Source organism: Anolis carolinensis, chromosome 5 (genome assembly GCF_035594765.1).
Source record: "Anolis carolinensis isolate JA03-04 chromosome 5, rAnoCar3.1.pri, whole genome shotgun sequence".
NCBI classification, from domain to species: domain Eukaryota; kingdom Metazoa; phylum Chordata; class Lepidosauria; order Squamata; family Dactyloidae; genus Anolis; species Anolis carolinensis.
Genome location: NC_085845.1, coordinates 173,723,804 through 173,867,982, shown reverse-complemented (window position 1 = coordinate 173,867,982; position 144,179 = coordinate 173,723,804). Strand labels below are relative to the sequence as shown.

General features: G+C 41.9%; 3 protein-coding genes across 5 annotated transcripts; all 3 read left to right on the top strand.

Moving 5' to 3' along the window:
- Positions 1 to 12,122: 12,122 nt before the first annotated feature.
- cdc42ep1 (CDC42 effector protein 1) lies at positions 12,123 to 38,047 on the top strand. The gene is made up of 3 exons (XM_008110686.3): positions 12,123 to 12,468; positions 23,274 to 24,327; positions 33,927 to 38,047. Exons 2-3 carry the CDS (start codon positions 23,910 to 23,912, stop codon positions 34,769 to 34,771), a joined length of 1,263 nt encoding a protein of 420 aa, XP_008108893.1. The 5' UTR covers positions 12,123 to 12,468; positions 23,274 to 23,909; the 3' UTR covers positions 34,772 to 38,047.
- A 23,856-nt stretch (positions 38,048 to 61,903) lies between these two features.
- On the top strand, positions 61,904 to 83,160 carry gga1 (golgi associated, gamma adaptin ear containing, ARF binding protein 1). 3 transcript variants are annotated; one of them, XM_062982970.1, is made up of 17 exons: positions 61,904 to 62,402; positions 64,560 to 64,644; positions 65,854 to 65,929; positions 66,940 to 67,023; positions 68,318 to 68,441; positions 70,491 to 70,591; positions 72,260 to 72,340; positions 72,740 to 72,877; positions 73,632 to 73,713; positions 74,358 to 74,465; positions 74,764 to 74,922; positions 76,814 to 76,878; positions 77,839 to 78,017; positions 78,130 to 78,434; positions 79,914 to 80,083; positions 80,598 to 80,708; positions 81,623 to 83,160. In XM_062982970.1, the coding sequence occupies exons 1-17, from the start codon at positions 62,360 to 62,362 to the stop codon at positions 81,731 to 81,733; spliced, it is 2,022 nt and encodes a 673-aa protein (XP_062839040.1). In that variant the 5' UTR covers positions 61,904 to 62,359; the 3' UTR covers positions 81,734 to 83,160. The 3 variants fall into 3 exon arrangements, with proteins under 3 accessions (XP_062839040.1, XP_008108900.2, XP_062839041.1); XM_008110693.3 differs by having other exon boundaries at positions 61,911 to 62,402; positions 66,940 to 67,038; XM_062982971.1 differs by lacking the exon at positions 61,904 to 62,402 and adding an exon at positions 62,463 to 62,614 and having other exon boundaries at positions 66,940 to 67,038.
- Positions 83,161 to 93,346: 10,186 nt separating this feature from the next.
- On the top strand, positions 93,347 to 142,897 carry sh3bp1 (SH3 domain binding protein 1). The gene is made up of 20 exons (XM_062982747.1): positions 93,347 to 93,734; positions 104,876 to 104,918; positions 107,224 to 107,328; positions 108,016 to 108,092; positions 108,761 to 108,872; positions 110,494 to 110,570; positions 112,134 to 112,269; positions 112,609 to 112,677; positions 113,717 to 113,804; positions 114,738 to 114,880; positions 114,972 to 115,083; positions 116,701 to 116,782; positions 116,956 to 117,036; positions 123,985 to 124,101; positions 125,909 to 126,006; positions 127,579 to 127,708; positions 130,026 to 130,135; positions 131,149 to 131,552; positions 138,147 to 139,128; positions 141,171 to 142,897. The coding sequence occupies exons 1-20, from the start codon at positions 93,670 to 93,672 to the stop codon at positions 141,494 to 141,496; spliced, it is 3,357 nt and encodes a 1,118-aa protein (XP_062838817.1). The 5' UTR covers positions 93,347 to 93,669; the 3' UTR covers positions 141,497 to 142,897.
- Positions 142,898 to 144,179: the final 1,282 nt, after the last annotated feature.

Here is a 144,179-nt window from a genome sequence, read left to right as displayed (position 1 = left end):
ATAGTTGTGATAGGGAAATGTGCAATGGCTTCAGACAGAGCACTATTTGAATTAAATGTTGCATTTCATGGTATATTCTTCAAGCTGCACAAAAAGGCCTAACCAATGCCAGCTCCCTTCTGCAGTAAGCATGCAAGCCAGAAACCATACATCTGCACAGGCCTTTCGCCTTCTTTCCACTGGGCTTGATGCCCAGGAATCAGGGAACTTTTTGCCTAGAGGCACAGCTCAAAGTGGTGACGGCAACAGATAATTAAAGTGAAAGGCAGCACTCTTTTCAACCCTTGCCTAACTCCCAAGTCCCAGACTTTGATCATTCCTCTGTCAGGGGCAACAACAACTAAAAGGATAAAATGATTTCTAAGAAAGGTCTTGGACCAGTGATATGACGTGAAAGTCAGTTGGGAAAAGAGAGGAGATCCAATGCAGCCAATGACATTTTGGTCCCCGAGGTAAATAACCATTTGGCATTCATTCTGTATCCGAGAGTCATTTTTAACTCAGCTGGACTTCCTGAAAAGCACTTGTTTTGGACTCTCTCTTCCACCAGTCTAGGGTTACCAGGTCAGAACTTCTTAGCCCTAGAATCCTAGGGTCAATATTTAAGACCAGGAGATAGGAAATTTATAAACAATAACAACAACAACAACAACAACAACAACAACAACAACAACAACAACAACAACAACAAAAGAAAACCCTTTGCAATGTCACAGGAAACAGGTTTTGATGCTGCTGCAAAGACCTGGCGAGATCATCAAGTCATTTCAGACTTACGGTAATTTAAAGGCGAATCTATCATGGGGTTTTCTTCATTTCCAAACACTTGTAATACAGAAAGGAAACAATGTATAACAAAACCCAGCAGACACACAGGAGGACGTTCTCCCTGCATCCGTCATGTCTCATCAGGGAAGTGTTTCTGAAGTATCTAGCAAAGAGGGTGGTGTGTGGGGGAGAGACAGAGATTGTCTTCTGAGATCATATGAATTGCTATACAACTGGAGAAGTGGGGACACATGGTCTGTCATGTTGAATCGCTGCAGCGACAAGGAGAAAGGAGCATTTCTAAAGTAATTAGAAATACACACACACACACACTATTCAATGCAGTGCTCCTGTCCTGAGATTCCTCCCAGTTGCTTTGAGAACTGTAGAAGAGAATCTACTCTCTGAGATCTTGGAACCTTCATACCATACCTGAAAGAAGCAGGTTCTTCCAAAGGTATGGGGCAGACCTCTTAGCTCACAGTTCAGTCCTCCAACATGTTGCCACCTCCCAGCATCTTCTGCCTGAGATGACCACCTCACCCTACCTATGAAGCAAGCTAAGCCCTGGCATTTCGAACTAGGAGATTCTTATGTTTTACTCCCTCTTTCTCATGGAGGGGGCTTTCTACACTGTAGAATTAATCCAGTCTGACAATACTTGAACTGCCATAGCTCAGTGCTATGGAAACCTGGGAGTTGTTACTTTACAAGGTCTTGTCTGTTTCGCCTGGGTGTGGCCCCATGTAAGCAGCCCCAAGTCCCTCCGGGGAGATGGGGTGAGGTATAAAAATAAAGTAGTAGCAGTAGTAGTAGTAGTAGTAGTAGTTGTTGTTGTTGTTGTTGTTATCATCATTCAGCCTTATCTGCCAAATAGTGCTGGTGCCTCACCAATCTACAACTCCAAGGATTCAATAACAATTGAGCCATGGCAAGTAATATGATGTCAACTGCATTGATTCCAGCGTTGATGCAACCTGAGTTAGGTACATCCCAACATAGGATCTCTTCACACAGGAGGAATGTGTGTGGGGCCTGCTGTGCATCATGTGATGGCGCACAGCGGGCCCCATCCTTACTGCAAAACAAAGCAGCAAAACGGGGCTAAAATGCCCTGTGTGATGAGGTCCTAGAAGTGCTTCTAAGGCTGGATCTACACTGCCATATAATCCCAGATTATCTGCTTTGAACTGGATCATATGAGTCTACACTACCATATAATCCAGTTCAAAGCAGATAATCTGGGATCAGAAACTGGGACAATATGTAACTTCACAGCTACTGCAAGAAAAATAGAAACATCTGGCTGTCTCTTGCCACCAAACAGCAGTTCCCAGTTAATGAAGTAACATGAGGAAAGAGTAAAATCCTTCTTTACTGAGCAGAAATAGGACACCCAAAGGTAAGGGATTATGGGGATTCCAGTCCAACATCCAAAGGGACCACATATTGCCTACTTATTCCAGCAGCCTAGTTTAAAAGGGAGTTAGCCTTTGTTGCTATTGTTAAATAGTTCCAAGTCAGAAATCCTTGGAGATCTATCAGGAGTTCCTGACCTACCTTCTCCATTGTTTCACTTTTTATCTTTATTATCACCCACCTCAGCCAACCATTCTTTCTTCTTCTGGCTTCTGTTTTTTATTCTATCTCAACCTCCTCACTTTCTTCATCTCAAAAACAGATTAAAAAGCACCCTTAAATATCATCACTTTTAAGTTTCAAAATGTTAAAATGGCTTACAATAATATAAGGGGAGAAAATACACAATAATAAAAATAACAAAGTTATACTTATCCAATGCAATATACAGAAATAGAGGGGGGAAGTGATTATTTGCAAACATAGTGAAAGAAAAATGTCTGTGTTGCCTTCTGAAAAGTAGACAGCAAAAAGAGCTGACATATTTGGAGGTATTTACATTTATATTTATTTTAATCCATTAATTTTTCAGCTCCATAACTGTTCCATATGGCTTCACTAAGACCCCTGAGGCAGTTTATAATAACCTCTTCTATTACAAACATAAAACCATCCATAAGCATCTAACTATTTTTGTTAAATGTTAAATGTTTTTAAAATTACTTGCGAAAGCAACAGAACTGAGGTAAGAAATCATACAGTTTTCCTAAGGAATCATGTGGTGTCAGTCAAAAGCGAACCCATTGAATGACTGCAGTACATAAGGAGATGAGAGTATGAAATGATTATCATTATTATTAGTAGTACATAAATATTAACCATTCTGCAATTGATTCAATGACTTTGTCTTAGTTGGAACATACAACTGGATTTTGCCCTTTCTGTTTCAGTGTACCTTTCCACTTGTTGTCTAGCTTTAACTACCAACTTTTCTGCCAGTACTGTCAATGGTGACTGAGGAGTGCTGGAAATTGCAGTTCAACCACATCAGGCAGGATGCATGATTCCCACCCCTGCTCTAAGGGGAAAAACTTGTCCAAAAGGATACAGGTGTGTTATTTTCTTAAGCAGTAGTTTTAAAAATACATGTCAGCTCACATATAAATATAATATGACATGCACACACATATGTGAACAGGAAACTTGTGGTCTTCCAGATCATAGAATCATAGAACTGGATGAAAACATAATGGCCATCTAACCCAATTTCCTGCAATTTAGGAATAATACAACTGAGGCCCCTTCCACACAGCTGTATAAAGTCCACATTGAACTGGATTATATGGTAGTGTGGACTCAGATAATCCAGTTCAAAGCAGATATTGTGGATTATCTAACTTGATATTCTGGGTTATATGGCTGTGGAAGGGCCCTGAAGCACACCCAATAGATGTCCACCCAACCTCTGTTTAGAAGCCACCAAAAGAAAATCTGTCACATCCAAAGCAGTATAGTCCACTGCTAAGCTACTCTTACTGTCAAAAAGGTCTTCCTAATATTCTGGTGGAATCTTTTTTCTTATAATTTGAGCCCATTACTTAATATCCCAATCACTGGAGCAGCAGAAAACAAACTGCTGTCATCATATATCTGACATCCCCTACATGGCTGTCATCTCATTTCTCAATATTCTCTTCTCCAAGATAATCAAACCCAGTCCCCTAAATCATTCCTTACAGGACTTTTACTACTGAGTGAATAAAATAGGAGTCTTAAAAAATCCCTGGTTTTACTGAAAAGAAAGTTAAATTAACAGCCTCCTTCTGAATGCACCAACATGACTCCTTATTAAGGAGAATAATCTTGGCCCTTCTTCACTTCCCAGTACCAAGGTTGATTGCACAGTGACCTAATCCATGGTGGTCTTTTGTTTCAGTAGACGACTAAACTATCCCTTATTAACTAAGATAAAGATAAAGATGGAATCATGCACTGGGTGGTCCAACTGAGGAATCATAAGGAAGACCTCCAGTCACTTGCCTGGAAAAAAAATAGAAAATGTTTGCTGCCCGAGAGTTCAGAGATGCTGAGTGTTAGGCAAGAAAAGAGGGCAGTGAAAAGGCTTGCAACCCCTGGGTGGGGAGAGAATCTAATGACTCCTCCCACACCAGACCCCAATCTGGAAGAGATTTGTTCTGCATTCCCGAGCTGGGTTGATTGCAGCAACTTAGGAATCAGCAATCCCAACCTCCACCCAACTATGAAAGGGCTGTGGAAGAAAAAAAGATAGGGATGATGTCCCCCCACTATAATCCTCCCAGGAAAGGTCTGAAATACTCATTTGGCTATCTGTTGAACACTGCCAGATCAAGCAAAAGGCAGATTGAAATGATGCTGTATGACAGGGGATGGGTTACCCGTCAACCCCCTAGATAGGCGGATAATCAGACGAATAAGAGAGTTGGTTCTGTTTTCCTCAAGCCCAAGGGAATGAGCAGCTGCTTTGAATGAGGAGTAGCTGAAACATCACGCCCTGGTGCACCCAGAGCTGTGGGTTTTGGCAGAAAGCCCCACCTTCTCAATAAAAGGCCCAAAGAATGTAGCACTCCTGTGTGTTAATAATAAATTGGTCTGGCAAGTCGAGCTTCAGAAAGCCCCGCTGTGGGGTAAGTAATTGTTAACCCTGTTTCCTAGGCCTCCAAGCCCTGCAGTGTTCGAGCAAGAGTTAAAAACAATGTGCCTTACTGAGCATGGAAACTCATATTTACATGCTGTTGTTGTTAATGTTTTTTTCTGACATAGCCAATGATGTGGCTGGCATTATAGAAACAGAGAATTTAAAACGAAGGCTCACAATCTAAACTGGAGTGCCAGTGCTGTTGAGCAGGCAGCGGCTTGGATTACATTCTGAAAGTTTTGAAATGTAGACGAAGGTCCAAATCATCCCCCAAAACTATTATGCCCATTGGGTGGCTTTATGGGTGTCACTGCTTGTGATTCAACCATAATCACTGGTAAGGAGTAGCACATATTCCAGATGAGAATGCACCTCACATCAAAAGATATGGTCTAAACGGTTCAAGAAGACTTGAATGAGCATCACAAAACTCATCCATCCCCAAGAGGAACATGGCTGGAAATCTGATCATGTGAACAAGTCTTTCTTGCCAGTCTAGGTCAGGTATTACAGTCAGCCCTCCATATCCACAAATTCTGTATCCACAGATCACACCATCCATAACTTTGAAATATTCCCTCCAAAAAGAAATCCTTGCTTTTGCAGTTTTATATAAGAGGCACCATTTTACAGCACACTTTTTATAATGGGAATTGAGCATCCACTGATTTTGATATCCACAGACGATCCTGGAATAAATCCCCCTTGTATTTTAATGTGTAGGAGGACATATTTTGTGCAGTAGGAAAAAAATTAAGTGGGCAGTAGGAAATAGTTTTTTGTGTAGGCTTTAACTGGGAACAAGTCTATTTCTGGAAGTATGTAGATGAGCAAAAGATAAAGAAATCAACAACTCACTCTTCATGACTTTATATTTAGAGCATTCTACTGGGATGGAACTATAACATAGCTGTCTTGTACATGACCTTGCCATGGTGCCAAATAAACATGTGAAAACATCTCCTCACAACCAATTATCTTGTACAATAGAGAGAGAGAAACAAAATAAACCTTGATTGCCATGATTATTGATCAGCTCAGTCCACCTCTGGAGTTGATGTGAAGATTATCATTGGATGATCTCATATATCACTGCATAAATGTTAGCTGATGCTATATGTCATGGTTTAAGCCGGCAGGATGGCGAGTCCCCTTCCATTTTAGGGTAAGGTACCCCCATCTCCTTGCTTAGACTATAGACTACAAATACCATATTCACACGACTCCAACTTTCTTAATTGAAGAGCATGTTACAAAAATTGTAAATAAAATATTAGCTAAACATAAAAAAGAATAGAACACTTTGGTAGTAATGTCTGGGCATAATAGCCAAAGCTTTAGGGCTACTTCATTAGCAAATCTAATGTAATCTGCTATTGCCACCCTGCTCTCAGGCATCTATTTTCTGTGATGTGTGCAACCCACACCATAACTTAGACCAGGGGATGGGCAGTAGTACAATACATCATTATGAACAAAATATATTGGGAGTAGCTTGGAATATATTCAAAGCAATTAGCTTTGCAAAATAACTGCTCCTAGCAGTGAAACATGCTAAAATATCTTGATCTGTATGTCCTAAAATAGTCAATTTGATCTTGAAAACTACCGTAACTGGCTAATACTTGATCGTGGATCAATACAAGGTGCTGTCGGATATATTTCAGAGAAAGGAACCTCAGAGTATTTCTTACCTAAGAAAACCCTATGAAATTCATGGAGTTTCCATAAGTTGAAAGGAGACTTTAAGGAAGATATACACAATGCACTAAATATGCCTTCTACACATATAAATGAGCATATGCAAATGTCTGGTGAATTTCTGATGATACATTGCCTCATTTTTAGCAATATTTAACTGCCTCTCGTGTTGACAAGAATGACCATTTATTCTAGGTAGACATAGAAAATACACAGAATAAAACTCAGCTGTCTGCTTTAAATTTTCATTTTGGCTCTTCTGTCTTCAGGGCTACAGAGACTACCTTTATGAATGGCTGTACACTACTTATTTACTGTTTCACCATACCAAGCAAAATAGACATGTAGAAAAGTATTTATAATACATCATTTTGTAAAAGATAGCTGAGCTCCAGGTGGTCTCAGGATAACTGGAGCTATATGAGAACATAGCCTTTCGCAAGTAGGACATGTAAGTACTGTATGATGTGTAGAAATTCAACAGGCAAGGCTTTCCTTCCCCCCCCCCCCTTCCCTCACCATCCCAAACACAATCAGATGTTGACTTGATTTTTTCCCATTCTCTGATAGAGCACTGAGAAAGAGAACAAATGAACAAATAATTGAACAACTAAGCATCTGGTGGCAAAAAGAAAAGAAATTGGAGAAGGATATTATCTGTTCTGTTTCTCATAATATCAGGGTGCTTGCTTCCACATTTGGCATTAACTCCACAACTACCACTTATCACTCACTGTTTACTTGCACTTACATGACGTGGGCAAAAGGTAGATTGGGATCTCTGGTAAATGTTCTTTGCAGTAGTTGGCAAGGATTTCTGACTCTGTTATTTAACAACAAAAGACACCCCCTCCTTCTAAATTAAGCTGTTGGAGTGGAAGTAAGTTCAAGTGTGTAGAGGACCAGGAATTTATTTATTTATTTATTTATTTATGTATTCATTGAAAATGACAAGATTGCGAATTTGGCCCATAGAGTGAAACTAAATTCCTAGGTTGGCTATACAGAGAAGCTATCTTATCCATTTTGCCCAGTGTCATCAACTCTGCCAAGAGCTCTCCATGGCTTCAAGGCAGGATTCTTGAGAGAGATCCCTGGTATTCCCTGATGGCTTCCCTTCCAAATAATAAGCAGGCTCAACCCCCATTCATTTCCAAAATTAGAATTGAATGTGTTCAGGATGGTATGGTGGTCACATTACATATCTAGAGGCTGCCATGTTCCTTTATTTTAGGACATCACTGTGCTCCAGTGTTACTATTCTGTGATTCTCGGTGGTGAACTTCAGGCATGACTGAAAACAAAGCAGGCCCAAACTCTGTTCACCTTGATATACATGGTGTTGTCTTTAAGAATAGGACAACATATCAGTTTGGCTTTCTCTTGCACTTTCATTTTTAAATTCACAAGTTCTTTGTGCTTGGGGTATGAAAGGCATGTATAAATGTTTATAAATTCTTGACAAATAAACTGAAAACAAACTCCAACATTTGGGGAAATCAAACATAACAGCTTACATCTACTCCTGGAATGAAGATGATTACATTATACCTCTCTGCTGTATCAAGGTGGCAACCCTAACTTAGTACTAACATGGTTGAATGCACAAGGATTCAAGTCCAAATTTGCAAGCATTCAAAACCTGGAGTTTTGATGGCCAATTTGGATTTCTTCCACATTTGTGTGGTTTTTTGTTGTTGTTTTTTAAGAAGTTTCTTGTTCTTTCTATCCTGAATATGACGAATTTTTCAAAAGTTGTCACTATACTACTTACCAAAAATGACCCGAAAGGACACTCTCAGTAGTTAACATTCTGTGTTCCTTCCCGCTGTGTTCCCATGCACCGCTGTCCTCAGTTCCTATTAAATAGGCCCTACTTCTCTTGTTGAAATAGTCCTTGGAATTTGGCATTGGGACAGATGATGTGCACAGCCCTTTGCATCCCATCATATCCCATGATCTCCTGTTGCTGCAGACTGGAAAAAGAGGTCAAGCTTCAAGCAGTCTATGTATATTAATGCCAAATGCAGAAGTATGACTTCTGCAATGCCGTGTCTCCTTCCTTTCCATGGTTGTCCATGGGATCAGGAAGATGTGTTATCATTAGGGGAGTGCCATAGGCCAAACTCACACTATCTAGATGGTAACTTCTAACCTTAAGGCTGTTTCTTTAATTAACCAAGGATTTAATTTGTCGTGATAAAGCCAAATCTCCCATTTCCCATCAAAACCTTCATGTGTGTTTGCACTAGCACTTTATCTCAAGGCTTAACAAACTTTTCAGGCACACAGAACATTCCCGTACCATGGTAAAAGCTGCATATGTTCCAGATAAATAATAGGACAGAACTATGTTTTCTGAGATAGCAGATTGCAGTCCAGTATATTACAGGTATATGAGATGAATATGGGGCAGCTTTGGGACATAATATTGCTTACTGGAACTGAATTATTTTACTGGAATGGATTCCACCCCAAATCCATCTACTGAAAACGGTGGTCCCTGAACAACTCTGACCTACAAAGTACCAGCTATCAGTCCCTGGAGATCCTCCAGGGAAGAAATAATTTTAGCCAATGATCACAAATAGGGTGATTGTTCTTCCTAGCATGCTGTAAAATCAAAATTGCGAATTTCCAACATCTAATATTTAAAAAATACGGACCAGTACAGAACTCCATAATAGTGTCAAAGTAGATCAGATCATGGGGATCTGAAATTGAACTGAAACAGAAAGAAACTGGGAAGAAAGATAACTGATAACATGCTCTTGTTATGGCCCAAATATGCTACTGCAATGTAATCTATGTGGGGCTGCCTTTGAAGACTGTTCAGAAGCCTCAAGTGGTCCAATGGGTGGCAGCCAGGTTGCTCACTGGAGCGGCGTACAGGGAGCATACAACTCCTCTGTTATGTCAGCTCCGCTGGCTGCCAGTCTGCTACCCAGCACAATTCAGAGTGCTGGCTTTAGCCTATAAAGCCCTAAATGGTTTTGGCCCAGCTTGCCTGTCCGAACGTATATCCCCCATGAACCATTGTGGAGATTAAGATCTTCTGGGGAGGCCCTATTCTCAGTCCCACAGGCACCGTTTGGTGGGGACAAGAGACATTGACTTCTCAGTGGTGACCCCCCAGCTGTGGAACTCCCTCCCCAGATATTTGATCAGCTTCTTCCCTTCTAGCCTTCAGAAAAAAAGTTAAAACATGGCTATGGGACCAAGCTTGTAGAGAATAACTGCAGTACAATAAATAAATATAGAGTCCGTGGAATGACAATTGGAATGGCCCTGGATTACGACTTTGGATTATGTCATTTTAATAATTGATGTAACTGTTTTATATGTTTTAATTCTGTTTTTAATGTAGATGTTTTACCAGTTGTATGTTTTCAAGGAATTGAATTGTTGCCAGTATGTTAGGCCACTCTGAGTCTCCCTTAGGAATTGAGAAGGGCAGGGTACAAACATCTTCTTCTATACCCATAATAAAAGTGAAAAAAAATTATATGGGTATGTGGCACGGGGGTCCGCTCATACAGTCCACCACCCACCCCCACAAACAGCTATAGTTCTCACTGAGCAGGAGACACCCATGGCCCTCTCTCCACTGACATGCAGGCTATAGTGAGTGCCATGAACATGTAGACCAAACCCTGCCTGGGTCCTCCACAAACACCATTCTGCCCCCCACTCAAGCGAAGGCTTTCATGCAGGGACCATTTCACCCTAATGTTCTGGGTTTTTTTCTCCAGAATGGACATCCCAGGGTTCCTTAATTTGCATGACTCTGCCCACTGCCTCTACCCTAACCCTTTCCTACCCTTTCCTATGGCACACAGTTAACAGAGAAATTGATCAGCAACTGAGCAAGAAGTTTGGGGAGAATTCACCATGATTTACAGGAGCTGTACTTGATCTACATCCAGAGAGCACTCTTAACCCAACCAATGATAGATTTGGACAAAACATGCCACAGATAATGGGACTTCCAATACCTTCACTGATACTGTGACCCCCATCGACAATGGACTGGTACCAAACTGGCACAGAGAAGCCTCATGACCAACTGAACCACTGCAGGGGTTTAGGGGAATGGACCTTAATTTTGGGAATTATAGTTCACCTACATCCAGAGAAACAGTGACCCCAGCAACAATGGATTGGGACCACACTTGGCACAGTCCACACTAGGGGAATGGACCTTTATTTTGGGAGTTGTAGTTCGCCTACATCGGGCTGTGGCGCAGGCTGGTAAACAGTCAGCTGCAACAAATCACTCTGGCCAAGAGGTCATGAGTTCGAGACCAGCTCGGAGCCTGCATTTGTCTTCTGTCTTTGTTCTATGTTAAGGCATTGAATGTTTGCCTTATATGTGTAATGTGATCCGCCCTGAGTCCCCTTCGGGGTGAGAAGGGCGGAATATAAATACTGTAAATAAATAAATAAAATAAAACATCCAGAGAAACAGTGACCCCCTGCAACAATGGATCAGGACCATACTTGGCACAGAGAAGCCCCATGACCAACTTAACGTACTGGGGGGGGGGGGGTGGTTAGGGGAATGGACCTTGATTTTGGGAGTTGTAGTTCAAGCTCCCGGTGGAACCCCAGTGGCGAAGTGTGTTAAAGCACTGAGCTGCTGAACTTGCAGACCGAAAGGTCCCATGTTCAAATCCCGGGAGTGGAGTGAGCGCCCGCTGATGCTCCAGCTTCTGCCAACCTAGCAGTTCGAAAGCATGCCAATGTGAGTAGATCAATAGGTACCGCTCTGGCGGGAAGGTAATGGTGCTCCATGCAGCCATGCCGGCCACATGACTTTGGAGGTGTCTACGGACAACGCTGGCTTTTCGGCTTAGAAATGGAGATGAGCACCAACCCCGAGTCAGACATGACTGGACTTAACGTCAGGGGAAACCTTTACCTTTACCTGCATCCAAAGCACTAAATCCAGCTGACATCATATCTGGAACAAACATGGCACACAGACCCAACATAGCCAACTGTGCATACAGGCCTAGTTTGGGGGTGATTGACCTCAGATCTGAACCCTTATCCAGAGAGCCCAGCTGACAACGCATCTGGACAAACTTGGCACACAGACCCAACATGGCCAACTGTGCATACAGGTCTGGTTTGGGCGTGATTGACCTCAGATCTGAACCCTTATCCAGAGAGCCCTGAACCCAGCTGACAACGCATCTGGACCAAACTTGGCACACAGACCCAACATGGCCAGCTGCGAATACTGGCAGTGTTTGGGGGTGATTGCCCTGGGCATCTGGGAGTTGTGGTTCACACTTATCCAGAGAGCACTGAACCCAGCCAACGATGCATCTGGACCAAACTTAAGTGATATTACCTAACAAACTCCAAAAAAAACAAGGCCTTCTTCTAATAACCCGGGCACTGCCGGGTCCTCAAGAAAGTGGTGAATAAACAAAGAAGTCCTGTCCTTTTTCAACTTTCTCTTCTCCAAGCTGAACATCCCCAATTCCCTCATCCACTCCACAAAGGCTTCCAGACCTTTGGCCACATGGAAAGGGGGAAATGCCAGGCTTGGCGAGAGGCAGAGAAGGTCGGAAGGAGGCGGGGAGGGGGATCTGGCTAGTCTTGGAGGCGACCCGGAGTTGCCGACTTTCCCTCTCTCTGCAGGGCTTCCGAAACTGACTCCGTCTCCTGCGGGCTTCGTGCCCTGCCGTTTGGGGATTGGTCGGTGGGGTTTGGAAACGCCGCCTCCTCCTCCCCACAGCCCTGCTTTATGCCCGCGGCAGGCAGAGGGAAAAGGGGAGCGAGTTTCGGCTCAGTCGGCTGCCCCGTTGCGGAGACTCAGGGCACAAGCGGGGCAAAGAGCCCTGAAAGTCCCCTTTCTTCTCTTAAAGTCGCTGCTCCTCGGAGGGAAAACCCACATGCAAACTTCCAAGACAAGCCAAGCAAGGCGGGGGATTGCCATTCCCACGAAAAAGGTAAAAAGTCCCAAACTTTTCATTTTCGAAAGCGGGTCAAAGTCCCACTGGAGGAAATCCGATTAGAATGGACGCACCGGGGTTGACTTGACAAGGTTGCATTGATTCTGTCTCTCTGGATTTTGTAAACCGGATTGAAGGAGGTCCTGGGAAAGATTGAGGCTTGAGGCTGTAACTACACCAGGCATGGGCTAACTTGGGCCCTCCAGATGTTTTGGACTTCAACTCCCATCATTCCTAACAGCCTCAGGCCCCTTCCTTTTCCCCCTCAGCCGCTTAAGCGGCTGAGGGGGAAAAGGAAAGGGCCTGAGGCTGTTAGGAATGATGGGAGTTGAAGTCCAAAACATCTGAAGAGCCGAAGTTATCCCATGCCTGGACTATACTGTCGAATGAAAGTTTGACACTATTTTAGCTGCCATAGTGGAAGAAGGCATGGAAATAAAAAGCAAGGCGAAGTGGTAAAAAGAAGTGGCATTTCTGGATTAGGAAGAGCGTGTGTGAGCGTTTCTTGAGAAAAAAAGAAAGGATTTATGAGAAAACTCCTAAATGGAGCTATAGAAAGTTTGAAGGCTGGAAGGGGTGAGTGAAGAGGTGGCAGAGAAGGAAGAAGAAGGCACAAGAAGTGAAGGCAGAGCATAAAGTTGGTTGGGATCTACTAGGATTTCAAGAGACAGGACAGCTTAGGGTTTCCCCCCTTAATTAATAGGAGAGAATTCCTTGTAGGAAAGGACATCTTCCAGAAGCATTCTCTCCTGACGTTTCGCCCACATCTATGGCAGGCATCCTCAGAGGTTGTGAGGTAGGAAAAAACATCTTGTTATATGGAAGGGAAAATATTCCGACATTCAAAATTCGGATGGAGGGAAAGACGCCCAATCTGCTGCATGCATTTTGTGTATGACTCACTTTTCCTGAGGCGGACCTTCCCAGGCGGACCTTCCCAGAGAAGAGAGATGGGGAGAGGAATCCAAAGAGGTCCCATTTAATGGCCGGAATCACTGGGTTGCTGTGAGTTTTCCGGGCTGTATGGCCATGTTCCAGAAGCGTTCTCTCCTGACATTTCGCCCACATCTATGGCAGGCATCCTCAGAGGTTGTGAGGTATGGAGAAAACTAAGCAAGGAAGGTTTATATATCTGTGGAAAGTCTAGGGTGAGAGAAGAACTCTTGTCAGTTGGAGGCCAGTGTGAATGTTGTAATTAATCACCTTAATTAGCATTGAATAGCTTCATCTCCTGGCTTCTTCCTGCCTGGCGGCATCCTTTGTTCAGAGTCGTTAGCTGTCCCTGATTGATTCATGTCTGGAACTCCTCTGTTTTCAGAATGTTGCTTCTTATTTACTTCTTCTGATTTTTTAAAGAGGTTGTGAGGTATATTGGAAACTAAGCAAGGGAGGTTTATATATCTGTGGAAGGTCCAGAGTGGGAGAAAGAACTCTTGTCTGTTGAATGTTGCAATTAATCACCTTGATTAGCATAGCAAAGCCTTGCAGCTTCAAGGCCTGGCTGCTTCCTGCCTGGGGGAATCCTTTGTTGGAATGTGTTAGCTGGCCCTGATTGTTTCATGTTGGGAATTCCCCTGTTTTCAGAGTGCTGTTTTTTTATTTACTGTCCTGATTTTAGAATTTTTCTAATACTGTAGCCAAATTTTGTTCATTTTCATAGTTTCCTCCAGGTCTTGAAGCTGCGAGGCCTTTTGGTGCTAATCAAGTTGATTAATTGTAGCATTCACACTTGCTTCAGGCAGACAAGAGTTCTTTCTCCCACCCTGGACCTTCCACAGATATATAAACCCTACTTGCCTCGTTTCCAACAGACCTCACAATCTCTGAGAATGCCTGCCATAGATGTGGACGAAATGTTGGGAGAGAATGCTTCTGGAACATGGCCATACAGCCCGGAAAACTTACAGCAACCCAGGTCCCATTTAGTCTGTTTTCACACCCTGAAGAAATGGACCATCCTGAGAACCTGGCACAGGGGGGTTATTGTCACACATGTGTGCATTCTAGTTCATGTTTAAATATTTGAAAGGATGTCACATTGAGGAGGGGACAAGCTGTACTAGAGACTGGGACACAATGGAGCAATGGATTTCAATGGCAGGAAAAGAGATTCCTCTTTAAAATTACCTTCCTGACAGTAAGAGTTGTTCAGCAGTGGAATATTCTGCTGCAGAGTGTGGTGGAGTTCTCCTGAGGTTTTTAATCAGAGGATGGATGCCCATCTGCCGGGGGTGCTTAGACAGTGTATTCCTGCATGGCAAAGGTGGGTTGGACTGGATAGCCTTTATGGTCTCTTCCAGCTCTACAGTTCTATGTCTAAGTCTCCAGATGGCAGAGCCTTCACTATTACCTTGCTAGTTAAAATGGGGAAGGACTCTCCACACTGACTCTTCCAGATTTCCACTCAGAACTGTGACTCAACTTGGCTAAATTCTGTTCACAGAAACCACACATCCCCGAGTTTTCTGATCTATGCTGTGTGGAAGCCAGGGTGCGTTATAGCCACATCTGCCCAAGGAGACTTTTTGATCCTTTCCTTCTGTTTCTTGTCACAACTCTTTTTTTCCAAGAGAGTAAAATGTTTTTCTGTTCAGCAGCCTTTATTGAATAGCTGGTCAAAATAAAAACATTCTGGGACCTTTTATAGAACTAGTTCTGGCCAGGATCATCATAAACCACAGAATTAGCATAGTGGCATGGGATACCACAAGCTAAGACTGGATCTACACCATCCTATATCCTATGATCTGATCCCAGATTATCTGGCAATGTGGACATATAATCCAGTGAAATCCTGGGATATAGGGCATCCTAGATCCAGCTTAATAGTCTCCTGAAATGTGTGACTTATGAACTTGTTGAGTGGGTGAGCAACCCCTGAAACGATAAACAGACACAGCCCATTTTCCCCCTCTACGTTGCCATATAAAATCCAGATTATCTGCTTTGAAGTGGATTACATGGCAGTGTAGACTCATGTAATCCAGTTCAAAGCAGACAATGTGGATTATCTAATTTGATAATCTGGATTATATGGCAGTGTAGAAGGGACCTAAATCTATGAGCTAGCACTAAATAAGCGGTGTTATACAATCCTGATTAAGCGACAGGAAAAAGTACAGTTTGTCCTCCACATTTGCAGGTTTGACTTTTGTGAGTTTGATTATTCACAGATTTGATTCACATGAGCTTTCTAAGAATCTCTAGATCTTCCAGGGCAACTTGACCATAGAGTCATCCTGCAGGATTTAGAGATTTCTAGAGAGCTTTCCTCTCAGCCCCCTTCAACACAGCTGTATATCATCCACATTGAACTGGATTATGCGGCAGTGTGGACTCATAACCCAGTTCAAAGCAGATATTTTCAACTATCTGCCTTGATATTCTGAGTTATATGGCTGTGTAGAACGGCCCTTGGATTAAAAAGAAAGCTTTTCAGAAAGTCGCTTTTTCACTTTTGTGGTGGCCTGGCACCCTTATTCTCCCCTGAAAGTGGAGTGTCTACTGGAAAGTTGCCGTGTTCTGTTTTTCAGTGCCACCTTTGTTTTGGACTAGGAGTGTTGCTGCACAAAAGCAGGATTGTGGAGCAATAAAGGGAGTATATTCAAGAGATATTGGAAAAGTAAAAGAAAGTGCCCTCATAACTTTATACCAGCTTGGTGGCCTTCCAGATGTGTTGGACTGCAACTCCCATTCCCCTGCAGATGGAGCCAGTGAGAACTGGAGTGCAAGTATATTTGGGAGGAATTAGGTTGGGGCGGTCTAGCCTAGGTAGGTAGCTGTTGTGACAAAAATGAGGTAAAACAATGGGTGCAATCCCATGCATATGTATGTAGGAGTAGGCACAATTGAATTCAGTGGGCCTGAGTAAACATGCTTAGGATTCCAGCACCATATGACAAATGAATAGAAAACGGGCAAGATGCAGGATCAGAATAAACACCATTGTTCGTATCGTGACCAGACAGTCACAACAGCTTAAACAAAGGAATCAGTGGACTTGGCCTATTAATTCAAGTGAGTAGGAAGGTTTTTTTGGAGCTGTTGTTTCTGGGCATTTTAGTAGAGTCTTGGCCTCAGCAGTAGTGGCCTAAGTTAGTTGGCAAAGGGACGGTGGAAAGAGGGAACAGAGCCAAAAATAGTAGATAAGGAGCCTCATAAAGGTTGTGGGCACTGCGTGGTTTTGGGAGAAGCCTAAGGCCTTTTCCACTATGAAGTAAGGGAATTGCTTGCTACTGGCAAGAAGTATTGCAAATATTAGAGACATTAACAATGTCAATCTTTAATTTTTGTTATTATTTTGTTTCCCCTAGTTATCCGACAATTCTCCCTGAGAGAACTCAAGGCAGTTAACAATCTCACACTTCGATCAATTTAAAACAAAGATAAAAGGTAAAGGTTTCCCCTGATGTTAAGTCCAGTCATGTCTGACTCTGGGGGTTGGTGCTCATCTCCATTTCTAAGCCGAAGAGCCAGCGTTGTCCGTAGACACCTCCAAGGTCATGTGGCTGGCATGACTGCATGGAGCGCCGTTACCTTCCCGCCGGAGCGGTACCTATTGATCTACTCACATTGGCATGTTTTCGAACTGCTAGGATGGCAGGAGCTGGAGCTAACAGCGGGTGCTCACTCGGCTCCCGGGATTTGAACCTGGGACCTTTCAGTCTGCAAGTCCAGCAGCTCAGTGCTTTAACAGACTTCGCCACCGGGGCTCCCTTTAAAACAAAATGAATACAAAAATTAAAAAAAAAACAGTTAAATAGTATTGTGTGTCTGGTTAAAAATACAGTTTGAACATAATAAATACAATTAAAATGCATTTAAAAACACACAATCCCCCCTCCCAAAAAATCTAACCCACAATCTCCCAGCAGTCTTAGGTGTGTTGTATTTGTTGGGAGATTTCAGGGTCCAATACAGTGGTTGAAATGGGTACATTTTCAACTACAATATCTGGAATCTGTTAGCCAAGGATGTTGGCTTGGATCGCCCTCCCCAAAAAATCCCGTGGGGATTCAGAACAGATTACAACATACACAGATAGGCAAACATTCAATGTTTTTAATACAGTGGAATAACAACGGCATACAAATACACAGAACAAAGGTAAAGGCTGGCCCTTTCATCTCTTGCTTTCTGGAGGCGGTGCTCAACTCTGGCCATGGGGAGGTACTCTTGTTCCATTTCCAAGCTGAAGAGCCTGTTGTCCATAGACACCTGCTGTCGTATTGCTAGCATGGCTGCAATTACCCTGCCACCAAAGTGGTACCTACTGATCTACTCACATTTTGCATGTTTTCGAACTGCTAGGTTGTCAGGAGTTATGGCTAACAGTGGGAGCTCACCCCGACCCGCGGTTTCAAACTGCCAAGGATTTCAACTCCCATCATTCCTAACAGCCTCAGGCCCCTTCCTTTTCCCCCTCAGCCGCTTAAGCGGCTGAGGGGGAAAAGGAAAGGGCCTGAGGCTGTTAGAAATGATGGGAGTTGAAGTCCAAAACACCTGCTGGGCCAAAGTTTACCCATAATAAAAATACAATAAAAAAGATCAAGAACAACCCTGCAGTAGCCACCCCAAAAAGAGAAGAAGCTTTGGCAGCTGAATAAAGTGAGAGGAGAAAGTGAGGAGGAAAAACAGTAATTATCGTCTTGCCTTGTTTATAAAAGTGCCTAAAATATACTGAGGATTGTATAAAAATAACCGTAACCAGCCATAGTTCAAAACAAATGAGACAAGCGAAAGAAGGCCTTGGAGAGAAAAAGAGAGAGACTGTTCCTGCTTTTACTTTCCCCTTGACCCTGCTGTTGTAGAAACACCATACCAATGTGTATATGCTAGAGCGCAAGGAATGACAACCTTTTTCTCACCTTTCCAGCAAACGCTGTCACATTGCCAAAAAAGCAAAGTTGTAAAGTGCAATATGTGCAAAATTAGGTACTTTCTCCCTTGAAGATAACATAAAGAGAAAGATAAATGGGCAGCTCTAAAGTGTCTGGATGCAAGAGAGAACAGTGCTTCATTCTGTAATTATTATTGTTGTTGTTGTTGTTGTTGTTGTTGTTATTTAACAGAATTTCAGTTGTCCCTGGTGGCGCAGGGGGTTAAACTGGTGAGGTGCTGAATTTGCTGACCAAAAGGTCAGAGGTTTGAATCCAGGGAGTGGTGTGAGCTCCTGCTGTTAGCCCCAGCTTCCGCCAACCTAGCAGTTGGAAAACATGAAGATGTGAGTAGATCAATAGGTACTGCTCCGGCGGAAAAGTAACGGCACTCCATGCAGTCATGCCGGCCACATGACCTTGGAGGTGTCTACGGACAACGCTGGCTCTTGGAGATGAGCACCAGCCCTCAGAGTAGGACACGACTGGACTTAATATCAGGAGAATACCTTTACCTTTCAACAGAATTTCAGCTTTATATCTTGCCAAACCAAATAAAACAATCCAGAGAAAATACAGCCCTGTGGATGTTGCTGGACTGTAACTCTCATTGTCCCTCCAGCAATAACTATGCTGACTCAGGCTGATAGGAGCTGCAGTCCAAAAAACATCTGGGATACAATATTTCCTCATTTCTGCTGTAAAAACTATCAATTCTACGCAATTATCTACATAACAGGATCTCGTTCTTGTTTGGGCACCTTAGGTAGCACTAGCTATCTGAACCAGCATATCTTTTCTTCTTTTTGAAACAAGAGTATGTGTCAATCCTATTTCCCAAGAGAACTCCTCAGCTGCGGATGGGAGGATCCAAATGTGCTCAACAATACATTCCCTTACTCTTTTTTTTCCCAGGCACTCCAAATGTGGGCAACTGACAGCCCAATATGCAGTCTTCAGCCCAATTAAAAAAAACTTTCTACAAGTGATCAGATCTCTTATGAAAATGATTTTTCCTTGTCTAGTAGCCTACTGATCAGAGAGGAGATTGAAAAGTGAGAGATGACAGAGGGAGGGAGAGGAGAAAAAGAATTCCCAGCCACCTTTGCTTCTGACTAAACACAACACCTCATCTCCATTTACTGATGGCATAAGACCTCTAACAGATTAGGGGTTTTTTACTACAGTTCCCATAATCCTCTAACCAGTAAAGTTCCCTTACTCTAAGGTCCTAGCATAGCAAAGATTCACACCTGTATTTACTGTAGATACTCATGTGGTGCAGCGGATTAAACCACTGAACTGCTGAACTTGTTGACCAAAAGATTGGTGGTTCAAATCCGGAGAGCGATTAGCTCCAGCTTCTGCCAACCTAGCAGTTCAAAAACATGCAAATGTGAGTAGATCAATAGGTACCGCTCTGGCGAGAAGGTAATGGTGTTCCATGCAGTCATGCTGGCCACATGACCTTGGAGGTGTCTATGGACAACGCCGGCTCTTCTACTTAGAAATGGAGATGAGTACCAACCCCCAGAGTCGGACACAACTGGACTTCATGTCAAGGAAAACCTTTACCTTTACCTTACAACTTGACTATAAATCAACCCGAATATAAGCAGAGGCACCTAATTTTACCACAAAAAAACTGGGAAAACTTATTGACTCACATATAAGATGAGGGTGGGAAATGCAGCAGCAATTGGTAAATTTCAAAAATAAAAATAGATATCAATAAAATTACATTAATTGAGGTATCAGTAGGTTAAATGTTTTTGAATATTTACATAAAACTGTAATTTAAGATAATTATAAGATTTCAATAAGATTAGACTGTCCAACTCTGATTACCTATATACTCAAGTATAAGCTGACCCGAATATAAGCCAGCCAGGACCCTCACTCGAATATAAGCCGAGGGGGGCTTTTCCAGCCCTTAAAAAAGGGCTGAAAAACTCAGCTTATATTCAAGTATATATGATGATTCCTCTGTTTCCTTGCAGATATCAAAAGGAAGAAAAACAGTTCAGAACTGTCTCACTTCTCATGTAAGACATGTGACATAGTTAATAGGCAAAAAGCACAAGTCACTCCCTGCTGCTATCTTTACAATTTTACAATACAGTAAATAAATGTGTATTTATTTTTCCACCCAAGAGTGTTCCCCAGTTATATCACAGAGCTCCTGCATTGTTGGGGTTGAATTAAGTGATCTTTGGGGTACTTTCCAGCTCAGATTCTCCCAAGCAAAGAATAGCAAAAGCATGGCTGGGGAAGATGAAAACCAGCAGGTCGTTCTGCTCCTTATAGTTTGTGGGGGCTTTTTATAAAGCTGTGTGCTCCCATTCCCAACCACAGTGATCAACCACTAATGTTTCTAGTTAAAGGCAAACAAATTCCTTTTAATACAGATGCCAGACCATATGTGGTGGTACATATGTTCACAGAAGGATTCTGGTTCCATGTTTAGTAGCAAGGCTGCAAAAGAACCTTGCCAGGAGTCCCAGAAAACAAAGCAGTTTGGCTTCCAATAAATACCAAGACAGTTGAAATCTCCCATTCCTACTACCGTGCTGAATGTGTGGTCATCTGTTCCGGGAAGGCATCATCAAAGTCTTCAGTCTGGCTTGGAGATCTCTAGTAGACACACATAATTACATCCGTAGTTTTTCTTAGTTTTTACCTAATACTCCCAACCTGACTTCCAGGATTAAATCGTGGATCTCTTCACAGGTGTAAACATCCTTGATATATAATGCCTCTCTTCCTTCTCCTTTCCTGTTTGTTTCTCAGAAATAGCATCAGGGCAGTCTCTGGGTGCAACAAAAATGTGTTCAAGAGTGTTTTTCAGACCCAGTTCACTGAAATGACATTTTGTACTGAAATCTGACAACACGTCATGTCTGTTGTTTTTTTGTAATTTTATAAGCTGAGCAAACTAAAAATATATTTCTAAACCTACACGTTTGTATACAGCAAGGAGGGCCAGAGTGCAGCTCTCCAGTTATATTTGGATACAGTTACCCTTGAGCCCAATGGTGAAGAATGCTGGGACTTGCAGTCCAACATCTTGACCAACTTCTTAGTGATGGGGGTTTGGGGGAGCTGTAGTCCAAAACTGCAGTCCAAGTTCTGTTTTGAAGCTAGGTGATCAGTAGTGTTACATCACATGCAAATCAGAATAGCAACAGAAAATCTTATTTTCATAGAATCATAGAGTTGGAAGAGACCTTGTGGGCCATCCAGTCCAACCCCCTGCCAAGAAGCAGGAAAATTACATTCAAATCACCCCCAACAGATGGCCATTCAGCTTTGTTTAAATGCCTCCAAAGAAGGAGCTGCCACCACACTCTGGGGCAGAGAGTTCCACTGCTGAACAGCTCTCACAGGAAGTTTTTCCTAATGTTCAGATAGAATCTCCTTTCCTGTAGTTTGAAGCCATTGTTCCGTGTCCTGCTCTCCGGGGCAGCAGAAAACAAGCTTTCTCCCTCCTCCCTATGACTTCCTCTCACATATTTATACATGGCTCTCATGTCTCCTCTCAGCCTTCTCTTCTGTAGGCTAAACATGCCCAGCTCTTTAAGCCGCTCCTCATAGAGCTTGTTCTCCAGACCCTTGATCACTTTAGTCGCCCTCCTCTGGACGCATTCTAGCTTGTCAACATCTCCCTTCAATTGCGGTGCCCAGAATTGGACACAGTATTCCAGGTGTGGTCTGACCAAGACAGAATAGAGGGATAGCATGATGTTCCCTAGATCTGGACACTATACTCCTATTGATGCGGTCCAAAATCCCATTGGCTTTTTTGCCACTGCATTGCATTGTTTGCGCATGTTTAACTGGTTGTCCTTGAGGACTTCGATATCTTTTTCATACGTACTGCTGTCGAGCCAAGCATCCTCCATTCTGTATCTTTGCATTTCATTTTTTCTGCCTAAATGGAGTAGCTTGCATTTGTCCCTGCTGAAGTTCATTTTGTTAGTTTTGGCCCATCCCTCTAATCTGTTAAGATAGTTTTAAATTCTGTTGCTGTCTTCTGGAGTATTAGCTATCCCTCCCAATTTGGTGTTGCCTGCAGACTTGATGATCATGCCTTCTAACCCTTCATCTAAGTCAGTGTGGTCCAACCTTTAGTTATCCAAGGGCCAATCAAACTTTAAGTATAGGAATGTGAGGGCCAGAGACATTCCAGAAAGAAAACAAATTACATATTGTATTCAAAAACTTAAAGCAGTAAGAAGGGTAAGCGATTTTTTTCCAAATGTTAAATTAAAATATTTTTCCAGTAAGAAGGGCAAGGGCCAACAAAAATGAATTAGTGGGCCGCATGCATTATTTAAAATGTTGAATAGTGAGAGTATCCAAGGTAAAGCAATGTGTGTGCATGCCTTCAAGTTGCCCATTGACTTATGCTGACTCCATTAATTTCAAAAGGTTTTTTTTAAAGGCAAGAAATACTTGGAGATAGTTTTGCCTATTCCTCACTCTGAACTGTAGTGTGGCCTACAGCACTTGGAATTTGTTGAGGTGTCTCCCATTCAAGTGCTTACTGTGGTTCACCTGACTTAATTTACAACATCGCACAGCCTCTGGAGCCTTTAGAGCAGTGGTTCTCAACCTGTGGGTCCCCAGGTGTTTTGACCTATAACTCCCAGAAATCCCAGCCAGTTTACCAGCTGTTGGGGTTTCTGGGAGTTGAAAGGCAAAACATCTGGGGACCCACAGGCTGAGAAGCACTGCTTTAGGCCTTCTGAAGATGAAACATTACCTAAGGCAATTTGTAGTTTTGCCTGAACATAACGCAAGGAGTTCATTGTGCTTTTCCTGCAGGTTGGCAACAAACATCTGTCTCACCTCTGAAGTCTCGGTAGCTTTCAGACTCTCACAGCTTGGATGCCTCACATTTTCTCTACTCTCTGTCTTTTCCAGCATGTCTTATGGCAGGGATCCAGGATCAAGGCATCTGACCTGAGTTTCCCATTCTGGCTCTTGTGACCTGCTGCCCCATCTGTTAGCCAGCTCCCACACTGGTAAGAGGTAAAACAAGAGACAGGAAAGAAAGAGAGAGAGAGAGAGAGAGAGAGAGGAACAGGCGGAAGAAGAGTCCGTGGGATTAACATTAATCCTCCAGCTTTGCTCACTTCCAGCCAGACAAGAACAGCTACCGGTTTAGCAACAGACTCCTTGGTCACTCCTTTAACCTCTACACAGGAGGGAGACTGGGATTCCCATCTACACTCATCCTTTCTGCTTCTCTGGGAGGCCAGACAGGGCAGGAAACAAATCGGCTTGGTGGCTTCATGAAAGCTGAAGAGAGAAACTACCAAGGAGCTAAGTCCCACCCTCTGCAGGAAACCCAGAGGTTGCTTGACAGGTCAGTCTTGATCCTTTTAGTAGCCCAGAAGATAAGGGGCTGAAAAGAAGGACCATCAATGGGGTGTTCCAGGAGCACCTCTACTCACTGACCTATATACACAGGGAGACAAAACCGGAGTGGAGGCTCCCTTTTCAGAAGGACACTTTGTGGAATTTCAAAGACAAGGGTTTCTACAAAGAAGCCAGGAGATGAGTCTTGGGAAGCTACCCGTGATAGGATGGGTGTCGGGTTCCCACAACAAGCGCCGCCTCAAAACAGAGCTGACGCCAGACATGATCAGCCCCCCTCTGGGGGACTTCCGCCACACCATGCATGTGGGCCGTGGCGGGGATGCCTTTGGGGACACTTCCTTCCTGAGGAACCATGGTGGTGAGGATGCCAAACCCAACAACTTCTTTGCCCGGACGCTGCGACATGTGCGGAGGAGCCCACTAAGGAACCGGAGTAGCCGAAATAAGGATGAGGACTCTCCAATGCCTCCGGCCATCTCACCCATCATCAAGAATGCTGTGTCGTTGCCACAGCTCAATGAGGGGGCCTACCAGAACGATGGGCTTGGGGTAAAGTTTGCCTTCAAGAGCACACCCAACAGCTTTTCTGACTATGGTAAGTGGCTCCTGAGCATGGCAATTTGGGCTAAATGGGTTACCTTGCTTCAGACTTTTTCCTGGGTTTTCTGAGGTAGAAACACTCACAGAGAGGCATCCACAATTGCTTCTTTGTTAAGTTAAATTTTTAAGGCCGACAAGGGCTGTGAATATTTAAAGGTAATGCTCTACGCATGACCTCTTCCACAACCCTCTGCTGCATTAATTCTGAGGATTAATGCTTCACTAATTCTTTTTTCTTGATATTCACTTATTTTACTTATTTTACTACAACCTGTCGCGCTACCAAATTGGTACTTTAAGAGTGGGAGGATTGGCTCTTGAGTGATTGCGGCGTCCTGTTAAACCAAGAGTGGGATGAAAGCAGAGCTGGATTTCTAGCCTTTAGAGCTCTGGGAGATTTGCAGTAGGTCAGCAAGGATTTCTGACTCCTGCGTCATTTGACAATAACAAAAGTCAGCCGCAACTAAATAACTCCCCTCTCAAGATCAATTATGTTGCTGAAATGGGAAAGGGGTGGGGTGGATTTTTGTGGGGAAGGATTGAAAGCTCAGAAAGGCTCAGAATTCTTTAATTGTCCTTTGCACCAGGCTCTGGTTGGTGGGTCATTGGATTCTAGTTTTAAAAATAAAAGCCGATCCCACAAGTCCAAAACTTGCCCACGCCCTTGCCATAACCAATGTCAAATGACATCCTTGCAGAGATATGCCAGGGGCATTGCAGGGAAATGAGTGTGGAAATGTTTAGGTTTACAAGTCTTCTAAGAGAAAGAAACAAAACATTGCAAAATAATTAAATAGAATGTGTTGTCAAAGTCTTTCATGGCTGGAATCACTGGGTTGCTGTGCATTTTTCGGGCTGTATGGCTATGTTCCAGTAGCATTCTCTCCTGATGTTTTGCCTGCATCTGTGACCAGCATCTTCAGAGGTCTCTACTGGATGACTTTGGGCAAATCACATTCTCTCAGCCTCAGAACAAGGCAGTGTTCTTCTAAATAAATATTGCAGATAAAACCCTGCTAGAGTCAAATATGCACAGCCACAGTGAAGGAACTCTCCAGGGCTCTTAGACCTGTGGGTCCCCAGATGTTTTGGCCTTCGACTCTCAGAAATCCTAATAGCTGGTAAACTGGCTAGGATTTCTGGGAGTTGTAGGCCAAAACACCTGGGGACCCACAGGTTGAGAATTACTGTCTTAGGCACACCCTGTGAGGTGGTGTGCTGCTACAAATCCCAGAATCCCCTATTCAGCCTGGGATGGCAATGCTAGCTGGAGGAATCTGGGAGTTATAGTCTAAGCAAAGTAGTTTTTCCAAGTGCTGCTCTGATGTTCTTTCTTTGCCTCTCAGCCAAGTGGTAGTGAGACGTCTAAGGACACTCTTTGGATCTCATCTGCTTCTTTGTGATTGCTCTTCTAATAGCCTTTCTCTGGTTTACAACCAAAGGATATTTCTGCCAAGGCATACAATTCCAAAATGCACTTGGCATTCTTCTGCCACTCTATAAAAAAGAGTTCAGAAATAGCGACATCCATTTTCTGGCCAGCCCAGTTCTTCACAGAGGGTTTGAAAGATGGGAAGCATGGTTTAGAAAGGCAGAGAGAGATAAAGGAGCAGGGTAAATATTCCATTGCAAAATGTGATTGCTGTAGGTGAGTACAACTGAATTGAAGAAAGTCTTGAAAAGAAAAGAGATATTTCAGGAATGACTAATAAATAGTCTTGTCTTCTGCGAATTAAGCCCTGGTTCAATGCATCATATAGGGCCTCGTGTATGACACTTACTGGTGTTGATATTCATTACATGGTATATATCCAGTGCCTGAGCTTGGCTGGTTGCTTATTACTTTTTCTTCTTATCTATTGCCTAATTGTTTACTTTAGAACAAAGCCCTGCCATTTATTGTTCTGCACTGGAGTTTCCCAAGCCGTATGACTGGTCAAAAGCGAGATAAGCTTTGCAATAGGTGGAAATGAGAACGAAACAAAGAAGAGCATCAAGATGAGCTTTGCAAAAGTTCTGAGCAAATGAGATAAGATTAACATTCAAAATCAGAGCCTGACAACGAAGGGTGGGGCAGATAATAAGCCTGTTAACTTTACATCAAGATGGCAGTTTGCCAGGTGACATTACACTGCCACTTTGAACGTTCATCACCACTGACTCTGACACCAAGGGCATCTGGGAGTTGTCATTCAGCAACATGCAGAGAACCACAATTTTGCTGTCCTTGGTTTACATGCTAATAATGTGTTCTGCCTTACCCAGCCCTCCTCACCTTGAACAGTGAATATGGGTGAAGAGAGAGGGAGGATCATAATGCCATTGTCTAGGGGAGAAGCCTACAGGTGTGCAAGGACTGAGCGCAGGAAAGGAGTAGGTTAGTTGGTTAACATACCAAGAGGGGCACAACGATTGTATGTCTCAAAGCCTTTTCAAATTGTGCTGGATGCAAAATACAGATTGGGAAGAAAAGTGGAGAGCAGGACTGCACATTCTTTTTCTGTGCTCTTTGTGAAGCAGCCACTTGTGTATTTGCCACACAATGTATTCTATTTGAATAAGGATTTCAGACATGATGCATTGTTTGTTACTACTTAATATAAGAGCAGGGAATTGGTAATCCTCCAGGTGTTGTTGAACTGTAACTTCCATCATCCCCTACCACTGTCTGTGGGTACAACTACACTGTAGAAATGATACAGTTTGACATGACTACCTGCCATGGCTCAGTGCTATGGAATCATAGGAGCTGGTGCCTCGCCAAATTACAACTCCCATATTTCCATAGCATTAAGCCGTGGCAGTAAAATTCATGTCAAACAGCATTAATTCCACAGTGTTGATGTACTCTGTGTTGGTTAAGGCTCCCTGGATTCAAACTGCTGATCTTTCAGTTTAATCCGCTGTGCCACCAAGGGCTCCAGAATATGTCTTGAAAATATTTACCAAAAATATTCCAAAAAGCAAACTTTGACTTTGCCATTTTGTATAAGGAACGCATTCACAGGTTTTGGTGTCCACAGGAAGTCCTGGAACAAAATCCCAACAGATTCTGAGGGCCCACTGTATATGTCCCCCTATTTTATAATCCACTCTGAGAAACTTACAGCCTGAGAAATAACATAAATAGGAGCCCGGGTGGCAAAGTGCGTTAAAGCACTGAGCTGGAGACCAAAAGGTCCCAGATTCAAACCCCGGGAGCGGCAGGAGCGGCCGCTGTTAGCTCCCGCTCCTGCCAACCTAGCAGTTCGAAAACATGCCAATGTGAGTAGATCAATAGGTACCGCTCCAGTGGGAAGGTAACGGGACTCCATGCAGTCATGCCAGCCACATGACCTTGGAGGTGTCTACGGACAACGCTGGCTCTTCGGCTTAGAAATAGAGATGAGCACCAACCCCCAGAGTCAGACATGACTGGACTTAACATCAGGGGAAACCTTTACCTTTCTATGACTTAAATAAATACATAAAGAACTGGATCCAGATGGATCCAGCATGCTTAGGGTTGTCCTTCTGACAGCAGACAAAGTAGGCCTTCTGCATCTTACTGCCTGTTATAGTCAGAAGTTTTAAAATGGATGTGTTTGACTTTTTCACATTTCATTGCAATTTTATTAGTGTGTTTTAAAAAATAGTTTTAACTACAGTTTTGACAATATAATTTCACTTTTATCTCAGAATGAGTAATTGGTAATGCTTGTTTCTTTGACTCTTTTTTGTTTATTTTATTTCTGTGGCACCCCTTCTTTTTCAATAAGGGTGGCCTACAAAACATGTTGGGATCTTTTCTTAGACCCCTTCTACACTGCCATATAAAATCCAGTGTAGCAGTGTAGTTCAAAGCATATAATATGGATTATCTGCTTTGATAATCTGGATCAGACAGCAATGTAGAAGAGGTTCTAGAAGAAAGGCAGGATAATAATAATAATAATAATAATAATAATAATAATAATAATAATAATATACCCTGCCACCATCTCCCCAAAGGGGCGACTCACAAAAGCACTACGAAGTGCTGCATATAAACAAATAGTACATAAGCATATAAACAGCAATGTAAGTTTAAAAACAACAAACACATAAAATCCCATCTGATAAAATTGTAAAATTCCTAAAACGCAGTAGAACCTGCAAATAAAGCTAGCTGTCTACAGTAACAGATCAAAGGGCAAAGTGAAGCAATCAGTGGATCTTCAAATCTGGCCATAGATTACAAAGAAGTAAACAAGCAGAATAAATAATTCTGGCCCCAGCTCAACATGTACAACCAGGAACAGCCCAAATTTTATGGCCATTTCTTTCTGGATGGATTACATGTTGTAAAGTATGGTAGGAAATGAGTTATGAGAATGAACAGGAAGTCTAAGTGTATAATCCTAGACATACTGACAACAACTAGACATCTTGCTGAGTAATCTAGGAGTGATCTTTCTAGAAGCCAGTCTTTCTAGAAGATGACTAAACTGAGACTGTCATGCTTTGGACACTTCATGAGAAGACTAGAAAAGACAATAATGCCCGGTAAGGGAAACAGCAGTAAGAAAACGGAAAGACCACATTGTAGATGGATAGTCTAAGTCAAGGAAGCCACTGGGACATGGCTGTTGAAGATAGTCATTTGGAGGTCTCTCATCCATGGAGTCACCACCAGTTGAAGGCGACTTGACAGCAGTTAACAACAATGTTCCAGAAGTATTAGAAATATCTGTTTGTGCAGAGCTGGGATATGTGCCTTGCATATCAAATGCCAAAAAGACAGCTGTTGGGAAAGAAGATTGTTTTTATTGCTGAAGGAATGTCCAATATGTTTGCCAGAGTGGAAAAGAGGGAAGAGTGTTGTAGGACATGGAAAAAAGGGTGATAGTAATGCAGGCCCTAAAGCAGAAAAAGGATGGGGGTATGAGAGACTGGGCTACTATGATATGAAGTGCTAAACCTAACAACTTAAAAGATCTTCTTTGATCCTTCTCAAGTGGGAAGCTCAGAGTTTCCCCTATACTTCTCATAATCAACGCAACAGAGAATCTGAGCTTGGGTCAGCTCAAAACAATGTGTAACTTGAGGTGGAGATGGCAAGACCACCACTCTTCAATTCCATATATTAGTGGTACAGTTTACTTGTACCTCCACTGGAGGACAATTCACACACTGGAGGACAACTGGTTAGTATAGGGAGTGCAGAACAAGCCCAAGAGGGCGCTTAGGGCTGCATCTTCACTGTAGAATTAATGCAGTTTGACTCCACTTTTCCTGCCATGACTGGATGCTGTGGAATCATGGGAGTTGTAATGTTACAAAGTCTTTAGCCTCCTGTGCCAAAGAGTACTGATGCCTCACAGAACTACAAATCCTAGGATCCCATAGCATTGAGCCATGGCAATTAAAGTGATGTAAAACCTCATTAATTCTATAGTATAGATGTATTTTAAGGGGTTGCCACTGTTGCCCCTCCTGAGCATCTGCTGTGAGAGGCAATTGCCTCATTCTGCCCAGTTGGTGGGGTCAGCCAATTCTGATTCAAACTCCAGAGAGCGTTCTGGCTTTCATTGCACAGAGGCTGTTTTCTTTACTGCCGACAGAGCCTGCATCTGCAATGTAAAATGTCCACACTGCAGCATTTGCAACGAGGAGGTGGTGGACTCAGAGGGAGGTGAATAGGGACCTCTGTTCTGAGTTCCTGTTGCTGCAAAAGTGATCCTTTCCAGCTGGGAAGCCTGTTTAGCATTGCCAGCCTCTTCTGTGGTTTTCTGCAAGAGAGATGTGGGGCAATGCTGCCCTCTGTTGAACATTGTGAGCCATGCACTAGATGCCATTCCAGCCCCTCCCTTGGGCCTTTTACAATTCCTTATCATTTTTGCTTGTCCCTCCCCCTTGCCACCTCCAGATGGATTCCAGCATCATGAGCTAAGCCTAGAAAAAAAGATAAGGCTGACCATTCTTTTAAATATAAACCTCATTCTCCAGGCTATCAATTTTGTCCAGTCAGTATCGCAGGGTAATCAAGCTTGCAGTCCCATCACTCACTATATATTTGCAGTGTAACCAACCCTATTATTTCATTGCTTAAGACCAGATGTCTCTGGTGCATAATTCATTTCATTTTTAGTATAATGGGCTTTGCAAATAACTGGAGGACAGCTAAAGAAGCCTTCTCTAATATTTTACCTGTGGGTGGCTTGGACTACACCTCCCATCATCCCTGAATAGGATGAAAATATCTGGCAGACAGCATGTTAGTTAGGATGGTGTCCCCCAGATACACTATTGGGAGGGGTTGCATTCCAACTCCCATTATTCACATGCTGGCAAGAATGATGGGAGTTGTAATCCAATACATCCAGAGGGCTTCAGTTTGAGGAACGTAGCAATACAGTGATTAATATTTGCATGAAGGTATCCTTAAACCAATAATTCTCAAAGTACAAACCAATGATTTCAAAAAATAATGAAATAATCATTTTGGTTCATCCATCATTTGCTGCCTAATGAAGCAAGCACACAACATCAACCACCTTCTTTTTATCAATATATGGGTAGTGACATCTTGCTATTAGATAGGATAAAGAGGACACACAGGAATTCCCTGATTTAGCATATGCTTTTCCTGATAGATGTAGAAGAATCCAAGAAGCATTTTCATTGCTGAAAAATCATAGTGGCCCATCCCGCAAAGCAGGGTATGAGATGTCAGGGAAGGGGGTACTAGCAATCATGATGTTAGACAGATCCAAGGAAGTTCATGGCAACTGAATTAGGAAATATGTATTACTGTATTGCTTCAATTCTAAGACACACTTTCCCCCTATATAAATGTCTCTAAAAATTGAGTGCATCTTAGAATTACAGGTGTATCTTATGGTGATGGCGCTACTGACATTAGGGTGCATCTTATAATTGAAGAAATATGCTATGTGTATGCCCCCACTCTTGATTATTGAGATGTTTTAAGTGCCAAGATTCAATTTGTATTTCCAGGATTCATACTATCAAATGTCTAAGGAACATATGTTGTTGGACTAGAACTCCCAATATCAATCAATATGGACTATGCTGCCTAGGGCTGCGAAGAGATCTTAAGGACCATACTTTCCCTGCTCCTAATTTAGCCTTATTTGCTGCAGAGAACAAGCTAGCCCACTGATCCTTTTCAGATCCATTTCCAACACAGGCTGACTGTTCCACGCCATTTCCTTTTTTCTATTTGGAGGAAGAAAATATGAATAAGATGAGTCATCTTTGCCCATTACAGATGCTTTCTTGGGTCTGCCAAGCTCCTATTGGAACACACTAGCCAAACTGTCAGGTTCTAAGATGAGTCACTTCTATGCATCTACACAGATAGTTCCACATTAGTGAGATCTTAGGAAATAATTAGTCCAGTGATTGGTATTTTTCTGAGTCTAGAACAGAGTTTGCTTCTAGCATTCATTTGGAAAGAAAAGCACACCTGAGTTATCAGCTGTTAAACTGGGTCTTAAGTGTTAGTTACCAAAAGATGAGAAGGACATGCCAATAATGTGGTACAGTATACCATGATCACATTGACATTGTGCATATTTTCCCAATTATATTTGATGCTCATACTGTTGGAGGAAGGGTGGATACTGGGTTAGCTCAGGGATGAAAAATTTGCTCTCGGCACTGAGAGTTGCTTATTGGAAATCGCTCATAAGCCACTGAGCTGTGGCTGATTTGCATACTTTAGTTGAATGGCATTAACATAATATGCATGAGCATAGCAAATATAAATCAACATTAGCTTGACATAACACAATCCATCTACAATAACTTCATCGTGAAACTGTTATCCTCTGATGCAGAGAAATCTTGACTAAGCACCTAGAAAACTTTAAGATCTTATAGGGAACTTGTACAACCTGTCAAATATAATCAATTTGTCCTTCATTGTTTGCTTGTTTACCATTTTGTTATCCTGTCTATCAATATCTCTCCATCCAGGAGGTTGGAAGGTTCAGAATAATTATCTACATGCAGGCCATGGAAGGAACTCTCCTAACGCCCTCTCTTTGAGGAAGCAGATAGTGAATTAATACTGTATAAGCAGAAAGCAGTTATCAATAAGTCTCTCCCCAGCACATAATGCTAGAATAACATTGAGAGATTCAGGACAGAGCTGCACTATAGAATTTGCAATTACAAAATATAGCAATGGCTGCCAACTTGGATAGCCTTGAAAGTGTATTAGGCTAATTCATGAAGTACAAGGATATTGGTACTATATCTACTAGCCATGATTTTATTATTTTATTTCATACATTTGTATCCCATTCTTCTCACCCCGGAGTGGGGGAGGGGAGGCTCGGGAGGCTTCACAACCAGCAGTCATTAGATGCCAAAAACAAACACTTATAAAAACAATACAGTTAAAAACAGATAATTAAAACATCAATTATAAAAACATCATTTAAAAATTACACAAGTCTAAATCATAATCCGGGGCCCATTCATGATGGCTATAGATATTTTCTCCAGCACCAGACATGGCATTCTGTACATAGCAGTTACTCAGAAACTTGAGTTTCACTCATGTCCTGCTCATAGGTCTCTATAGGTGATTGGTTAGCTTCTGTGTGAAATAATACTGGAGTAGAAGGACCTTTAATCAGACCCAACATCGCTATTCTGATCCCTTAATTCGAGCGGCATGTAAATACTGTATCCCATTTTCACTTTGAATTCACTATGGAAAGCATGTGAAACCAAATAGATGATCTTTCGTGTTGAGGTGAAAAATTAGGATGTAGAAAGAGAAAGAACTACAGTATACAGTACTTCCCAATGCAAATGCTGGTATTTTTTAATGCCAGAATCAGAATAATCCTACTTATCCTCAGCTGAGCTCAGCTTAGCATGGCTATGTGAAGACAAAGTTCAACAAAAATAGTAAAACCATATTTTTCTACTGGCTTTTTAGACACCCAGATCTGTACAAGCATTGTTTCTCAATCTACCTTCACTGATTCCCCAGTACAGGTACAGTAGAGTCTCACTTATCCAACATAAACTACAGCAGAATGTTGGATAAGTGAAAATGTTGGATAAGCGAATATGTTGGATAATAAGGAGGCATTAAGGAAAAGCCTATTAAACATCAAATTAGGTTTTGATTTTACAAATGAAGCACCAAAACATCATGTTAGACAACAAATTTGGCAGAAAAAGTAGTTCAATACGCAGTAATGCTATGTAGTAATTACTGTATTTATTAATTTAGCACGGAAATATCACGATATATTGAAAACATTGACTACAAAAATGCGTTGGATAATCCAGAATGTTGGATAAGTGAGTGTTCGATAAGTGAGACTCTACTGTACTATCGACCCATTCGCATGGGCTGTATCATCAGAGACATAGGAAGATGTTCATGCTTTTCCTGGTACATCCCTACAAATGTTGATGGACCAGAGCTTCCTCCCATTAGCTCTGCTACCTAGGGCTAATGGAAGATGCAGTACAGAAGGACCACATTTTTCCCACCCCCTCTCTTGTGTTCTTATATTCACCTCAATGGGTTGGTTCTCCTACAATGACACTATTTCCTCACTCTTGATATTTTGGCCTTTTCAGGATTGGAATCTGGATTCTGCACCATCCCGCGTGTCCCTCGCTCAGAGAAGAGTCAGGAGAGCTCCCACCTTGCCGAATCGACACTGACACGTTCAGACTCCCTGCTGTCTTTCCGCCTCGACCTTGGACCCTCCCTCATGAGTGAACTTCTCCATGTCATCAGTTCCACAGGTGTCAGCAGCCAAGCCAACAGAGAGGACGAGGAAAAACGGGGGAGTCAAACGTCAGTCAGCAGTGATGCTATCTCGCCTCTTCCCCTGAAAAGCACCTGGGCAGAGGACTCTGTGTCTTGGAGATCGGGGTCGCTGCGAGCTAACTGTGAAGAAAGCAGAGCTGGATCAAGTTTGTGGGGCCAGTCTGGAGCCAGTTCGCCATTGGGCCATTCATTGTGTACCAATGGAGATTCTCAATCTGTAGAGCTTTCTCAGGAAGGGTCTCCCTGTTCTAGGGGGAAGAGCTCTGAACTGGGAGCAATGCCAAAAGAGACCCCTTGGCAAGGACGCCAGAATGACTGCAACATGGAAGCTAGAGAGTTCAGCAAAGCAGCACAAGTTTTAGCTTGCCATTATGGAGCAGGAAGCACCTATCAGGTTGGCAGACAAAAGCAAGAAGAGCCAAGGAGCCAAGCGTCATGGGAGAGCCCAGATACCAACACATGGCGCTTCAAGGGAGGGGTACCAGAGTGGCAGGAGCACAAGGCTGGATGGCACCAGAGGGAAGAGGAGGAGGAGGAAGAAGAGGAGGAGGAGGAATTTTATAGACATGGGGCAACTGTTGCTAGAGAAGGGTTTAGTGATTCTTTTGGATATGTTGATGAGGAAGAAGAAGATGAAGTTAAGGTCTGAAAAACTATATGCCCTTATGTAACTGCCCAGCACACTCCCAGGAGATGTCAATGTTAAAGGGAACAATGCAGCTTGCAAACTGAAATTCTGATGAGTGTGTAAACTCAGAGGGTTCACCTTCTTTGAAAATGGTCAAAATGGCAGTAGGTGGGTGAATGAAGAAGTTATTTTCTCCCCTTTTCTCCCACCTTTCCCTGTTTTAAAGGTTTAAACCACCAGCTGGAAAAAAGAAACCCAAACAAAAGAGGCATTAAGGCCCTGGAGGCCCTTTTCAATATAGCCAGTCCTTAATGAGTTTACTTCCCATTTTACCCGCACTGGTTAACTGATATTGCCATTGCAGGTAGTGCCAGGGTGGGCTGCATATTCTCTAAAAAGCCAGAAAAACTGTCAACATTCCCGTCAAATAATTCTAGGGTGGATTTTTTAAAACATTTTTAAGGACACAATTGAAGTCCTGGGAGAACAGGAAAAACCATAAACTATGTAGGAGGATGTGTGTTTCAGTCCGAAAGTGAATTCAGCCAACTGCCAGTACATAATTTTGCCTTCAGACCAGAAGGGCTATTATTTCAGTCAGATGTCCTTTCACCAAACAATCAACATGTCATCTCTCCTCTGCTCAGGGTTAAGTCTGACACTGTGAAGGGACAATGTCTGTGTAGGTGTAGTCCCTGACTCGTGGCCACATGTAACCCTTGGAAAGAAAAACATTGCCCATCCTCTGTACTAAATAGCATTGGCCACTCAAACAAATATGATGATGTGCTATAGGTTATATTTCAAAGGAAGAAACTGGCAAAACTACCTCTGAGTATTCCTTGCCTAAGAAAAACATGAAATTCATAGGCTTGCCATAAGTCATAAAAGCATAGACTTAGATACAGAGTCCTGACAGGAGGGCAGGTCCCCTCAGATTTTCTTTCTAGTGGAGAGAGGGAAAAACTTAATTTGAAAATACTTCCTTATGAAATGTGTTCCCACTGCAACAGTGTACAATCAGTCTGAAAAGTGAGGTGGGCCAGGTCATCCCATCTCTTTGAGATGGTCAAATTAGTGTTGTCAGGTTTCACATGGGGGTGCTTTCAAAGAACCACTGTGGGAAACGAGCAATGGATCAGGTCTGAATCACCGCATTACACACATTTTGAAGAGGCTTTCAGACAAAGGTGTCGCGAGGGCAGTCCTGTTCTCCTAGCACAGCAAAAACATGAGAATCAGGCTTCTCACCCAGCTTCCTTCCCACCACCCCCTGCTTCTGCATATTTTAGGAGATACTCATACATAGCCTTCTTCTAACCTCCTGTCTGCATTTTTCTGTGGTCAAATCATTCTGTTCTCAAGGAACTATTTATACAAGAAACAAAGGGATGAAGTAGAAGCCAGACAGCCAATTCAGAGGACATACCAGGCATAAGGAAGAAGTCATGCCATGGTTCCTAATATGGCTGCTAGTAAGAATCAGAATACATCACAAACCAAGTTTAGAAGAGCCATAACTCCACATTTTGTCCATCATCCATGACACAGTTACTGAAAAATGGTTCCCTAAGTCTATTTACTTAGTGCACTGTATCCAGATGAGCTGACCAAAGCAACCCCAGTGTTTTCTGGGGGCTGCAGGGAAGGTAAAATAGGATTCTCCTATACTCTATAATAATAATCCTGATCAATTGGGAGGGCATTAGTTCTCATGGCTGGGAATTATACTAAATGTGGATTCTGAGAGTTTTTGTCTTTTAAAAATGGAATTTCCCCCAGATCTGTATACATATCTCTAGGAGCATTTCTCTCCAATTATAACTTTCCAATTATTGCCAGCTGTGTTCACAAAATGTAATGAATAAAGAACACATTCGCCCGCCACCAACACACAGAGACACACACATTTATATTGAAAGGCTCAGAAAGTGGGGAAGCCCCTGCCTAGCTTCCCTCTTCTTCCTGGTGCCTCTGCTCATGTGGTCCATCGGATCACAGTGCTTCAAGTGTCCCCACATTGGATGCCTCTTGGCATTGCGGTCTCTCTGGAAAGAGCCAGTTCTCCCGAAGCTCCTACAGAGAGGTTTTTGTGACAAAGCAGAGATTGTTGGGAGGTGAGGTCACAGAGTTGCTCCTCACACAGCACTCTGATTGTTCACAAGCTGGCAGTGGCCAGAGCACGTTAGTTGCTACCAGTGAGATCTATGTGACAGGAGTAGGAAGAGGAAACTACAAAATAACAGGAGGAATATAATAAAGAAGCATTATGGGGGAAAGCCTAGCCATCTGCTGTCCCCTGTGTTGTGGGTTATTATGACTCACTGACCTCAATTGACTTCCTGAACTGCACTTACCTTTAAATGACACATCTCAGAAGGCAGCATCACGGTCACTTGAATGCTAGGTTAAGGGTACTAATTGAACATGGCATTACTTGCCATATTTGCATTGAACATTTTCTATAGGAAGCTTTTCCCAATCCAAGTTAGATCACCGGGCCATCTAAACTTGGGTAAGAAAATGAGACATTTCAAATTTAGTTTTTACTTGCAATTCAATAATCCTTCACCCCTGGCTGTGATGGAGTTACAAACACAAAACATCTAGGGCAGTGGTTTTCAACCTGTGGGTCCCCAGATGTTTTGGCCTTCAACTCTCAGAAATCCTAACAACTGGTAAACTGGCTGGAATTTCTGGGAGTTGTAGGCCAAAACACCTGGGGGCCCACAGGTTGAGAACCACTGATCTAGGGCATTGCAGTTGCCCTTCCCAATCTATCCCTGCACTCGTCTAGTAGAGATCTGGCCTTCCAGATGTTGGACTGCAATTCCTATTTTCCTTTACCATCATTGATTGGTGGTGCCCCAACAAGATGCAGAGAGCCATATCTCCCACCTGATGGAAACAGAGGCAATGGCTCTCCAGGGTTTCAAATGGAAGTATCTTAAAAATACTGGGTTCTCTTGCATACAAAGTAAGAACTCTACCATTGAACTGTGGCTCTTGGTACCAATGGGACTTTTTTCCTCATCAAAATATCTATTTTGGACAAATTATTTTTCAAGAAGATCAGCACAAGGGAAGCAGAATACATTTCCCTCTTTCATGCTCCTATAATTGGATATTTGCATTTTAACAAGTGGACCAAATGCAAAGGCACACACACAGGCATGTCTAGTTCATTACCCAAAAATTACAAATCAAAACAAAGGTTCTCTCCCTTTCTGTGTAACCTTTCCACTTGTTACTGTTCACATTACTGCAATTTTATAAATATATCTCTATATACACTGATGGATGATGTGGTCCTTCTTTTCTGTGAATTTCAGCCTTTAAGACACAGGGTTCATCTGAGACCTGGGGCTTCTTATTTCTCCACCTCCTCACCCACCCTGTGTGCCTATATATTAGGCCATTTCCTAGTTGCCTGGCAACTCAATTTTCTCCTTTTTTCCTAAGTGAGTAAAATGGTGTTTAGGCTGAGGATGAAAGCATGATTAATCACTCTAACAAACTGTCTAGGAAGAGGCCCGTTTCGATTGGATGACAATGCTTTAGTTCTAATGGTTGGAATGCCAGGGGTTAGCCCTAATAATAAAATCAAAAGAAACCAGGGGCATTTTGTAATCTATCAGCAGCACAGGTTAAAGAATCCCATTATTCTCTTTTCTAACCATCTGATTCTCAATTTTTAAGATTCCCCTGAAATCCATCATGTTTCTTCTGATTCTCTACTGTTGTCTTTGTTACCTAGAGTTTATAACACTAAGTTACAAATAGGTGCATTGAATTAAAAAGATAATAATGCAGAATTTCAGAAGATTCGTCACTCCTCTCAAGCCCATCCGTATTTGTTCATTTACATTTGTATTACAGAGAGAAGGAAAAAAATGGGAAATGTCACATCTCCTGAGAAATAACAATGTTAACATTCACTCAGCGTGCCCTCTACACTGTAGAATGAATGCAGTTTCCACTAACTGCCATGCCTCAATGCTATGGAATCATGGGTGTTGTAGTTTGACAATGGTTTTAGCCTTCTCTGCCAAGGTGTGATGGTGCCTCATCAAAGCTCCCATCATTCCACAACATTGAGCCATGGAATTTGAAGTAGCGTCAAACTGCGTTAATTCTACAGTGTAAATAAACCTTTAGACACATGGGAAGAAACATGTAAATGAAATGTAAAATATAATAAGCACACTATAATACAGAGCTTGAAAATATAATTTTTTGACAGCAATAACCAGAGTCTCCACTAGCCACATTAAATATTTAAGGGGCTTTAAAAAGTTATGTTGCCAAGTTCTTTCTAGTGGTGAGATTCATAAAAACCAACACAGCTCCCTTGTGAGTTGTCATAAAGAGGCTGAATCTGCACTATATAGCTAGCACTAGGTTGAGAATTTATTTATTATATCAGTTTTTGAAGTTTTTGTTTTGTTTTGGACTATTGCCTTCACAATCTCACAAGTGTCCATGTTGGCTGAGAAATTTGGGGAACTTTTGTTGTTTACAGTTCAAAAAAAGTATCCTGCCCCTTCCTTAAGTTGTAAAGGCCCATTATGCTTGAGGGGTGAGAGGCTTGGTTCATCAGAGAATTAAATGCTGTGGCACTAAGGTGAGCAAAATGAAGGCCTTGTATGTGTCGATGGGGTGACTGATGGGAGTCGCTGTCCAAGAACCTGTGGGAGGCTGCCTTTGTCCATTCCTCTTCTGGCAAACAGATGATTGCACGAAGGACACAGTCTCTCTAAGGTTTCGCTCTGCAGCAATTCCTTTGCTTTTCCCTAAGTTTGACTAAGATAAGATATGGCAAGGTCTAGTTAATGGCTAACCCAGCAGGAATTTCCCTGGAGATAAAGGGAAGCCAAAGAAAAACTGAAAAAGAAGATTATTTCTCTTGATGTGCCGCTGTAAACCACTTAACACCTGACTGCTTATTTGCCCAAATTGCACTGCTTGATACCAAGATGACGGAGTTGTTTCACCAGAAACTACATTCACATTGACCAATGTGGAATGTGATATGATGTCACCTACTTGCTATGGGCTAAAACAGTTGCTCTTTAAAGCTATTTTCCAGATGGGTTTTACTACAACGCCCATCATTGTCAATCACTGGGGGTGGTAAAAATTATAACCAAACATACCTGGAAGGAACCAGGTTAGGGAAGGCTACTTGGAAACTCACCAAACAGTCTTCTGGAAGAGTTTATAAGCCACATGGATTTAACTGAATTGCTGGGTGAAATAAGTTAGCCCAACACTGCTTCACTTTTGAAGCCGCCAATGGCACTCCAGAAAAATGGAGTCTACTGCCTTCAAGAGATATTGGAATATCCATCATCTCCCCACATACACTGGCTGAGAATAGACACTATAGTCAAACACTCTTTGAAAGTACATGACTGAGAAATGGTGCTTCAATACAAAGAGTAGGTGATCCATGACACCCTTGATGTTTCATTACCTTTTTGCTCATTTTACACATTGAGAGAACGCAGGCCTAATCTATACATGCAGTGGATTGAAGTGACAAAATAAACTAACATCACTTCAACCAGCAGGTGGGGATACTCTTTTTGAAGTCATTCACCCATGAGAGAAAAACCAATGCAGGTACAAGGTTGGGTATCCTTTGTGTGAAATGCTTGGGAACAGAAGTGTTTTGTATTTTTTAGTTTTTTCAGGTTTTGGGATGTTTGTATATATATATTATGAGATGTCTTGGAGGTGACACCCAAGTCTAAACATATTTATTTATGTTTCATATACACCTTATAGATAAGGTCATTTCATATACAACATTTTTCATAAGTTTGTGCATGAAACAGAGATTGTGCACACGGAACCATCAGAAGGCAAATGCGTCAGTATCTCAACCACCCATGTAGATGATTTTTGAGTATTTCAAATTCTATATAAGGGATGTTCAACCTGCTCTTACAAACCAACCAAATGAGAATTCAGAATTGTTATTTTTGGAACTAAAACTCTCAATCCCTCAGTCAACACAAATACTGTACAGTACATGCTGTCTTGGGGTTAGGGGAGTTGTAATCCCCAAAAATATAGAACTTTTGAGAAGAAAGATGCATTAATGTTCACTATATGAGATGGTTGGTATATGTAGGCAAAACTTTGAAAACATTGTGACTGTAGTCTACAATGGCACATTAGCTGGGTCAGCAATATTTCTGAGATTTGATGTCCAAAATCTGCAATGGCAGATACGAGTGGATCCTCACAGAGGTGGAGCAGAGAAAATTTCAGAAACAGATTGAATTGTTTTTGGATCGGTTCATTGTGGAAATGAACGTAAAAGCAATGCAGGTAAATTGACCCAGAATTTGGGTAAAACACAGCTGAACCGGTAATACATCAACACAGAACTGGGAGCAGGAGCATATTTTAACAGGCAACACAAATTGTTCAATAGCTAAAGGCAGTTACAATCATTCCCACTATAAGCTAGAATCACATAACATTCATGATATGTGGGCAATTTTTCAAAGCTGTGCATTTTCCCTTTTTTTTTTTTGCCATCCTAATTTGTTGTTGGCCCTTGAGAAAGGCTCACTGGGGAGTCTCTGGGGAGAGTCCTCCTTCCACCACACTGCTTCATCCATGGTTTGAACAATATAAAGACCCAGAAGTAGACAGACTGGTACTCTATTACCCACCATACTCAAAATACCAATGTTTCTCCCCAGTCCTCTCCCCTTGCTCCTGACTTCAATGTACCAGTCCTGTGCACATATTTATGTGCAAAGCATTAGAGCCCTGGCACCTGCTGGGAATGGGTGAAGACAGATGTCCGGACTTTAAAACTGTTCCCCTACGAAAATCAAATACTTTCCTCCTCCAGTGCTAAGATTTGCCTGGAGACCCAACACTGCAAATTCCGCAACTTTGGCTGATGCCCTGAGATCTGGCAACCCTAAATTTTCCATTCTCTAAAGAAGACTACAGTAATTTCTTCTGTCAAGCTCCACACAGGATGGCTAAGACAATAGGAACCACAGAAGGGAAGCATTTACTTCTTCCGGGTGCTGATGAAGGATGTTCCCAGGAACAACTTACCTCCTGTAACTGTATTCCTCCTGTTCAGGATTCCAGCCAGCCATTCCCTCAAAGCAAAAGATTCCATTATTTTACCCTATTTTTCTCCCCCATTATCACTACTCGTACATTGTGCAACATCCCTGCTTCTGACGCAATGAGTCAGATAAATGAATGGAAAAGAAGATGGCAAAGAGAAGCTCTGGTCAATTATTAGGGCTGAATGAGTTTGCGTTACAGAAAGAAATCAGATTGCTGCATCAAAGTAATTCAAATTCCCTGCTCTCAAAACCTTATCACCGAAATCCTGCTCCATTTCCTCTTAGCCTCTTGAGAGTTCATCTCACATGACCCACATGTTCAAATACTTCTTTGTAGTTATATAGTTCTTTTGATATTTGCATGTTAAAATGAAAGCTGAGATCTGTGCACTGTCACAACTGTGCAAAGAATATATAAAACTTTCCACTCCTGGGTTTCAGTCCAGAACTGGGATACTTCATTTTCTCTTTCTGCAGAACTTCCACACAATATTGTCATGTAATATTTTCTCTGTGGATCTTGGGTGCTTCAGATGGAGGACTCTTACAACTATTTTTAGAGATGTTGCCATGTTAATACTAACACAAATGTTTTCAGTCCCTGCCTCTATCCCCACCTTCTGCCACCTGAGACAACTGGTTGAAAACTGGAGCGAGCTTTATGGGTTGTGTACAAAAGGGAGAATGTCAGCAACTGTTGCTAATCATAGAATACTTGCTGAAATTCCCTTTCTATACAACCTTAAAAGGGACAAGAGCTCATTTTCACTCTAGCAACTCTAAATTGGAGCGTGATTCTTGTTCAAAATTATAGAGAAGAGAAGCATGGCAATATATGAGAAAAAGCTCCTGAAATGTTAATCAATAGATGTACAGTGGGCCCTTGGTATCGCCTGGGATTTGGTTCTAGGACCCGCTGTGGATACCAAAACCTGTGGATGCTCAAGTCCAATAATATACACTAGTGTAATAAAATGGCAGCTCTTATATAAAATGGCAAAATTGAAGTTTGCTTCTTGTTTTTTTAAAAAAAATCAAGCTGTGAATGGTTGAATCCATGGATGCAGAATCTGTGCATATAGAGAGCCAACTCTATCGTGGATTTATCTTATAAACACGCAACACAATCCAGAAACAAATTATCACTTGTGGTCAAGTCTGAAACAGAATAACCAACCTTTATCTGTGCAACTTTGTATATTGATGATTATAATGCAGCTTCCCTCCACAGAGCTCAGTCTTAGTGCAACGGAGCTCAAACCAAATGTGTCCCCTGAGCAATTCAGCTGTCTTGTCTGTCAATCCAGGACAAGAAAAAGGTAAAGACTCCATGGCTGATATAGTCTAACGGCTAGCTATGCCAGACAATGGGAGTTTCTTGTTGCTGCACCATTTGTCTTACCCAGTCCCTGCCATGGTAGTACTGGAGCTCAGGGTAGCATCCATAGCTTCCCCTTTCCTAGCCTTCAATTGGCTCCCAATGACACAATATAAGGTAGATTAGTCAAGAAAATAGCAGCTGACTCAAGATCACTGAGGGTGCCTCTACACCAGGCACGGGCAAACTTTGACACTCCAGGTGTTTTGGACTTCAACTCCCACAATTCCTAACAGCCTACCAGCTGGCTCTATCCTGTAGAATTAATGCAGCTAGCCATCACTTTAACTGCCAGGGTTCAATGCTATGGAAATCATGGGTGTGGTTTTACAAGAACTTTAAACTTCTGCCAAATATTGCTGGTGCCTCATCAAGCTACAACTCCCCAGATTCCATAGGATTGAACAATGCAATTAAAGTGGTATCAAACCATACTAATTCTATAATGTAGTTCAGGCATCCTCAAACTGTAGCCCTCCAGCTGCTTTGGACTTCAACTTCCAGAAGCCCTAGCCAGTCTGTTCAATGTCCAGGAATTCTGGGAATTGGAGGCCCAAACAGCTGGAGGGTCGCAGTTCGAGGATGCCTAATGTAGATCCACCCTGAGTGAGCTCCATGTCTGAGCAATTTTGCCTAGATACTCCAGTCAACATCCTGCACAACCTACATCATTTGGGTTAGTTTTACCAGGTAAAATAAAATAAATAAAAGATCAGGGGCTTCTCCCTTAAGGGTTGTGTAAAAAAGATTTCAGCAAGTGTTGTTTGTAATACAAGCAACCTGATGAAATCCCCTCTTCTACACAAAAGCAGGAGCCCCACCTCTCATTCACCTGGCAGCCCTTCCTTGGGTCTAATCTGTTATTTCACAGGAAATAGGAGTAAAATCTAACTTATGCTGGATCCTGACCATAGAAAGTGTCAAGAATAAGCTTTTGGAACAGAGCTGAATGACTGTATTAACAGTTGTTTCACTCCAACTGGAGTAGGTCTGGAGTGCTGTAAAAGCACTCAGCAGGGAGAAAAGCACACATAATGGGATAATGTATTAGATAAAACAAACACAACTTGCAGCCAGAACAGCTAACAGTTTAAGAAATAATAGTACTAAGGGGGATAGGGGACTGGACCAGGAGACATGAAAATGTGCAGTGATTCAGGTGCACCAGGTTTTGCATACGAAATCAACAGAAGGTAGAAGTTGTTTTATGCTTATTGATTGCTTTTTTTTAAGTGCAGATATAAAATAGACTGAATGAGGAAGTAAGTAAAATATTGATGGGGAAAGAGATTTTGAAGTTTTATTGGAAAAAAGAGTGAGGAGGCAAATGGGGAAAATGGTCTCCATCCACACTGCTCCTTTAGCTCATTAAAACCCCCAGTTTTGAAAAGTTACTCCCCTCCCCCCTTTTTGGACAACAGTTTCTACAATCTCATATGGAGCATGGTCATTGCCTGGGATCTGTATCCAAAAAAGTAACCTTTCCAGATCCACTCATTCAGGTCATCCACCATAATTTCTCCTCCAGTCTTCAGAATTGTTATTTTATTTTATTTTTTACTTTGCAGTCAGTTAGGTTGAATATGTTCAATGCCTCTTGTGGGGAAAAAAGGAAACATAATACATTTATCAGAGAACAACTGTCATGGAACATATAAAAATAGCCTCCTTTAAGTTAAGTTTAGGGAATAAAGCGAATGAATCCATCCTCCATTGGGAGGGAAGTTTGGAAACCCTACTGGGAGCAAAAAGAAAAATCTTGACATTCAGAGAAACAGAAGAAAGACCTAACGATTACTTCATGTTTTCCAGAAACAGAAGTTCATTGCTAGAATATCAGCATTTGTACCCACAAAGTTTGAGAGCATGAAGCTGAGGTGGGCAACTTTTTTTTACTGAAAAACTGCAAGGAGTTCTGAGTAAATGGGTCAAGCTTTGTTTTCTGGTGGTATGCATGACCAAAGGCTGGGGGAAGGCTTGGGTCTTGGGTTGGCAAAGTCTGCCCTTCCTGGTGTTCTTGGACGACAAATCTGAGCATCAGATTTAAAAAGTGTTCTTCATTAGGTGGACTTCTTTCAGAAGCTTGTGGTGAGCCACAGTCAGAGCTTTCACACATACTTTTTCGACGAGGTCTTGGCTCCGTCCTAGGAAGCTTCCTGAATGGAGCCAAGGTTCAGCCCGACAGAGCCCATCATACGACACAGGGCTACTTCTGATAGGGCTCCATCCTGGAAGCATCCTAGAACAGAGCCCTGGGAACACAGGGTAGAATGGGGTAAGAAGAGGGCGAAGCAGGCAGCAACGCTTTCTCCTGTGTGATATGGAAAGCGGCAATGTGGGCAATGCACAGGACATGGGGCAACAGTTTTCCCAACTGTGCATGGGATTCACCATGCTGCGTAGTGAATCTCTCTGCTGTTACCCACTTTTTCATCCTCAATGAGGGGTTCCCCAGAAAGGAGGCAAGCCCCAGAAAAGTCCATTGTCCATGTCGGGAAATGAGTCCTAGATTGAGTTTGTTTTAGTCTCTGGTGAGGAGAAAGTTCCTTGGGAAAAACAAGAGCATGGAACCTTAAAACAAAAAGTGATGATCTGTAAAAGTGCTTCTGTAATCAAGCTGGATGACAAATAAAGGATTTGAAGGAGTGCACATATTTAGAGTCTTTGTTTCCTAGGCCAACCATCTCTCAGCTCAGTTGAGGCCATCAGTTGAGCAAGTATCAGCCAGCAATATCTGATCAGGAGCACGTGCGCACACGCACACACACAATGAGTCTTTGTCACCTTTGTCTAAGAGATTTGCCCAGCCCCAAATGTCCAGGAAATTCCTCAGCGGAGTCAGCAAGGGACGATAACCCTTGTGGCTTGCTTAGGCAGGGATCATATTATTTTAATAGATTTGGTACATATAAGGGTAAGGCAAGGAGTTAGGTTGGTAAAGGTTTTCCCCTGAAGTTAAGTCCAATCGTGACCGACTCTGGGGGTTGGTGCTCATCTCCATTTCTAAGCCGAAGAGCTGGCGTTGTCCGTAGACACCTCCAAGGTCATGTGGCCAGCATGACTGTATGGAGCGCCATTACCTTCTCGCCGGAGCAGTACCTATTGATCTACTCACATTGGCATGTTTTCGAACTGCTAGGTTGGCAGGAGCTGGGCCTAACAGCGGCCGCTCATGTCGCTCCCAGGGTTTGAACCTGAGACCTTTCGGTCTCCAGCTCAGTGCTTTAATGCACTTCGCCACCGGGGCTCCTTATACAAGGAGTAAGGCAAGGAGTAAGGCATACAAAAGTATATAAAAGTTATCAGAAAAGGGTACAATTTACAAAGGGTTGGGAAAGGATAGAGTCTTTTTATGAGATTTGTTGCTGCAGATCTAGTCAGCATGTGCGCTGATATGTATCAGCGCATATCTGCAGACCTTTAATAAAAAGGCTATAAAATGAAAAAATAACTTTGAGCAGGAGTTGTGGCTGCTGATCAATCTGCTCTTCATTGGAAGCACAGAAGTTCATCAGAGAATGGAAAGAAAATCATTTGTTCTATTCTGGTGCCCTTAGCAAACTACAAATCATCAAAGTGGGGGTACTGTGCTTGACAACATACATAGATAAGTCGAGGATCATTCCATGGAGAGGGAAAAGTACCAGTGATGTCTGAGGAGAGTAGCCATCTCTGACCACCAACATTTTTCCATCCATGCATTCATCAAGGCTAGAAACTGCAGCATTGCAGAAAGAGTAGTGTTTCATTTAGGTTCTTCTTGAGTGGCTTTTTACCACTCAGAGAAGGGGATGGCTAATAGAGTTAAGAAATACCTTATGATGCCATGCTATCCTGTGGATAAGTTTTCTTGGTTATTTTTTTACTAAAATGCCCATACGTATATGTTTTACAGTATTTATTTATTTATATCACACTTTATCTCTCCATACAGAGACTCAAAGCAGCTCACAATCAAAAACATTTCATCTTAAAATATACAATCATACAATAATAAAACAGTATATCATTATATATTATCATATATTATCAGTAGTGCCATATTTAATATATTAGTATTATTATATTACATTACTATATATTACTATATTGTAATATAATATAATATATATTATATTATTAGCATAGCACAGTATTAGTATTATATATTATATTGTACTATGACACTATACCACAATATTATTAGTAATATGACATGCAATATATGGTACATAATTATGTTATTCTATGTTATTATATTGTACTATATTATTATACCACTATATGTCTACTACCAGTATATAATACTATTATTACTATATAATATACTGTACTATATCATAAGTATAATATATATAATACATTACATTACAACATTAATACGATATATAATATATTAGTATTATAACATTACAATGTTATTATTTCCATATACTGTATTCTTATATTGTATATATTGATGTTGCAGGAGACACAATGTCTTCCTAGCTGCCCCCTCTTCACTCTGTGGACTCAGTTGGTGTTGGGGGAGCAGCTCCCAAGTAACTATATACATGACTATTATACAGCAATTCATTCATCCCCTATTACTAGATTTGTATCTCTAAGGAATATTTTTCTTTTTCTATCTTTTAGAAGTCTCAAAATCCTTTAAATGCCATTACAGAGCACCTTTTGGAAATAACCACATAAAGCTACTTGTTACACCAACAAAGTGCCGGGCCGGGGGGGGGGGGGGGGGGCAGGGTTCTAAGAATTATAATTCCAAAAATTAACTTTCTAAGCTTTGCATTGTGTAATAGGCAGCTGAAGAAACTCTACTTCTTTGTCTGGTGACTAGGAGGGGAAAGTTGGTTTAGCTGTCCCATGTGCAAGCTGCAGGACAGTTATTACTTGCGGTGACACCAAACAAAGGGAATGTCATGTTTAAAACAACCTAACTGTTAATGCCAAACCACAAACTGCTAGAAATAAAAGATGGCATCATAGGGTGTTTTGCAAGACTTTCCACATATATCACTGCATTTTTAGTTTCTAGTAGGGTAATTAGCGGTAACAGGGCATCCAAAGAACAAGTTAAGAATGCCATTTCAGAAAGGTACAGATGTAAAAAAAATAGTGTGCCAGAAATGATTTAAAATTGCCTTCAGTATGCACTCTGAAAATGCACATCAAGTCAACCATCCATATCCAACCATAGTTTGAAAATGATCTTGGGGAGGTATCCAAAAAGCTACTTTGCCACATGCCAAGCAGTATGCCAATGTGTAGGTATATCCTGATGTAACCTCTCCACGTTTCAAATATTCTCAGAAGCATGCTGGCACTCATTTGAGTTTTTTTTTTGTCATTTTATATAAGGGTTGCCATATTATTATGCCATTGTATATAATAGGACTTGATCATTCATGAATTTTCGTATCCATGGGGGTCTTGTAACCAAATCCCAGTGGATACTGAGGGCCCACAGTATTTTTTAAAAAAATCCTGGAGTAAGCTCAGTGTATAGGGAACACTAAAAATTCCAGAAAAGTCTGATATAGAGTATGCCTACAGGGTTAAAGCATGCTTATGCTACCAGATGTCTCCTTCAACCCAGTCCTCGGAGCAGAATTATCGTCTTTCACTGAATCTAAGGCACACCACATATCCCCTAAATTTCCCCATTTCCTCAATAACTAGAATTATTTCTTTTAGTTCCCTTTCAAAAATACATTTAGCATCATGAGCCACAGTATGTGCTCAGCATGTAAACACAATCATATCATCATCATCGTGGGCTATCACTCGGAAGGCAATCATACTTGGCCAAAAGTGTAGAGTCTCTAGGCGATGGGTCTGTGAATAACTGTAGAAACCTTAAATAGATTCACATGGCTTTTTGCAGTAAGGACATACATTTCCAGAGAGAAGGCAGTCCTGACAAGCATTTGCTTGACGTGCCTATGGATTTTGTGGATCACCAGCATGGGATACTCACCCACCCACCTCCCCACACACACATTGTTTAGTGAAGCCAGTTAATGAAATGGTTAACTAAAAAGTTACAGTTGCACTCCAAAGAAGTTAATTTACTGCTAAAGTCATAATGTAAACTTACCTTCATTATTGAAGAAAATTGATTAATTACAAGGTATGCATGGAAGTACACTGCTAAAACCCAATTGATTTAGCAGGATGATAAAAAAATCCCCATGTGTTCCTTGGAATCAAAAATACATTTTAACATGTTGAGTGTTGGAGGATGCCTCTTTCACTTCTGGGTAGAGTGTATGTGAAATACAGCTTTTCTTCAAAGCATCTGCAAATGATTAGTCCATACAACAGATGCAATCATTTATGTTTAAATGCTGTTGGGCTAAACACTGAAGCTGAATTAAAAGTGGTTGTGAAACAGGTCTGCTTAGATTACTGCAATGATTTATAAACATGGCTAGAATCATGTAGTCTTTTCTTCCCTCTCTGAGAGCACGGAAAACACATTTCCAGGGCTGAACACCTAGCATTAAAGAATGTATAAAGGAATGATAAGGTCCTGCCTTTCGTCCAATAAGTTTCAGGTGCCATACATAGCTACAATAGGATCAGTCAGAGCAGAATTTTATTTTTTCTAGCTCAAGTATTTATTGTATTGTTTTCACCAGCATTCTGCTGCAACCTAAAGGGTGTATCTCTAATCCTCATATACTCTCCAATTAAGATGCTGCTTTAAAAAAACCCTTCCAGATGAACAGAAGATGAGGAACAAAAGGGAGCGGGACAGATTTAAAAGCTATTTGTAAACACAAGCTTCAAGACCACCAAACGCAGTGCCCAAACACAAGTCAAAGAACATGAAAGGCACTGCAGACTAACTCAACCAGAGAAATCAGCCATAGCAGAGCACTTTATGAATCAACCTGGACACAGTATATTATTTGACAACACAGAAATCCTCGACCACTCCAACAACTATCATGTAAGACTACACGAGAAGCCATTGAAATCCACAAGCATGTGGACAACTTCAACAGAAAAGAGGAAACCATGAAAATGAACAAAATCTGGCTACCAGTAGTAAAAAAACTAAAAAATCAGAAGAAGTAAATAAGAAGCAACATTCTGAAAACAGAGGAGTTCCAGACATGAATCAATGAGGGACAGCTAACGACTCTGAACAAAGGATGCCCCCAGACAGGAAGAAGCCAGGAAATGAAGCTATTCAATGCTAATTAAGGTGATTAATTACAACATTCACACTGGCCTCCAACTGACAAGAGTTCTTCTCTCACCCTAGACTTTCCACAGATATATAAACCTTCCTTGCTTAGTTTTCTCCATACCTCACAACCTCTGAGGATGCCTGCCATAGATGTCGCCTCAGGAGAGAATACTTCTGGAACATAGCCATACAGCCCGGAAAACATACAACAAACCACAAGCTTCTTTGTTCAGGGCTTTGTTAACTTAGATATGCCTGCAAATACATCTGGGGTGGTGAACATCACAATTAAGCATAAATAGTGCTATTTGCAATTGAATAAGAATGCCAACATATCTCCAGTTTCAAATAATATATTCAGAAGAGCCTGAAGAGTTTGCCCTGTGGAAGTAAAAAGGGAGCAAGGTGAAAGAAAAGGAACAAGGAGTAGGGAATATGTGTCCCTTTTGTCATCCTATATCTCTGCTCAAGGGCTGGATCAAGTGAGATGCTGAGAAGCTCTGGAAAGCACCAAGGTTCTGTAACCTTCAGGCACTTCAGGGAAAGTTGGCAGCACTCAGCTCAGCTCTGCTCCACTCCACACAAAATCTGAGCCTTGAAATAATAGCGGCACCTGCAGGATGAAACATCAAGCTGAAAACATGATGTTGCTGTGAAATGAAACAGGGCACATTCTCTCTGATTGTCCTCGAAATGAAACAGCAGAGCTGGGGCTGGATGGTAGAGGCCGAAATGATGCTCCTGCCTGGATTCTCTCCCCCTGTTTATTTGTTAAGAGGAGAGAATCCACTGGAAAAAGAAAAACCGAAATTCCCAAGTGAATGACTTGCTGCAGGGAAACGGGCTTTTAAAAAGAGAATTTCGTACAGTTGAGGGAGAACTAAGAAAAGCCTGAGAAAACAAAATGAAATCAGACGGCAGGGGACACTAAAAATAAATGTATGGATGGACTCTGATGGAGAAGAGAACTGAATTTAGGTTGCACAATGGATATGGAGGAACAGAAAAATAACATCTGCACAGTTATAAAGGTGATCTTGAATTTTCAGAGCAAACCACAAAGTGAAAAAGAATATCCCCTGCAAGGATTAATTACACAATTTATGTCTGTTTTAGGAACTAGCAGCAGACAATCATCAGGCCAAATATGGCTCCATAAGGAAAGAAGTCAAGCCCCCAGGGCTTGACGAATCGCAAATCCATACTCTCTCTTGTTTTTTCCTTGCCAGAAAGTAGCATAATATGTAATGTGCATCTCTACAGATCAAACTGGATAATACGTTAACCAACTCTTCCTTTTCATTTAATTTTTTGTATTGTTTTTTGGCTGGAGTGCTTCCTAAGAAAGTTTGTAATTGCATGGGATCTTTCTCACATATGCATTTTTGTATTTAATGTGCTTTATTTTGTGAATACTGAAGAATATTCAGTTGTCCTTCCATATTCATATGTTCTGCACCCATTGAGGCAACTAGCCTGGACTTTACCATGCATCAAACATGAGGCTGATTCCATTGCACAAATTCTCAGGCTCTCTCCATCACTCATTTGAGTTGTTTGCTATTTTACATAAGATATCCCATTTTACTACACCATGTATATAATGGAACTTCATCATCAACAAATCCATGAAGCGTCCTGTAAACAAACCCCAGCAAATTTGTGTGTGTGTGTGTGTCAGGAGCAACTGGAGTTGCTTCTGGAGTGAGAGAACTGGCCATCTGCAAGGACGTTGCCCAGGGGATGCCTGGATTTTTTTGATGTTTTACCATCCTTGTGGGAGGCTTCTCTCATGTCCCCGCATGGAGCTGGAGCTGATAGAGGGAGCTCATCTGCGCTCTCCCCGGGTGGGATTTGAACCTGGCAGCCTTCAGGTCAGCAACCCAACCTTCAAGTCACAAGGCTTTTATCCCCTAGGCCACTGGAAGCTCCACAGCAAATACCATGAGCCTGCTGCATCTTTGAGGAAATCTCCTTGTGGAAGCAGAAATGGTTGAATAAGGCACTTAGGGTGCATTTACACTGTAAAATTAATGCAGTTTGGCACCATTTTAACTGCTGTAGTTTTACAAGGTCTTTAGTCTTTTCTGACAAAGAATGTTAGTGCTTCACGAAAACTACAACTCCCATGATACTATAGCACTGAGCCATAGCAGTCAAAGTGATGCCAAACTGTATTAATTCTACAGTGCAGCTACACCCATGTCTAGTTTATCATCCTATTAAAGGAGGCATGTGACCACTAGAGAGAAGTCTTTCTCAGTTATAGTGCCTATATTATGGATTGTTTGTTTGTTTTATTTTGTTTAAATGGAGCCCTCCAAGTTCTTCTTGGGGCGACAGTAGCCTGGGTCTGGTTTAACTGATGGAATAAAAGCAGAAAAAACAGCCAGGAACAACATGGTCCCGAGATATCACAAACTCAGAGTTACATTTTTGGACTACAGTGACCCACAATCCCTAGTCTGCATTGCCAAGTAATTTTTAAAGCTTTCCCATAAAGGCAGCAAATGTGGTCTCCTCATTGTAAATACCTACACTTTGAACCAATACCACATTGGGAGTCCAGTCTCCTACATCATAGACTTTAGCCTCTTGAGGAGGATTTTTGCTCTGAGTTCCACTATTGTCATAAGGAGATTAAAGTAATTCAAAGTCAACCCAAACACTTTTCATCATATTCCCAGCAGTCCAAATATGCCATCATCTACTCAGGCACATATAATCACGGTTAGGCAGACAAACAGCCGATAAAAACCATCAGAAAGCTGGCAAGAATAACTACAGGACAGTTCTCATCAGAAAACGATAGTTTTATCTCCAACAATGTCACAATGGGGCTGTGATTAAAGACAGTACAGCTGGTGGGCGCAGACGATGATGGATTCTTCTCTGTTCCAGGCTGCGCTTGCTAAACTAGATGGTACCAGGCCAGCATGCAGTACCAAAACTAATTTCACCCTTGTAATGCTAATGTGGGAGAGCAAGAGAAGAAGTTCTACTTTCAAATAAGTTCAAAAATTGATTAACCCACAAAATAATTTACCGTTTATCTTGCACGTAAATAGCTACAAGGTGACAGAATGGTAATTCTGCAGGGCAAGGACTTGTGAGGACAGTCCTTGTAGCCATGCTACCAGAATATAGGCAGCTGTGTAGATTTGTATCAACAAGCCACATCTAACTATTTTAATCCCTACCAGGAGCGACAGCACCCTCCTATTCAACATCTCCAGCAACAGATATTAAGGGGCATGATGCTTCTGGTATTGGAGGGTAAACATATTCATCATTAGTCGTAGCCAACCATAGTGGCTACTTGACGTTCTTCAACCTTCTTTTAAAACTGTCCAAACTGGCAAGCATCATTGGTCTTGTTATAACAGAGCTAACTCATTGCATACAACACTTGATCCAAATTCAGCCATCCCAAATGCCTCATTTCTAACTGTGGGCTATTTGGCATTGATACTGCAGTTCAGCCCAGAAAGATCTTCTGTATAAACAGATCAACAATATCTGCTAGTGTATCAATACTGTCAAGCAGCATGATGCTTTTTTGTACTTAGACCATTTTCAGCTGGCAAATAAGTAAGAAAACATGTGAGTATCGAATACATATATAATGCATTAGGCAAAGTAACTAAATGTAAAGTAATCTGCAGTTGGAAATATATGTAGACTTCTTCAAAATCTGGGAAACTAATCTTTTGGGTAAAAAGTGCAAGAATTTCCCTAATGTTATGGGCAATAGCCATACTGGCTGGAGATTTGTGAAGTTATAAACCAAACAGTAACTATCCTTTTAATTGAGATAGCATTTCTCCCAAAGTCTAAATCAGGGGTTCTCAAACCGTGCTCCATGGAGCCCTTGGCCTCCACGGATGGTAGCGAGGGGCTCCATGGTGCCATGCTGCTTCCTGACTCCTGCTCTGTCTTCCTCCTGAAAAATGTAGGGTAATTGCGTATTAGATTCAAGTGTCTGGGATTCGTCTCTGAATATCGGGCTCTTCCCAAGGGCTTAGGATATTAGAGGTTGTTGTTGTTGTTGTTATTATTATTATTACTACTACTACTACTACAATTACTACAAAGGCTGAGTGGCCATCTGTTGGGGGTGCTTTGATTGTGCATTTCCTGCATGGCAGAAGGAGGCTGGACTGGATGGCTCTTGGGGTCTTCCACTGAAATATTGTTAAGTTTATGTTGGTTAAAATTGTTCGTCATTTGAAATATTGTGTTGTTGTTTTTTCTTTTCTTTTCTTTTTTTTCTTCTTTGCACTCAAACACTCTCCATCCATCTGCCACTGGCCTGGCCCATGCCTGATATATATACATATTATATGTAATATAATATATAAACATTTATTGGGGCTCCATGAGAATCTTTTGCTTCAAAAAGGGTTCCATGGCTCAAAAAGGTTGAGAACCCCTGGTCTAAATTATTTCCTAGCAGATGTTCTATGGCTCTTCCTCAGATTTCAGAGGACCTAATAAAATACACTGGTTTGAGTGTTGAACTAGGATGCTGGAAAACCAGAGTTCAAATCTCAACCATGAAATCCCATTGTGTGCCTTTGGGCAAGTCACATTCTCTCAGCTTCAAAGGATGACAAAGGCAAGACCCTCTTCTGAACAAAATTTGCCAAAACGATGCTGTGATAGATTTGCCATGGGGCACATAACATGACCTGAAGACACATAACAATCAACAAAATACATGATCCCAGTCTACATCAGATCACTGCACCTGATGAAGTTGGTTAATACCCACCAAAAGTCATGCTGAAATAAACAATTTCAAGGATCCTTCCTCTCAACAACTGCATTTTCCTTTTGATGTTGGGATAAACTAACACAGCTATTTCTTTGAATACAGCTTAAGGAAGGGGCGGCAGAGGAATGGACCAATTCCGTTGTGGCGATGGCCTTTTGACCTGCCAACATCTTCAAATTAGTTAACAAAAAATGTCATGGATGTATTTCTCTGGTCTGCTGCTGAACCCAAGAGGAAGTACCTTTCCTGTATTTCTGTTATGTCTGTAAAATCTTTTGTCTGGCATTTGTATAAAAAAGACTGGGAGTGTTGAATTATGTAATGTCATTTATTACATTTCTATCCCACCTTTCCCCCAGTGATCTCAAGGTCACAGACGCAAATGCTTCCAGCCAAACGCTGACCGAAGGCAGATTTGCTTGACTTCAGTGAGATTGCTACATCATCTCCATTTGGACGATGCCCAGGCCAAGACCCATTGTCTCTGATGGATGTGAATTAGATTATTGCTTTGAGACCAAAGAGGCCTTAGAGATGTCAATGCATTCTGCTCCACCACATCTAAATAATGACATACTGCCATCCCTCCTCAACCCATTAGAATGTGTCAGTCCTCAGCAGAGGACTCTGCGGTTGTCAGACCGGCATTTTTTCCAAGCATTAAATTAAAAAGCAACACAGAGTTAACTTGCAGTGTTCCTCTCCAGGACTGCCAGACCAGAGAAAAGGCAAGCAATTATTATCAAGGGTAATAATTACAGCCAGAGTAGATTATTGATGCAGCAAGGAGAAAAAGGGCAAATTGTATTTAAATATCTACAAGGCTTGTTTCTCCTTACCAGGACAGCTCAGCTCATCCTAATTTCAATAAAGAGGAGAAAGAATCCATCCAAACTGGAAGATCATAGGTAATGCTGCCAGCCATGTAGCTGAGCCAGAAATGGGGGAAACAACACTACATTTCAGGAGGTAAATGACAAAAACACAATTTTGTTAACAAGATGGGATTCTACAAGCTAATTAAATGTAACAAAGCCAGCAACAGCATCTGGCAAGTGACATATATATTTTTTTCTTAAAGATTGTGAAAAGATGGATAGAAAACTACTTGTTTAGTGTTAGAACTCAAAGGTGTTGAATAAAATCAATATATACAATCAATATTGTTACTTTCAACTCAGGTGATATTTTATGTGGTTTCATTGTTTACTTAGACTATGGGTCTAAGAGGTTTGTGAGATTTTTTAGTATGTGTATACATTTACAGGATGAACATATGTGGTAGTGCAGCATTACCCTAATCACCTCCTGTTTGATATTGGAAGTTAACCAGGGTCAGTACATGGCTGAGAGACCACCAACAAGTACCAGGTGCTGAAACCTATATTTCAAAGAAAGGAGCTGGAAAAACCACCTCTGAGTATGCCTTGCCTAAGAAAATTCTATGAAATTAATGAATCACCCTAGGCAACAGCCTACTTGAAGGCATATAATCAACAAACATAGCATTAAACACTGGTGCAAATCCCAATGTTCATCATTTCCCACATCAGACTGAATTTTGTTAATGAATATTAATGATCAAAAAGTTACAACAATGCAGGATAATTAATCCAGGTGTTAAGCAAAATTAGAAATTGTGGGTGTGTTTCAGACAAGTAGAATACTCAATCATAATTTCAGAATCAAAGCAATTGTTTCTACGGTTCATGAGAATATATGTGTGGGATGAGGAATTGTGGTGTTAGAATGGGGAAAGACTCCATATTCCAGGATTGCATCACCTCCTTCTCCAAAATGATGCCTGAGTCCTGCTTACATCACTGAGCAGAATGGCTAAACTACAATATCCAATAAGTTACAAACATATTCATTGGGAAAGAATCGTAACTAAATCATAAGGAATATACTTTTATTAGAGAGAGCTCAAAATCCAATTAATTGGTCCCCAAGATTTTAAATAGCAAGAAAAAGGAGCAAGGAATTTGTACTGTGAAAGGCCTCAATTGTTTGCCAGGAAAATAGATAACACTTGGTTAGACAGACTAATGGCCCAGTTCTGTATCCAGCAGCTTATTATGTTTCTAGTAGTTTAGCTTTTAGCACCTGCAAAAGCTTTTATAATATGCAAGATTTCAGTACACTGCAGTGTTGTTTAGATTCATATTATAACCTCCTCTTTATTCAACTCCGTCCTTTGCTTTCCTTACAACTGACTGGTCATCAATACTTATTCCATGTTTTCTCTTTCTTTCATTTTAACCTTGAGATTGGCACTTTCCTAAGCTGAATAAGAAAATACTCATTTTGAAAAGCAGGCAAACTTCTTAAAAGCAATTTGCTGTGGAGTGGAGACAAGCTCAGTGCTTGAACCTGTAACAGACTCATTTGGTTCAACCGATAAGGTCAGCATCCCTTTAAGTCTGCACCAGCATCTGTGACGCAGTCCTCTGTGCTTCTATTACAGGAAGCGTCATTTTATAGCCTTGCAGCAGTGGGAATGTTTTAATACGCAAGCTTCAAGTATCCAAATTGGCACAGCTGCCACCTTAACTTTCCTATTGCCACCTTCTGGGTTCATTTAAGGTCTCATCCACATCACTTTCAATTACAGCAATAAATAACACTAGCAGCATCAATATACTGAAATGGAAAAGAAATGCATTAGATATCGGCTTGGCTGCTTGAGCTCTCAGATGCAGAACACTGAAAAAAGCTAACGTATCATTATAGCACAAAATCAGACCTGCAGAACTTTACAAGCTAGTATTTAGCATTCCAATATGATGCACTGCATGCTAAAATTAAAATAGCTTCTCAATCATAACCAACCCTGGTATATTAGAAACAAAAAATGACAAAAAGACATTATTTATTTATTTACAGTATTTATATTCCGCCCTTCTCACCCCGAAGGGGACTCAGGGCGGATCACATTGCACATATAAGGCAAACATTCAATGCCATAACATAGAACAGAGACAGATGCAGGCACAGGCGGGCCTCGAACTCATGACCTCTTGGTCAGAGTGATTTGTTGCAGCAGACATGGGAATCCTCTTCATAAACAATATATTTTAACGGGGCCAGAAAAATGAGAGCAAAGCGATAAAGCTGCACTTTAGTGATCTTACTGGCATATGATATGGCACTAAGTAAGTGAGAAACAACCAAAGTATGTGAGGAAATATAACTCCAAATGGAGGAGGAATTTACCTGCAGGAAATTCAGGGTGCATCTACACTGTACCATGCAGGCCGTTTGATACCACTTTCACAGCTGAGGCACAATGCTGCAGAATCATGGGAGTTGTATTTCTGTATGACTTTAACAGTAGATACTTGTCCTTGTAGTTCCAGGGAACCTGTTTTCCTTTATAGAGGCTTTCTCTCTATCATGCCATCATCATAGGGTGCATCTATACCAGGCATGAGCAAACTTCGGACGAGTTAACGCTACATATACATACACACACACACACACATATATATATATACACATACACACACACACACATATATATATATAATTAAAACAATTTAAAATGGATTTCGTGTGTGCATGTTGTTTGTTCAGTCATTTCCAACTCTTTCTGACCTCATGAACCAGCCCACGCCAGAGCTCCATCAGCCGTCACCCCCCCCCCCCCCCCAACTCTGTCAAGGTCAAGCCAGTCACTTCAAGGATACCATCCATCCATCTCACCTTTGGTCGGCTCCTCTTCCTTTTTCCTTCCATTTTCCCCAGCATCATTATCTTTTCCAAGCTTTCCTGTCTTCTCATTATGTGGACAAAGTACTTCATCTTTGCCTCTAGTATCCTTCCCTCCAGTGAGCAGCCAGGCATTATTTCCTGGAATATGGACTGGTTTAATCTTCTTGCGGTCCAAGGCACTCTCAGAATTTTCCTCCAACACCACGGTTCAAAAGCGTCTATCTTCCTTCACTCAGCCTTCCTTAAGGTCCAGCTTTTGCATCCATAGGTTACTACAGGGAATACCATTGCTTTCACTATGTGGGCCTTTGTTGCCAGTGTGATGTCTCTACTCTTCACTGTTTTATCGAGATTGGTCATTGCTCTCCTCCCAAAAAGTAAACGTCTTCTGATTTCCTGGCTGCAGTCTGTATCTACAGTAATCTTCGCACCTAGAAATACAAAGTCTGTCACTGCCTCCATGTTTTCTATCTCTATTTGCCAGCTATCAATCAGTCTGGTTGCCATAATCTTGGTTTTCTTGATGTTTAATTGCAACCCAGGTTTTGCACTTTCTTCTTTCACCTTGGTGATAAGGCTCTTCAGCTCTTCCTCGCTTTCAGCCATCAGAGTGGTATCATCTGCATATCTAAGGTTGTTAATGTTTCTTCCAGCAATTTTAACTCCAGCCTTGGATTCTTCAAGCCCTGTACTTCTCGTGACGTGTTCTGCATACAAGTTGAATAGGTAAGGTGAGAGTATACAGCCCCGCTGTACTCCTTTCCCAATCTTGAACCAGCTTGCTTTCCATGGGTTCTTACTGTTGCTACTTGGTTGTTATACAGATTTCTCAGGAGACAGACAAGGTGGTTTGGTATCCCCATACCACCAAGAACTTGCCACCAAGAACTTGCCTCCCGGCTGAATCCACAGCTGTTTCTCTAGGCAGGCAAGGATCACAGATTTTTAAAAAATCTTCACAGGACTGAACTTTTTACAGATGAGATTAGGCAAGCCCCTACCCTTCTAACTTTTCAGAAGAGCCTGAAAACTTGCCTCTTCTAACAAGCCTTTGGTGAATGACCCTCGCCCTTATGTTTAGGGTTCATCCTGTTGATTAACAGTATCTCCACTGTACTTTATCCCATTCCTTCAGTTGGAAATAGTTCTTATGTTTACCCCATCCCAAGCCCCTTATCATGATAACAGTCCCGAGTTATTTACCTTTCCTTCAGTTTACATTCTTCACTATATGCACTTTCACTGGCCCAGTTCATGTGCATGAGCCTACTCAGGTTTTATTTAACTATGTTTTATTGTAAATGTGATTTTGATATGTTTTATTGATTTGTTTTATATTGTTGTGTCTTTTATATTGTCTGTAACTACCTGGGCTTGGCCCCATGTAAGCCACCCGGAGTCCCTTCGCAGAGATGGAGGTGGCGTATAAAAATAAAGTTGTTATTATTATTATTATTATTATTATTACAAGAATGTTGTTACTGTAAGTTCATTTTATGCAATTCTATCTTTATTTGTAGTCAGGTTTTTAGGAGTCAATGTTTTTGTAGTCAATGTTTTCAATACATTGCAATGTTTGGGTGCTAAATTCATAAATACAGTAATTACTACATAACATTACCGTGTATTGAACTGCTTTTATTGTCGATTTGTTATAAAACATGATGTTTTGGTGATTAATTTGTAAAATCATAACATAATTTGACATTTATTAGGCTTTTATTGTTGTGTTAAGTTTTGTATGATGTTTTGCACCTTGGAAACCGCCCTGAGTCCCTTCGGGGAGATAGAGCAGTATATACGAGTAAATAAAGTTTATTATTATTATTATTATTATTATTATTATTATTATTATTATATATTCCTTAATCCCTCCCTATTATCCAACATTTTCATGTATCCAACGTTCTGCCGGCCCTTTTATTTTAGATAAGTGAGACTCTACTGCATATATAACTAACTATATCTATCTATCTATCTATCTATATACACACTCACACAGTGTTACTATAAAGGTAACTGTTGACTAAAAGAAAACCTGACAGCAAGATATTCCCTGCCCCAGGCCTGTCAATCTGAATGCCATTAAACTTGTTGTATTGGTTTTGTAATCATTTGGTGTTTAATTCCAAAAATAATCTATTTGCTTTGAAGTCTTCAGTGAAAATTAGTCATGAAATTTCTGGACAAAAAGTGTGTGGCATGACACTTTTCGTGCCTTTTTCAAATTCAGCAGCCAAAATTACATTAGAACAGTGGTTCTCAACCTGTGGGTCCCCAAGTGTTTTGGTCTACAATTCCTAGAAATCTCAGCCAGTTTACCAGCTGTTAGGATTTCTGGGAGTAGAAGGCCAAAACATCTGGGGACGCACAGGTTAAGAACCACTGCATTAGAAACGGTTCCGTGCCTCACAACCTCTGAGGATGCCTACCATAGATGTGGGCGAAACGTCAGGAGAGAATACTTCTGGAACATGGCCACACAGCCCGAAAGACATACAACAACCCTGGTTCCTAGTAGGGTTGAGACTCCCCGCGTTTGAAAGAGCCAAAGAGGCCTTTCCTGACAAATAGCCACCAGCCAATAAGGCCACGGCTCACAGAATGCACTGCACCAGGCCCCCACCATCTAGTTCTCGTCGCCAATGGCAACCGGCCGCCCTTCCTCGAGTTTTCAAACTCAACGCGGAAGTCGCCTTTTCTGCTCCAATCAAAGGTCGCTAACGGTTCTGACGTAAGCAGCAGCCAATGATAGCATCAGGCGTTTCCTCTTTATAGGTTTTTTGGACTTCATTTCCCAGAACCCTTCATCAGTAGTCAAGGCAGCTGAGGCTTCTGGGAATTGAAGTCTACAACAACTGGACAACTCAAGCTTTAGAATCGCTATACAGTAGATGGACAGGCGCTCTGAGGGGGAAAGGGAAGGGGCCTGAGGCTGTTAGGAATGGTGGGAGTTGTAGTCCACAACACCTGGAAGGCTCAAGTTTGCCCATGCCTGCTATAGCACAATTTGATGGCAATTCATTATGATACACTTCAGCGTTTCCTTGTTGTTGCTTTTTTGGACTTCAACTCCCAGAAGCCTCAACTGCCAGGAATTCTGGGACATGAAGTCCAAAAAAAGAACCTGAAGGTCTAAAGGTTGGGAACCACTAAACTATATCACAGGAATGGAGAAGACCCTCCTCGCTTTCCATGCAGCGCTTGGTGGCCGTTTGGAGCATGTTTACTCAAATGCCCACGGTCTTGTCGCCACTCTGTGACCCGGGAAAGGAAGCGGAAGATAGGCTCCGGTGGCCTTCTAGCCGCAACTTCCGCCTCTCTGTGGTTTCCAGGGCGGCCTGCTTGGGCGGTTGTTGGGGTGTCTCTTCGATGGCTTGGCGCCGCCGGATCGAGAAGCTAGGCGATTAATCTGAGAGTGCGGGACGGGGGCCAAGGGGCAGCCGAGCCGATGGAGCCCCGGATGGAGACGGAAACTTTGGAGTCGAAGATCAGTGAGTGGGAAGGGAGGCGGGTCCCCGTGGCGGCAGGGCCTGGAAGCTGTTTCTGCCCTTCCTCTCGCAGGCCCAGAGCCTCCCTCGCTCCCTGTCCCTGGAAACGTCACTGCTCCGACTAGAGCAGGCCCAGCGTGCGTCTACAGCAGGCATAGGCAAACTTCGGCCCTCCAGGTGTTTTGGACTTCAACTCCCACAATTCCTAACAACCGGTAGGCTGTGTGTTTTCTGGGCTGTATGGCCATGTTCCAGATTGTGAGTTCTGTTGGAAACTAGGCAAGTGGGGCTTATATATCAGTGGAAGGTCCAGGGTGAGAATAAGAACCCTTGTCTGTTGGAGGCAAGTGTGAATGTTGCAATTGATCGCCTTGATTAGCATTAAATAGCCTTGCAGCTTCAATGCCTGGCTGCTTCCTGCCTGAGGGACTCCTTTGTTGTGTGGTGTTAGCTGGCCCTGATTGTTTATTGTCTGGAATTCCCCAGTTTTTGAGTGTTGTTTATATACTGTCCCAATTTTAGAGGTTTTTTTAAAAATTCTGGTAGCTAGATTTTGTTCATTTTCATGGTTTCCTCCGTTCTGTTGAAATTGTCCACATGCTTGTGGATTTCAATGGCTTCTCTGTGTAGCCTGACATGGTGGCTGTTTGAGTGTTCCAGCATTTCTGTGTTCTCAAATAATATGTTGTGTCCAGGTTGGTTCATCAAGTGCTCTGCTATAGCTGACTTCTCTGGTTGGATGAGTCTGCAGTGCCTTTCATGTTCCTTGATTCATGTCTGGGCAATGCTGCTATGTTTGGTGGTCCCTATGTAGACTTGTCCACAGCAGCATGGTATAGGGTAGACCCCTGCAAAGGATCCCTCTTGTCATTTGCTGAACATAGGATTTTTTGAATTCTCTTAGTGAGTCTGTAGATAGTTTGTACCTTATGTTACTTCATTAGCTTCCCTATGCAGTCAGTGGTTCCCTTGATGTATGGTAAGAACATTTGTCCTCAGGGTGGATCTTTATCTTCACTCCTGTGGCTTATTCTTGGTCTTTCATTTCTTCTGATGTCTGTGGTGGAGTATCCATTGGCTTGTAGAGCCCAGTTTAGATTATTCAGTTCACCTTGGAGGAGGTAAGCTTCACAGATTCTTTTTGCATGGTCCACCAGGTAGGCTGTTCGGAATTGTGAGAGTTGAAGTCCAAAACACCTGGAGGCCCAAGTTTGCCCATGCCTACTGTAGCCCCTGTAGGGTTTTTTTTTTGTCTCCATGTCCATTCTCAGTCTCATTCATGTATGCGAAGCTGTCTTATATTAACTAAAACCTTTGCTCCAGTTTACAAATTATTATTTCTAATGGTTATCAGTAATGTACATTGGTCTCAAGTGGACCTCCTTCTGCAGTGCCTTCATATACAACAGTTTTTTAACTAAGTTGTTGAGAACTGAATCTGAAACCATTCTTTATGCAAAACACGTGCTTTCCACTAAGTTGTGTCTTCCCCTACCCATTATGTATGGTAGCATCATTGCAAAAGAAATCCATTTTCTTACTTCCTTTTTAGCACAAGTCTGTCTATGTGCAACAGATGAATATAGCACTGAACGAAACATGTAGAATAATCACAGGATACCTCAAACCTACACCTGTTGATAGACTCTATAAGCCAGCTGGCATTGTCCCCCCTGATATGCAAGAGGAAGTTGCTGCTAACTGTGAGAGAAATAAGGTTGTACACTATGAAAGCCATCCACTACATGGCTATCAGCCACTCTTAAATCAAGGAAAAACTTAATGAGAACCACCACTCCTCTTAATGTTCCCCCAGCAACAGCAAGAGTTTCCCTCTGGGCAGCTAAACTAGGAAATCCCAAGTGGATGCCCCCCCCCCCCAAAAAAAATGAGGAAGAATTGTTTAAAGCTACAGACAACGCAATTACTGTTGCCTGTTTTTGGTCTAAAATTATTTAGCCGCTTGTGTTCCCTTGACTTCACCAGTTTTATACTTCTTTATGCAATGCTTTTGACACAAAATAAAAAAAAACTTCCTTTTTTGTTGGGTATAGTTGACAAAGGGCCTGCAGAGATGTGATATCAGTTGTTCTTTAGTTCTGCGTGCAAGTAAAATCTTCTTTCATCATGGGACATTTTCTTTTTTCTCTCTCAATTCAGACAGAGCTACAAATCCTCTAAACAAGGACCTGGAATGGGACAGCATCAATGCTTTTTGTGATCAGCTTAATAAAGAATTAGAAGGGTTAGTATCCCAGACCCCTTTCATCACCTCAAAAAACTCCTCTGTGTTAATATTATCTGTGGCTAATGCTCAAGAAGTACCATATATACTCATGTATAAATCGACCTCATTTATAAGTTGAGGGCAGGTTATGGGGCCAAAATACATGGGCTTTGCAGTAGTCTCAGAAGCTTGCTCAGGAAGGTTTCCTAATCCTCTGCAGTAGGGGTTTGGTGCTTTGAAGAACAGTAGTGGACAGGAGAGAATGTCTCCATGCATAGTTACAAAGAATTATGGTCCTGCCCCTTAATTACATAGTTTGTATCATACTTTCAAAAGTGTGTCAAATGCTCTAGCTGTCTGTCAGCAGCAATGCCATTCCAGATAAGCAGGCAGCTTAAGCTGTTTCATGTAATGACATTGCCTAACCTCTAGATGTCCAGTGTCACTGCTACTAGGGCTCAGCTGAAACAGGAGGAGCAGGAGGATGCAGCAGTTGGCTTTTTACCTAAGCTTCTAGCCTGGGATGGCAAAGTGTAGCCTGTTGCCTATATGAGGCCTCCCAGAGGTCTTTTTTTTTTCAAAGAAGGGGGAGGGGTTGACCTAAATGCGCTCCTATTGGATGGGGGCATTTTAGCCATATATTTGGCTCTGAGCCATTTTAAGACCCAGAGAGACTTTTTTCAAATAAAAGTGATCTCTCGATGCTAGCTTTTGTTTAAAAAGGGTCTCTCCTGGGTTTCAAGTGTCCTGGGTAGTAAAGCATCTTAGAAATAACCCCCAACCTGAAAGTATTCAATTGTATTTGAGGGGGCATGAAGGGTAAGGCACTCCAATGTTTTTCTGAGGGCTAAAGCAGTCCCTTAGCATTCCACAATTGCTACCCTTATTCTAGACTAAAGGTGGAAGCTGTAGAGCTTTCCAAATATTACTAGGATACAATTCCAAGTAGGCCAGTCAGTGAAGTCAGTATTGAGAGATTTAATGCAGTAACATCTGGGAGGTACGTGTTGTCCAGTCCTGTTCTAGGCCATCTTAACATTCATTAGAGAGAAATGTCAGTAAGGCTCAATTGTGGCAGATGATTTATAAATGAACAATGAAATGCAAAAGTGAAAGCAAGATATGAGCAGTCCATTTGCCCCCACATATAGTAAAACTATGCTACTAGTAAAATATGAATCACAGTGGTGGATCCTTCAATAACAATTCCTGTGTTTTCCCATACAGCCCACCGCTTGCCACCCGGCTCCTTGCCCACAAAATCCAGTCTCCACAAGAATGGGAAGCCATTCAGGCTCTCACGGTAAGAAGTCATGAATTGCTGTCTCTCCCAGTTTAACTGAAGTCTAAATTAAAATCTGAAGTATTCAGATCACTGGATACAATCTTGGAATGGGCTAGAGAAGGTGTTGAAATCAGATTAATAGCATTTTCCTCCAAGACTGAAAGCTTTTTCTGAGGGCGATTGACTTCAACCTCAGAGAAAAGATACTGTCTACCTTTTTTTAATGGGGGTAGTTGGGATTTCAGAAAAGACATAGTTCCATTGTCCTTTGACTTTTTTCCTGATGATGCTTTTCACTGGCAACGCTTTCAGGAGTGATTTGAGGACCATTGGCCCATAGCAGAATTGTGGGGGCAAAAAAACAAAAGACTGAAATTATATTGAATGTCACAGCTCGCTTTTGGCATTATGAACACATTATTAATCCCCATGGCCAGTAAGTAGATTTTGGGATGGGAGATTGCACTGTGTCCTTGTATTATCCAGCTGATGCCGTCTAACTGAAACAAAGCCTTGGTGTGGAGGTGTGCCCACAGTGGCTAATCCTGCCTGAGTCCTAGTGGAATTCTTTTTTCATTAATTCCAGCCTTGGGAAATGGGAAGGATAACTTTTGAAAGACACCATAGGAAAACTGAAAATAAGCTTGCGTGGGATCGTATTCATAGCAATTGTGTGGGCAGACTTACTAGTCTGATTACAAAACAGCAGCAGAAGTAGAAATGGCTCACTATTGGGGCACACAAGGTGGGATTTGTGACAAGAATGTGAAACTGGAGGGCAATGGTGACCACTGCTTTCTCCTTGATTATTTTTGTACTTTTTTCAAAGGAGCAGGGGGCTTCTTTCTCCTTATTTGAAGAAACATGCTCAATGTCTTCTGATATTTATGCATTGCAAGATGTTGTGCCTATTCTCTTCTAAAAAGCGGCCTCATCTTCTGTTGAACTCTGAAACAGAGAATGGGATAATACAGACTTTGGATGCTTAGAATTCTTTACCCACTTCTCTGCTCTATTGCCCTGTGTAGGTGCTGGAGTCCTGTATGAAAAACTGTGGCAAGCGCTTTCATGACGAAGTAGGCAAGTTCCGCTTCCTTAACGAGCTTATCAAGGTAGTATCACCCAAGGTGGGTGCCATTACTGATGTAGCAGTATGAAAGATGGCAATGGGGTGGCCTGAAAATCTGGTTATTTCAATGTGCTTTTGACTAATTCAGCAGCCCTTTTACCTCCACCTATACCCAGCCACAGCACTTTATTACTGGCCCATCTTATTAGTGACCTTGCAGTATATTGCACATGTATAATTTATTTCCTTGCCTCCAAGTTGTGAACATGCCCGTTGCATCTGGCTATTGGTTATTGGTTGTTGCTGAGTTTATGCTTTTATGCTTTTTATATGTTTTTATTTATTAATTCATTGTAATTTAATGTATCTTATGGTATGTTGTTGTAATTTATTGTTGCATTACTGGGCTTGGTCCCCATGTAAGCTGCCCCGAACCCCTTCGGGAAGATGGGGCGAGATATAAGAATAAAGTTATTGTTGTTGCTGTTGTTGCTGCTGCTGCTGTTGTAGTTATTATTATTTGTTAGTGGGTTAAGCTGGGAGTTTTTCTACTGTGAAGCTTCAGCAGATTATTATTATTATTAGTAGTAGTAGTAGTAATAGTGGTGGTGGTGGTGGTGGTGGTAGTAGTATTTATACCCCACTTGTTCTCTGCCAAAGGAGATTCAAAGCAGCAAGCATTAAAAGCCATAACAATGTGTGAATTAAACCCTAACATTAAAATAGAATTGAATATAGATTTAGAGCAGTAGAAAGCAATTTGCAGATATGCTTTGATGACAGATGACAGAAGTAAGAAAGCTCTGTGGATCTTGAACTGTTTTCACATTTTTATGACCCTGCCAGAGCCATCCCAGCACTTCCAAATGAAATGGGAGAAAATGGTGGGTATTTAGTAGCATCACATTAAATTGCATACCTTACTGTACAAGATAATTTGCCTTATGAGTATACATTTCCCATTTTGATGGGAAACACTTAAAAATAAGCTTTCTCCCTAAGGAAGTCACAGAAATAGGCATGGGGACCATGGGACACATTTTTTTTTCTCATGCTTGCCCTAATTCATAGTTGTGTGCATAGGGCTGTAATATCTCCTGCCCCAGTATCTGTGTTTGGGCTGGAGAGTGAATTGGATTTAAATGGAGCTTTGCTTCATACTGCTGATAGTGCCATGATTGTGTGTGAACAGCTGTCATTTTCCTCGTCTTCCACCCACAATCAAGGATGTGAAATTTCACTTTGTGTTTTCTCCAGAGCCTACTCCCTTGGCCTGTCCTTTTCTCCTTTTGAATCCATTCATGTCTGATGCAGGTATGTGTTTGTCTGTCCATCAGTACCTAGGAACTAGGACTCCAGAGAAAGTAAAATCCAAAATCCTGGAGCTGATGTATAGCTGGACATTAGGGCTGCCCCATGAAGTGAAGATTACAGAGGCTTATCAAATGCTGAAAAAACAAGGTGAGAGATCCTTCCTTAATCCTAGAATCGTGACTTGGCTCCTGCCTTTCTGTGTGCTGAAGCTGAAGGATGTTGCTTACCAAGTTGGGCTGACATTTGGCCTGTTTGTTATGGACTGCACCACTGTAATACAAGACCTCGAATTAGCTATGCAAGTCTTGAAGGTAGAGTTCAGTCCTCCTTGTTATTTATATTGTATGCTTAGCTTTCCTTCAAGATTTGTCTGGCCATTTAAAAGACAGATTGTTTGAATTTTATCTATACTTATTCCTATTAGTATTCTTTACACACATCCTTGCCTACCTCAGCCCACTGTTGTGATATAATTTATTAGGCTTTTAATGTATTAATGTATTATGTTTTAACTGGCATTTAGGTTATACTTGGTTTAAGTTCTGTTGTTTATAGGTTATATTTAGTTTAGTTTATTTCATGTTTTGTTGTTTATTTGCTTCTGGCATTGAATGTTTGCCATTTTTGTTATACAGTAGAGTCTCACTCATCCAAGCTAAACGGGCCGGCAGAAGCTTGGATAAGCGAACATCTTGGATAATAAGGAGGGATTAAGGAAAAGCCTATTAAACATCAAATTAGGTTATGATTTTACAAACTAAGCACCAAAACATCATGTTATGCAACAAATTTGACAGAAAAAGTAGTTCAATACGCAGTAATGTTATGTTGTAATTACTGTATTTACGAATTTAGCACCAAATATCACGATATATTGAAAACATTGACTACAAAAATGGCTTGGATTATCCAGAGGCTTGGATAAGTGAGGCTTGGATTAGTGAGATTCTACTGTACTTTGGAAACCACCTTGAGACCCTCCAGGGAGAGAGGGCGGGATGTAAATAAAGTTTTTTTATTGTTGTTGTTGTTGTTGTTACGAAAATTGTGCAAATAGTGCATGAAAGCATACAAAAATACTATCTAGAACACTGCTTCTTACAGAGTGGATTCCAATCCCAAGAGGGATCCTCTTAGCTAAACATTAAAGGTAAAGGTTTTCCCCTGACGTTAAGTCCAGTCTTTTCTGACTCTGGGGGTTGGTGCTCATCTCCATTTCTAAGCCGAAGAGCTTAGCCGTAGACACCTCCAAGGTCATGTGGCCGGCATGACTGCATGGAGCGCCGTTACCTTCCCGCCAGAGCGGTACCTATTGATCTACTCACATTGGCATGTTTTTGAACTGTTAGGTTGGCAGAAGCTGGAGCAAACAGCGGGCACTCACTCGGCTCCCGGGATTTGAACCTGGGACCTTTAGGTCTGCAAGTTCAGCAGCTCAGTGCTTAAACACTTCGCCACCGGGGCTCCAGCTCAACATTGGGGTCCTGAAAAAGTTGACAGCAGTAAAAAGTTTGTGAACATCAGCTAGTGGCTGTTTTAGATATTTACTTGGATCTGTAATGCAGTTTTTACAGTGGACTCTGCAGAAGATGCTTCAGTTGTACTTCATGAAAATGAAAATCATCCTGTTTAGCAAGCCTTGAAAATGCTGATTTATTATCAGTAAATGTTTGATTTTTATACCTGTTTTATATACTTTTATATCTGGGATCACATAAACATTTATAGGGCTGAAAGGGATTGCAAGTGGAAAAGTTTTAGAAGCCCTGATCTAGAAAACAAAGATTTCTCTTTCATTCTTCTTTTTGAATGTTTTGAGTTTTTGATGATTGCCACTTCTAATTCCCCTTACAGTAGGCGAGCAATGGAAATGGCAGATGTTGTCAGACTGTAATTCCTTGTCAGAACTAGCCAGCATTGCCATTGGCTGAGGAATGTCGTGGTTGGCCACATCTGGAGGCCAGATGTTACCCATCTCTGCTCTAGACCTTGGACTGAAACTATCACAGCAATTTGAGAGCAGACAGGAGCAAGTTTCAGGAAGCAATTGTGAATAGTACGTTAAAAGCTGTGCTTTGTAGAGGAGGGTTTATGCTAAAATGTGATCTACAAAAAAAGCTGAAATTTCACACTTCAGGAGATTTGCATGGCAGATCATGGAGGAAGAGTGTTCTAAAGCTTTGCCTTTCCTTGCAGGGATTGTAAAATCTGACCCAAAGTTGCCAGATGATGCACCTTTCCCATTGCCTCCTCCAAGGCCAAAGAATGTAATTTTTGATGATGAAGAGAAGTCCAAGGTATTATTATTATCATTTTTATATTAATTTTTACCCCGTTTTATCTCTACCTAAGGAGACACAAAGGTAGCTTTGAATCAGATGGTAAAGCTGCAAGTTTTGCTTATGTATCAAAGCTTTGTGATGTTCAGGTTTCTTAATGCAGCTCGTTGCTTGGAGGAAAAGGGCATGCTGGGAGATGAAAGCAGGACTCTTGATATCTGTTGAGGACAGCAAGCACAAATTGTTTTCAGTGTAGTTTAGATAGGGCTAAGTTGTACTGGCTGTGGGGTAATAAGAGTAAAATCTTAGCTGGTCATAAGAAGGATTGGCAAAATGATGATTCTGTCCCTCATACATAGCTGGACTAATGGCCTGTCTAGTTTAATATTCTATTGATGACGTCAGTGAGAAAAAAGCACATCAATGTGGAAGAATTGGGGATAGCTATGAAGAGGTGTTTCATTATTAGTATAATGTAATTTAAGCCACAGCCACTTCAAAAAGGTCTCATAGTTAAGATAAATGGCTTAATCACTACACATGTCTACCTGAATGTTAATTAAATTGGAATGTGTAAAAAGAAATTTATTTACTGTTATCATATAGCAAGAGAGCTACCTTGGATCCCATCCTTGGGAAAAGGCTGGGTATAACTTCAATATACAGGCAGTCCCTAAGTTACATACAACCAGAACTGACTTTTCAAGATACGGGCATAGCTGGCGCACAAATTTTAATTGTGCAAATTGTGCCACGGCCGACACCTCGACCTCCAGGTTTAGCAATGAATCCAGGAGGACCCCCAAGCTGCGGACCTGTGATTTTGGGGCGGGGTGGGTTCAATTTCCATTTGTTTGTCCTCATCCAGTCCATTTCAGGGGAATTGTTACCCCATCCAGCACAGGATGCCATCCTATATCCTGATCTGTGTTGCGACTGACCAGGAGGACCTCCATCTTATCTGGATTCAATTTCAATTTGTTTGTCCTGATCCAGTGCATTACTACTGACAGGCATCAGTTCAGAGACCAGTATTTTCTGTTGGTCATGGAGGTTCTGTGTGAGAAGTTTGGCCCAATTCTATCAGTGGGGTTCAAGAGGCTCTTTGATTGTAGGTGAACTATAAATCCCAGCAACTATAACTCCCAAATGCCAAGTTCTGTTTTCCCCAAACTCCACCAGTGTTAAATTTGGGCATATGGAGTATTTGTGCCAAGTTTGGTCCAGATCCGTCATCCACAGTGCTCTCTGGATGTAGGTGAACTACAACTCCAAAACTCAAGGTCAATTGCCCACCAAACCCTTCCAGTCTTTTCTGTTCTGTGTGCCAAGTTTGGTTCAGTTCCATCGTTGATGGAGTTCAGAATGCTCTTTGATTGTAGGTGAACTATAAATCCAAGCAACTGCAACTCCCAAATGACAAAATCAATTCCCTGCCCCCAACCCCACTAGTATTCAAATTTGGGTGTATCTGGTATTCGTGCCAAATTTGATCCAGTAAATGAAAATACATCCTGCATATCAGATATTTACATTACAATTCATAACAATAGAAAAATCACAGTTATTAAGTAGCAACAAAAATAATTTTATGGTTGGGGGTCAGCACAACATGAGAACTATATTAAGGGGTCGCGGCATTAGGAAGCTTGAGAACCACTGCCTTAGAGCTATGTGCTTTTACAGATGCTGGCTCGCCTGCTCAAAAGCTCACATCCTGAGGACCTCCGGGCTGCCAACAAACTCATCAAAGAGATGGTACAGGAGGTGAGGCTTTGTTGAAAGAAGGATTCCCAGCTTCATCTGTGTTTGTATCATTTGTATGTTACTGTTTTCTTGTGCAAAATGGATATCTGGAATGAATGTAAAATGATGATGTGCTTGAATTTTTTTACCAGCTGCAAGTGGAGTCTTTTCCATTATGAGAGTGAGAAGGGTGCAGGATTATGAGATCAAAAAATAAATCTTGCTGCCAAAGTGAAAGTAGATAAAATAGTTTTCTTAAGATGTATTTTTATGATATAACCCAGTTTCAATTATACCATTTTGGGGCGGTGGGGGGAGTACAAGTCAAGAAAGCCAGGCTGTTTGTATTCAAGCATTCCAGCCACTATAAGGAGCATGGAGGAAATGCAGTAGCTGTTTCCCCTCTTCCTGTTCTTTCAGGACCAAAAACGGATGGAGAAGATCTCCAAGAGAGTAAACGCCATTGAAGAAGTCAACAACAATGTCAAGCTGCTGACAGAGATGGTGACTAACTACAGCAAAGGAGAGACAACAGAGAGCAGTGAGGACCTCATGAAAGTAAGGGAAGGAGCTGTGTTAATTGTGGGGATTAATTAATGGTAGCAGTTATTGCAGGAGGTTTTCAAATATGTATGTGTGAAAGCATGTGTGTTATCTTTCCCACCTATATAACTTTTTCTGCTCTTTCATGCAGTGTGCATTTATAAGGTAGTGTTCAAAAGCTTCTGATGTGAAACTAAAGTTTCTCCCTTAACAAAGCCAAACAACTGGAAGCAATAAAATGAACTTCCCATGGTTTAATTTAGGGGAAGAGCTTTGCATACAACCAGCCAGATACAAATGTTTTGTGAAGGAAATTTAAGTGCAGACAACTTAATAAGATTGTGGTGTAATCCAGAAGTACAATCCATTCAGTCATTATTTGCATTCTGCAAATGGGGACCTAAAGCTGAAAGACACAACTTGCTGCTTCTGCATAATTATTCTGTCATATTGGCCCAAAATATGCTCTCAGTACTGAGGAGTTTGTCTGTATTGTTCTTGTCCATTCTGATTCCCCTTTGTTTTCCTTATTCTTCTTTTTAATGATGTGAAACAATCTGATGATTCCTAACCATTTTAATATTTATTTATTTTTATCCTGTTTTTCTTCCATGGGTGGGATTCAAAACGGCGTACACAAATATCTTTACATCACAAATATCTTTAGGACAGAACGAACCCACTATTGTCTTTATTGAATAACAAAATATACTCCTGAGCCTAGCCATGCATTTCATGATGACTGAATCTCATTGCCTCTCTACTACAGGAGCTGTACCAGCGCTGTGAACGCATGAGGCCCATGCTTTTCCGGCTTGCCAGTGACACAGAGGACAATGATGAGGCACTAGGTAAATGCACTCAACTTTATTTTGATGATGACACCAGGATCCAGAGGCACAAAGCTGGTGAATGCCAGTTGCAGAGGAACATAATGTGCTCATGTACTATACATGAGCTTCATAAAAACATCAAATTATACACTGTAGTATTTAATAATGAACAAAGTAGTCTTTGGATTGATCCAGCATGCTTGCTGTGTTTTTATTTCTATGCAGTTTCACCATTCCTACAGTGGCCTAGATCAGTGGTTCTCAACCTGTGGGTCCCCAGATGTTTTGGCCTTCAACTCTCAGAAATTCTAATAGCTGGTAAACTGGCTGGGATTTCTGGGAGTTGTAGGCCAAAACACTTGGGCCTACAACTCAACACAGGTTGAGAACCACAGGCCTAGATCCTTAAAGTCTTTCTATTCATGGTGGATAGGCATTTACAAAAGATTGTACATTTCATAAACAATTTCATACCAAACATTGTTTGCTAATATGTTTATATGTATTTACTTGTTTTCTATGTAAAAGGCCTATGATCTAAGCATTAAATAAATTCAATTTAATATATTTATCTGTGTGATAAATAATAACAAGTTTCAGAGTAATGTTTATGTGGGACATTTGGATAGTCTGTGAAGCTGTGTTCTTAACCTCTCTTGCAGCAGAAATTTTGCAAGCCAATGACAACTTAACACAGGTGATCAATCTCTACAAGCAGGTTGTGTCGGGTGAGGAGATCAATGGTGAGACTCAGGCTGTTCCTCTCCGAGGTAAGGAAATTAGAGAATGGGGATAGTTTCTCCTAAAGGAAAGGTGTGCTTGATGCTTTTCCAAGTAGAAACCTGACAGTGAGGTGCTACAGGATGAAAGTAGGTTCAGTACACAAACAAAATTAAAAGAAGAATCAGCATTACCTAGCGGGCAGAAGACCTTAGGCTGAATTAGCCACGCACTAGTAAGGAACACAGGGTGGAACAAGTTACTGACAACCTAATGGACTGGTTGCTGAGAGTCATGGTTTCCTGCCCCACAGTTCATCTTGGCTATGGGTTGTGTGTCTTCCCACAGGCAGCACTTCAGCACTTTTGGATCTTTCAGGGCTGGAGATGGCAACCCCAAGTCCTTCCTATCCAGCCATACCAACCTTCTCAAGTGGTGGCTCAGCAGCTTCTGTACCAGAGTCAAGTAGCTCTGTCTCTTTGCTGGACGACGAACTCATGTCTCTAGGTGAGTCGCAAAATGAAAGACGACCAATACAAAGCAATGTAAGGAATGCATCATCTCAAGTGGAAATATGTTTGCTGTTATGGGAACTAATATGAAGTTAGCCAGTTTCTCCTGCTTTGCAGACGAACAAAGTCCCTGTCATCTCAAAAACATGTCTTGCTGGAGTATGTCTGATGCTCAGGTACATGACAGGCCTTTCTGCATATCTACTTCCTTTTTCTGAACCAAGCCTCACAACTGAGTGACAGTTTTGGACTACAAATTTTGTGTATACTTCTGAATTGTACTGGCTGTTTCCTTTTTAAGGTTATTTGCCATATTGGAACAATCAGTGACAAATTAATCCCCTTTATATTTGTGGCAATAATGTGTACATAAAATAAAACAAATTAGCAGCTGTGGGTCATCATAAGCCTAAATATATTGATCTACTGGTTATCTCAGGAATTCAGCCATACCTGTTTTTGGAGTGTAGTTTTTCATGTAGGGAAAATGTACTGGATCAATTGCTAAGTTTAGATTTGAGCCAGAACCCTTCTTGATGACTTACGATGGCATAACAGAGGTTTAAAATACCTTTAAATACCTTATCCAGGAATGTGCAGCATCTCTCTGCACATTGGCTCTCCTCCAGCTGTGTAATGACAGCCAGAAGGCAGCCAGGTACAGCTTACTCAGCCAGTCCAGCTTGAATCATAAAGCCAGGAAAGGGAGCAGCCTTTGCCCCCTTCTGTTGAGTATGCCGGAGGTCCACGAGGGCAAAGGCTGCTCCCTTCTCTCGCTGTACAAAGGGCACACAAAGGAAGCTCTGCCCAGCTCCTCCCTGTAGCTGTTTGGCTGCTGGGAAGGATGTCCTCAGGACTCACCTGGCTTGCTCTGCATAGCTGTAGAAAGGGTTAGCTTTCACTATCTCGGTCAGCACTCCAGTAGAATTTCTGCAATTATGAAGCTATTTCGGAATACTGATTCAGATATTTTTTTTTGTATTGTCAGCTCATACAGATACTTTTCTTTATCTTCCATGTACATGAAAGTGACAGTTAAATATGCCAGTGCTGTACAAAGAACTAGAAATTATAACAGATTGCAGTCAGCAGATTCTACAATAGGCCCCCCTCATTTGAGAGTTTAATGTTTGTGGTTTTGATTATTTGCAGATTTGATAAATAAGTTATCTCTAGGAATGTCAAGTTTTCCCAGTGGAACTATATGATAATTTCTACCAGTCATGCTGGGAGACATAAAAATTCCAAGAAAAGCCACTTCCAAATTTTAATTACCGTATCTCCTTACTTTTAGGATCCTGCTGCTTGGATCCTAAATAAACGAACAAGTGCCTTCTTAAGGTGTTAAGATATTGAGGAGAAATCTATCTTAACAGATGTTTGTAAAATACAGAAACATAACATAGTATATGGATGTAAAACATCTTCTGTACTTCAGGATCAACACATGCAAGATTATTTAATGTAGGTAAATATATGAGTTAGCTTCTTGAAAGTACATTTGAAATACTCAGTTTGGATTACAAGGATGTTTTTCCCTCATGCTTTTAGTATATTGTCATTTTTTGTGGGAACAGACATTTGAATCCTAGTTTGCATCAGAGCGTAGAGCTACGATAGACTAGTTCCTAGGCCCCATAATGTCATTGTGAAGGCTGTAGGCTTACTCCTCCGATGTGAGTCTAAATTCCTCAGCAGAGTGAAGACTCAGATCCCAATATCTATTGTATTTGCCTAAAGTCATTCAGTGGGGTTCCATGACTGAGCAGGGATTCAAATTCTGGTCTCTCAAACTCCTTGTCCAATGTTCAAACCACTACACCGCATCGGAACATACTTAGAATAATGGAATACTTTGTCATGCCAGCTTTTTTCATCTGCTCTAGGGCTTAATGACCCAGCAACTCCTTCAGCCCATGGTACAGATAACAGTGGTTGGAACAGTTTCCAGGTAAGGGGCTTAATCATGGGAAAACATTGTAAATACATTACATTAGGTGAACTTATGTGGTTTTTTGGACTCCGATTGAATAGTTGAAGCTGAAGTTTTGCATTTCCCAGCTTTGTTTGGTGTTGTAGTTCATAACACCAGGAATGTCATAAAGATTATTACCTGAAGAGTAACTTTTATGAAAGAAATCCGGTAATATGTGAGGTGGTTCTCAGCATCTGCTTCAGTTCCAAGCTGTGGAAGAAGGGAAAGATTGAAGCTCATGTCAGATTGCGTTAGGCCTTGAAAACATAGTCATCTAGATGTTCGATTCCGATTTTTATTGATCATTGCCAGCCAACTCGACAGTGCTGTTTAATGGGAGCACAGTTTGCCCTACTATCGTCAGTACAGGTGAAACAAGCCTCTTGATTTCCACCAGTGGTCTATGTTGGAGGAAGGAAGGAACCTGCTTTCTTAGTGAGAAAATGCAAGCATCTCTGTGGAATAGTTAAGTCTCTTCTGATTGATGCTGTCCACCTTTCTCAAAGACTTAGATGCAAATTGAGCATTGCTGTCAAGACTTAGAAATGGAAAGGCCTCATTTATTTTGGAATGCACATTGATTTCTGACTAATGTGACATTGCTATAGCCATGTTTTAGGCCCATAATTTAGTTCAAAACTATGTTGTTTAAGAGATGCAGTAAAATCCATAGCACTCCTTGAGTTGCGCAGAAACGTAGCTCTCATGCTAGTCTATGTTGGTAATGTAGAGTTCTTTGGACTCTCTTCAGAAAACATCTGGGCAGACTGGAGCAGTTTTCAGGTTTTGTGTGTATGTAGTGGCCGTGAATTTTACTGTGCTCTGTGTATAGGGTGGTAATATCTCCTGTCAGGGGAGATTAGCTGGTTTGGCTGTGGTGAGCCAGCTGGTTTAGTGGCTTTTAAAATCATGTTTACCTTCTGTTCTTTGTTGCAGTCATCTGACAGCCCTGAGCTTGGTATCCCTTCGGTGCCAGCAGCTTCCGCAGGGAAAGCTGACGTTGGACTGCCTGCGCCAGCACCTCCTGCTTCTACAAGTGGCATGGATGACCTGGACCTACTGGGCAAAACTCTGTTGCAACAGTCTCTGCCCCCAGAGTCTCTGCAAGTCAGATGGTAGGAAGTGAGGCAGGGAGTGACTCCTTGGAGGGAGTAACCCCCAGATATGGTGGGGCAAATCTCCTCACTCCCTTCTCTTGATATCATGTGTCTCTTGCCTGCCTTGCAGGGAGAAGCAGCCTCTGCCCCGGTTAACACTGCGTGACCTCCAAAACAAAAGCACTTCCAGCCCCCCCAACAAGAACACTTCCAGCCCTTCTGGGGGCACCAGCAGCACCACACCCCTCTTCCCAGGCCTACCTCCAAACCCTCCGACCACTCTGCCCTTGGAGCAGCCAGCACCAATTGCCATCCCTCGAGGGTTGCCAACACCTTCTGGAGCCACCATTCCCCCAGCAGGCCTCCCCACTGCCACCTCCCCACTGGAATTCTCTCTGGCGAATGTCACTGTGCCTCTGGAATCTATCAAACCAAGTGAGTTTGGGCAAAGGCTTGTTTGTTTGTTTCTTTCCCAGTAAGTTGGAGAATCCTACATGTCTCTTCTTCAACTCCACTTTGTCTTCATATTTGATCTGTGAAGTAGTTCAGGATGTGGGAGGGTACCTGACCCAGTATGGCCCAATGAGTTTAATTGATTAGCCAGGACTACACCCTGGATCTCTCAAATCCCACTCCATTATGCCACAATGTGCTACAATGGTTCTGCTGTTGGCTGAATGATAATGATACCTTGAAACATTTGATTTGGGTCAGTTATTTTGAGGCGGCAGTGGGGAACCAGCCGAAGTCCAACAGCATAATGCTTCTGTCCCTTCAGCCCTCTGAGATCACTGATCCCTGAACTTGAAGCACCATCTGGAGGTTTTTAAGCTGGTGCTTCTGTCAAAAGGACAAGTTCCCATTATGCAAAAAAGTAAATGAATTATGAAGCCAAATGATGCAGAGGCAACCAGGGCAGGGGACATCTCTTATTTTATTGTAGATAACATGGGATACAGGCCCCCGTTTGAAAACAAGCAAATGTGAGTAGATCAATAGGTACCACTCTGGCGGATAGGTAACGGCACTCCATGCAGTCATGCCAGGCACATGACCTTGGAGGTGTCTACAGACAACACTGGCTCTTCAGCTTAGAAATGGAGATTAGCACCATCCCCAGAGTTGGACATGACTTGACTTAATGCCAGGGGAAAACTTGTACCCTTTACTTTTAACATGGGATACCACTTGCCTTGCTCTATTCTGCTTCTCAATTAGGAGCATAATAAAGTCCTCAGACATTCCCCTCCCTAGCGCTACTAGTATTCTCTGTCATATTTGTTGAAGAAATAGATCTTAGATAGCAATGAGACAGTTTTAGTGGACTAGTAATTCTTCCTCACAGCAAGGATTGGACTGGTGAGGAATATTATTCCTTTTGTGTCCTAGGTCTGTAGCCCAGAAGTGGGAAGAGCCTATACTAGCAGAGGTTGTCATGTGCCCCATCACAGTATTTGATTATAGCTAAGTGTGCCTCTCCTTGGTACCATCCACGAACCAAAGTCAAATAGCAAAGGTATATGATAGAAATCTCATTTGATAGCTTACTTAGGTTGCATTCCTTCTGCCTAGAAAGAGATCAGAATCCAAACTTGATGTGTTCACAGACTGCAAAACATTTTAAATTCCCCCCCAAACTTTAGCCACCAAAGTTAAGATGGAAGGAGATTATTGTTTTCCACTATTTCATCAGCCCATTTTTATATCTTCTTAATAATAATTACCACCAGTCTTTCAGAGGAAGTGGTTAACTGACTTAGATTGCATTAAATAGATTTTATAAAGAGTTTTTGAACTTGGTTGTGATCTGGAGTAGGATGGATATAATGAACCAGCATACTGAGTGTTTTCATCTGTGTAATGATCCAATCCTTTCCCTCTTGTGTTTTATGCTCTTGCTGGTATTTTCTCTAGGTAGCATCCTTCCTGTGACTGTGTATGACCAACATGGCTTCCGTGTCCTCTTTCATTTTGCCAAGGACTCTCTACCTGACCGGCCTGATGTCTTGGTGGTGGTTATCTCCATGCTCAGCACAGCCCCCTTGCCCATCAGGAACATCATCTTTCAGTCTGCAGTACCCAAGGTATTATCTTCATGGTGGGACAGAACATCTCTCTGGTATTTAGCTGATTGGGGAAGATAGCAAGCCAGCTGCTAATCTTAGAAGTGACTCATTACTGTTCCTGCTCAGAGCCTGAGCTATAACTTAATGGAGGAGAAAATATTTTGCATTCACAGGGTTCTAGGTCCATTTTCTGACATCTCCTTTTAAAAGGAGAATACTTCTGTCTGAAATCCTGGAAGGTCACTGCCAGAGTGTGTCTCATTAGAATGATCTCAGACAGCAAGGTGGTTGTGGAGGGGAGAAGTTTATTTGGAGAACCATGGTGATTGGATTGAAAACCATTTGTTGGGTTAAGTAGACCAGTTGTCTGATTCATCTTTATGTATTGATCTACTGTATATGTATCTCCAAGTCACCTGCTGACTTACAGCAACCCTATGAATTCCATAGTATTTTCTTAGATAAGTAACATAGAGATGTACTCTTTAACAATGAAGCCATCGAATCATTCTATATGTTCTGATTTCTGCAGGTGATGAAGGTGAAGCTGCAGCCACCCTCCGGAACAGAACTCCCAGCATTCAATCCTATAATGCCCCCAGCGGCAATTACTCAAGTCCTCCTGCTTGCTAACCCACAGAAGGTAACAGCTCCCCTCTAGAAAGTAGAGTAAGCTATTTCTTCCTTTAATTTTGTGTCTGTTTAACTACTGCCCCACAAGCTTTTTCTGTGCAATCAGGCTTTCCTTGGAATGAGGGATGCAGAACTTCTGTAAAATTTTTTGGACTGCAACTCCATCCCTGATTCTAGTTTCTTGAAATGGAAGACCCAAACATCTAGAACAGGAGTAGGAATCATACAGACTTTGAGTGGTCACTTGACTGTTTTTTGTGGCCACTGAAGTCCCCAGTGGCGAAGTGTGTTAAAGTGCTGAGTTGCTGAACTTGCAGACTGAAATGTCCTAGGTTCAAACCCCAGAAGCGGCGGGAGCGGCCGCTGTTAGCTCCAGCTTCTGCCAACCTAGCAGTTCGAAAACATGCAAATGTGAGTAGATCAATAGGTACCGCTCTGGTGGGAAGGTAACGGCACTCCATGCAGTCATGCCGGCCACATGACCTTGGACAATACCAGCTCTTCGGCTTAGAAATGGAGATGAGCACCAACCCCCAGAGTCGGTCACGACTGGACTTAATGTCAGGGGAAAACCTTTACCTTTACCTTTAAAGTCCCCAACATCCCTCAGTTTATTTTATTTCAACATCAGAATAAGGGATATGATTTTTCACTAATTTTGACACACACACATGTACATCTCTTGTTTTAGCAAGAAAAAAAACTTCACCAGAATTTTAAAACCTAGCAGTGCCCTTCCAGCTACTTTTAGTTTCACTGAGAGTAGCTTGTGCAGTTGCATTCAGCATTGTTAATGAGAAATGGCTCCTGTATCCTCCAAAGTTAACCACAAGAGGTATTCCACTTCTGCCTTAGCAGGAAGCCTCAAGATTGCCATAGACTCCTCCTGCTTCTTTAACTGTTGTACATCTTCCCTCTGACCAGGAAAAAGTGAGGCTACGATACAAGCTGACTTTCACCATGGCAGACCAGACCTACAATGAAATGGGCGATGTGGACCAATTCCCCTCTCCAGAATCATGGGGAAACCTCTAGTGCTGTCGGTGGTATCAGACGTCTAAGGATCCTGCCTTCCTGGGGCTGGCTAGTACTTTGGACTCTGCTCTCAGACTGGAATGCTGGCAGTCGGCAGTATGCTGCGGGTGAAGGATAGCAGGCAGGCAGAGGGAAAAGAAGGGAGATGCCTGTCTTGGGGTTGGTGGGGCAGGAATGATTGAGGGAGTTGTTCTCTATTCTTCTAACTTGATTTCTGGGGCCCTGCCCTTATCTTGATCTTCCAGTTGCACTTTTCCTTTCAATGGAGTGGTGGTCATGATCAGTTGAAGCTGACTCTGAGAAACCAGGCTCCAGGGCCCCATTCTTACCTCTCCCAATGAAGTTATATTGGATCTTACACCTTCCCACCCATCTGCTCTTTCACACTTGAGGACAGTAGGTTGATAGTTAGGGTGAGGCCATTTGTTTTTGTTTTTTTCAGTTTCCATCCAAACTGCACCAGGCGGCCTAGTTGACCCATTCACATAGCTTGGGGCTATCCTGATTTGGGTCTGTTATGCTTATGAGGTCTTTATCTCTCCAGGGCTGCATAATGGGTGCAGGCTAATTCCCTTCATGCTTACTGAGCCACAGTGAGTGGAGTAGCGATTGAGCAAATAAACTGGGCAAGAAGGAGTGGTATGTAGTGTGCCTAGTCGAAGATGCCTTACCCGAAAAGAGGAGTTGTGGTAGCTTTATTGTGCAGTTATAAGAAGGATGTCTGGAGACAGTTCAGTCCCATACTTTCCTCTGCTGAGGAGAGACAGACGGTGCAATGAGGAAATTCAGAGAAATGGATTCCACTTCAAGAACTGTGTCCACTACATTGTACATAAAGCTCCACCACCTCTTTGTCTTGTGGATTTCAGTAGCCCAGCCTCTATGGCCCTCCAGGAAGCAACACTGGGAGGAAAGGTGTTGCCAGAACCATATCTATTCCCTCTCAGATTATGGCTGCCTCCTTCTCTTTCAGTTGCTCCCAAGAGCTGTATGGCTAGCATGGCCTCATCATGAGCAAAGTACATATGGAAATGCTCTGGAATGAGGACAAAATCTAGTTACTTGACAGCCTACTCCTAGGGAGTCAGAATTAACCTTTGTGGGCAAATACTGGGTGGGACTGTGGTAGAGAAGGATATTTTTACCCACATGGGTCCTGCCTCACATCTGACAGTGACAGCCTGTGTTTTGGTGGGAAGGCCTTTCTGAAGTGGGATTCTGCTGCGACTGGATAACTTTACTCTCTGGTTATCTTTGCCCTCTTTTTCTCTCTCTCTCTAGATTTGGATCAGTTTGGTTCTTGAAACAGACTTTGTACATATATATATTTTGGTGCACATTCTTGCACATGGAAAAGGACTTTAAAATAGACTGTGTGAAATCTGCTGTACTAATGGGAAATAAAAAGAATTCTTCCCGGAAATGCATCTTAGGTTTCAGAACCAATTGAAGTAATAGCATGAGGGAACCAAGGATTAACTGTATTTTTGTGCCCCATGTATCTCTGACTTCTAAACCTGTCTTTCCTCCATTTGCAAGGTTCTCCTGAAAGATCAGTGTCAAGGTCATAACTATTATGATTCAGACACCACTGTCTTGGGCGCAAAACCGTTAGAATCTGCGCTCTTAAAAAAAAAAAAGTTCAGTGCTGAAACAAGTGAATTGTATGGTCTAAATCAGGAGTGTCCATCTCAGTTGCACCAAGGGCCACATCAGCCTTTGGTTGCCTTCAAAGGGACATTTGTAATAGTAAGATTGTAGAAATGTAACTATGTTGCCCTGGCATTTAAATCCTCAGGCCATATAAAATGATGTGGGCCACATTTGGCTTGTGGGCCTTGGGTTTGATACATGTGGTCTAGATAATATAAACTTGCTGCCTATCCTTTTTTCTAATAATATATACTGTGTGTTATTGGTTGCTATCAGAGCAATATTTCCCCCTGCTTCAGTCTCATGTGTGTACAGTCTTAAGTAGACTACTTTAAGAAAAGGGGATGGGAAAGTGTTGGCTTTCCAGGTGCCTGGGAATAGAAATTGCCACTGGCCATAGAGTGTCAGAATGTTAGGAGTTGTGTACCCAAAGGACAAAACATTTCATAGCCTTGCTTAAACTGGAGCAAGGACAAGATTCTTCAGATATTGAAATCCACATCTACTCATTTGTACAGTGTGCTTGTGGAATACTCATAGCTCTAGCTGTAGTTCCATGCTCACTTCAAAAACCATGCTGGAGGTCTAGTGTACTTAATATTGTAGAGCATATGGTACTCCCCTGTGCCCCCCCCCCCCGAAATATAGACACTATTCTCCATTGTTTAGGAAAGCCCAATTACCAGTGCATTGAAGGAATAACAACAGCAACTGCCATTTGTAGTCATCCATGCTTCTGTTCTTCTCTCAATACCTGTTTCAGTGCCAGGAAGATACAAGTATGCCTATGCCAGCCATGGTTGGCCCCCATGATCAGTGTAGTAAGGGACTGATCTCTGCAATAGTGAGAGCCAAGTATTTCTAAACTAGTGGAGGCTTGCAGTTGCTCTGAGTGCTACCAACATATTCACCATGCAAACTGTCAACTCCTTCCTCTCCTTACAGGCAGCTGAGTCGGAGCTCAAACTGCGGTCTGCTCTGTGCATGTTAATAGCCCACACTTCCTCTTCCCCGCTTCCCACTCCTTTTTTGCAGGGGCCTCTGCAGCAGTAATTGCTGCTGTGTGCCGCAGAGCTGGATTGGGGGGGGGGGGGAATGCTCCAGCTGCTGGGGAGGGGGTTTAGCAGGAACAGGAGGCCCAATAGGGGTTTTATTTGGAAGACTTCATTGTGCTTCTGCCCCCCCCCCCCAAAGTTAGAAGCTAATGTGAAAGTCATGCCCATCTTCTAAAATCCTGACAGACCACATTTTGTTTTCAATGTTCCTGATGGCCATGCAATGCAACTCTTGCTTGAACCCAATTTGCTAGCCTTAAACTGGAGTAGATCTACTCATTCAGTTGCTGGATGGTAAGCCAATACATACAGAAATGCAGCAGATTCAACAGGTTTGGTCTAATGGAGCTTAGCTTTTGGAATCCTCGTCCATGATACAGATTGTGGAATGGCTGGTCTTCCAGATACTGTGAAGACTACAATTTCCATGATCTGCCTCAGTTATACAGTTAGATGTTACAGTCAGACAGCAATCAGAGGCTCATGGCTTCCTTAATAAAGGATTGGTTAAAAAAGGAAGGTGGGAATGACCAGTATAAATCCTCTAATGATTATACACTGCAACTGTTCATTGATTGCACCATTTTTTAAAGTTGGCATTAACAGTTTAACCATAAAATCATGGTAACCTATAGCATGCTGCAACTACCTTGTAAATTCTGCGATTCTGTGCACTTTGCATTAACACAGGTTGGAAACCACACATTTCAACTACAACTCCCAGAATTCCCCATCAAACTTGGACTTTTCTGTATTAGCATGAATGGAAGCTGGGGCAAAAGAATAAAATAAGTCCACCTTAATTTGTGTAGGATATGCCCTGAGTGAACAGCCGTGGTCTAAATAAAAAGAGATGCTTTCCAAAGAAGAGAGCAGGTAGTATAGTAATTTATCCGGTTCTGCAACTACCGTTAATTCAGTTTTTATTTTTCATTTTGAAGCAATTTATTTATTGCCTTGGCCCATTGGATCCTTGAAGATTATGTCCAATGGACAAAAATATTTAAAACAGTAAATTCATGATACTAACAGTTTCTCTTTTAAAATAGCATCGCAGTTTTAAAAGGGTTCTTTGCAGTAGGAGGAACAGCTCTAGCCATATTTATGCCCCAGAATTTCCTCTCTAAAGTCTTGCTATAAAAAGTGAAGAGATGAGTTTGGAGACCCAGAAGGGCACCTTGGTATAAACTGATTCTAATTCCATAGGGCTCTGGGGAAACAAATGGTTTTACAGTTAAAGCCAGAAACCGTAATCCTTTAGTAATGAATCAGTAACAGCAGCCATAAGTCAACACAACTATTTGTCTTTGATAAATAAATCAACTCATGCTGGCTTTGTGATGCATCTGTGCTAACAAAGAACCTTTAAAATCTGGAACCTTACTAGACAGTGTGTTCCTAGTTCTTGCATAGACTGTGTGAGGCAAGATTAGGCAGGAGGCAGGTCTCCAATGGTTTTGGAGTTCAGTTCCCGTAAGCCTTGATAATTGGCCATGATGTTTGGAGCTCATGAGACTTTGAAGCCTAAAACATCTAGAACTGTATCTTGCAGGCCAGCTGTTAAACTGCAGCTAGACAGTACAACAGTTAGGTGGATCTCTTAACTGGTTGACCAACTGAACCCAGGAAGTGCTGCTCATCAGTTGTTCTCTTCATCCTGGACAGAATTTATTACTGGGATGCTCAAGGTTCTGTCCTGGGCCTGGTGTTGTTTACATCTCTATAAATGACTTATGGAATCTAATTTACAGATGACACCAAATGGAAGGGGAGGTCAATACTCCAGAAAGAAGAAAATTAATTTCAACAGGAATAAATTTAGGATACTACATCTTGGAAGGAAAAATAAAGTACACAAATACAAAATGGGTGACATTTGGCTTTAAAGTAGTACACATAAAAAGGTCTATAGAGCTTAGTAAATCATGAGCTAAATATGATTCAACAGTGATTCAGTGATAAAAAAAAAAGCCAAGTCAATTCTGGCTACATCTACAGGAGCAAAGCATCTAGATTGAAGGTTGTAGTGGTGTCACTCTATTCTGTTTTATTCAGACCTCATCTGAAATACTGTGTTCTGGGCACGACAATTTAAGAAAGATATGGACAAACTGAAGTATGCTCAGAGATTTAGATTTATTACTGAATATGAGATTTAAACATGCTTCAGGTGGGATTAAATTTCATTTAAGTTAGTAAATGAGCATGTCCATTTGCATTACAAATACCTTTGCTTTGCTTTTTCCTGGGCCTTCAAAGATGATAGCACCCAAAGGGATAAAAGGCAGAAAAGCATGGGCAAAAAACCATTGCCTTCAGTTTAGAATGTCAGTTCTTACCAATCCCTAGCAAAATAGCCAATGATAAGGATTACAGGAACCATAATCCAGACATCTCTGGAGAGTCAAATAGTGTAGGTAATGATATGAAGATGTGCTTTCTGCATAAAGACCTCTAAGTAATCTCAAACCTTGCATAGTCCCAACACGTCAGCAGTTTAAGGACAGATAGAAAGTAGCAGAGCCTCCCAAAAATGTGGCCAGTTCTCAAGGGTATATCCAAAAAGACTTGTCCAAGCCCTGCTCCATCCCCTTCTTCATTTCCTTGTTTTTCTCCTTCCCTCTTGGACTCCTTCCATCTCTGATCTGCTACTGCTCCCTAAATTAAATTTCAAGTTCATACCTGCAGCAAACACAATAAAAACCTTACAATACTTGCATTTCTTGTAACATAAATTTCCATGGTCAAAGTCCAATTAAATATACAAGAAAGAAGCCAAGTCTGGGTTTAATGTCCTAAGATTATAATCCTGTAACTCCTTGGCAGTAATATCCAACGGACACAATCAAGTATACTTTGAGGAACTGTGCATAAGAATGTGCTGTCAGTACAGAATTGCATGCTTCAAACCCAACAAAAAGGTGTTGCCATAATTGTTGACACAAAGATTCACAAAACATTATTGGCAAATACTTAACTTGTAAAATTCATTGGCAAAAAAACAAGTATAGATCTCCAGGCGTTTTGACAATAATGGCCAGTGATCACTGATTACCCAATGTAACACAATTTTTGTCCCTGGTTATAAATGTCATTTCCAATTTTGGTTCTATCATAAAAACATGGAAAAAGTTTATTAAACTGCAAAAACTTTGTTTTTGCGGGACATCCTGCTCTAGTTTTTCAGTTATCTGACAAGAGTTTCAACCAAGCCAACATATTTGTGTGTCAGGATCTCCAATCCTCGACATCTCTCATAAAGCAGGCCAGCCATAAAACATCAGTTACCCTCTGGTATGTGAGAGTCCCTATATATGTGGCACAAAAGAAGGTTCTGGCATTCGGTACAATAAAAACTTGTTGGAATCTACCCGCGTGTGTCTTGGTGCTTTCTTTGGAAGACGGACCCACAGCACAACTGGGAGAAGAGAACCCGACATTGTGGCAGCCACAAAAACAAGTTTCTGGGGTATAACAACTACTTTCAAAGTAAGTATAGTACTGCACAATTAAACAAGAAATGGCACTTTCAAACCAGGCACAGAATTATTTTTTCAAATTGTGTTACATAGCGTTATGGGAGGTGGAGTCCAAAACACCTGGAGCTCTGCAATGGATCCAGAGTTGTATATTTGAACTGGGTGACAGATCTAGGGTGTTTTCAGTTTATGTTTTACTGTATCTTTATCTCCTGTGGCGCAGTGGGTTAAACCCTTATGCTGGCTGATCTGCTGACCTGCAGGTTGGCGGATCCAAACCACGAGATGGGATGAGCTCCTGTCTGTCAGCCCTAGCTTCCCATGCGGGGGCATGAGAGAAGTCTCCCAGCAGGATGGTAACATATCCCTGGGCAACATCTTTGTAGACGGCTGATTCTCTCACACCATAAGCAACTTACAGTATGTTCTTAATTAGCTTTTGACACGATATTTAAAAACCACCATGAAGAAGCCTTTCCCATTTGTATCTTCCTGATTAACTTTGGGGCCCTTCCACCCAGAATATCAAGATATAAAATTCCACAATACTGTATCTGCTTTGAACTTGAATCTATAGCAGTGTGGACTCAGATAACCCAGTTCAAAGCAGATATTGTGGAATTTTCTGTCTTGATACTCTGTGTTATATTACTGTGCGGAAGGGCCCTTGGTGTTAGAATTCAAAGATTTAGCCATGTTAATCTGGATCAGTAAATTTGAAAGAGAATAAGTAGCATAAGTTTTCACAGATTTCTGTGTATTTAATCAGATTCGCAGATGGGAAGTGCTTAGGAGCAGACCTTTATGATCAGATTACGTGTGTGAATAGCAATAGAAATGCAAAGTTTGTGTGATGGTGATAAGGTGACAAGTTCAGTTTTAACAATGGTTGTTGGGGATAAAAGCAGGAGGGAAGCTGTGACATAAAGCCAAGATAAGTAGATAACCATATTAATGGTGGAGGAAGTTCTTGGAATGTAGTGTATTATTGGCTGGAAACAAGAAAAGAGATGTGCTTGGTGTTAGGTGTCTTACATACCTTAGACCAGCATTGTTTGCTGCTCAGGTGCCAAAATGTCATGGGTCAACCCTGCCTTTTATCTACTCCTACAAGAAATGTGCACATCTTTTAGGAATTGTATTCACTGATATCAATTGCCAGTGTACCTACCTCTAATATGCACATCATCTGTGCCAGACAAAATAGGATGGTTGCAATGTAACCTAGAATGGTTTACTTTTGCATACATGGGGCTTCACAATTTCAGCGTTTTAAACATAACTGTCCTAAGGCAAATCTCTCCTCCCTCTTTTTTATGTTTTAAATGACAGAATGTCTCTTTTCATGTGTGCTTACTCTGACCATTTCCTTGTCTTGGTTTTGCTTTAATTCTCCCGCTTGTTGATATTGCATATCATTTATCCTATCATTAATTTGCCTATGTGGTTTCTTAGCCGGAAGAGAAATTGCAAATGGCTTCTAATGGAGTAAGTGCTTAGAGTAGACTGAGAAGGAGCAGGAAGAGAGCGCTACATTTTGCTTTCTCCAGGTCCACGTCCAACACATAAGAAAGCACAGGCGCCATTTTAGAAGAAGCAGGTTGCTTTCATGTACATGTACTCTGTGTCTTACCATACTATGACATTATCCTTTGACTCATTCTGGCTCAGTTAAAAAACATTTTTTCATGAACTTGGCAAGTCTGCAAAATGTAATGGTGTGGGCACTGGACTGATATGGAAACCCGCTCAGTGAATCACACTCTCTCAGCCTCAGCAGTAGGCAATGGCAAACCTCCTTTGAACAAATGCTGCCAAGAAAACCTTGTGATGGGTTCACCACAACTCAGAAATAACTTGAAGGCATATAATAAGCAAATAGATTACATTTAAATCCTACCTTTCCTCCAGAGGACTCAAGATACTACACATGGCTGACATTCTCTATGTTTTATACCTATGTTGTTGTTACCTTCCCATTGGAGTGGTACCTATTGATCTACTCACACTTGCATGCATTTGAATTGCTAGTTTGGCAGGAGCTGGGGCTAACACTGGGAGCTCACCACGCCCCACGGATTTGAACTGCCAACCTTCTGGTCCGCAAGTTCAGTAGTTTAACCTGCTTCGCCACTGTGGTCCCATATTTAACTAGATATTTTTCATATAACTAGATGATGTGCAATAACTGCTTTCACACTTAATAGCACTTTTTGTCTTGCGAAGATTAGGAGCTACTATCCAGGGGCAGATTATTCCTCCACAGAGAAACAGCAAATGCCACCACTACTCAACTAGGTCTAAGTGTATCATTCCTGAGACCATGAACATTATTTTGGCACTGGAGACAGCAAATGTGATGAACAATTTTCTTTGGTAATATAAACAAAATCAATGCCTTTTCATGACACCCCAAACTGGCTGCCTGATGCAGCTGCCGCACACTGCACAATGGCAAAGCTGGCCTTTCTATTATCTTTCTACTATCATTCAAACCCAATAGTTTTGGTGTATCAGTAGTAGTACCCTTAAATCCTGAAGAATTTAGGGCCAGAAGGAAAAAGGTAGCCAACCACTTTTTCCAGCGCACACCTTCTGTACCATTTGGCTACCATGGTGAACAGGTCGTCGATTAATTGGTCATCCACAAATCTAGCAAATCTTTAAAAGTCACCTAAGCTAGTGGTCATTTACAACATCTTACAACAGTGTGAGTTTCTTGCTTATTCTATGTTCTATGATAAAGTTTATCTGCTGCTTTTCTCTGTTATTACTGTGCAGCACAGCTTTGAAAAGTTACTTCTTGTACAACTCCTAGAATTCCCCCGCTAACCTGGCTACTGCAACGTTCTGAGAGCTGTGCTGCAAACGTTTCCCAAGCTCATTTCTACCGCTAATCAGCTTTTTTTATTAGATGACGCTGAAGGGGTGAGGGTGGCTCTTTCAGCACATATTTATAATTCCACACATTGAACAGAACACTTAGGAGATTGAAAAGAGGGCTGTTGAATGCGCCATTGTTTGGCAGAGTAAGCATGGAATTATGAACAATGTTCTGAGAGCCAGTCATGATTTCAGCATTGGACTAGGACACTGGGAAACCAGGGTTTGAATCCACGCTCAATCATGGAAACCCACTGGGTGACCTTGGGCAAATCACACTCTCTCAGCCTCAAAGGAAAGCAAAAGCAAATACCCTATGAAGAAATTCTGCCCAAAAAAATCCTATTTGCTTTGGAGTCGCCATGTCAGAAATCACTTGAAGGCATACAACAACAGCCATTCAAACTTTAATGTTTTGTGCTCTGCATGAGATTAGAAACGTGATAAAGCGGGATTTTTTTTTTTTTTTACAAAGCAAGGGAAATATAATCAGGATTCTGGTCCTTATGCAGACAAGACTGAAAATAGAACTTGCAGTGTGGCATGAAAACTCAATAGCAAAGCAAGATAAATCAGTGATCAGATAAGGAAGATTCCAGTACTCAGACCTCATTGTATATCAGCATTTCCTTAATGAAGAATTTTGTTTAAAGCAGAGGATTAACAGCCTTAGGAACTGTGTGGGCAAGATGCAATTAGAGATTTTGGGAGAGGACAGGACATGAATCTGTATAATTGTAGGTTGTGTTGTTTGATGATCAGTAGAGTTGTCACACACCACAAGATTTACACAAGGAAGAGACCTTGCCCACAAGAAAGAGGGCCAAGTACCCTTGGTATCCAGAGTCAACCATCCACAACTTGAAAATATCCATGACTTGAAAATATTATTTTTAAAATCCCAAAAGAAAACACTGATTTTGCCATTTTATATATATATAATTTTACTACACCACTGTATGTATTTGGATTTGAGCATCCATGGACCTCAGTATCCACAGGTATCCTGGAACTCAAATCCAGCAGATAGCAAGAGCCTGCTGTAATTGAAAACGCTACAGGTGGCTTTCCAGATTTGCTGGGGCTAAGAGCACAGAATCTCCCAAAAGTCAAAAACTGCAAATAGTTCTTTATTACTTGAAATAACACCTCTCTAGGAATCACTGGGTTCTCCAGCAATACTGTGGTTAACGTCCAGTGGAAATAGATCTTAAAGTTGCAATGAAGAATTTAAGAGATTCCTAGAGAGCACAGTTTAATCAAATCCGTGAATGAATAATTCCGCAAAAAGTCAAACTTGCGAATATGGAGGTCCTACCTGAAAATCAGAGCTTGTGATTCCATCTCCCAGAATCTTATAACCAGTTTGACTACTACCCTGCAGAAGATCTCTGTTTTGTTCAACTCTCCTGAACAAACTCCCTATCAAAGCTGAGAAAGTTGGCTTTGTACCCCCATAGTCCATGCTGGATGGAGCAGATGGGAGTTGCAGGTCAAAACATCTGGTAGAGCTCAATTTTCCCCATCTATATTCTATATCCTCCCTCCTTCTACCTGCTACTCAACTTTCTTCCTCATCAAGGGTGCGTCTACACCAGTTGTTCCCAACCTCTGCTTCATGGACCAACAGTGGTCCGCAAGAACTAAAATATGGTCTGCGGCTTCACCATTACAACTACGGATAATAACAGTCCAACAAAAAAAAAATTCTTGGTGTCTTCATTTTCAGGCCTGTTCTTGGGGTTCTTTGAAGTGATGATTCAGAAAATTGCATTGGATAGACCACATCAGCTCTACACTATTAAATATGGTTTTCTGTGGGTGAGCAGATGGTGACTACTGGGTGGCATATGTTCTGTATCAGAAACTAGAGCTGATGTGGTCTATCCAATGCAATTTTTTGAATCAGCACCCCAAATAACCAAACCAAATTTAAAGTTGACCAAAAACTGATTCGTAACCCTTTTGGTACTAATGTTGGAGTGGTCCCTGGTCAAAGTGGTCCCTGGTCAAAAAAAGGTTGGCAACCACTGTTCTACACTGTAGAATTAATGCAATTTGACCCCACTTCAGTGTGGCCCAGTGCTATGGAATCCTAGGAGTTGAAGTTTGATGAAGCTCCAGCACTCTTTGGCAGCGAAGGCTAAAGACCTTGTAAAACTACAACTCCTTGGATTCCATAGCACTGGGTCATGCCAGTTAAAGGGGGGTGAAACTGCTTTAATTCTACAGCACAGATGCCTTCCTAGCTGCAGTTTCAGGAGTCCTGCAACCACCCAACCCCCAGAGATGTCAGTCTGCCAAAGCTGAGAAAGAGAGAAAACAAAAGTAGGAAGTACTACAACCACCAGCTCTTGCAGAAGAAGTGGCTTGTTCTGCCTTGCTGCCTGTTTGCTGTCATAATATTTCCCCTTTAAGGCTCGGTGGGAGTTATTTCTACTGATCTTCGATGGGGTGGTGACAGGAACCGAGAGAAGCGGCGGGCAGAGGTCTTACCTGATCAGAAACAGAGGAAGGTGGCGGTGAGTAGAGGCGAGAGGGAGGAAGACAGTGCAAGAAGGTGGAGTAAGGAGAAGTAGAAAGGAACAGAAGAAGTGGAGGGAAGGAGAAGGAAGTCGACCTGGGAGGAGGAGGAGGAGGAGAGGAGAGGCACAGAAGAGGAGGCAGGGGGGAGGGAAACCGCGAAGGAAGGCGAGGAAATGAGGAGGAAGCAAACCTGTTGAGGAGGAAGAGGAGGAGGAGGAGAGAAGGGATGGCGGCCAGAGGCGCCGGCGGGCCTTAAAGGAGGGCTAGTGGGTGGAAGTGGGCGGTTGGAGCCCGGCCGCTTTGATCCTGGTCTTGGGACGCTTTTCATCTTTCCTTCAAGATGATGAAGAAACAGTTCAACTGGATGCGGCAGCAGCTCAGCCACCCGGGCATCGGCGGCGGACGGTAAGCGGCGCCTTCGCTTTCAGAGATTCCCGAAGTTGCTCTTCTGGACTTCGACTCCCAGAAGCCGCAGCCAACTTGCCCAGTGGTCAGAGATTCTGGGAGTTGAAGCCCAAAACCTCCGAAAGAGCAAAGTTTTGAAACAGCCCAGCTTCCTCTTCGGGTGCATCTACACCAGGCATGGGCAAACTCCGGCCCTCCAGGCCTTTTGGACTTCAACTCCCACAATTTCTAACACCTGGAGGACCCAAGTTTGTCCATGGCTGATCAACATTGTAGACTCGGACGCTACTACAGTAGAATCTCGCTTATCCAACCTAAATGGGCCGGCAGAATGTTGGATAAGCGAATATGTTGGATAATAAGGAGAGATTGAGGAAAGGCCTATTAAACCTCAAATTAGGTTATGATTTTACAAATTAAGAACCAAAACATCATGTTATACAACAAATTTGACAGAAAAAGTAGTTCAATACACAGCAATGCTATGTAGTAATTACTGTATTTACGAATTTAGCACCAAAATATCACGATGCATTGAAAAAATTGACTACAAAAATCCGTTGGATAATCCAGAAAGTTGGATAAGTGAGACTCTACTGTATTTATTTATTTACCCTATTTATACCCTCCTTCCTCTATCCTGAAGGGGATTCAAAGCAGCTTAGGTATGGCAATTATTCAATGCCTTAAAACACATACAAAACATTAAGCTTAAAATAAATTAGATTAAAATTAATACATATCAAACACTTAAAAGCATTGCATTCAATGTTAAAATCACACCATCCAGAAATCATAGTCCAAGGCCGTTCCATAGTCATTGCATATATTCCAAATATATTATTACACGGCTCTATTCTCAGAAAGCCTGATCCCAGAGCCAGGTTTTTGCTTTCCTTCTGAAGGCTAGGCGAGAAGGGGCTGATCTGATCTCATTGGGGAGGGAGTTCCATATCCGCGGGGCCACCACTGAGAAGGCCCCGTCTCTCGTTCCCACCAGTCGCGCTTGTGAAGAAGGCAAGACCGAGAGCAGGGCCTCCCCGCTATGAAGTTTGACACCATGTTAACTGCTGTGGCTCAGTGCAACGGGATTCTGGGAGTTGTGGTTTGGTGAGGCACCAGCACGCTTTGCCAGAGAAGGCTCAAGACCTTGTAAAATTATAACCAGCAGGATTCAATAACATTTACCAGTGTAGATGCAGCCATAGAGGGAAATGAATAGAATAGGGCAACCCTTCCAGCCATGCTTGGAAGCATCCAAGGCAACAGCCGAAGTTTGCCCATTCCTGGGCTAGAGCATAAGTAGCCTTTGGCTAGAACCACAAGCCACAGAATCCCTTAGTTATGCTATTAGACCTTGTAGTTCCCCAAAAGTAACTTTTCCAAGTGGACTGGAGGCTATCTCTTCCCCATTTGGACATCAGCAGAAGGAGTAATAACTGGTCACCTACTAAGCTGTTTTGGCGACAACTTGAAAAGAAGCTGGTCTGTCTCATCTGACCTCACATAGGATACATAGGAGTTGAGGTTGGTGGGAAAATATACCAGGGTCACATTTCATCTCAGTATCCTTTTGGGCAGGCTACAGAGACAGATCTTAGCCAATTCAAAAGTGAAAACTAGGCGTTCTGTGTCAGGATGCATGTGCTTAAATCTGTCTAAACTGCTGCAGCCAGTTTTTTAGCACCAACATTTTTCAAAATTCAGGATTAAGGGGTTTGAGAGGTATGTGGTCTCCTTGTGGCACTTGAGCCAGAAAATTGGGAGTGAGACCACTTGGGGATAACAGGTTGCACTTTCCCAATTCTCTTAAACTATCCACATATTGGCTAGACCAGAGGTGGTAACCTTCTATGTGTTGTGAGTATACAGTTTCCTTAATTATCTAACCAGCTTAAGCAATAGTAAGAGATAATGGAAGTTGTAGTCCAACACCATCTGTAGGGCCACATGTTCCTTAGGTTGGTCATGGTATTTCAATACTCTAACATTACTTTGTAGCTGGAGTGAGCACAGTTTTCCTACGATCTGGGTCTTCTCTGTGGTGTTGTTTATTTAAGTAATAAAAATTCTGCAATTTTACTATCATTTAGTTTGTTGTCCTCTACATGAGGATAAGAAATGTATTCATACCCCTGACCATTCCAATTTGGCAGGGACTGTGCTGCTTAATCTTGTTATTGCATTTTTAATAGACTTCCCTCCCACTTTCCTCCTTTGGCCTTAGCATTACTCAGTTGCCACAAACAGAATTAAAAATGCAAAAGCAATTTCCACGGAATTAATTCAGCTGCGGAAAGAAGAAAGGGCAGGATCTTGTCCTTCCCTGTAGACTCAGATAAAAGCAAACTGCTGCAGCTGCTCCTAATCTGAATAATCGTACACATTAACAACTTTTCCCAACTTGACCACACAGTAATATTGCTGGAGTACACATGTCCTAATTTTCATCTGTTGAAATGTTAAAGGAATGGGTATGCAGTTCTGCATTCACACCTTTAGTTAATGTACTTTATTTAGATCAGGCATGGGCAAACTTTGGCCCTCCAGGTGTTTGGACTTCAACTCCCACAATTCCCAGGCCTGGGTTAGACTGATAAGTTTTAGCTGCAGATGGCGACTCCATTATATGCATATTTGGGTCCTTGGTATCTACTGGGCTTTGGTTTCAAGACCCCCATAGATCCCAAAATCTATGGATGTTCAAGTCCCACCAGATACAATAGAACAGTAAAAAGGCAACCCTTATATAAAATGGCAAAATCAGTATTTGCCTTTTTGCAAAAATTTTGGATATAGTCATTCAGAATCTGGATTCAGACCTATGGAGAGGGAGGGCTGGGTGTATTACTTTGTTGGGGTAGTGAAGACCCTACATATTTCTGATTTAAAATCTGGACATTCTCAAACTTGTAAATAAGATTCAAGATCTGGCACCAACTCATAATCTAGATGTCTGTAGGCTAATAAGAAATGAACTGAGAGTTGTTTCATTTTGCCAAGCAGTTCGAATGGACGAGCGGGGATCCATAAAACAGGAAACAAACAGAACCAGATAAGTGGATGTTCATTAAGTGGGGCAGAAACTGATACACTGTTGAACTTTTTGTGTTGATTGTTTTAGATTGTTTAAAAGTATTTCCCTACTAGTTGATTTGTTACCCATTGTAAGAGAGTAGTAATCCTTAGTATGGAATTTCACTCTCTCCTCTTGGGACTTTGGGTTGATTCAAGACTGCACAAGTCCATAGCTAGGATGAGGTTTGAATTCTAGTTTTCCTAGCATTATACTGTTTTCAATGCTGGACGATGATTCTGGAGACCAGGCTTCAAATCTTCAGCTGTCAAATCCACCAGGTAACTTTGAGCAAGTCACACTCTGTCATGGACAGAGGAAGGTAATGGCAGACCACTTCTGAACAGATCTTGCCAAACAAAACCTGTGATAGGTTCACTATAGAAATGTCTTGAAGGCACACAGCAACAACTAGATCCAGGATCTACTGGCTCCAGTTATCCATGCAAAGCTCGCATTACATTTTGGCCTACAACTTTCAGATTCCTTTCAGGTCTTAGAGTTTTAGTCCAAATAGTAACTTTTCCAGGTTCTGGTGGCTATAAGACATTTTACACATACCTATCCCAGCCGTCTTCTTTCCTTGCTGGGAGCCTTCTCTCCCCGCACAAGCAATTTGTTGAAATTGGTGGGAAATCAGCAAGGGTGGATCAGTTAATTGCAAGGTGGGCATCCATAAGAGACATATTTAATGTCTTCAACCTTAAAAAAATCCTCAGATTATTCCATACACCTGAATGTGGTTCCTAATCCCTCCACAGTTGCCCACCCTGGATTTAAAGGGCCACAGTTATACACTCCATCTAAAGTTGGGTTAAAGAACTGTTAGAGCAGTGGTTCTCAACCTGTGGGTCCCCAAATGTTTTGGCCTACAACTCCCAGAAATCCTAACAGCTAGTAAACTGGTTGGGATTTCTGGGAGTTGTAGGACAAAACACCGTGGGACTCACAGGCTGAGAAGCACTGGGTTAAAGAGTCTCTCCTTGGGTTGAACATTTCCTTTGGTATTTTTACATCTTGGCTCTACTGTTTTCTTCTTCATTAGGCCTGCTACAGGGAAAGGGAGTACAGTAGAGTCTCACTTATCCAACACTCGCTTATCCAACGTTCTGGATTATCCAACGCATTTTTGTAGTCAATGTTTTCAATATATAGTGATATTTTGGTGCTAAATTAATACAGTAATTACTATATAGCATTACTGCGTATTGAACTACTTTTTCTGCCAAATTTGTTGTCTAACATGATGTTTTGGTGCTTCATTTATAAAATCATAACCTAATTTGATGTTTAATAGGCTTTTCCTTAACCCCTCCTTATTATCCAACATATTCGCTTATCCAACATTCTGCCGGCCCATTTACGTTGGATAAGTGAGACTCTACTGTATTTGGTCCTCTACATCTTTCAGCATACAATGCCCATCAGCTGTGGATGGCTTGTGGACCAGTCAAAGGGAGGCTTCATTCTGAAATGGTGTTAATGCCCCCAGTTCTTCCATGCATCAGCTGCCCATGCCTTCAACGTTACCAAATTAGCCAAGAACAAGGACTTGTGGTATTTGTAATCTATAACATCTGGAGGGCCAATTCCTCATCCCTGGCCTTTTCTCTCTTTACTCTGAAAACCCGACAAAGACACCAGCAGAAACAGGGCAGGGTTCTTCACTGAGATGTCCCAGAGCTGTTTTTCCTGTCTTCCCTGTCTAGTAGTTGTTGTCGATGTATCAGGAGGCTGGTGTTAACTCATCTCATTCCATGATAGGCAAGGAGGAACTTTCATAGAAAATACAGTTACTCACCTGAGCCATTTTTGCCAGTGATTTTTAAAATAGGTCACTGTGGGAGGGACCCATATTAACTATATGATTTGCTTTCAGTGTAACATACTCTCCGGTATTTCACTGAAGAAATCTAGGACACACATAGCTAATCATTATTAGAATGTGGTCAAGGTGACTAAAGCTATGAATGGAGAAAATATTATATGAGATGCTGTAGTTTGCTTTTGCCTGAGCCTGTTGGGGAGGACTAGATTCCTCTCCTCCTCCTTTTTGATGATTTCATCTCACTTGCTGCACCTGTAGTATGTGTAGTAATACATTTAAAATAATACATCTAAAGTTGAGGGTGTGAGTTAAAAATAAAATATGACTTTTTAAGAGTAGACTTATCAATGTGGTCACGATGACTTCCAGATAACGTTTTTAGTTCTACCTCCTATATAACAATTTCCAGAAAATTTCAGGGTAATTTAATTTTACTGATTACTGGCTTAAGTTTATCTTCAAATGTCTCTCTTTTACTTTCTGGCCATGTGAACAACGTTCACAGCTAATCTATTCCAAGTTAAGAACTATTCTCAGTATCATTTGCTGCAGGCATTGCTACCACTGTTCCCCTATTCTGGCCATAACTGGTATTATATTTCAGTTCCCATTCTCCATTTGTAGTTTCCTGTGCTGAAACAATTTATATAGGCTACCTGTTCTCATCACAGTTTTTGTTTTAAAGTGATCTTTTTGATGGACTTGATCTGCAATGGCTAGTCAAACCCTAAAGTCAAGAGAAGAAGTTGTTTATCTGTACTGATATTGGTGGACACATAGCATTCCTCGCCATTGGTTATGTTGACTACAATTGCAGTCCAGCAGTATCTGGAAGGCTTCACAATTCCCGTGGAGCTGGAAACTATCTTTTTCTATCACTGCTGCCCTCTTCATTCCCCTATATCAGTGGTTTTCAACCTGTGGGTCCCCAGGTGTTTTGGCCTAAAATTCCCAGAAATCCCAGCCATTTTACCAGCTGTTAGGATTTCTGGGAGTTGAAGGCCAAAACATCTGGGGACTCATAGATTGAGAATCACTACCTTATATCATCTTCAGCTCTAAATGGTGTAATTATATTTCCAGCAAAGTCAACAGAAAGCAAAGAAGCCGACAGATAAGCAAGGCTTTTTATATACTCTGTGGCTCCAAATAAGTTCTAAAAACAGAGCTTAGGAAAGTTATTTTTGGAAAACAATCCCCCCAGGTTGGGAAGTTTCAAAAGTATTTTTCCAAGTTCTTTTCAAGTCTTCATAAGGGCAACAGTGGAAGGTGAGAGCAAAAGGAACTTTTCCTTGAGAAGAGGTGCCAAAATAGAAAAACATTTGTGCATGTAGTCTTCCATTATACAGGGTGTTTGAAAAAGAACTCCCTAGTTTTAATGTGTTTTAACTTAAAATTAGGGAGTTCTTTTTCAAACACCATGTACTTTAGAGAAAATAGGAATTAACTAGTTAAAACCAATGCAATAAGTTAGAAAATGTGTAAGGAGAAGAACAGCTAGGTTGAAATTATTCTCTTTTATTGAAATGATTGACCTAAGTCAGAATTTCAGCTTTAATAAAATTCTAGAACTAAGTTATTAATGAAGTTCTAAATTAATTAAATGGAACCAAATATAGTTGTTTAGTTAATTCAAAGGTTTTTACCTATATGAAGTTATGGCACCTTAGGAAGAACATTAGGGAACATTGAGCCTGAGTCTCCTGATTTTCTGGGTCATCTCCAGGAGGGAGAAAGAGAATGCAAATTTTCCAGTTTTGTTCGGCTCGGCTCCAGGAAAAAAAGAAAAACACTGTGTGCAAATTTCCACCTCATCTAAACAGCATCCATTGGTTCCACTTTTGCAAGAGTTAATTGATTAGTTGCTGCAACTTACAAAGACTTTCCAGGTAGTCTAAATACTAGTTATTTCACTTCTTCCTTCTCTCCCACTCTTCATGGCACCAGAGATTACCCTTTGCTCTGTATCCATTATTTGGCTAGAAACAAGTGAACTACCGGTATATTACATTTTTCTTTTCATATCACCCTAAATAAGAAAGAAGGGACAATCCCCTTTTCTCCACCTTGATCTGGGACCAGCTCCCTAGCTAAGATTTCTGTCTTAGAATTTTATCATTTGAGACTGATAAAGTGCAATTGTGGCAGAATTAAAGTGCCTTTGGCTAGGCCTTGCCACACAACGTCATGTTTCTCCCATAGTTGCACTGTGTTTGAATCACAATGGAATCATCTTATTTCACTGACAGGAGAAACTTTTCACAGACCACAGTAGGGAAAAAAATAAAACCAACATAATGACATTTCTGGTTTCATTTTTGGCCAGTCTTTGCCATTTCCTTCGCTTTTTGAGAGCTGCGGGGAGAAAGGTGATGTTAAGAGCAATACTTCTGCATTTTTCAGCAGCATTAAAGAGTGATAGGTTCAGCACTCTGAGAGGTTGCAATGCAAGTCATGTGCAAACCCACAATCCATATAAGAAATGTAAGAGTGGTACTAATGACACTGGAGTGGTCAGAACATAACCGGATATTCACTCAGAAAATGCACAATGTGTTCTAATAATGTGACAAACTCATAGCAATTTCGTATCCGGTTTACAGGAGGAAAACAATGTTTTATTAGTGGTAGGACTCCAGTAGTTAGTGACTTCCGTATTAGTAGCATAGTGATCCTGCCCTAAGTTTCAGTGTAAACTATAGAGGATACTGAGTCCTATTGCCAAAATAGGATCAGTACCCAGGACAAATTCCTTAAATTGAAGACTAAAATCAAAAGTAGATTCATTACCTAACAAGAACTGAGAACTTTTCATCTAGATGTCCATAGGTGCCATAGTCTCCGGATTGACACCTCTGGGGTTTCTATAATAATAATAATAATAATAATAATAATAATAATAATAATAATAATAATAATAATAATACTACTTTATTTATATACCGCCCTATCTCCTGAATGGGACTCAGGGCGGTTTACAGTCATAAAAGCAACACCAACATTACATAACAACATAATACACATTATTAAACAAAGTAAAATAATACAATTATAACAATAAATCACACTTACATGACCCGATCAAGGGGACGGGAACCATAAAACCAATATATTAAAATGTATCATTTTAGGCTAGGGAAATCTTGTGCAATATATTCAGGCTCAGAAATCTAAGCTTCCATTGTGTTATAAAAGCATAATTTTAAGTATGGAAATTGAGCCAAATGTTGCCAACTTTTTGTCTGGGATTATTTTCTTTTGTCATAAGGATACAGTTAACTAAATAATGATCTGCCATGTTATTTCACCTTTATATAGGACTAAATAGATATCAGTAACAATATTCTAGCAGGGAATGGCCTCCTTTTTATGAGGAAGCTAGTTATAACATAACACACACACACATTTTGTTGTGCAATCCATAACACCAAGCCTTTCTATATCAGAGCTTTAAATATCTTGTTCTGGAATCGTAGCTCCCAGAATCCCAAGACAGCATGGCCTGTTGTAATCCAAAAATAACATTCCCAATGTCCGATCTCGTTGTTGCTATATGCTAGACAGCTTTGGTCCCTTGCACCCAGCTGAATAAAATCCCACATTATCTGCTTTGCACTGGAATATATGGCAGTATGGGGTCAGATAATTCAGTTCAAAGCAGATATTGTGGGATTTTCTGCCTTGATATTCTGGATTATATGGCTGTGTGGAAGGGCCCTTAGACTTATGACTCAAGATGTCCTATACTTAGCAACTCTGTTCAAGTATTTCAAACTCCTAGTCACGGGATTCTGGCCTGCATCAATAGGGGTATAGTGTCTAGATCCAGGGAAGTCATGCTCCCCCTCTATTCTGCCTTGGTCAGACCACACCTGGAATACTGCATCCAATTCTGGGCACCACAGTTGAAGGGAGATGTTGACAAGCTGGAAAGCGTCCAGAGGAGGGCGACTAAAATGATTAAGGGTCTGGAGAACAAGCCCTATGAGGAGCGGCTTAAAGAGCTGGGCATGTTTAGCCTGCAGAAGAGAAGGCTGAGAGGAGACATGATAGCCATGTACAAATACGTGAAGGGAAGTCATAGGGAGGAGGGAGCAAGCTTGTTTTCTGTTGCCCTGCAGACTAGGACACGGAACAATGGCTTCAAACTACAGGAAAGGAGATTCCACCTGAACATCAGGAAGAACTTCCTCACTGTGAGGGCTGTTCGACAGTGGAACTCTCTCCCCCGGGCTGTGGTGGAGGCTCCTTCCTTGGAGGCTTTTAAGCAGAGGCTGGATGGCCATCTGTCGGGGGTGCTTTGAATGCGATTTCCTGCTTCTTGGCAGGGGGTTGGACTGGATGGCCCATGAGGTCTCTTCCAACTCTACTATTCTATGATTCTATGATTCTATGTCTTCTTGGACAGAGGCAATCTATCTCTGACATGGTCTTCTTTGCTTACTGCCTTCAACTTTTCCCAGCATTGTCTTTACCAATGATTCATGTCTTCCCATGATGTGCCCAAAATACATAGCCCCGGGAACTTTTCTCTAGCATCAGATTTCACACGGATTCTCTTCCCAACAGCTTTCATCATTGTCAAACTTTCATAGTAATAGACAGAAATACGATTGTATGAATGATCCTACTTTGAGACTGAATCATATATCTGTAACACCTGGGGAGCTTATCTAATGCTTTCATAGCTGCCTTTCCAAGTCATCTGATGATTTCTCGACTATATATTTCTCTTACTTGTGTGCCTTCAAGTCTTGTGGTGACATTAATCTCTCATGGGGTTTTCATAGAAAGAGCAAGGAAAATAATATCTAGGAACAAAATATTGGATTTTGAAAGTAATGTGTTAGGTACAAATCTGTATATAAAGATGAAGCTTACTATGTAAGAGTGGGTCAATCTTTTTTAAGGATGTTCCTAGGGTAAAATTGGAGACTCAACATGTATGCTTCCCTCAGCTCCTCAGAAGGAAAGCAGGGTACAAATCAGATACAGTAAATAACTTCTATAAATATATTTTCTATCACCTAAAACATGTTTTCTGCAAAGTGAAACTACATGTATCAAAACAAGCTTGCCAAATTCAAACATACAAGAGGCAACTATCTTAGTACAGTCATCCCTCCCCATTTCCAGTTTTGACTTCTTCATGGATTTATTAAAAATGTTCTTTCTAGAAAGTCTAGGTTCTCCAGTATGATTCTATAGTCAACTTCCTCCAGCCATACTGGAAGACTTAGATCTGTGGTTCCCAATTTTTTTTAATAGTGACCACTTTGACCAGGGACCACTCTCCAAAATTAGTACCAAAAGGGTTACGAAATCAGTTTTTGGTCAACTTTAGATTCAGTTTGGTTATCTGGGGTGCTTCAGAAAATTGCATTGGATAGACCACATCAGCTCTAGTTTCATATACAGAACATAACATATGCCATCCATTAGTCACCATCTACACACCCACAGAAAACCATATTGAAGAATCTAGAGCTGATGTGGCCTATCCAATACAATTTTCTGAATCAGCACCCCAAATAACCCCAGGAACAGGCCTAAAAACGAAGACACCAAGGCGCTCCTGCTTCCAGGCACATGGAATGGCTACCCTTAGGGAGGGAGGAGGAGGAGAAGCAATGGTCAGGAGGCTTGTTGTCATGCCTTTTGTGGGTAGTCAGCCTCTCTCCTCCCAACATCCCTGTTGCCTTGGCACTATAAGACGGTCACTCTCACTGCAATGGTGTAGTAACTGTGAGGCCGCGGGCCATATTTTAGTTCTTAGGGACCATTGGTGGTCCACAGACCACAGGTTGTGAACCACTGACCTAGATGCTTCTAGAAAGTACTCTTCTCTAAGGAGCTCTAGGTTTTCCGATTCATCTTACAGTGAAAACTGACCATAGAGTCATGTTGGAGAACCTAGAAATTCCTGGGGAGTTGTTCTCTTGGATTTTAAAAAACAGTAGTAATTTGTTGTGTTTTCCCCCCACTTTCACAGGAATCCTGTGCCCCTAATCCCAGAAAGTGTGAGGGACTGACTGTATTCCTAATAAAGATAGTAAGTTAGATGAGAGATTGTCCTGCAGCCTTATGAATAAATTTAATGAGAGAGGGAAGATCAGTGAATTCATTTGGACTTCCCCATATCCAGTTGCTACAAATGAAATGTTAAAAAGGATCATTTGAAAATATACCTTGGGTCTGACTTCTCTTTTTCTCTGCCTTTTCCTCTTTTTACCTTAGAGCTCAAGAAACTGCTGAATACTTGACTGAAGACCTGCTACAGGTGAGGCATGGTTTCATCTGTGGGCATGTGCTTACCTGTACCTGCAGGCTTGGAAGGAAATTCTCCCTTGTCTTTGTTTATGTATTCTTTTCTTTATGTCTGAGTCACAGGACAGTCTTGGACAGAATATTATAGTAATGGAACATGTCTTTCATGGAACAACAGGCTTTATTGTAACAGGGAGGAGCAATCCTGGGAAATTTCAAGAAACGAGCTTTAGAGAACCAGGATTGCTTCAATATCCCCATCCCACCTTCTCCAAAAACTGTACCACAAAAACTGCTCTTGTGCTCTTTTTTGTAATTTAAGGCAATACAATCCATAAAATAAAATAAATGTGTCTACATTTCTAAAAAATGTATGTGCCTCAAAAAAAAAAACACCCTGTGATAGGTTCACCTTGAGATCACCGTAAGTCAGAAATGCCTTGAAGGCACACAACAACAAACAAAATTTGCTAATCTCTATTTTCACATGTCTCAAGATGAGTCCTTAGGAAGTTTCAGTTCTTGTTTCTGTGGGGATCTGTTCTGTGGATATGTACTCAGCTTAGGTGATATTTCTGAAGAATACCTCCTTACAATCATAATAAAAACAGCATCAGCCCTTCATAAGACATAGGGAGGTGGTCCCCCAGGCAGCAGATATAGGCTGTGATGGAAAAGGAGCATATGATTTATTGTGCAATTTGTTCTTGGTTGTTTTTTGTTTTTTTACTCCCACTGAGGGAGAGATACGTGTGGGATTTTCTGCCTCAGGTGCCAAGTAACTTGACTGAGTTGGTATGCTATACTACTTAAATCAGATAAAGATGAAAGACACATTTGCTGGCAGGAAACTGTGTTGGGCCAGCTCTGGTCAGAAGTTTTCCTCCTTCATTGATTTTTATGGAATGAAAAATGATGGAAGAAGGATTGGGAAAAAACACGGGAGGCTTCCAAGTGGAAAACAGTGACATCAGGCTACACCCTCTCCACTAAATGAATGAGACAGGGCAACTGCAAGGATGAAACTTCACCTGAAAGCATCCACTGCCTACGATTCCTAGAATGAAAACTCCTGTACCTTCATGGTTGTGTAAGAGAGGGGATTTCAACAGGTGTTGCTTGTCATACAACTTGGTAACAAGCAATACCAGCTGAAATTCACACAGCTAGGTAACAAGCAGCATCTCTGTAATGCAACCATTGAAAGTGCAGGAGTTCTGTCCCATGTTTAGCCTCCTATTGTCCTTTCTCTTAAATGCCTAGAGTAATATTTATGTCAAAAGGAAAATGGAGAAAATGTGACAACACATCTGTGAACAGAGTTTGGGCAAGTTACTCTTCTGAACTACATGTACCAGAACCTTCCCAAACATCATTGGTTCTGCCAGATGGATATTTCTGGGAGCTATAGTACAAGAAAATCACTTGTCTAAGCCCTGTGAGCTGCATACAATAAAACGTAGATTTTCAAATGTACCTTGTTCCTTTTTGAAAAATGAAAAAAAAATCTGTTCCCACTACCAAATTTGCAATAGAATCTCATGGAAGGTTGGAGTAAAGAGTGAATACAGGTAATCCCGAAATTATGAAAAGATAGATTTTGTAGGTTTGTTTTGTTTTACGTTGAATTTCTATGTAAGTTGGAACAGGTACATTTTTAAAGCATAATTCTAGCCATGTGTAAGTTTTGGATAGCACAGGGAAGGGTTAACACCCCTATGGTATTTATTTTACAGTCTGTGCCCTTCTGAAGATTTCATCTCACTTTCTGTCCCTGTGATAATTGGATTTTATTTTTTTTTAAATGGCTTGTTGTGGAAACGAGAATTGGTGATAAAGCTTTAGCTGAGACTCCTTTCTCTCAGAATAACTCTTTTAGGAGTGAACTTCCTTTCCTAGCGTAGATTCCTCTCACTTCCTGTTGTCTTACCGCTGGTCTTAACTATGAGTTGTTTGTAAGTCAGATGTTTGTAGTTCAGGGACTACCTGTATTTCACTTTGTGACATAGTAGATATTCTTGAAAAGGATAGAAAAACTATAGGAAAGAATTAACAGAATGTTGCTGTGGCATTTTTTTAGTGGAGTCTCTGAATTGTTTTAAATGCAAGAGAAGCATTTTTTAAAGGAAGTAAACCACAAGATGAACTCTAATCTACTTCCTATTTGCGGGGAAAAGACCCCACCTGTGTCTTGAACAACACAGGGAGGTGTAAAACACCTTTCTGCTAGGGTTACCTCTCCTCTGTATGTTAAAATAGTAAAATAGATTCCCGTTTTCTTGTACCTAACCGTTTTTTTCCTCCATGGCCATCCATAGATTGAGCAGCGAATTGAGCCAGCCAAGCGTGCAGCTCACAATGTGCACAAGAGACTTGTGGGTTGCCTCCAGGGTCAATACGGGGCAGACATGGACAAACGGGTAGTAAGTAGCAGTGTTTGTGCCTATTTCTTTCGTAGATTAATACAATTAAAATATAGATTATTTTCTGTTCTAGGATTCCCTAGTAGACGTGGGGGAAAAGACAGTCGTCAACATTTCATGGATGAAACCCAGGACATATGTACTCAAGCAACCAAGTGAAAATGTGGCTTTGTGATCAAGCCTTTGGAGAACTTATGATGCAATAGATAGATATGGAATTATGTCCAATGACATTTGGAATGGCATGGATTATGAATGTGGATAGTGTGGGCAATAATGAAGCATTGTTCTAATTATTTCAAATTTTAATGTATTTTATAATTCTATTTTAAATGTTTGTTAATAGTATATTGTTTTAAGGCATCAAATAGATGCCTATGTGTAAAGCTACCTTGAATCCCCTCCAGGGTTGAGAAAGGCAGAGTAGAAATGTCATAAATAATAAATAAATAAGCATTGAGGTGCGGTGAAGATGGGGGATTTTGCCATTTATAGGATGAGGTATAATCCAAAATACTGGTTGGAGGATTTTGTGAGTTGTAGCCCAAAATGACTGATAAATTCTGGGGGTTGCAATCCAAAATGGGATTTACTCAAAGTCATTTTTGTAAGATCTCATTTCTAGCTGCACTTCACTGAGATAGAACATTAACTTGTCTGCTAATTGAATATTCTCATTTTCTACAGAAAAAGTTGCCCTTGATGGCATTGTCCATGACCATGGCTGAAAGCTTCAAAGAACTGGACACTGAATCTAGCCTTGGGTAAGAATCCCCTTGTTTCATGAATTAAGATCCTGTATATAAAAAGTGTTCACTTGTAGAACATAAACAGGCAACATATATTCAAGGTTCCTGAATCTTATGGTGAAAGTAATCATATCTGTTTTTATTTGTCAAGATACCTTTTTAAAGGTCCCTGTCACACTCACAATTATTGCTGTGTGATTCCTTATTAACTGCCATTACCACATGCCATGAAATTCTGAAATTTGCAGGATCTGGGGAGAAATATTAGGAAATCTCAGCCAGAAGACTAGTGTCTCACCAAATTACAAACCTTGGGATTCCATAGGATGCTGCCATAGTAGTTATAGTGTTGTCATAATCTTGTAATGGTGCAATGTAAACAAGGCAGTTGTCTACCTATTTTTCAAGTTGTCTACTTCTGATCCTGGTATAGAAGAATAGAGGCAAGGTGAACATAGTGTTACCAGGAGAAAGGGGGGATACAAGGTTTGAATTTTGCTTTAGCTTGACCCCATCCACAAAGACTGAGCAATAATTACTCAGTTAAGGTCCAGATTAAAATCCAGAACAGATTTGCCACCCCACCATTTGCCATTACAATCCTTATCTTCCTCAACAGCAAGGAGACATTAGCTCAATGTTACGTTCATGACCATAACTCCTTCTTCCTATCTTGCTCACAGGAAGGCCTTAGAAATGAGCTGCTTTATCCAGAGCATGCTAGCTAGGATACTTGCTGAGTTTGAATTGGCCCTCGAACGAGATGTGCTGCAACCTTTGAACAAACTGAGTGAGGTATCCTTCAAACCTCTTCCATCTACACCTTTCTTAGCTTTGCGTTTTGACTGCTTTCTCTTTCTTCCTTTTCTCCCTTAATGCTACCTGTAACAAAAATACAACCTTTCCTAAGAAATGGACATAGGTTCCTGTGACTAGATTCTCTGCCCACACAGAAAACCTGGGACTTCTGAAGCACTGTTGTATCAAGTTGATTCATTTGTACAGATTGATCATCCCATATCAGAAATTCTTGGGACCAGAAGGGTTTTGATTTTAGGATTTATCTATTGGTTGATTAATTGATTTTAGAATACCTGCATTTGCATGTACATACGAGAGATATTTGAGATGGGACTAAAGTCTTAACTTGGCATTTATTTATTTTTCGTAGACACCTTATGCACATAATCTATAGGGAATTTATACAACATTTTCAATAATTTTGTGCATGAAACAAAGTTTGTGTACGGTATATTGAACTACCAGAAAGCAAAGGTTTCACTATCTTAGTCATCTATGTAGATAATTTTAGAGTATTTTGAATTCCGGGTAAGGGATGCTTGGCCTGTATCTGTATTTTTCCCTCTACAGGTATTATATTTTATGTATCCCGTTGGTATAGTAATTTACTATGAAAGAAATGGGGATGGTTCCTAAAAACTATGTGAAAATGGAGTGCATAGTATCAAAATGAGCTATACAAGATAGTCATGTGGCTGTGTCTCTTTGAGAGTTGTGGTTCACAAAATGCTGATCTTCAGTTCATGAACACTGTTTTTACAACAGGCTTAGTAGTCTATATATCTGTATATTGGTAGACTGCAGCTCCCATCACCTCTGACACATTGAGCTTGAGTGACCCTACTTGAGGTTGGTGGAAGTTAGGATACAATGGCACCTAAATTTCAGATTTACTTCTCTCCTATTAGAATGACACCACACCTTTTTTATGATTTCACAAGCTGTGATCTAGTGGGAAGAGGTTTTATGGTGAGCAATATATAGTTGCACTTTTATCCTCTGTTCCACCCAAATGTCCAAAAGATCAAGAATCTTCAGACTCTTCCATTCCCAATCTTAGCCTTTTGCTAGTTATGCTAGTTATGCATACAGCCAATTCTGAAAGTATGAAATACCAATATAAAGAACCTACTGCAGATTTGTGTACATACACATAAACATGGAGTTGTCTATTCAATTGCTTACAACTATGGCAATGTATAGTTGCATGTCATTAATCAAGTCTTTTTTTTCAAATGACTTTTTGAGTTGTCTGAATGGACAAGATATCAAACAGAAGTTTGTTTGTTTTTTTCAGAGCCATTTATTCCTCTGTCACTAGAGTGGAATATAAATAGTTTCTGCCCAGATTAAAGCTGCTGCTACTGTTCAATACTCTGAGTGTTTCACTTGTCCAAAGTTCAAAAGTTATCACAAGTATCTGTGCAAGGGCGGAGGGGGGGTCACCACAAATGAGATCTGGGAACTAATGAGAATAAAAAGCAGGAAGCCAAGTAACACAGCAAAATGACAATGACATTTCATTGACCGAAAGGGGATGAGATGTTCCAACAATGGGGGAGGGGGATAAAATGTTGTGGATTGGGTCTAAATCTTCCTTCCTGCCCTCTTCCAGGAGGAGCTGCCCGTAATTCTGAAACACAAAAAGAATCTACAGAAGCTCATTTTGGACTGGAATACCATCAAGAGCCGGTAATAAGAAAGGACAGGGAGGGGTGGAGGGCGGATTTGGTATAGTGACTCCCAGAAAAAATAGTTAGATATAGAGCTGATATAGTGTAATGAATTTAGGAAATCAGGGTCCAAATCCTCATTCAGCCATAGAAACCCACTGGTTCTCTTAGCCTCAGAGGAAGGCAGTGACAAACACAATAGAGCCACCATAACTCAGAAAGGACTTGAAGGCAGGCAGCAACAAAGCTGATAACTATTGCCTGACAGAGGAAAAATATTACAGAGTCCCTGAAATGCCTTCATATTCAGTAATGGGATCCACGAGAAGGCTTTTTCTATTACATCATCTCAACAATAAATATTCTGAAATCCATTGTGTGCTTGTATGTGGGGTTGTGGGCTGAGGCAGATGGTTTTGCCCAGGGCCATCTGGTGAAGCTTGTGATTTTGTTTTAGTCATCCTATCTCTAAAACAAACAAAGCCGAAGAGAAAAAGGGCAAGGTAAGCCAAGTTCAGTTTAGTAAAAGTGGGGGCAGGGAAAGTCTTGCTCTTTCAGTATTCAATCCACATAGAAATTGAACGGAAATACACTTGATCAAGGCAGGTACTTTTCCAATGGCTTTCTTCACCAACTTGCCTGTTTAGCTGTGGTGTCAAGTAAAAATCTTGTTTTACAAGAAAGTCAGTACCAGACACTATCTTGTCTTCCTCTGTATTTTCACCAGTAGGCTGTTAGGAATTGTGGGTGTTGAAGTCCAAAACACCTGGAGGGCCAAAGTTTACGCATGCCTGGTCTATGCAAACATAGAGATTAGGATTTAATCAGTGTCTACCTTTTGAGATAATCTTTGTTTCATACATAATAAAACTAAACTAATCCATAATAATGATGATAAAGTTTATAATAGCGTAACATGAAGCTTTATGTTTTTGACTGGATAAACATTTTTGATACTTTAATTACTTTTAAAACTTTTTATGGCTTTATATGGGTGCATCTACACTATAGAATAAATTGAGTTTGGCACAATTTTAACTGTATTTGTTATTGATTTAGATTTATTTAGTTATACACTGCTCTTTGCCCACAAAAGTTCTCAGAGTGGCTTACACATTGTTAATTTGTCCTCAGTGTTAGAAAATCGTAGGAGCTGTAGTTTTACAAAATATTTTGCCTTCTCTGTAAAACATCTGAAAGGTACCCACTTGCTGATTTTTCTCTTAACTGTTACTTTGGCGACACAGGTCACTACTGGTCTCCCCAAAATGCACTTTTGACCCTAAAGTAGGAGAAGGCAGGCTCCTTGAAAATTATTATTATTTCTTGTTATTTCTGGATGTGGGGGTTAGGGCTATTTATCCATTACTTTTTTTTAAAAGATTGGTACTCAAGGGGAACACATTGAACCATATACATCTTGGAAGTCACATGGTTCCCATAGTTGGCTTATGCACAATCATCCCCAGGCTTCTTATCAACAATCCAGTGGTATCAAACATTTAATCAATCTTTATGTCTCATGTGCTGCTGCTCGCCATCAAATCAACACTCACCATTGTTTTTCCTTGGAAATTTGAAGTCTGAACCAAGTTGCCAAGAACTCGAGTAACAGTGCTGGGACTGGTGCTGCTCCAGCAGCATCAGGAGCTGCCCTGAAGCTGGAGAATCTGAAGGAGGAGGAGGAAGAGATGAAAAGGAGGGTTGAACAGAGTAAGGTAAGAGAAAACCAAGGCTGTCATCTGGAGTCATGTTTAGATTTCCTCTCTTAGTTCTGGAAAGGGAAGAATCTTCATATAGGAAAAACACAATGATGGGGGCTGAGGGTGAAGAGAGAAACTAACGTGAAATAGAAGGAAGGATGAGAATTAATGTATATATGTGTTCATACAACTTCCATATTGGTAGTGCTTCTGTGCTGTCAATGAAGTACAGATAGAACTTGAAGATATTCCCAATACGTTTTAATGTGATACAGTTGCCAGACAGTGATGTTTCTGTGTTTGGCCCTTTATGAAGAGACCAAAGTACAATCCTCCTGACTCTCCTTTGCCTAGGATGAGTACATGGCGGACCTGTATCACTTTTCAACCAAGGAAGACAGCTACGCCAAGTGTTTTATCAAGGTAAGTCAACTCTCTTATCTCTACCTTTCACCTCATTTCATTCTTGTTTGTTATACACTTGTTTTTAGAATTTAATTGTAACTATGTCAGAGAATTACAACGGAGTCTTTGTAATTTTCTTTTTCCTTTGTTGTGTACTTAACATGTCTGGCTGTGTACTTAATATGTCTTCTTCTAGAAAAAGAAAAATTATGTTAGGAAATCTAGTCTTTCATCTCCCATTAATTGCCTTTACAAATGAGGAAATATGCAGTTGTTCTGATGTCCATTTGTACATGGGTTCTAGCAATTTCTTTCATTTTACCATTAAGGAGAGCAATACTATTTTGGATGACAATAGTAAGAATCTTCTTTACTGTAAGCATCCATCATATCTAGTTTGCTTTTCTCTAAAGCAGTGGTTCTCAACCTGTGGGTTCCCAGGTATTTTGACCTACAACTCCCAGAAATCCCAGCTGGTTTACCAGTTGTTAGGATTTCTGGGAGTTGAAGACCAAAACATCTGGGGACCCACAGGTTGAAAACCACTGCTCTAAAGGCATTTCTTTCATATAGCTACCCCTACCTGGAGAAGAGATCTATTATCACAACCATTAATCTTATATTTTGTGCCGTTAACATCTCCTGAATATATAAGCCATTCTCTAAAACAAAGCTGAACAACATCAGCAGGTCTTTCAGACAACTTTCATCCCCAGACCACACACACTGTCCAAAATCCCTAAAAAATAGAATTAAAAAATGGAAGGGGCTGAGGGTTCATTCTCGTTTTGAAAAACAAGGGCTTGTTTATAATAAAACAAGACATAGAGACACTTAACGTATTTTAACAGTGAATGGTAGGCTCCCAGGATAGGCAATTCATCTTCTTTATTAGATAGAAAAGGAGAAACTTCTGAGTCTGGTTAAGGGCCACACACAAAAAACCCTCAGAGCTGCCCTTTGTCCACTCTTTAACAGAACATGTTAAGTAGCTGGGAGAAAGTGTTGAGCAAAATGTATCTGGGTTTGTTCTATGTGAGTTTCTTTTGTTTGACAGTTGCTGGAAATTCAAGCAGAATATCACCGGAAGTCTCTGGGATCACTAGATGCTACATTAGCAGAGCTGAAGGAGACACACAGTCCAGGTATGGGCCAAATTATATTCTTTTGGGGCAACATCTTGCCATATATTGCATAAGCAAAAGCAAAGCAGTGGGATGTATGGTCGTAAAAATGTTACAAGTTTCCTTTAGTAGCTCTCATCGGGCTGACTCATGGCAAAAGATGATGGGAGTTACAGCTCATGAAATCTGGAAGTCCACAGCTTCCAACCCTTGAGTTCTGGTGTCTGGAATGTGAGTGGAAGAAACAACATATCTGATCAACTGTCAGTAGGTGTTGTTTTCTTGGGGTGCTTATATGCCATCATATAGAAGATTGTGTGTTCCTTGTGTATTGCATGGTATGTTTGTTGTTATTGTGTGCCTTTAAATCATTTCCAACTTATGGCAACCCTGAGAAAATCCTATCACATGGTTTGATTTTCAAGATATGTTTGGGGGAAGGGTTGGGGGTTACCTTTGCCTTCCTCTGTGGCTGAGATAAAGTGACTCATCCAAGGTCACCTAATGGGTCTCCATGGCTGAGTGGGGATTCAAATGCTGTTCTCCAGAGTCATAGTCCAGCACTCAAACCACTGGCTCTATATTGGTTTTCCTCTATCCTGTATACGTTGACTCTGTGTTTACCGGATGATAAATTATTCTGGGTTGGCTGCAGTTTGCCAGTATTTGGCTCATACTATGTGCACATTACAACATGACTGGCAGCCTCTGCTTATATAGAAATGCTGTCTATATAGGAAATGTGTCAGGTATTCAGACTGTCACACTGGGAGTGCTGAAGTGAGATTTACCTGACGGTCCATTCAACTTCTGGAATTGTGGGCTTTCATTTTATTTGTTCTCTGAAGCAGCAAAGCATCCTGGTTTGGTACTGGTGAAACAAAAACAAATTTTATCTGAAAGTCTAGTTGCCTTTAATCTTTGTGTCTTCCACTCCTCCTTTCTGTTTTGCAGACTCCCCATTCCCTACAGACCCAGGTGTAGGAAGGGTGTATGGGATGCCGCTTGAAACTCACCTGAATGCTTCTGGGAGGGAGATTGCACTCCCCATCGAAGCTTGTGTCACGATGCTGCTGGCATCAGGCATGCGGGAAGAGGTCGGTAGTGCCACTCACTGGCTGCCCACTGTGTCCCCTTTGCTCTAGATCTTCTGGCTTCACCTTTGGTTTTGTCCTTTTTGTTTTCTAGGGCCTCTTCCGGTTGGCAGCTGGTGCATCTGTACTCAGGAGACTCAAGTACAGCCTTGACAGTGGGTCAAGCATCCCAGAGGAATTTTATGCGGACCCTCATGCCGTGGCAGGTAGATACTTTAAATCATTTACAGCACAGAATATGGGCCAAAATGTGTATGTGGCTTGTTTGCATACAGGCCTCCTCATAACTACAAAGGCCACCTGGACAAGGAGGAGAAAGAAGGGAATAGTGAGGTTAGGCTCATCTTTTTTGGTCTTTAACCCTAATCTGTTCTTGGCTTCAGTTTGCCATGCAGTCTCAAATTTCCTTGAAGAAGCTTACATGGTTGTAGCTATGTTACTCCATTACAGCAAAAACAATGAAGAAGCTGAACACTTAATAACGACAAACAATACACACTATAATATTTCCATTTCCTCTGAGCCCTCTGATAACAATCTTTACTCATAAAACTTACCGTAATTTCAAAGTTGAATTCTGTCTTTGTAATTTGGACCGGATATAAGTTTTCCAACACCATACAGGTGTTAATCTGTTCATCTCTGCTAGAATATACCTTTCCCATGCCAATAACAGTTAGTTAAAGGAACACTGTTAAAATTGTCATCGGTGTATCTAGAATTTTGGCATTTCTGTTTCTTAGCACATGCTCCACTCCCACCCTATAATGTGTATAAGCATCTGCCAATAGAAACAGTGCTCTATGTATCTGATGAAAATGTGTTTTACTTATTTATTTATTATTCATTGGGTTGTTTGCATGCCACATTCTTCCAGAATGAGGCTCAGGGCAGCAAATGGGCAAGATAACTTGTGCCAGGGGCTGGCCAATTTGTGGCTCATGGGCAACTGTAGAACACTGGCACACTTCCCCATTGGATTGTCTTTGTTTAAAATATCCTCTAGAGCAGAACTTTCCAAACTGTATGTCATGACACATTAGTATGTTGGTTGCAATGTGTAGGTGTGTTGCGCAAACATAACAAGAAACCTTTGTGTCTATGTAAAATAAGCAATAAATCATGTATATTTTTAAAATAATGAAATATGTTGTATCCCCACACATTTTGTTATTACAATGTATGCATGTGTCCGTATCTCTTATAATGGATTGTTTTAACTTCTGGTTTGCTAGTAAAGCTGAATTACTGTGTCACTAAATGACACATGTCTAAAAATGGTGTCACCAACATGAAACCTCTGCTATAGAGTGTGTGGGGGAAATGCCACTGCATCTTTAGTCCATCAACCAGCTTTATGCCCAGAATAGACTTTTCAAAAGGCAGAAAGTAAAATAGAAGTCATTTTCATATTACTTTTTAATAGAACACCCAGAAGGGACAAAAATGTGACCAAATTATGCCACATGTGCTTTAGAGGTCATGGATGTCATTCTTCAATCAAAAAAGTGACCGTTTTTAAAAAGTAGGCTGAGTGGGCACATCTGTACATCATTACATAAGTCCTATGAATTGCACCTGGCAATTGCCCAACTCTGGCTTGTTCCAAATAAAACTTGTTAGTTCTTTAATGAGGTTAGCCATAATAGTCTTTGTTCTCCTTGAGAAACTGGAACACTTCATAGAAAAAAACAGCTTTCCCACTCATCATTTTTGGGCACACATAGCTAAGAGGCAGGTAGCATCATGTCCCAATCTCTCTCAGCCAAAAGTTAGGAAATACTGTGCCATATTTGAATTCATGTCTTTCACTCCTATCTTAGGGGCACTGAAGTGTTACCTGCGAGAACTGCCCCAGCCCTTGATGAACTCGGATCTCTATGATGATTGGCTCAAAGCTGCCAGGTAAATTCAGAATGAGAAGACAGGTATTTTTCTTAGAGCTTATACACATTATTCTTCTACTTAGGGGCCAAGATTATATGAACGAAACTAGCAAGTGGCCCGCATTAATGTCTGTAATGAGAAACGACCAGACTCTCAGCATTGGAAAATATTAATAACAATATTCTTTTCAGTATCAAAGAACCAGATTCTCGACTGGAATATCTCAAGGGGGTTTGTGGCCGTCTTCCCAAGCACAACTACAATAACATGAGGTATGGCACCCTTGCGAATATTGATGACTTCAAGAATAATTTTAACATTATTGTTTGGTTATGATATTATAATAGCACGATATTATTGTGGGCCTTTAAAAAATCACATTGGCTTAGGCTATATACAGGTTGAGTATCTCTTATTCAACATGCTTGAAACCAGAAGTGCTTTGGATCTTTTTTGTGGGGGTGGATTTTGGAATCCCTGCATTTGCATATACATACTTAATGAGATACCTTGGAGATGGGACCAAGTCTAAACACAATATTCATTTATGTTTCTTATATACGTTACACACCTACCCTGAGGGTAATTTCATTCACATTATTACATTCGTCCATGAAGCAATGGTACATCGAACTATTTAAAAGTAAAGGTGCCACTATCTTAGCCACCTATATGGACAATTTTATATTGTGGAATATTTTTGAGTTCCGGGTAAGGATGCTCAACCTGTCAAGGACAGAACGCCACGAGATTCAAAGTAACAGAGTTTATTAGGTTACAGAACTCAAAACAAGCCCGTAAAACACAAGGGCCAGGCAGTATTTGCCTTTAGGAGCAAAAAGGGGCAAAATAAATGTTCAAAAGATAAACCGGATTAAACCGGAGTTTAATCCGGGTAAAAAACAAACTGCTTGCTTCAGCCTGAATATAAACAAAACGAGAGCCAAGAACAAAAGATACAAAGAATGCAACTAATTGGCAGCAGATTCCTCTCTGCTGCCAACACAGTGTTTACAGTAACTTGCGTCGCTCCCACACACACACAGCAGACAGGATCTTCCAGCACGAACAAATCAGCCAGGGAATGCAACAGTAGAGTAGACCAGTTCCGTTCCGTAGTTCAAAGCCAGAAGCAGACGTTTGTAGTTTTCCCAAGTCCAAGAAGGGGATGAAGCCAAGCCGTGGTCAGTTCAGTCCGGGTATTCAAAGCAGGAGATGGCGTCCGTCAGGAAGACGACGGAAGGTCAAGCTAATAAGAGTAAGCACAGGTTTGCACAAACAAATGCCCACACAATCCCTCCCGCCGTCTGACCCTGGATTCCAATCAACTTACGTCTCAGCACAGGAAAGCACACAAGTCTTCAGGGAAGCGTCCCACACACACACGGATCCCAAGCGTTTGCCCAGATTACCTTGCCCAACACAATTTGCAATTGCTCCCAAGCCCCATTTTATGCCAGTTACAAATCTTCATCACTGTCAGCTGTCCTCCTTAACCCGGGCGTTTCCTCATCACTTTCCTCGTCAGAGCTGGAACACCTCTGACTACGCCCAACAGCATCTCCAGCTGTGGATCCCGTCCCATCCCTCCAGCTAAGCCATGGATCTGATCCTGAAGGTCCCCATTCATCTTCTGCCCCATCATGGCCAGTGGCACCCAATTCCTCCCTTACCCGAGTCCAATCCATCTCATCCTCCTCCGAGCTAACCTGCCCCTCCTCCATTCTCTCCGTAAACCCCTCGAAAGACTCTTCATCAGATGGTGCTGCAAATATGTCTCGCAGTCTTTTTCTCTCTCGCTCCTCGAGAGTATCTGACTCTCGAGGAGTCTTACGCCCACGCCTGTCAGTAACAGAGCCACGAGGCTCAATCATAACACTATCCCCTCTCACAAAGGCCTCCTCCCCCGATGGTGGAGAAGTGGCAGTGATACCCTCTGCTATAGCACCACGACGACTAGAGGTATCAAGTTTCAACAACGAACGATGAAAGACTGGATGGACCTTTAAACTAGACGGTAAACGCAAACGAAACGCAACGGAAGAAATCTTTTTAACGATAGGAAAGGGACCCAAAAACCGAGGCGCAAACTTTCCCCCAGCCTGCTTAATATATTTGGAAGATAACCACACCAAATCCCCTTCTTCCAACTCCTCCCCTGCCTGCCTGTGGCGGTCAGCCTGAGTCTTCTGCGTTGCCTTAGCTTCCAACAGTAAGCGACGGGCAACATCGTGCAATGCAGCCATTTCCGTAGAGCGGTACACAGGGTCCGAAGAGACCACATTGGTCGACGGCGCCACACCTCCCCGTGGGTGAAAACCATAAGTAAGCTCAAATGGCGTATGCTGACTAGACGTGTGCACCGCATTGTTGTAAGCAAATTCCGCCACCGGTAACCACTTTACCCAAGCCGTGGGTTGATCTAAACAAAAACAACGCAAATACTGCTCTAAGAGCCCATTAACCCGTTCCGACTGTCCATCCGTTTGCGGATGGAAGGCTGAAGACACGTTTAACTTAGTCCCCAAACACTCATGGAAGTGTTTCCAAAAGCGTGACACAAATTGCGGAGCCCTATCTGAAATAATCACCTCGGGTGCTCCGTGCAAACGATAGATGTGCTTTGTAAATAGTAAGGCCAACGTAGGGGCCGCCGGAATGGTTGAACAAGGAATAAAATGAGCCAGTTTACTAAATAAATCCACCACCACCCAAATACAAGTATAACCCCCAGACTTAGGCAAATCTGAAATAAAATCCATGGAAATGATTTGCCATGGCCTCTCCGGAACAGGTAAAGACGATAACAACCCTCTAGGGCGCCCAACAGGCGTCTTACTCTGCTGACAAACGGCGCAGCTGTCACAAAAGCGCAGAATGTCTTGCCGCATCTTTGGCCACCAGTAGCTCCTGGTGATAAGCTGTACGGTCTTGAACCTGCCAAAGTGCCCAGCCATGGGTTCGTCATGGTGGGCTCTAATCACCTCCAACCTGAGGGCCCCCACTGGTACGTAAACCTGCCCCCTATGCACCAATACCCCGTCTTGATCCTGGAGATGCGGCAGTATGGTACGGTTACCTGCAGAGAGCAGCATCAGTTGCTCCTGAGTCCACACATCATCCTTCTGAGCCTCAAGGATCTGGTCATGTAACCCAAGCTCATTATCTACAACACACAGAGAGGCAGTAGGCAAGATGGTCTGACATACTACCTGCTCATTGGTCTTAAATTCCGGCTTGCGGGATAAAGCATCGGCCCGCAAATTTGCCTTCCCCTCCACGAACTGCACCTTGAAGTTAAACCTGGAGAAAAACAAAGCCCAGCGGATTTGACGCTGGTTTAACTTCTTTGCTGTTTGCAAGTGCTCTAAGTTCTTGTGATCAGACCTGACCACGATCTGGTGCCGTGCCCCTTCAAGCCAGTGCCGCCACACCTCAAACGCCACCTTAATCGCCAACAACTCCTTCTCCCATATGGTATAGTTCTGCTCGAAGGGTGTTAGTTGCCGCGAGTAAAATCCACAGGGACGCAAGGTCCCTGAGGAATCCTTCTGAGACAATACAGCCCCCAACGCGTAGCTAGAAGCGTCCGCTTCTACCACGAACGGTTTGTCAACATCAGGATGGGTTAGTATGTTGTCCGATTGAAAACTAGACTTAAGTCGTAGAAACGCCTCGTGAGCTTCCCGCCCCCACACAAATGGCTGTTTCTTGCGCAGAAGCTGCGTCAAAGGTACCGTGAGCTTTGCAAAGTTCGGAATAAATTCCCGGTAGTAATTAGCGAAACCTAAGAACCTTTGTACATCCTTCTTAGTCTTTAGCTCTTGCCATGAGTTGACGGCGTCAACCTTATGTGGGTCCATCTTAAGTTCCCTACCTGACACTACATGACCTAGGAACTCCACTTCAGGCACATGAAAGACGCACTTGGAAGCCTTGGCGAAGAGCCCATTAGCCCGCAGACGGTGCAGAACCTGCTTGACATGTTGACGGTGTTCTTTCTCGTCCTTAGAAAAAATCAAGATATCATCCAAATAAATCACTAAAAATTGGTCAATTAGGTCCCTAAACACATCGTTCATGAACCTCTGGAAGACCGCGGGAGCATTACAAAGCCCAAAAGGCATGACTCGGAACTCGTGGCATCCGAAGCACGTATTAAATGCCGTCTTCCACTCATCCCCTTCCCGTATACGGATTAAGTTATAGGCCCCCCGCAGGTCAAGCTTGGTAAAGACCTTAGCCCCTTGCACCCTTGATAACAGTTCCGAGATTAAGGGTAGTGGGTACCTATCCCGAATGGTGTATTTGTTTAGGATCCGATAGTCGCAGACCAGCCTAAGTTCCCCAGTCTTTTTGGCTACAAAGAATACTGGTGCCGCAGTTGGAGAACTAGATGGGCGAATAAACCCCTTGGCTAAATTTTCATCTAGAAACTCCCGCAAAGCTTGCCTTTCCGGTACAGTCAAGGCATATAGCCTCCCTGCTGGCAATTTCGCACCTTCTGCCAACTTGATGGCGCAATCATAAGGCCTGTGCGGTGGTAATTTGTCCGCATCCCTTTTACAAAATACATCAGAGAACTCCCCATACTCAGCAGGCACTCCTTCCATATCAGAGTGAGTAACATTTAGAGTGCAACAATCCTGCCTCTTTAAGATCACCTTACGTGTAGCCCAATCTACTTGTGGGTTTACTACAGCTAGCCAATCCATCCCCAGGATCACATCATATCTAGGCAAGCTTGTAATATCCCACACAAACGTTCCCGTTACTCCCTGCACCTCCCACGTTACTGCTGAGGTTTCATGGTTAACCACCCCAGTCTCCAGCAGTCTCCCATCTGCTCCTTCCACCCACACGTCGCATGCCTTGCGCACTCTAGGAATGCCATGCTTCTTAGCAAACTCAATATCTACATAAGAGACCGTAGCCCCTGAGTCCAGCAGTGCCAAAGTAGAAACAAGTTCCCTTCCCCCAACAGATAATGTAATGGGTACGAAAACATGCTTCCTCCCCTCAGTTGACTGCTTGAGGAGCCCTAGTGCGTTGGACTCACGTCGCACTAGGGCTGGCCTTTTCCCGAAAACTGGGAAGGTTTCACATTACAGTTTTTGGCAAAATGCCCAGCATTCCCACAGTACAAACACAAGCCCAGCTGCCTCCTACGGCTCTTTTCCTCGGTAGACAGCTTTTTAAAGACCCCAAGCTCCATAGGCTCTTCCCCCATCACCACAGGTGCCCTGGTTACATGCATAGATGGCGCACACATTGCTTTTGAGTGTTTACGAGCCTCGAACCTTGCGTCTAAGCGCAGCACCTTGGCAACTAAGGCGTCCCAACTTTCAGCCGGCTCCAAGCGTGCTAATTCATCCTGGAGCATATCACTTAACCCAGCAGTAAATAAAAGCATGAATGCATTTTCCCCCCAATCCAGCTGGTGGCGATACATGTTAAACTTATTTAAGTAATCCAAAACAGTCCCCTTTCCCTGTTTTAACCGATACAAAGCCCACCCAGCATTCTCTGTGCGGAGAGGATCCCCAAAAGTATCAATTAACAACTTTTTGAAATCATTCAAATTGTCCTTGACTGGGTCATTGCCCAAAATTAAATTAGTGGCCCATTGTCCTGCGGAACCGGTCAACAAACTCAAAATAAAGGCCACCTTACTAGTGTCTGTAGGAAAAGCATGAACGCTGAGCTGAGAAAAATAAAGCTCCACTTGTGCCAAAAAGGTTGGCAACTTGCACCTGGTTCCGTCAAAGCGTTCAGGAGTCAAAACATGTCCTTTCACAGCAAAAGCTGTTTGGCTTACGGTAAAAGCCGTTTGCAGTTGGTCAAACTTGGCCCTTAATTCATCCATCGTCTTCCTGACGGGTTTATTGCTGCAATAAACTTTTTATTGGTGTTGGGCAATCTGTCAAGGACAGAACGCCACGAGATTCAAAGTAACAGAGTTTATTAGGTTACAGAACTCAAAACAAGCCCGTAAAACACAAGGGCCAGGCAGTATTTGCCTTTAGGAGCAAAAAGGGGCAAAATAAATGTTCAAAAGATAAACCGGATTAAACCGGAGTTTAATCCGGGTAAAAAACAAACTGCTTGCTTCAGCCTGAATATAAACAAAACGAGAGCCAAGAACAAAAGATACAAAGAATGCAACTAATTGGCAGCAGATTCCTCTCTGCTGCCAACACAGTGTTTACAGTAACTTGCGTCGCTCCCACACACACACAGCAGACAGGATCTTCCAGCACGAACAAATCAGCCAGGGAATGCAACAGTAGAGTAGACCAGTTCCGTTCCGTAGTTCAAAGCCAGAAGCAGACGTTTGTAGTTTTCCCAAGTCCAAGAAGGGGATGAAGCCAAGCCGTGGTCAGTTCAGTCCGGGTATTCAAAGCAGGAGATGGCGTCCGTCAGGAAGACGACGGAAGGTCAAGCTAATAAGAGTAAGCACAGGTGTGCACAAACAAATGCCCACACAATCCCTCCCGCCGTCTGACCCTGGATTCCAATCAACTTACGTCTCAGCACAGGAAAGCACACAAGTCTTCAGGGAAGCGTCCCACACACACACGGATCCCAAGCGTTTGCCCAGATTACCTTGCCCAACACAATTTGCAATTGCTCCCAAGCCCCATTTTATGCCAGTTACAAATCTTCATCACTGTCAGCTGTCCTCCTTAACCCGGGCGTTTCCTCATCACTTTCCTCGTCAGAGCTGGAACACCTCTGACTACGCCCAACAGCATCTCCAGCTGTGGATCCCGTCCCATCCCTCCAGCTAAGCCATGGATCTGATCCTGAAGGTCCCCATTCATCTTCTGCCCCATCATGGCCAGTGGCACCCAATTCCTCCCTTACCCGAGTCCAATCCATCTCATCCTCCTCCGAGCTAACCTGCCCCTCCTCCATTCTCTCCGTAAACCCCTCGAAAGACTCTTCATCAGATGGTGCTGCAAATATGTCTCGCAGTCTTTTTCTCTCTCGCTCCTCGAGAGTATCTGACTCTCGAGGAGTCTTACGCCCACGCCTGTCAGTAACAGAGCCACGAGGCTCAATCATAACACAACCTGTATATATAAAGAGTGAAAGAGAGAAGTCTACACTTATTCAGTTACTGTTTCCCGGTGGGATTTTTTATATCCCTGATTAGCATGCAGCAGATAAATCAAGGGAGTGTTTTGCTTGTTTTACTAATTGCCATTTCCTAACAGATACTTGATCCGTTTTTTGGCCAAACTGGCTGAACAACAGGAAGTGAATAAAATGACCCCAAGCAACATTGCCATTGTCCTAGGGCCTAACCTGTTGTGGCCACAACAGACTGAAGGGTAATGTACAGAGCTGACTGGAAGAAAAAATGGTTTTGTATATATTTAGTGACTGAACTCTTTGGAAATGTGGACATGCATTAGTTACAACTCTTAATGCAGTATATCAGAGCAGGGCTCCATGACAATTTGGTGGACTCCAGTTCCCATCAGCTTAGATAATGGTGACACATTTATTTATTTATTTATTTATTTGCAGTATTTATATTCCGCCTTTCTCACCCCAAAGGGGACTCCGGGCAGATCACAATGTACATATACATGGCGAACATTCAATGCCATAGACATACGACACACAGAGACAGAGACACAGAGGCTATTTAACATTCTCCAGCTTCTGGCTTCATGAGGGTATGCTCGATTCCAGCCACAAGGGGAGCTGCTGCTTCATCATCCACTGATGGATGGAATACTTCCTCATCTTCTGCACATTTCTGGAGATTTTATGGTGTCATAAATTAGTTAAATTAGCCTCCCCATACTTAAATTCCTACTTGACAGATGCAACTGTCTTTCAGCTGCATAGGTCAACAGCAAGCTGGACTATTAATGGTCAGGAGCTTACCCTGACCCAGGCTGGCTTTGAACTCATGATCTCTCGGTCAGTAGTGATTTATTGCAGCTAGCTACTAACCAGCTGTGCCACAGCCCAGAGTGAAATTTTGTTCAATAACATTTGGGGGGCCAAAGTCCTGTGCTGGAAATATACCATACCAAGAATACCATATGATCTTTCTTTCCTACCCTGATGCCCTCCAGACGTTTTTGAGAACCATCATCCCAGGCTGTATGACCATTTGCCATACTGACTGAGGATAATGGGAGGTATAATGTAAGACATTCCAAGGCCACCAGGTTGTTATCCAAAGCAACCTCTTTCAGAATTAGGAAACTGGAAAATTCTAAAAGGCAATGCAGTAAAATGATGAAAGAAGATCAATTCATCCAATGTCTCTCTTCTAGCATAGACTTGAAAAAAATGAAAATGTTCCCCAAGTAACCTGTAGCAAGTCTAGCAAAAGGAATGATTACACAATGTAACACGTTTTTGGACCCTGGGTTATAAATGTCATTTCCTAATTTGTGCTATCATAAAAACATTGAAAATGATTATTAAACTGCAAAAACTTAGTTTTTGCGGGACATCCTGAAGCACATTTTGCTAGTTTTTCCATGAATAGTTCGAGTCTCAACCAATTTAATATTGTTTGTGGCGAACACAAATACAAAGTTTCTGGAATGTAAGAACTACTTTTCAAATTACCACACAATTAAACAGGAAATAACATTTTCAAACCAGGAACAGAAAACTTTTCAAATGTTGTTACATAACTTTAGCTGTTGTTAAAACAAACACCTATCAACAGGAACTAGGATCTTCCATTAAAAAAAGAGGAAGAAACTGATCAGGTTGCTATGCCCAAAGGGAAACAAACAAATATCTGACGCATTCTCCTCTCAGTCTTAATGAGAGTGACACATTAAATCACAGTCTGTCATAATCATTCCTACTGTTCAAATGTTTTTTTCTGAATTATAAAATTCTCTTAACATAAAAAGCCATGCTGACTCAGAACAAAGGGTTTTGTCAATCCAGTATTTTTTGTTCCTGATGTTTCAAGTAACATAGTACGGAAAAAGCCTACCAGCAGGACATAAAAATAAAAGCACCCTCATAATCATATTTCTCAACAAACAGATATTGAGAGGCATATTAAATAGGCCTTTAATGTGTTTCAGTAGAGATACATTCCCTAATGCTTGTATCATTTAATTAACATTGTTCATGTTGGCTTCTTTCTCCTAGGTGCCCAGCGCAGCTAGACATGGCTTCTGTATCCTCCATTCAAGTTGTAGGCGTTGTGGAACCCTTAATCCAAAATGCTGAGATACTCTTTCCAGGAGGTATCCAATTCTCTGTTGGCTTGAATTATTTTTACAGTGTATAGCAAGACTGGGGGCAACCTCTCTTTCAGCTATGGTAGAATTCAAAAACACAGCCTTGTTATTCTGGTTAAGTATGCAAAAGGATCTTGTATCACCTTTGAGACTGAGAGAAAGCATAAGCTTTCATATAACTTAGCATCTCTCTTCAAAGGTTTCTGCTACCAACTTCTTTCTCTCAGAATTCATCAACTCTGTAGAATTAATGCAATTTGAGATCACTTTAACTGCCATGGTTCAGTGTTGCGGAATCATAGAAGTTGTAGTCTTTAACTTTCCCTGTAAAATAGCGCTTGTTCCTCAAGAAATGGCAGCTCCTATGGTTCCATAGCATTGAGCCATGACAGTTAAAGCGGTGTCAAATTGGATTAATTATGCAGTGTAGATGCACCCTCAATCTCAAAGGTACTACAAGTTTTCTTTGCATTCAGATGTGCTAGTGCAAGAAAGGTTGGAGCCCCAGGTGGCACAGAGAGTTTAACTGCTGAGCTGCTGAACTTGCTGACCAAAAGGTTAGCGGTTCGAATCTGGGGAGCAGGGTGAGCTCCTGCTGTTAGCCCCAGCTTCTGCTGACCTAGCAGTTCAAAAACATGCAAATGTGAGTAGATAAATAGGTACCGCTCCGGCAGGAAGGTAACAGTACTCCATGCAATCATGCTGACTTCATGACCTTGGAGGTGTCTATGGACAATGCCGGCTCTTCAGCTTAGAAATGGAGATGAGCACCAACCCCCAGAGTCAGACACAACTAGACTTAATGTCAGGGGAAAACCTTTACTTTTACCTAATGCAAGAAAGAACTGGAAGACGTTTTGTACTTATAATTATTATGGGAAGTCAATTTTGTACTACATCCCTTCTCAAGCTAGTGCCCTGCTGTTCTGTTGTACTAAACCGCTTGTAATTCTCAGCTATCATCTCCATCTGATGAGAGTTGCAATGCAGTATCTGATGAGATCCCCGTGTTTGGGAGTACTGGCATGCTTTGAGAATTAACAATGCACTACAATAGGGACTTTGGGTGCATTTTGCTTTCTCTAGCAAATTTCCTCTGCAAGTTTATTTAGCAAGTTTCTTCTGGGGAAATAGTCCATGTCAAGGAGCAGCAATCTGAGTCCATTTGTAAAGGAAAACAGTCAAGACTCTTATCTCCAGTTAAGATGAAACCATAGAAAAGAGAAGAACATACAATTTCATTTTATATTATAACTGTCTTTGAAGCTACTGTACTACTAAAAAGATCTTGAAATAGGTAGGTAGGTAGAAAGATTGTCCATTTCTAAAACAATGTTCACACATTCAGTATTCATTCACTTATGTAACCATCCAGTTTGAATAGATTCTTATAAAAGGTACTCTCCTCTTGATGCTAGATGAGTTGATTCCTAAGAATTACAAAGTTCATCTGTCTCATGACTCTTAGTGATGGATAGTAAAACTTGAATCTCTTGCTGCAAGAAAGGACTGCAAAATCAAAATGGTTATGTTTTAGCCTTAATATTGTCTCATTTATTTTTGCTTCTTCTTTTTTAGATATTGACTTCCATGTCTCTGGCCTGTTCTCGCCAGCATTAGTCACCAAACAGAGTGAGATCCCCACAACAGAAGAGCCCACATTTTCAGTTCTCCCTGCTGAACCTGCTTCACCATCACCCAGGGAAAGGTATAGTTAAGAACATAATGACTCATTTAGAACAGTGAAACAAATTCATCATTATTAGAATTAGTAGTAGTGATTCTTCAAGTGGTGTCATCAAGCCATGCTGTAATCTTGACAAACAACACATTTGATAAAATCATACACCAAGCATTTTACATTCTAAGAACTAAACTACATAAATTATATTCATAGATAACAGGGAACTGAACCTCATTCTCTCTTACTCCAAAGAAAGCATGTATAGACATGATCTTACAAACAGGTAGTGGGGACTGAAACGTTTCATCTATTCTCATTTTCTTTATCAATCTGAAGGAACTGAGTTTTGAAGTGGAATTGTGTTTGTTTATGTGGGAGGTTTATTTATGTGGGAGCAGGATTTAATATGAAAAATAGGTACAATCTTCCCTACCTGAACATGTTGATTCATTCCCAATTGGCATCTAATTGGCTTCTTGAGCTGAGAAAACTGAGCCACATTGTGCATATTTTGCCCACAAATTTTACATTACATAAATGCATTTAGGAAAATATTAACTAGCCAAAGGAAGTGCTTTAAACATTATCATAGGATCTAGCACAGCAACATACCATTTACCTATTCCTACAGGTATCAATATACTGGGGCCAGCTATATCAGAGGGTCAGAATTTTTTTTCGTGCCAGGAGTAACTTGAAAAACTGCAAGTCGTTTCTGGTGTGAGAGAATTGGCCATCTGCAAGGACATTGCCCAGGGATGCCCAGATGTTTGATGTTTTGTCATCCTTGTGGAGGGCTTCCCTCATGTCCCTGCATGGGGAGCTGGAACTGACAGAGGGAGCTCACCCGCTCTCTCTAAATTCGAACTGCCAGCCTGTTGGTCAGCAATCCTGCCAGCACAAGGATTTAACCCATTGCGCCACTGGACTCAGAAGACTGGAATATCAGGTTCTCAAAACCAGAAAGAAATCTTGTGGCTGATAGACATTCTTATCTGTCAAAGGGTCAGATTATATGACTGTGTACCATCACAATACCATAAAAAAACATTTCAACTCCACATTTTTGGAGCTACCAAGAACATTTCCTGGAAAAAAAAATCCCTTATTTTCTTCTAGCATGCTAAAACATGAGTGACCAAGTTCCCAATTTAAGTGTTGGAATCAAAAGGCTTAAGTATTACAATATATCCATAAATATAAGGAAAGGCAAAAGGGCTGGGGAAACAACCAAGACCATCTGTCTGCCCCTTCCCATTGATTAATTGATACACGTATTAATGCTATTTACTTCCTCCACCCTTTATCAGTAATGTTTGTAAACATCTAAAAGATAACCTTTTGATATCAATATATTAAAAGCTCAAAATCAAGATGAGTTTGAGAATACTTTCCCCCACTTTAATATACTGTACATAATATATCTGAAAACCTCCTTTTAAAAACATGTGATGTTCACTATCAATACAAGAATCTATAAGTCCTACAGATAAATCTATATCTACATTATCTATATCTATATCCATAATAAAAGGGTGTCCGCTCACACAGACAGCCTCCGGCCTCCACAAACAGGCTATAGTTCCCAGTGCTGAGGAGCCAGCAAGTCACTCCCTTTCACTGACATTGCGGTTACAGCGAGCGCCATGAACATGTAGTTCAAACCCTGCCAATGTCCTCCCCAAACACTAAGGCCCGCCACCCAAGGAATGCTTTTATTTCGGGATCATTTCATCCTAGATTTTGCGTTTTTCTCCACCACTATCAGGCATCCCAGGGTTCTCCATTGCTTTGGCATTTGCATGACCCCGCCTACTGCCCTTCCCTTTCAAATCTGTCTGCATAACAAACAGAGCAGAACTCTACACTTACTGGAGGAGTTTGGGGAATTGACTCCATATGGTGTCAATTATGCTGGATCTACATTGCCCTATATCCCAGGATCTGATCCCAGGTTTTCTGCTTTAAACTGGATCATATGAGCCCACACTGCCAGATAATCTGGGATAAACAGAAAACCTGGCATCAAATCCTGGGATATAAGCCCTGTCTGGAAGGATCCCTTTTCCACCTTGGCTGACCAGTGTGGAGTGATGTATCACTAGGTGTGCTGTGTTTTAATTGTTTAAAAAATTAATGTTTTTAAAATAGTGTTTTAAATTAGTATACTTTTCAATGTGTCAAAAACGCATTTCATATTGTTTTAACTACTCTGTTTTAATTTATCCTGTAAAATGCTTCGAATTCCATTTGGTAGAAAAGCACGATAACTAACAAAAAACAAACACACACAGAATATCATCATCTTCCAAGTCTTACAAGCCTTTCCTCTCACTGGCAGGAAAACCCCTGTTATGAGTCCAGGCCCAGCCCAAAAGGAGACCCAGGTTTTCACTGAAACAGCCATTCCCTTGTCTACCCCTGTTCCTGCTGATGAACCTTCACGGAAAAGTAAGTCAGATTCTTATGGATGCTTCTGCATCAACCATTTTCCTGGAGTGAATGCCTTCTGTTGTCTCATCTGTTCTGGACCATATCAATGATAACGTCAGTATCAAAACTGTGGGAGGGGTGTCCCCCCCCCCACACACACACAGTCATCTTCTGTCTACCCAAAACTGCTTTTCATTTATGGCCATTTTTGGGCTTTGTCCAGGTTTGCAGTACAATTCTTGCATGTGCAAGATTTTCTTAAAGGGTTAGTAGGTTGAATTTAGACTTAGCCATTTTTAGAATAGATGAATGAATAATTCCTGTAGTATAAGAAGGAAATATGTCTCTGTATATGTCATTTATAAACATAAAGTAGGAAGATGCTATTGCATTTGTGTCCTGCTTGTGGACTTTCCGTGGTGTCTGGCTAATCTCTCTATTAACAAAACGTTCAACTATGTGGACCTTTGGTCTGACCTAGCAGGTCTTAGAAGGAAGGACAAACTCCACAGCCTGAGATTATTGCACCCGAGATGGGCACTAGTACTGCACTATTTGTCCATTATTTGTGGGGGGGTTTGTTCTATTTAATGCCAAAAGGTCTTAGAAGCCTTTTATGCATCTAAATTTATATTTCCTACAGATGCAGCTGTATTGCTTGGAACTTGCATTACAAACTGATAGTAAAGGAGGGGGCCAAGTGTTGCATTTTTGTGAAAAGAGAGGTATATGGCAAATGGCAAGCCCAGATTTTGAAATATTAAACTTCATGGACTTTGACTTCCACAATCTATATTTTTATATTCTCTCAAAATTGGGTACAATAGCTTTTTGGACTAAAAGTCCAAGAATTTCCTACCTAGTTCTGGAAAATACACCTGAGGATGAATATTGAGAAGGGAGAAACATGCATGGTGCTAAAAAGTACTGTAGGAAAATAGCTACAAGATACATATCTCATAGATAAAGAGTAATTCCTGCAAAAATAGGTATCTTAAAACCTGGATTTTATTCATTGTTTTCCTTTTCAGCAAAGCGTGTGGCTCCAGCAAGACCCACAGTGCCTCCCCCACCACTAGTTCCGCCCCGAACTCCTCCTCCGGTGGGCCTTCAAAGCCAGCCTCTTGCCCCAGAGTCTCCCTCCACCCCCAAAGCCCTGCCTCGGAGAACTGCAGGAGGATCCGTGCGCGTTCCCTCGGTGCCACCACCACTTCCACCTCAGCCAGCCAAGCGTCAGAGCCGCACCTCTGTGTCATCCACAAAGCTTCCTCCCGAATTTACAAGCAACGAAGCAGCTGAAGGCAAAGAGCCACCTCCAGATGTAGAAACATCCAAAGATTGGGCCTCAGTGCCAACAGAGCCTGATCAGCCATGCAGTGTGGAAAGGAGCAGCTCTCCACCTCCCTCTGATATGAAATCTGAGACTCTGGAGAATGAATGAGAGAAAGAAGGAATTCTGGGGACCACTGTTTCTGACTGTCAATTTTAAGAAAGGTATAAGATCTGATGCTGATGGGTACGTCACGTGTGGCTGACACCTCTTGTTGGAAGACCAATGCATTGGAAATGATTTCTGCAACTGTGCTGCTTTAAAGCCAGTATAAAGGTCTTCAATCTCCAAAAGAAAGTACTCTCTTTCCATGTGCCTCCACTCCTTACCACTCCTATTTCAGAGCTTCGAAAAGTTACTTTTTTTACCATGAGCCATGTCAGCAGGGAGATTCTGAAAGCTATAATCCAAAAAGATTTTCCAAACTCTGCCTTTTTCTGCACTCATGAATGACACCTCTTCTTTGTGTGGCCTGCTCTCTCCTCATGGGAACATTTTCACCTAAAATTTGTCGAAGAGCACCCAGATACAAAGCCGAACCTACATTTTACAGACAATGAACCAACAAAATTCCAGGCAAGTAGTTGATCATTTTTTAATATTTGTCCACATTAAAAACCCAAAACAAGTATAACATAGTCACAGTACACTCTGGATATGTTGGGCCACAACTCTCACCCTGTCTAGAGATGGTGCAGTTCAGCATTATCTGTAAGGCACGAGATTACAAAAGCCTTTCCTTGATGCAAAAGCTTATTTGGCTGGAAACATAAAAAATAAGAGCCCTTGTACCTGCTGCCTAAAGTGGGGTAGTCCTGAGTTCTACTATTCAATTTACCTCCACATTCTGTGTAACACACAATCACTTACTAGGGACCTTGCCCTTTTTTCTGATCATGCTTCTGAAATGTAGGGTCTATTGAAAAGCCATAGTACACAATCATTTCATACTATTCCCTTTGCCAGATCATCTCTGTGTGTTTTATCTGCCTTTAAGTAGTTTCTGGAAAAGTAATTTTTGGACCTACAAATTCCAGAATCCCTTTGTTACAGCAGCTAGGAGCCTTGCTGATTTGAAGATTCTGGGAGCTTATCGCCCAATAAGCTCTCATTTAAAGTCAAATGAGAGCTATCTTGTAGAGTTTTAATTTCTGTGAATGTGAAGCAATATTTCTCACTTTCTGCGGTGGGCTAACACATTCTACAATTACTCAAACAGTCATAACATTGAACAGAAACATGTAAGTATAATGCTGTAGGAATATCTAGAAAGAGAGAAACAACAGTTAATTCAAAAAGTACAGTTCACACGATTCCTGGGAAATGGAAGACTGTTAAACCCCATTTTCATTTACAGTGCAGACATGTACTAAGAATTCCTTCATATCTGGTACCCTTATGACTGAAGGGATGTCATCGATTTATTTTTATACATAAATGGTAAATTATTTTTTTACAGGTAGGGTCATATTTATGGCTAATGTGAAAAGGAGTACGTTCCTTCATTTTTTTAAAGAATGTATTTGCTTGTATCAGGGATTTGTTTATTTCTTGGTCTCAATAAAACACTGCATAATGTAATTGATCTGGAGTTTTCCACGGCATCTTAAAGCATAATAAAAATATTACAGCATGTTGTCAAAAATCAGACACCTCTTCACCATGTGAAACCTTAGGTGGTGATTATTATTTCTTTAAGAGTTTGCACTTTTTTTTCTTTAACCCAAGCTGCAGTCTCATTACTACGAGTTGAAAAATGAAGATCATGCTTCTGTAAATGTATATAAATGTTTCTGTATCTATATCCTGTACTTCTTGCAAGATGTGTTGAAATTGAGTTAGAAGCAGAACAAGCAGTGCTATAAATAATGAGTTGTTGGCCCACATCCTTCTCTAGAACAACAAGTGTATGCTTCTACTTTTAGAGAGAAGTGAAGTTGCTTATAAAATGTACCCTCAAGATTTGGAGTTTCTTCTGGAAATTTAGGGAAATGTTCCTCTACCTATATCCTGTACCTCTTGCAAGATGTGGTAAAGTTTGATTAGAAGCAGGACAAGCAGCTCTATAAATAGTGAGTTGTTGGCCCAAATCCTTCTCTAAAACAGCAAGTGCATGCTTCTACTTTTAGAGAGATGTGAGTTTCCTTATAAATGTACTCTCAAGAACTATCTGATTTGGAGTTTCCTGCCCATGGGAGGGAACAATGGAGAGCTGGTGGGGAAAAAAAACCCAAATTATCATAACAATCAGAGACACTGGGCTAAAGCAGTGTTTCTCAACCTGTACTCCTCCAGGTGTTTTGAACTTCAGCTCCCAGAAATCCCAGCCAGTTTACCAGCTGTTAGAAATTATGGGAGCTGAAGTCCAAAACTTCTGGAGGAGCACAGTTTGAGAAACTCTGGTCTAAAGTATTTGGGGTTAAACCCATTTAAAACAGATTTAATTTTAGGAATGGAAAACACATAAAGTCAACTGCATCTAGAATCACATAGTTTCAAAACTACAATGATCTTTAGTTCTAAGTCAATACTTTCCTTGTGAAGTTAATTCTCCAGTACCAAGGCAGTACATGCCTATTTAACTGTGAATATGCATTTATATCTTGCAGGCCCCTCTTAGATACTCAGCTGATCAGCATATGGTTAGATAAGACCTTTAGTTTGATCCTGCATTGAGTCGTTTCCTTAGCAGTAAGTGTCACTATATTAAACGGAGCATATTCCCACCTGCCAGATAAAACTATTACGATTTCGACCTTCGGTTTTATGTGTAGCAGAAAGGTAATTACTAAGAACCTAAGAAAAACCCTTTTGCATCAGACCACAGACCTGTTTAGCCCAGTATTCTCTTCAACCAACAGATACCTAAGGGAAGCTCACCAGCTAAGCTTGGAAATGTTGCTCTTTGACTTCCATTCTTCCAGGGTTATTGTTATTGTCCTCCTTCAATTCGTTTCTGACTGATGGTGACCCTAAGGCAAATGTACTTACGTTTTCTTGGAAAGATAAGTTCAAAATAATGATTGACTTGACCATTAATCTTAAACTGAACTCACCCATTGCTTCTAAAAGGGATTCAAACCCTGGTCTTTGTTGTCATAGTCCAACACTCAGTCCTCTAGACCAGGGTTCTCAAAGTGTGCTCTGTGGAGCCCATGGGGCTCCATGAAGCATACTGAGGGGCTCCACAGTTCCTTCCTCCTCCTTCTCTCCCTCCAAGCTATTCCTCCTCTTTCCTGCTCCTTTCCCTCTCCACACACTGCTTGCCACCAAAAGCCTTTCTGCCTCACCTTCCTTGCTCCCAAAACCCTGTTTCCCTCCTGCCACTCAGGGAGTGCTTTGATTGTGCTTTTCCTGTATGATATAAACACTCCCTAGGGCTCCACGAGAAATGTTTGCTTCAAAAAGGCTCTGCGGCTGAAAACGAACCTCTGCTCTAGACTACACAGGATCTCTATGGTGTTGCAGGATAGGTTTGTGGAGTGACTTATAGTTTTCAAATCACAACCGCTGTGGAATTGCTGCAGCCTGGACAAGCAAGTGCCCCAAAGGCAAGCAAAACCTAGCAGAATCCATTCACAGCAAAAATGTTTTAGTCAGTTAATCAGCTTGTCAGCAGAGTACAACTGCAGCATCTCACCTTATCCACATACTGTTTAGTAAACACCACAGATTTGGTTTTTCATCCAAAAAATAATAGCAAGCTTTAATCCTCACAGTTGCACTATTTACAGCTATTTATTTATTTATTATGTCAGAAGCAAATTGAGAATACAGCTATAATGTATAAAAGCCACAGACAAAGTTAAAAACTTGACATTATGCTAAATTTCCTTTGACCAGAAGCTAGCCACTCCAAGTGCCTTTGGTGTCACTGTAAGAAGGTCCTCCACTGTGCATGTGGCAGGGCAGACTGCATTGTAGTAAGTGGTCTATGGTTTGCTCTTCTCTACGCTCCACTTTGAAGCCCCATTTCTTAAGGTTAGCTCTGCATCTCGTGGTGCAAGAGCACAGTCTGCTCAGTGTCTTCCAAGTCGTGCAGTCTTCCTTGTGCCCAGGGGGAAGTTTCTCATCCATTACTGATTGAGGTTATGAGTTTTTACCTGCCTCTTTTGGACTCTCACTTGCTGAGGTGTTCTGCGAGTATCTCTGTAGATCTTAGAAAGCTATTTTTTATTTAAGGTGTTGAGGTGCTGGCTAGAAGGGGCCACACCTCTTCAATATCCAAACAGAGGATGGGCCGGAAATGTCAGTACCTTGGCCCTTTCATTCTTGGCTGTATCTCTGTAGTTCTATTTACTATTTACAGGCTGTACAGTCAGGATACACTGATCCACAATGAGATTTGTACTTGCAAACGATTCTCAGGAAGATGTTCACAGCATGCTACACACAGGGAGAGAGACTGAGCACCACCACAAGTCACCTTCTAAGGCTATTATAGCAATTCGGATCTAGTTAAGCGCATATCGGCTGTTAGGAATTGTGGGAGTTAAACACCTGGAGGACCCAAGTTTGCCCATGCCTGATGTATACACTAGCCACTAATAGTAGGCAACACTTGAGCTACCATGAGCCCATCCTACATACTCTCTGAATCCATTGTACAGGAAATTCCCAAGTTACAAACAAGATAGGTTCTGTGGGTTTGTGCTTAATCAAATCCGCAATTGTGGAGGAACAACTGGTTGTGCTCCAATGTTAGATCAGTCAGTAAGTCAGTGGTTCTTCCTATTGCCACGACCTCTTAATACAGTTCCTTAATACACCTCATGTTGTGGTGATCCCCAACCATAAAATTATTTTCGTTGCTACTTCATAGCTGTAATTATGCTACTGTAATGAACTGTAATATAAATATCTGATCTACAGGATGTGTTTTCATTCATTGGATCAAATCTGGCACAAATGCCCAATATGCCCAAATTTGAATACTGGTGGGGTTGGGGGAGGTTGATTTTGTTATTTGGGAATTGTAGTTGCTGGGATTTATAGTTAACCAACAAAGAGCATTCCGAACTCCATCAACGATGGAATTGAACCAAACTTGGCACACAGAACTCCCATGACCAACAGAAAATACTGGAAGTGTTTGGTGGGCATTGACCTTGAGCTGTAGTTCACCTACATCCAGAGAGCACTATGGACTCCAAACAATGATAGATCTGAACCAAACTTGGAACGAATACTCAATATGTCCAAATTTGAACATTGATGGAGTTTGGGGAAAATAGACCCTGACATTTGGGGCTTGTTGTTGCTGGGATTTATAGTTCACCTACAATCAAAGAGCCCCTTGAACCCCACCAACGATAGAACTGGGCCTATGCCGTCACACCCAGGCACCTTTTAAAACTTTAGGATGTGCTGCTTCCTTTGCCCTGGTGTACTGCGGGGCCTTACTTAGAAGCTCTGGAAATCCCAGTAACCAAAGGCACTTCAAGTAGAACAATCAAAATTTTATTTTCACAAAGTCCTTGGCAGACTTGGCACATGTAATTAAAGTTGCGAATAAAAACAGTCCACTTATAAAACCTTGCAGATGTTCCTTGCTTGCTTTTCCCCTTTAGGTTGCTGGGTTAACTTCCAGCAAAGGCAAAGAGGTCCTGAGATCCTCTTCACCCTAGCTCTGAGTGGCTATCAAAAGATCTATAACTATCTAAGCTCAAAGCTAGTTTTTGAGGCCAAGTTGGTAGGGCTTCCTCCAGTGGCAAAGAAATCCGAAGATGTTATCTACCCCAGTGCCAAAGCTATTAGAAAGAACAGGTCTTTCCCCTATCTATGCTTGGCACTGGTTTTAAAGGCAGGTCAGTACTTACGATGGCCTTTTCAGAGTTGGCCTGGCTTGGCCACACAAGCACATCTATGTTGTTTCTCCTTCAGTCTAGAAGGCAGAATAGGCTTCTCAAAATGGAGTCTTCTATCCCCAGGAAAAGAGGCGGTCTCCAGAACAAAATGATACATTTGCAGGCTGCAAGCAGCAAAGACTTGCAAACAGGCTAAACTATCAGACTGCTGCAGAATCTGCAGCAACCCTGGAGCAAATGCAAACAGATGCTATTCCTACAACTATAAAAATGCAAACCAACCCTCTGGGGGACGGAACAGGGCCGAACTTCCAACACAGAACCCCCATGACCACAGAAAATACTGGAGGGATTTGAGTTCCTAAAACCATAAGAAATATGTGTTTTCCGAGGGTCTTTGGCGACCCCCCCCCTCGTGACCGCCCCCAGGGGTCCCGTCCCCCAGGTTGAGAAACACTGCTGTGGGTGAACAAGGCGATCGATGGCTTCAGACTCCTTCCTCCCCGCCTCTTCGTCAAATGTCAGTTAAACGGCTCGTTTGCAAACTCGTCAACCAGTTAGCTTTCCCTTTCAGTCTTGTCCCCGCCCTCCTTTCCCATTGGCTTGTCGCTGTTGCGATGCTCGCTTCTCTCAAGGCCATTGGTTCCGTTTTCTCCACACGCAGGATAGGCTGCCCGCTCTGTCACACCTCCCTTTCTTCAACATCATAGGCTAACAGTGTTTAGGCCCACCTCCTTGTTGCTATCGTTCTGCCAGCCGGCCGTCCGGTCTGCAAGGGGGCGGGGCTTTCATGGCCGGCTTCCTTCAAGGGATGTGGATCCTCCAGGTGCTTTGGACTTCAACTCCCACCATTCCTAACAGCCTCAGGCCCCTTCCTTTTCGCTTAGGCTGAGGGGGAAAAGTTAAGGGCCTGAGGCTGTTAGGAATGATGGGAGTTGAAGTCCAAACACCTGGAGGGCCCAAGTTGGCCCATGCCTGTTCTATCGGGTTGTCATGGCAACAGAGCGCCCTTCCTTTCCTCTTTCGCGGGCGGGGACTATTTACGTCGTCCTTCCGAGCTGCCAATCACCGTCCTTCCCTTATCCCGATTGGGCGCTTTGCCTTGTCCCCTCCTATTTCGTTCTGGGCTCGCGGAGGGATTGGCGAGCGCTGTTTCTCCCCGCGTGCCGGCCTGCGTGGCGGCGTGCCCTGCGATTGGCTGCGCGTTGGGGCGAAAGCGCGAGGGGCTGAGCGGAGGCCTGTGTTGCCGGCCATGGCGGGCTGCCGTCGGCTGAGCGGCGCGGGCCTGCGGGAGGTGCTGGGCGAGGCGCAGGGGGTGCTCTTCGACTGCGACGGCGTGCTGTGGGCCGGGGAGCGGGCGGTCCCCGGCGCGCCGGAGCTCCTGGAGCGCCTCAGCCGGAGCGGCAAGGCCGCGCTCTTCGTCTCCAACAACAGCCGCCGCTCCGTGGCCGAGCTGGAGCGCCGCTTCTCCCGCCTAGGCTTCCGCGGCGTGCGCGGCGAACAGGTCTTCAGCTCTGCGCTCTGCTCCGCGCTCTACCTCCGGCAGCGGCTCCTAGGCGAGGGCGGCGCAGGGGACTCCGCCTCCTCCTCCTCGGCCTCCTCGCCTCCGCTCCCGGGCCCGGGCACCGTCTTCGCGCTGGGCGGGGAAGGGCTCCGCGGGGAGCTCCGCGACGCCGGCCTCCGCCTCGCCGGGCAAGAAGCGGAGGAAGGCGGGGAGGCGCTGCCGGTGCGGGCCGTGCTGGTGGGCTACGACGACCAGTTCACCTTCGCCAAGCTCTCCCAGGCCTGCGCCTACCTGCGCGACCCGCACTGCCTCCTCGTGGCCACCGACCCGGACCCCTGGCACCCGCTCAGCAACGGGCAGCGCACCCCCGGTGAGAAAGGAGGCTTCCTCCGCACAAGCAGAGCGCCCTCGGCCTAACCAAAGGGAGGGGAGCCTGTCCTTGGAGGAATGGGCCTCCGATCCGGAGCTCCTCATTGGAAGGGTATATAAATCAGGCATGGGCCAAATAGGGCCTTCCAGGTGTTTTGGACCTCAACTCCCACAATTTCTAACAGCCGGAAGGGAGTTGAAGTCCAAAACACCCGGAGGGTCCAAGTTAGCCAATGCCTGCTATAGAAACAGGTGGATGTAGCGTAACTAGATTTCAGTAAGGCCTTCAACAAAGTCCCTCATGACCTTCTGACAAACTAGTCACAAAACTAGGATTAGGTGAATCTTTAATTGGCTAAGCGAATGAATCCAAAGAGTGCTCACCAATGCTTCCTCATCATCCTAGATAAAATGATGAGTGGAGTGCTGCCTGGTTCTGTTCAACATCTTTATTAATGACTTATATAAGAGGTTCTCAATCTCTAGGTCCCCAGATGTTTTGGCATTCAACTCCCAGAAATCCTTACAGCTGGTAAACTGGCTGGGGTTTCTGTAAGTTATAGGCCAAAACACCTGGGGTCCCACAGATTGAGAACCACTGATTTTGGCTCATTCCACACAGCTGAATAAAATCCCACATTTTCTGCTTTGAACTGGGTTATATGACAGTGTGGACTCAGATATCCCAGTTCACAGCCGATATTGTGGGATTTTCTGCCTTGATATTCTGGGATATATAACTGTGTGGAAGGGCCTTTAGATGAAGGGTTGGAAGGCATGATCATCAAGTTTGCAGACAACACCAAATTGGGAGGGATACCCAATATTCCAGAAGACAGGAGCAGAATCTAAAATGATCTTAACAGATTGGAGAGATGGGCCAAAATTAACTAGGTCGTGTAATAATGGCTTCAAACTACAGGAAAGGAGATTCCACCTGGACATTAGGAAGGACTGCCTAACTGTGAGAGCTGTTCAGCAGTGCAACTATCTTGTCAGCTCAGGCTCAAGAGTGTCAAAATGAAATTGTAGTCGTGTAGTCACACAAAAATAGTGGTTTATTGATTACATAAATATAGCAAGTGAGATGCAGTAATAAAATCCCAGTTAGCCCATGTCCCTTAGCTGATCAGAAAAGTCTTTTGTCATAGGTCCCCACAATAAACAAAATATTGGGTTGTTATGTTTTCCGGGCTGCCTGCCATAGATGTGGGCAAAACGTCAGGAGAGAATACTTCTAGAACATGGCCATACAGCTCGGAAAACATACAACAACCCTGTGATCCCGGCCATGAAAGCCTTCGACAACACATTAAACAAAATATTGCCTCCATGGGTTGGTTTCTTGGGTTGGATTATGGCCAACCCCACCCCCTGAAAACAAGATACGTCGTTTATCCTGGTCTTTAAATCCTTTCTCTCTTGTTCTAGAAGATGCTGACATTTTTTCAGACAATAGGCAGAAGAATCCCCAAATTAATAAAGGAATAATTTCCTAGGCATTCTGAGATGAAAATATAAGCTAATCTTGCTCAGACTTCTAGAGATGCTGCAGCTACTGGAATAAAAAGTATTATTAATGCTGCTATTGCTTTACTACAGGGCCTGTTTGATTAACTAGCAGATTCCAGTAACTATGTTATGCATCCCTTAAGCAAAGAAAACTCATAAACGAGGTGACAGAGCTTACTATGCTTCTTGCAATTCCTCTGGAAAATTTCCTGAAACTCTTAAGGCCAGGACACACATTTATCACCTCAGTGAGAATTAAACCTGCGGGAGAAGTATATATTTTAGTTATACTTTATCAAACCAATTTGGCTTGATTACGTGTGAAGGCTATGCTCTTGCCAGGATTCGAATAGTTCATGCTTTCAGATGTTGATAAATGGCCACTCCTAGAATTCCCCACCCATGGCTCTGCTGGCTTTGACTGCTAGAATTTCCAATCCAACAGATGTGTTCCCTGCACTTAGTTTGCATCTCTTATTGAAGATTAGTCCGTTGACTTGTGTGTGTATATGTGTGTTTTTTCTCCCTCAGGGACAGGAAGCCTCACTGCTGCTGTTGAAACAGCATCTGGGCGCAAAGCAACGGTGATTGGAAAGCCAAATACATACATGTTCGAATGCATTGTGGAGCGCTTTGGTGTGGATCCATCCCGCATGCTCATGGTTGGTGACCGGCTGGAGACAGACATCCTGTTTGGCAAGAACTGTGGCCTTGAAACGGTCTTGACCCTGACAGGTGTCTCGCACCTCGAGGAGGCACAGGCTTACATGGCCAGCGACAGCCCTGCGGCAAAGGACCTGGTGCCTCACTACTATGTGGACAGTATTGCAGACTTGATACCAGGCCTCGATGAGTAACAGGGAGGTTTAGATGGGCAGAGATCCTAGTCCATTCCAAACTGCCACCCAGCCCTGCTTCTGTCTCCCTCTTTCCTTATTTCTGGGGCTCATCACATTCCGGTGTTTGGTCAAGAATGAAGAAGGGTATTCATTCTTTATTCATTCTTCAGAATCTGTTTTTTTTTAAATTAATTTGGGCAGCTGTAGGGGAACAGGGAATCTAATGTGAACGTGTTGGATGTTTACAGACCAAACCAGTATTTATTTATTTATGCATTCATTCATTCATTCCCTCCATTATTTGGCATGATGTAGTAATTTATTTAAATTATTTTTGTTTTACAGTTGCCAGTAGTGGCCTTTTTACTATTGTCCTCTGCTTTATGTTGAAGCACAGTGATGTGCTTAACATTGTGCTTGCGCCAAAGCTTAAACAAGGCAACATTTGTATTAGTGTTTTTTGTGTTTCTTCTATAACTACTGCCATTCCATGCCAGTATTAGGAATTCTTGCTCCAGAACTCTAGATGGGGAAAAGGGAACATCAGAAGTAATTTCAGAAAAAACACTTTGGCCTCCACATAATGCCTCTTGGGTATACTTCCCATGTAAGCAGGGGTTTATCGTAACAGCACTGCTTGCCCCAAACTGACAATTGCCGAGGCTGAGTTTTTGATGCAAGCTTCCTGAGTGGCCCTTGCTGACACTGCTTGAGATATCTATCCACAGCAGTTTTCCCAAAGGGCTGGGCTGGAGAGAAAGTGGTCAGCTGGTTCAGTCAGATTATCAAAACCTGGAAAACGCCCTCTTCTAACTGTGAATGATATATAAAGGATTTCTTTTTGGTCTGTCTTGAGTGTCTTCTCAGGCAACAATTTTTATCAGTCCCATTTATTTTCTGCTGCTGCAATGACAAAATAAATTGCACAGGACTATTTTGTGCCATGATGTTCTGAATTGGCTGTCATTTAATCTTAATCCTCCAGCGCTAACAGCTTCCCTTCATTCTTGTCTATATAGAGACAGGGACACAGTATTGTGCCCTCCTCCCCTTTCCTTGGCTGGGTGAACCAATGAAACACATCAGTAAACTATTTAGTTCCTGTCTGTGCCTGATGGGATGCACCACAGTGGGAAAGATGGGGCCTAAACCTTGCCCCTCCATTCTTGCGTGCTTAATGGGGTGGTCATGGCATTTATAGTGCTGTCAGTGTGCCACAGCATCCTAAAATCAATCCTAGCTGCTTGTCTTTCTATGGTTTATGTATTTATTAAAGTGTTTGTATAAACTACGCTGATCAGTTGTGCCAAGGTGGGTATGGGGCCTCTAAGCCCACTCACTACCTGTACCTCCATGTTGTTGTGGTTTTCTGATATTTATTGTCATTCTGCATATAATAAAGTGCAGGTGCAAGTTGAATTGAACTCTTATTTACTTAGTAGTGTTCCTATGTGTATGTTAAATGCCCATAACATAAGAAATAACAGTATTGTCACTAAATAATACACTTCATCATCCTAACTCATTCAATTCTATTAAATTCAGCATATGACAGAAGAAGCCAAAGTGATTTGCTTGGACTGCATAGTAGCCAAGGATGACCAAGCGGGAGGTATTTGTGGACTTTGATTTCATAAACTTACCATGTGATATAATTGTAGAGAAACTAACTAATATGCTAGTATTAAGCAGTATGGCAATACTGGAGTATTTAGTTTTCATCACAAAGACTTGCAATGCGTGTGACTCTGCTAAGGTTAACATCAGGTTTGGGAATCACGGCTCTTCAGCCGTTGGATCACAGTATTCAGCCATCTGCCTTTTTTCCCTGTGGCTGGCAGAACTGCTCAGGTTTGCGGCTCAGCAATGTCCGGAAATCCACATATTCCCACCTCAGTTTTACGTTTTAATTCTTACATCATTGTAGCTCTCCCCTTCTATAAAATATCTGGAAATACAACAGTTAGATGTTCAGAAATTAAGCCTGGTTCATGTGATCTTGTAGCACAAGTGGAAAATGGCTTTGTGCCACTTGAAAGCATCCTACTTGAGATTGAACACAGGAAGGAAGGAGAAGTTAATTTCTCTAAGAAGGAATTGTGACCTCTAGAGGTTTCTTACCAGGCAGTGGAATAAGGAATTTGTTTTACTGAACTCAAATGTTAGAATTCTGCATCCTCTCCGTCTAATCATATTGTGACAATACCTCTTGTTCCTGCAAACCTGTTCTGCTGCTTTCTGTAATGGAAGTTTTACAGAAGGGCTGTTTTATTGACAGTCATGAACAGTACAGTGGGATGCTTATTGAACAGCAGGTACAAGGAGCACTGAAGCATGTAGTTACACTAATGATTTTGTTGCCCTGGGAAAATTGTATTTTTCTGTCTGGAATGCTTCTGTCCCAAGTATACAAAGAGTTTGGAGGGGATGCAGAAGTACTTCTATCTCCATTTCTGTGCAAGTTAGTATTCTGAGTAATGAAATAGCACTGGCATTCGCACTGAAAAGTCATCAGATGTAGTCATGGAACAGGGCAATATATTTAGCAGTGTATGTGTATGTGTGTGTGTGTGTGTGTGTGTGTGTGTGTGTGTGTGTGTGTATATATATATATATATATATATATATATATATATATATATATATATTCAGGCTCAGTTGAATACAAACATGGAGTGTTCAGACTATATTCGATTTCATT

Excerpts from the sequence above, each read along its gene's own strand:
- sh3bp1 (XM_062982747.1), top strand. The coding sequence starts at position 93,670 with ATGATGAAGAAACAGTTCAACTGGATGCGGCAGCAGCTCAGCCACCCG. Across the intron at positions 104,919-107,223 it reads TGACTGAAGACCTGCTACAG|ATTGAGCAGCGAATTGAGCC; the intron begins GTGAGGCATGGT and ends GGCCATCCATAG. Across the intron at positions 126,007-127,578 it reads TGAGATACTCTTTCCAGGAG|ATATTGACTTCCATGTCTCT; the intron begins GTATCCAATTCT and ends CTTCTTTTTTAG.
- gga1 (XM_008110693.3), top strand. The coding sequence starts at position 62,360 with ATGGAGCCCCGGATGGAGACGGAAACTTTGGAGTCGAAGATCA. Across the intron at positions 72,878-73,631 it reads GCAGTGAGGACCTCATGAAA|GAGCTGTACCAGCGCTGTGA; the intron begins GTAAGGGAAGGA and ends TCTCTACTACAG. Across the intron at positions 78,018-78,129 it reads GAGTCTCTGCAAGTCAGATG|GGAGAAGCAGCCTCTGCCCC; the intron begins GTAGGAAGTGAG and ends CCTGCCTTGCAG.
- cdc42ep1 (XM_008110686.3), top strand. The coding sequence starts at position 23,910 with ATGAGTCTTGGGAAGCTACCCGTGATAGGATGGGTGTCGGGTTCCCAC. Across the intron at positions 24,328-33,926 it reads CAACAGCTTTTCTGACTATG|GATTGGAATCTGGATTCTGC; the intron begins GTAAGTGGCTCC and ends TGGCCTTTTCAG.